The 113547-nt window shown below is 41.4% G+C and overlaps 5 protein-coding genes across 15 annotated transcripts; 2 read left to right on the forward strand and 3 right to left on the reverse strand.

Annotated features, from left to right (window-relative positions):
• Positions 1 to 4235: 4235 nt before the first annotated feature.
• On the reverse strand, positions 4236 to 20740 carry efemp1 (EGF containing fibulin extracellular matrix protein 1). 2 transcript variants are annotated; one of them, XM_068568712.1, is made up of 11 exons: positions 20626 to 20740; positions 19924 to 20027; positions 19637 to 19682; positions 19134 to 19439; positions 8559 to 8681; positions 8281 to 8400; positions 7851 to 7970; positions 7520 to 7639; positions 6586 to 6712; positions 6305 to 6497; positions 4236 to 6139 (listed from the first exon to the last, which is right to left on the reverse strand). In XM_068568712.1, exons 2-11 carry the CDS (start codon positions 20002 to 20004, stop codon positions 5978 to 5980), a joined length of 1398 nt encoding a protein of 465 aa, XP_068424813.1. In that variant the 5' UTR covers positions 20005 to 20027; positions 20626 to 20740; the 3' UTR covers positions 4236 to 5977. The 2 variants fall into 2 exon arrangements, with proteins under 2 accessions (XP_068424813.1, XP_068424812.1); XM_068568711.1 differs by having other exon boundaries at positions 20616 to 20732.
• Positions 20741 to 36543: 15803 nt separating this feature from the next.
• Positions 36544 to 37196, reverse strand: LOC137779794 (cystatin-like). The gene is made up of 3 exons (XM_068567985.1): positions 36903 to 37196; positions 36721 to 36828; positions 36544 to 36633 (listed from the first exon to the last, which is right to left on the reverse strand). Exons 1-3 carry the CDS (start codon positions 37134 to 37136, stop codon positions 36544 to 36546), a joined length of 432 nt encoding a protein of 143 aa, XP_068424086.1. The 5' UTR covers positions 37137 to 37196.
• A 4542-nt stretch (positions 37197 to 41738) lies between these two features.
• On the reverse strand, positions 41739 to 56889 carry LOC137780099 (exportin-5). 2 transcript variants are annotated; one of them, XM_068568441.1, is made up of 33 exons: positions 56681 to 56889; positions 55984 to 56105; positions 55817 to 55889; positions 55391 to 55528; positions 54893 to 55075; positions 54751 to 54777; positions 54476 to 54661; positions 54004 to 54080; positions 53868 to 53912; positions 53678 to 53768; positions 53414 to 53497; positions 53186 to 53311; positions 53015 to 53105; positions 52796 to 52924; positions 51729 to 51844; positions 51467 to 51619; positions 51082 to 51123; positions 50900 to 50989; positions 50569 to 50768; positions 50383 to 50485; positions 49406 to 49587; positions 49015 to 49115; positions 48821 to 48917; positions 48585 to 48721; positions 48321 to 48418; positions 48132 to 48178; positions 47396 to 47505; positions 46538 to 46597; positions 45920 to 46011; positions 45725 to 45832; positions 44462 to 44599; positions 43867 to 44031; positions 41739 to 43616 (listed from the first exon to the last, which is right to left on the reverse strand). In XM_068568441.1, exons 1-33 carry the CDS (start codon positions 56780 to 56782, stop codon positions 43470 to 43472), a joined length of 3660 nt encoding a protein of 1219 aa, XP_068424542.1. In that variant the 5' UTR covers positions 56783 to 56889; the 3' UTR covers positions 41739 to 43469. The 2 variants fall into 2 exon arrangements, with proteins under 2 accessions (XP_068424542.1, XP_068424541.1); XM_068568440.1 differs by having other exon boundaries at positions 51467 to 51622.
• A 1674-nt stretch (positions 56890 to 58563) lies between these two features.
• Positions 58564 to 86097, forward strand: tp53bp2a (tumor protein p53 binding protein, 2a). Of its 6 annotated transcripts, none has more exons than XR_011077086.1 (22): positions 58564 to 58659; positions 58947 to 59102; positions 69016 to 69163; positions 70230 to 70343; positions 71648 to 71718; positions 72376 to 72477; positions 73587 to 73761; positions 73965 to 74146; positions 74262 to 74426; positions 74673 to 74711; positions 76268 to 76315; positions 77628 to 77811; positions 79955 to 80077; positions 80240 to 80361; positions 80477 to 80888; positions 81778 to 82631; positions 83419 to 83556; positions 83724 to 83857; positions 84078 to 84244; positions 84423 to 84622; positions 84715 to 84836; positions 85013 to 86097. XR_011077086.1 is itself a non-coding variant. In XM_068567970.1 (22 exons), the coding sequence occupies exons 4-22, from the start codon at positions 69016 to 69018 to the stop codon at positions 84754 to 84756; spliced, it is 3420 nt and encodes a 1139-aa protein (XP_068424071.1). In that variant the 5' UTR covers positions 58564 to 58659; positions 58947 to 59102; positions 68048 to 68098; the 3' UTR covers positions 84757 to 84859. The 6 variants fall into 6 exon arrangements, 5 of the variants coding, with proteins under 5 accessions (XP_068424071.1, XP_068424069.1, XP_068424072.1 ...); XM_068567970.1 differs by lacking the exon at positions 85013 to 86097 and adding an exon at positions 68048 to 68098 and having other exon boundaries at positions 84715 to 84859; XM_068567968.1 differs by lacking the exon at positions 85013 to 86097 and having other exon boundaries at positions 84715 to 84859.
• A 3267-nt stretch (positions 86098 to 89364) lies between these two features.
• LOC137779907 (semaphorin-4G-like) lies at positions 89365 to 113329 on the forward strand. Of its 4 annotated transcripts, none has more exons than XR_011077087.1 (16): positions 89365 to 89714; positions 94608 to 94884; positions 99159 to 99307; positions 100603 to 100665; positions 100783 to 100881; positions 101093 to 101186; positions 101275 to 101388; positions 101934 to 102088; positions 102974 to 103149; positions 104987 to 105131; positions 106125 to 106347; positions 107381 to 107496; positions 107603 to 107757; positions 108214 to 108272; positions 108796 to 111346; positions 112457 to 113329. XR_011077087.1 is itself a non-coding variant. In XM_068568146.1 (16 exons), exons 3-16 carry the CDS (start codon positions 94698 to 94700, stop codon positions 109797 to 109799), a joined length of 2739 nt encoding a protein of 912 aa, XP_068424247.1. In that variant the 5' UTR covers positions 89365 to 89509; positions 89623 to 89714; positions 94608 to 94697; the 3' UTR covers positions 109800 to 113329. The 4 variants fall into 4 exon arrangements, 2 of the variants coding, with proteins under 2 accessions (XP_068424247.1, XP_068424249.1); XR_011077088.1 differs by having other exon boundaries at positions 108796 to 110354; positions 111186 to 113329; XM_068568146.1 differs by having other exon boundaries at positions 89365 to 89509; positions 89623 to 89714; positions 108796 to 113329.
• The last annotated feature ends 218 nt before the right edge of the window (positions 113330 to 113547 follow it).

Raw genomic sequence — 113547 nt, forward strand, 5'->3', positions numbered from 1 at the left:
TAAAAGTCTGTGTTCCAAATTGACACTGTCCAAGCACATGTAGCTGCAATCGACACTCATCCATTTGAGCTAAACCCACCAAAAGGTATTACAAATAAAAAGTCATCAGCAGACATTCCTGCTGCAGGAACCTGTTAACTGCACACCTTACAAGGCAGAGCTTGCACTCCGCTGTCTGCTCTGACAAGTCAATAAAACCCACTGGTATGCTGAACATTTTTGGAAGGCAAGATAGATATGAAGGTGGAATTTGATCAGGCAGAGAGCCAGGCTCCTGTTCATTACAGAGCTTTCCAGCAGTAACACACCCTTTCAGAGGTGAGCACACCTCAACCTGAGGAAAAGTATTACTGACTGGCACGTCAACAGCCCGCGCCCACCCCTGGCCTCCCCTCCACCTGCCTGTCTTCATCGCTGTCATACATGCATGTGCTCACAAGCACACACACACACAGACACACACACATCATGTCCTCTCTTGGTGTGTTGTATTGGGAGAGATGGCAGGGAAGTGGAAACTATGAAAAGGCTTAAAGATCCAGGGCAGATGTGAGCTGACAGGGCGGGATAGATAGACGTGGACTGGGTGCAATAGCTGTAAGTGAAAAGCTCAAAATTTAGCTGCAAAACGTGTGTCCTTTCTGCACGTCTTCTTGCAGTGTTTTCAGCCATTGTTTGGGAGAAAGGCAGGACATTTCTTACTAAAAGATAATGAAAGATAGCCACTTGATTTGTCTCACTCAGACTGCTCATGTTAGCTTCAGATAAAATTTTAATGGGTTTGGTACTCCATCACTTACATTGAAATCACATAAAACATGAATATCATAATGGACATTATGAACAAGAGTAATGATAACAGTAAGAAAGAACACATCAATGTTCATATGGGCACCTGATTATTGTTTTAAAGCAGACTGGACATATTGTTAAGCTTTCCTTTATTGCAGCCATGAAGGAGAGGGTTGCATGTGTGTGAGAAGGCCCCTCTATAGAAGTGACTTTCCTTTCAAGATTATTGAACCATGTCCTTGTCCTGCTTCACCTTGACTTCGGACCAAAAAGAGCCCATCGAGCGGACTCACCCTCCATCACGCCAGAATCAGTCAGAAGGACTTTATAGCCATACCGTAAGCCATAACTAAGGGCTTCGATAATGGTTACAAAATTAATTGTTATGATTTATAGATCAGAACTCGGTAAGAACATTACGATGTGGGTTGCCAGGTTGTCATTAATCATTTTGGCAATATATCTTCTGACAGCGTGTCCTTTTCTGTCATGCTTCTGTAAATGTGTGTTCATTAGTTACCTACTATTTGCATGCATTGCCTGTTAGCCTGTACCTTCTTCTTTTTACAGCCATTTAGATATGTGCTGCTTTGCTGGTGTGAGTACAGACTGTATTGTAGTAACAAATGAAGCCTCCTTTGAATAAAGAAACAATTCCACTTATTGTAGCCCAACATGGTGCACTCCAGGACCAAGCAGCGAATGATGAACCCTTCACACTGCAGCAGCTCCTCAGAAGAGAAATGTAAACTTTTTCCTTGATATTAACTTGTATCATAAGTGGCAATGCCACTTACACTACTGTTACTGAACTTGTGGATAATTATCGTCCTTGTATATCATGTTTTCCCTTGTAATTATGTCATAATTCAAAGGCTTCCCTGGCGAGCTTAAAACGGTCAGGTACGTCATCATGTAACAAACTCTTCTCTGAGGAGCAGGCCTATTAATTGCCAGGATATAATTACACTCACAACACCCTGAGGGCCCGTCTCCTTTAGTCATCTCAGAGTTACTGCTCCAAACTATAATTAGAGAATGTAATCACACAGGTATGGACCTCCAGGATTTTTTTCCTCAGTCTGACTAAAGGCTGATTGAAATGACATCTGTGGTTGGCAGGAAGTGTTTACGACCTGGCACGCATTCAACAGCCACATGCAGTGGCACCGGGCAGCAAACCGTACCAGCAGAGTTCACAATTTACATACACAAACATGCACACACGCACGGCTGGTTCTGCTAATTGGTTTGACGTGTGTATGTTCTGGGTACCTTGAGAGCGGTTTCTCGAGCGTCCTCCATGTGTGTCTCTGTGAATGCCTTTGTAGGGTTAGGCCACCCTTGTGTGGCACTTTTTGTCAGTGTTAACAAGTGACCTCATCCCATTATATCTTTCCGATCTCAAATGTCATCCAATAAACTATTCATTTCTCACCTCTTTATGCACTCTCTCTCTCTCTCTTGACATTAAAACACCTCTTACCACTCTCTCTGACACTCACTCTGAAAGAGTTAAAGACAAGAGAACATAAAGTAACCGCATGCTATGAAGCGATTTTGAGTGATTTTCCAATGAGAAGTGATTAATCAACAACATTTCTGTAATGTAGGCCCTGGGGCTATACCTGGATCAGCCTGAGTCCAGTAAATGTCTAAACCAATACAGTTCTGCTGCACCGTAAAGATTGTTTCACAACCCTTTTGTTGGTTATTTTTATGTTATTCTTTTTCTGCGTGTTTAGAGTCATACTAGCTTCATGGGTGTGGGAGATATGTCGATCCACTTTGGTCCTGATCTGCCTGTGGCATCAAAAGCCACAACATCCACTGGATGACATTAATTGATCCCAGACAATGTGTTTCAAATGAATTAGGTGATCCAATAATGTTTTCCTCAAAATTTGGGGTTTTGAGTGAAATGTCTCCAAATGTTAGTATGCTAACATGCTATGCTAATACAGCGAACTTAGCAAGGGATTTCCTCCTTCTTACATACGGCATACTGCAAGTGTGTGTTGCCAACCAGGCAAAGCAGAGGCACCCTCAGGGGCAAGTTCTCTGACAATTAGTTTGTGGTGAATGAATTGCAAAATAGTTTGTTTTAACTGTATGCACCGCATGAACCACAAAATAACAATATAATCTGAAATGATAGGTTACCTTTGGGTAAAACCTGCATAAACACCTAATTTTGAGGCCCCAGTGCATTGGATCACATACAATTGTACTCAATCAAGTTACCACAAACTAATTCAGCCACAGTCCACACCTAATCTTTCCCGGGGCCTCCTAATGGGCTGATCTGGCCCTGTCGGTAATATACTGTATCTGCATCCTGTATACATTTGTAAAGCAGGTGAGCTTTTCTTTCAGAACTTGAACAACATCAGTAAACTGTAAATGCCTTGAGCATGTCAATTTCCTGATTCAGAAATGTTTACGAGCTTTTTGGAAAATGTGACTGTATAAATACATGACTGCTTAATATAAACAGCTCACTTATCTATCTGATCCCAAACATGTTCCGAGTATAAAAACAGGAAGAAATAGAGGGCAGTTATTGCATCACTGGGAAAGAGGGAAAAGGGTAACAAACATTCAACTTACTGAACTTTCATGACTTTTTTTTTCCTTCTCTGTGATCTTCATCCAATGACTCTGGCTGAGGTCATTGTAATAAATCTAACGATGATCAATGAAATGTCAAGCCACACACAGGGAGATTAAGTTAATTATCTTTACCCTGAGTGGATTATTAACCGAGAATCAAAACCTGAAAATGTTGCTCTTTTTAAGAAGTTCAGCACATGGTTGAGTCACAGAAAAAAAAGTGGGTGAGCAATGTTTTCTGCTGGGGGTTGAATCATGCACGGACAGCAAAAACACAGAGCCCCAATGAGCGGCGAGCTGAAGATAGGGTTAGGGGAACAATGACACATCGTGTATCATCTTACACGTCCCAACGCTGCTCTGACTAAAGCTCTAGACAGCAGAATGATTGAGTAACAACTTACCATAAAACCCCTCCCAACCAATTTCACATCTAAATATGTTGCGTGTGTGTGCAGGCTTCACATTCGTCCCTCAGCACACATTGACTCAACATACTATATCACTACATCCCCTCTGGATCTCTGTAAATAAGATAGATATGACGGCTAGGGCATCATGTGCAATGCATTTATCATTGTTATATTCATATGAAATCATCTTCACTTTTTCCCCAAAGCATTGGAAGAGCAGTGGAGCATTTCACACAACGCTGCATTTTCCATTATACTGTGTATGACGTTAGATCTTGTTCACTTCGGTACAGGCACAGTGCAGTTTTCATTTGTTGTCTCTCTCTTTCACACAAGCTGTTGAATATGAAGGAAAAACACAACAACTTAGCCCCATTTATCCATCATATTTTATTCAACAATATAACTTTTGCTCTTCAGAGTACAATCAATATAAGATACATATGACAAAAATATATATTTTAAATAGAATGGAAAAACTTTAAGGCATTTCAGTGAAAGAAGTCTTGACAGCATGAATGATACTATTAGTGTTACATCGTTTTTATGTTTACCTCTAAGGCACTATGCATGATCGCTGCTGAAACCACATAAAAGATGGACAACTTTCCACACTTGAAGTGGCGACAACATGTTGGTTTTCAGTGTGGTTTTCAGTGCTGTGGGTCTACACTGTACAGTGTTTCAGCAATAAGCCAAAGCAGACACGCAGAGTCACGAAAGGCAAAGCAGGTAGTGAAAGATTTCTCATACTGCCAAAAGTGTGGTGGCATTGTAATAATCCCGTGTGTCACACATGGAACCAGCTACAGGGCAAAGCACTGTAATTATGTTTATCACGCAAGCCAGCCGAGTGCCAGTGTGACTTCTTGACTGGGACCGACATGAGAAAGCTCAGCTGGTACTCTGGAGAGTCGCTGTGGCACCAGTGAGCGGTCGATTGGCCAAGGTGTGTAATGAAAGCCGTCATTTCCTGTACGTGTTCTCGAGTTTACCAAAAAAAAAAAGAATCTCTGTTATTGCCTCTGTGACTGAGGTCTGCGAGGATGGCATCACAGAAACGCAAACACAGCTCAACCACATCCACCAATCCTGGGGGCACAAGACACACTCTTTCCCACTCTTTCCCTCACTCCTCATCTATGTTTCACACTTTCACTTGCTTGCATGCATTAACAAAGCCAGACACACACACACACACACACACACACACACACACACACACACACACACACACACAAACACACACACAGATTTGTTACCTCAGTATGTACAAGACTTAACTCTAAAATGTACGAGCATCAAGCCTGTTGTCGTGTAAAGTTTAGTACTCTCTCAACTGACTCTCCCTTTACACTTCTGAACTCTTCTGGGCTTCTCTGGAAATTATTACTCATGAGCAAAACTATACAGAAACTTACACAAACAGATTGGCGCAGCAGCTCTATCTCCTACAACACATTTATCAACAAAAGCTCAGACAATTATTTTTGTATCGAAAGTTGCTCATACTGGATATTTGTCATTTACATTAATATAGAAATTATGAATGTTTATCTCTTTCTTACAACAAAGCGCTTCAATGATGCATACATAGGTTATTGGAAGGAGTTCTGGTCTGAAACCAAGTGATAACTGTAGGTAAAGCTGCATAAGAAACCCATCACCGATTGGATGTGTGTCCACTGGGCCTCTTTTCCTGAGGGCCACTGCTCTGTTTCCAGTTGTTTTTTTTTAGTATGGAAGCAGCAAAAGTAAAAATGCTTACATCCAGCATATTTCATATCTTTCTTGCGTCCACTTCAGGCACTTAAAGTTAAAAAAAAGTGTAAACTTTAAAAGATGAGAAATATTTTTATATTAAGTGCTGTGATTGAAAAACAGTGTGTGCTTCCTCAGGACACTATAACCCTTCATTACAATGCTTCCCAGCACCTTTAGAGAAAAAGATGCCCAGTGGTCACATGACAGCACATGCTGGGCTGTCATGAGCAAAGCCTATTTGAACTGCTGCGCTGCTGTATGAGTCTGGGACAGCCTACGTTATATGTTGTATTGTGAGAAAATGTACAGTATGTTATGCTGATACAGGCATCTGCTGTGTTACACTGCTATGTTTGCTGAACCAGACGTATGCGGGCTGCTGGGGATTGCGCCATTCAGAAGGAGTAGGGCCCGACTATGATGGTGAGCCGGAGCAGTGAGCTGGAGCGGTAGTTCATGGTCAGATGGTGAGTGACCATCTCCAGGTCCACGACGTACTCCCTGGGGCCTGACAGAGTCTTGGTTAGCACCAGCATGGCACTCACGTTGCTGGAGCGCTGCAAGGAAATATAATCCGTCAAAGCATGTAATTAAAGACTTATCACATGTAAGCGCCGCAGATTTTGACAGTATCATAGCGCTGTAGCAGTTATCATTATCACTTGTTACACCCCCATCCAGCTTTTCATGCAACAACAAAATAACAATTCCCATTGACTTACCCGCAAGAAGAATTCTCCTGCCTCATTCCCAGCTTTGATCCTGAAGTTGTTCTGTGTGTTGGCGTACATGTTGGTGGCCTGAATCTGGAAGATATCAGCTGGCACGGTCCGGTCTGACTGGATGCTCATGTATTTGTAGACGATTGACGGTGGAAGACCCTGGCACTCTGCCTGAGACCGGCAGATACAGCGACTGCAAACACACAACAATTATAACAATATTTGTGAAACTGGCTGCACGGATGATAGCGAAACTAAAAAGCTGGATGATGTTCACTGACTTTTCAGAGGTTTTGGCATAAGGTGCCTCACAAGGGTCTTTGGGATAGCAGCGAAAGCCTCCGTAATAGTTCCAGCACATTTCATCGGCGTGGCAGTTATGGGTCCCCGTTTCACACTCATTTATGTCTTGTGATTGGCAGGGTGACCGAGAGAGAAAAAAGAAAACGAGTAGTCAAAAGTACAGCTGGATGAAAATGCTACCATCCCAAACTTCCAAAACACACACAAACTCTACACGCTTCATGAAACAGAGCTGTGAAAACACAGTCAAAGTTCAGGACATGTACAATTTGTGAAGAGTCTTTTTTAGGGTTGAAGCTGCGTTTCCAGCAGCTGTGGAGGTGAAAGAGGAAAGCATGCAGATCTGTAGCGGAGGGAAGCCTCTGATGTAACAGCAGCACCGTGAAAATAACCCCATCAAACATGCCCCAGACCACAGGGCTATTTCTGGCACAGCCACCTAGATTCACCACCATCAGGTCCATCTGACACAACCTGCTGGATTCATGGCTCTCTCCATGAAGCCTGCACCTGATCGAGGGGAAGAGGAAAAAATAACAGCTCTCCCTTTGAGCGGGCGACGGAGCTTCATATAAATCTATTTCAAGAAACCCACATCATGCATTTAAATTCACAGAGGTGGCTTTGCGGGGCAACACAAAGTTGTTGTATTTGTTTTGCCTAACCTGTGAATTGGTTCAGTACTGGTTGAGAGTGGCTTTCATTCGTGCCTGAGAGGCAGATAGCAGGAATGATCAAGTTCCTCGTAAGAGGGATCCTCAAAGAGTTGAGAAAGAGGAGCGGCAAGGGAGGGGAGGAACTTTGTTGTGTGTGAAAACAGAGATGAGGGTAAGATAGATAAATTAACTAAGAAGGGAATACAAAAATAAATTGATAGAAGGAAAGAGAGAGGAAACAAGAGGACTGCAGTACCTTGACAGACCCTGTTTCCCTGGAGCTGGTATCCTTCTGGACACACACAGGAGTAACTTCCCGGGCTGTTAATACACTGGTACTGACACATGTAGCTGGAGAAGCTGCATTCATCAATGTCTGTGCAGAAAGAAATATGCACACACAAACATACATGAGATAATCAGAAGGTAGTGCATGCAGAACACTAGGCCCGGGATGCATGTTTATCCATGTTATATCCACCAAATAATGTGTGTATGTTTGTGTGTGTGTGTGTGTGTGTGTGTGTGTGTGTGTGTGTGTGTGTGTGTGTGTGTGTGTGTGTGTGTGTGTATGTGTGTGTGTTCACCTTGGCAAGAGACTGTGTCCTGTGCCAGCTCATAACCCTGTTCACACTGGCAGAGGAAGGACCCTATCAGGTTGTAGCAGTGGTGCTGACAGGGATTCTCCACATCACATTCATTCACATCTGGAACAAAAGCAGATTTTTTACATCCCTGGATATGGAGAGTTCTGGTTCATCATAATCTGAAACATGGTCTTCAATCCAATATACATTTGGCTTTCTTTTGCCCTAGTACGTCGCTTTGTTCTGCTTGTATACTAAAGTGGTAATTCTGATTATTATAATAAACTTTTTAAGTAACAACAGGTGTTCAGATCTATTGAAAGTCATCCTGGCAAAACACACAAAATGTCTGACAAGCTGTCACTTAATGACAAAGCACTGTTGTACACATTACCACATGAGTAAGCATGCATGCTTTTCAGTGACTTACCAACACAGCTGTGGTTGTTGCTGGCCAACTTGTGACCTGCATTGCACTCACAGTAGTAAGAGCCCTGAGTGTTCACACATCTGTGCATGCAGTAGTGGGTCAGGGCGCATTCGTCTCTGTCTGCAAAACAGAAACAGAGCAGTAAGATACATTGCAGAGAAGCAGTTCTTGAAGTCAGTTTATAAAAGACAATACAGGAACCATTTCAAAGGCTCGATACCAGTTTGGCTCATGTGAAGAAGCACGAAGAGAAAGTGTGTTTTACATCAACCGCTCACCGGCACAGTGGTCTCCGTTCTTCTGGAAGCCTGAAGGACACTGGCAGATATAGGAGCCTCTAGTGTTGTAGCACGTCTGTTCAGGACCACAAGTGTGTCTACCTGTCGTACATTCATCTATGTCTGCAATAAACACACAAACACAGACTCTGAGAGGAAGCTACACCAAGTTAATGCCTACTGTGTGGGAACATGTGGCAGACAAAGCAAAGCAGTATGTCTGGACTGTATGTACTCTGTGATCTGTGATGTGTGAACTGCTTTCAAACCGACAGTAAAAATCTGTGATCGCTGACACCATCACATCTCACATATAGGCAAAAACACACATGTTCACACAGAGAGCGGGCGATTCAAGAAAAAAGGCTTTTATTCAGCAGCTCTGGGTGAAGGGGAAAACACAGATCATATCTTCTGCTAACAGGACAGCTCTTTGAAGGGAGTAGTGTGTTTGTGTGTGTGTGTGTGTGTGTGTGCGTGTGTGTGTGTGTGTGTGTGTGTGTGTGTGTGTGTGCGTGCGTGTGTGTGTATAAAGGAGAAAGACACAACGCTTTGCTCCCTCATCAGACATCCAGCAACACAAAAGCACAGATCCACTTTCTATCCCTCCCACCATCATGAATAACGTCCATAACAAGATACTACATTTCTCAAATCAAAGTCAAACTATTTTTAATGCAGGGAGGAATATTTATACTATAAACCACTGTGTGCATTCATCAACTTAATAATAAAAATCATGTTATTTCAGAAATGCATACTCAAATGTTACTAAAATATTAAAGTGAGAAAATAAGCAGATAACAAGGGGTTAAACTTCCAAAAAGTACCATTGTAAGTTATTAAGTTACAAGTTAATTTTTTAAGCAGCTCTGGATAAAATAAACGACAGCAGCACGAGTAAGATTCTACTTTTTTATCTTCAACATGCAAACACATTCTCAATTTTGTTTTTTTTGGAGCCAGAGCCTCTTAAAAAAAGGCCTGTTCACTGTAACTGCACCTTTTTTTCTTCAATCTTCCATCTCCCCCCACACAAATAGGCCCGTACTGTATACTCTCATCCCTGTGGGCCCACCAGCAGTCCTCTTGGGTGGTCTGACACAGCTCATCATCTGCAGACAGCCAGTGGGCTTCAGTTTAACGGCACAACAGACAGTTATACTCAATAATACACACGCACCAAAGAAAAGAAGGGGGGTTCTTCTGCATTGAGATTTGACATATGCGTAGCCTCACAATAGCCAGAAGAACCTGAGTGGAAAACCTTAACTCCTTGCTGTTTTTACTGACAGCCATAATTGCATTATCCCTCCTTTAGGAAATAGATGCAATAAATGGCCCTGAGACAATGCTTCTCATGGAGCTGCTATTCATAGAAAACACACCACGATCAAACATGTAAAATGTATCAATCAAACCATTAAAATAAGTGCAGAAAAGCCCAACCTGCTCTTGCACAGATATGTCAAATTGATATTCATACTTTCTGTACATATATGTATTTATTTCTGTTCTCACACTGTGGCAACATCCAAATTTCCCCAGTCGGGATCAATTTAGAAGATCTTATATTCTATAGACATTTTCCATGTATTGTGGGGTGCTGGAAATGAGAGCCTCGAATGCCCTAAATGCCAGTCCCACAGGGACTGGAGCCGATTAGAAATTGGCTCGATCTACTGTAGAAAAGCTACTGAAACAAAAAGCGGGACAGAAGGTAAGCTTTCTTCACTTCTTAAAGGCAGGAAAGGGAAGAAGGCTAGAATGTGCTCAACTGTCTCGGATGACAGTGATAAGATGACTGTAGTACATTAAGGATAAAAGCTGGGCTTATCTAAAAGTTGCACCTGAGAGACAACAGATGCAAATTGCATTCAGGAAGAAATGCATAGACAATGCTTGTTGCTCACTGATCCGCTTAATGAAGGTCAAAGGTGAAAAGCTGTGTTGCTCTGGACAAGCTAATGCTCTGATGTGGCTGAAAAGACATTTGGGAAAGTGCATCTGCATCGTAGCAGTATCACACTGTGGGATGGCTGATAACATGGCTGTTAAAAAGCTGTGCTCTCGCAGTAGACCTGCAGCATACAGATTTGACCTCCTAGACCAAGAGATCTATCTAGTCTCGATGTGAATAATATATTATTACCCATGTGGCATGTAAGTGCATCCACACAACAGTTTTAGTTTCTGCATTATTTGTAGAGATTTTAATATTAATTGCTGTTTCTGTGACAATGCCAAAACAATATACAATACAAACAACTTATCTATGCTTTAGTTTGAACGCGCTGAAAATAATCTTGAGAAGACAACAATACATAGGTCACAGTATTAGCTAGCCTTGATAGATAGCTACCAAAAATATAAACCACCAACTCACCATTTGAATGCTAACAGGGTGACATGCTTGTCAGAGAAAAACAATTGTGAAATCCTATATATATATTAATGAAAAATCCTTATGAATGCCAACAAATAGTTGATGCCGGGACAAATCCCTGTGAATCCCAACCACGCCTACTTACTGGAGGTATTTGGTGATTCATTGAAACTGGAAATGCCCTGCCTTCTGGCAATAGATTCAGACAACACACGCCTGAGACTCCGAACGCCTGATAAAATAAAGTCTGTGTGTTGATGTTTCTTATGGTGCCAAGAAGCAGACAATCAAGCTGTGATGCCAGGGAAATGTTCTGATTTTGTTATAAGTGACAGAAATTAACAAGACTTAGTTTAGCGTGTTAACGGGCAAACCTTTGCTTATAAGCATTAAAGACAAGTTGATGGTCATGATATCATCAGTTTTGCGGGTTTATTGAGAAACAGGACAGAATGTTGATGAAAGCAATAAAACAGTTCGTCCTGAAACTCAGTCTCTTCAGATTCAACACATGCTCACTCCAAACTCGTCAAATACAGACACCAGTCAGGAGCCCTAAGCTTAAAACTATGATGCTCTAAGTACCCCTCTGGAGGCAGTTTTTGATGCGGCAAGAATGCCGTTTTAGTTTCCACTACAGTGTTTTTACAAAATAAACTCCCATCTTCATCGGAGGATGAGCGTCTGATGGGGACGTGGGTGAGTTTACAGCTGGTGTGCCGCATACAGGTGCTAAAGGGTACATCCATACGTTGGTATCCGACGCCGAGGGCCACTGAACAACTGTCAGTGAAGTGTGCAGAGTTGTCAGGTCAAAGATTTCATGGCAATTGATCAAATAATTGGCCAAAACTGAATTCAGGACTAGATGTGAGCCATAGCTGGTCCACATACGTGGACTATGAATCAGTTTCTGAGAGCGGCATTTGGGACATCGTTGGCGACCAGAATTACATCAGGTGCACTTGGAATGACTTTGACGTGAACTGACTGGCACGAGGCCAACAACCTTCATGTCAAAGATTACTTGGGAGACTTGGGAGTACAATAATCCATCAAACAAGGTGTCGCTGGTGGATATATGCAGCTGGATCAAGTTCCAACACTCTCCCATCAGGTATAAAACATAACTGTTGGTTTGAAGGAGCTGCACATGGCTAGCTGTAAATTGTTTAAATGTGATCAATGCAGCAATGCTTCCTAAGAAGTTCTGTGTACGGAAAAGTCAGAGTCATCCTAACCCCCTTTAAGAAAGCTTGGAGAGCTTTAAATGAAAGCATATGTGCTGAATGCAATCCAAAGGTTCATTCACAGGAATATCTTGTGGTTACTGCTACTTTGTCACTAAACCTTTAAGACGCTGCCAATACAAAGTTCTTCAGAAGTCTGTGTGTGCGTCCGTAAAGTAAGTGTGTGTGTGTGTGTGTGTGTGTGTGTGTGTGTGTGTGTGTGTGTGTGTGTGAGTGTGTGTGTGTGTAGGTGGGGTGGGAGGGCATCCCACACTGGCTAACTCTTCGGTCCCATAAAGCCTCCACAGCTCACCACATGCAGTACAGTCCATATAGTTAACACAGGAAAACAGATTTTACCATCAGATGTGATGATGTGTTGCGTGTGGGGAGAAGTGACTCTGTTTTCTGAGGTCAGATTTTTTTCCCCAATATTTATTTAACACAGCTTACAAGTTTCCTCTAAGAGCGAGCCTGCTGTAACATCACAGGGAAAGATAAGGCTGTCCAGCGGCAAAGTGGAAGATGTGGAAGGAAAGAATGAGGAGAAAGGGTGGAGGTCTTTTTTTTTGTTAACAAAAAAGGGCTTTTTAAGATTTGAAGTTAGATTTATGGCTGTGTGTGCATATGTGATGTCAGAGTTAAAAACTCCTTGCTTTTCAGGGAGATTAATTCTAAATGCCTTGTGGGAGTTGGGGGAGTAACGGGGATGGCGGCAGCTCAAAGAATGTGCGAGTGTGTGTAATGCACGAGTGGGTGTGTGTGCATCAGAGGTCCTGTTTGAGGTGCTCGAACATTAAATGGCCTTTTACAAATGTTTAACAGAATGGAGTAGTACACCATGATGAGATGTTTGGTGTGTTACTGCGTGCATATGGCCGAGAGAGAAACAGCATATGTGTCCAAAACGGGGACTCAAAATTAGTTTGGCCAGAATTCAGAACAATGTGTTATTTGCTCCAGATTCAAAGCGACATGATAGGGCTTGTTGTAATTATCACTTGAGAGCATTTAGTCTTGTTTTCACTGAACCACTGCAATGGAAAGCAGGAGCTGTTCCAAAGAACAGTTGGAGTCATCCTGCTGTTGGACAGCATCTCTGGTTCCCTCTGATAATTGGATAATTCAATCTTCGGGAAGGCAGGGGGCAAGATGTGCAATGTTAATAGCCCATAAAATTTCACAACGTCAAATTTATTAGCATGTCATACACCAGCCCCCGAGCGTTTGATTTCGCTTAACCTCAAACACCTTAATATCAGCCCTGCTGGCAATTGCTGCACCACACGTTGTTTCACTTGTGTATAATTCTCCCTGCAATGCAGTGTGAAATGCAGCTATCTATCACCAGCTTGAACAAGACCTCAGGACAAATGGGAGTGTTTCTCTTTCAAAGCAAGTCCAAACACAAAGCAGATAAGAAATCAAAGAATTCAAGAGACTCTCACCTTATATTGTGTGTATTTCTATCTGTAATATGGCATGACATATTTCCATGCTCTTGCTATTTGTACCACTCCCAAGATTCCCCTCTCATCGCTCTCATTGTTCAGTAGGAACAGGAGTTTTAGTCATGTTGACACTCACTAACTGATTTGTGAGTTTGTTCCACACTTTTCTAAAGGTCGGGCAGAGTCTTGACATTCTTGAAAATCCGTCCAGTGTGCCAGCTACATTCCTGACTGATAATAATCCTTCCTGTTACTCTGAAAAATATCCAGAAAAAAGAAGTGCTGAGCAACTCTCTTGCTATTCAATGTGAAGACGATCAATAAATCTGCCCACCTGACATGGCAGTAGTCCCACTGTGGCAGCCATTCAGAAGTAATTTGAGGCAAGGTGTGAAACCTGAAAATATGGTCAAAATAAAAGTGGGAAACAGTGTGAGTAACACAAACCCTGTTCTCGCATGCAAGTGTCACCCAGCTGAGCGCAATTGTGATTTATAGCAGCCCCGTGTCCCTTTCCATCATGAGGTAAACGGAAAGAGCAACACATGTGAGCACATCAGAGGAGGAAGCAGCTGGCCGTTGGACAGGCACCGACCTCAGGGAGAATAATAACAACAACATTAAGCACTTACGCTGAGGAGGCACGGCAAAGCTGCTTCCCCCCTGGCTCCTCACTGCCATCGCTGGTGCGATGGCAGCGAGGAGCCAGCAGCAACATCACAAGCAATAACAGCATGCTGTACAGTAACACTGCACAGAGTTAGAAAGCTGCAACATAACATAACAGTCACCATGTTATACCCATTGAAACACACCAGGACTGGAAGTCATGCTCTGACATCGATGTCAAGACTCCTCATGTTTTAGAATGTAATCGCCAAAAGGCGTTTCAATCAAAGTTGTTTTGCGCTTGACTTCTTTGTTTCTAAGATAAAGAGATTCAAACTTTTTATTGCCATGGAGACACTGATGTCGAAATACATGCATTAATTAAAAGATCATTAAAGAATTGGGAGTTGCAACATCAACAGGTTTTCTGGCAAACTTTGCACATGGAAAGTGAGTTCTGAAAGCCAGAAATCTTGAAAAATGATAATTACTTGATGTTTGAGTCAGATACAGATATAAAGTACATCTGGTAATAGTGATTATTTAGCAACTGATATAAATGTTTTCTATTTTTTAACATAAACACTGAGTACCATTGAGGTACTCCAACATTGCCATTCCTAGAAAGCACCTCCCATTGAAAAGCTCAACCTGCAACAGCAGTTGTTCCAGCTGAACCTGCAGCGTGAAAGGTTCAATGTTGAGTCGGACCGTAAAATCCTACCGCAGGGCACCAGGACAACCACATGGTGAAGACACACTGACGTAGGACCGCGCAAATCATCAGTCTGAGAGCAGGTGGAGGACAAGAGCTTAGCTGGTAATAGGAGGGTTCAACAGGTACAAAGGTGTGCCTCAGGTGTCCTTTTGTCTGAGTAACCTAAACAAAGTGGGTCCGCTTGTGCTTGAATCCAACTTCCTCAACAAAAGCAGAGCGGAGTGATTTCATATAACATCCTGTGTCACATCCACCTCAGTGTTCAAGTCTTCCTTCTCTGTGCATCAACCATCACCAAAATCTGTTTTGCTTATCTTTAATTCTGGAGAAACAAATAATAACAGGATAACATCTGGAGGAATTTCCTGAAAAACTATAATTGTTCTGCGCATATCCTCACATCTTTTTACATTGTCGGTGGACGAGCAAACACTGGGTGCTGGGGCTTGTTTCTTCAAGTGCAAACGCCAGGATGAAATGACAACTAGTGGAGCTGTAAAGCATAAACTGCAAAGGTCAAATGGTGCAGCATCGTCTCGTTGTGCTTTCTCTGCTTGTTCTGCTCTCTGCATTCCTGCTCCGCGCAGATCGATCCGATGCTTATCTGTCAAAGGTGGTGAGTAATTCCTACCATCACAAAGGATGGGAGCAAACGGAAAAAAACAACCACCACTGACATTCCAGAGATATTCCTCCCAAGTGCATTGCATCTGTGTGGAAAAATGTTATTGCATGCACTCTGCCTTGTTCGGAAAAGTACACAAGTTCTCTGTCACACAGGGATTAACTGCCTTAGTAGAACATAGTTGGGAAAGATTTCCAGCCACTGCAGGTGAAGAGCGTCCAGACGTAGCTGAACTCAGTCAAGCGTGTAGGTGGTAATGTGGCCTGCATGACCTCAGTAAACCAGACAGGTAAACAGGAGTGACATGTCCTTTCATGTCCCATACTGCATGCATTCGTATATCATTTATACAGGAAATATAAGAAAACTCAGGACTTTAAAACATGATATGTATCATTCTTTCTTGCAAAGTTATATCCCTAAAGCCACTGAATACAGTACAGTTAGTTATGAGGACAAACAATGTTCAACTGTAAATGAGGATCATAAAATAGCTGCTTTCTATTTTTTTTAAAATCAGATTTAATGACTTGTGTTTGATGGACGACCTTCATTTCAAGGAGGAAGTGATCTCACCTCTGCTGTAAATAAGAGTTTATATGCATACATACGACTACAACTAGCCACTTGTAGGCATCTCCTGGCCGTAAACAAAGTAAGTATGTGTGTGTGTGTGTGTGTGTGTGTGTGTGTGTGTGTGTGTGTGTGTATTTGTGTGTGTGTCTGTGTTTGGAAGGTGGGGGGAGGTCATGGAAATGTGGGGCATGATTAAGCTGTCATACGTACAGTAAAGGTTCAGAGTGTCTCCGTGCGGCTGGAGTTGTGTGCCAACTTCCCTAATGTGGCTCTGCAACAACACAAACTTAGGCTCATGTTCACACTCAGGGTCAAAGGGCTTCATACAACAAACATTAACGCTCTGTTTAAAAGCAAACATATTGTCTTGAAGTGTATTGTATAATTTAGGGGGCGTTTTTTTGCTTTTAATCAGCATAAAGAATATTGCACGAAAACTGTTTTTTTAAACATTTTTACGTGCTTTGGAAAATTGGCTTCATTTCTTTTCCAGGGTATTTGGATGATCTCTCTACTATGCGCCACACACTCAGCAGTAAGTCACCAAAGAAACTCAGCATTAGCACAACGCATGGCGTTGGTACAACCTGGCTTGGCCAGAGCTCTGGCACTGCTGCGGTTATTTAGTCAGAGTCAGCCTTTCATCCTCCCCTTTGCCCTACCTGACTCGACACTCGAGGTTTCCTTCACAGAGTGGTGAGTTAGCAGTGAAGTAGCCTGATGTAAGCGCTATTTGATACACTGAGGTTTCCCCCAATTGAAAGTTAATAGGAATTCCTTCGCTCGCAAGATAGCTGTGCAAAACAGCCACTGTGGAACCAAAAAAGAGAAAAGACAATTCTGTGTCCGAGAACAATTGGCTCATTGTAGCGAGTTAAAGGTAATGACAGAGAAACCAGAGACTGATGTAAACAAAGATTATTTCACTCCACCAACAGAAACATACGCCCACGAGACGGCACGAGACGCCTTCCAGTTAAAACTCCAGTCATTTCAAAGCAATAACACTGACAGCAACAGCCTATCTTTGTTTAGCCCATGCACTGAAACGGCACGCCAGCAAATGAATGAGTATTAAACCCATGCCAGCTTGCTTATGTGGTTGCTTTAGCTGATGAGCTGCCATGTTGTACACTCTAATAAAACCTAATTGGGTTCCAATTCAGAGAAACATATAAAGCACCTCACACGTATGTTTGCCCCAGGTGTAAAATCAAATGTGTTACTTTCACTGTAGATTTGTGACCACGAGCCTCACCACATAGCCGCTCACCACATACCTCTGCCTACTGGCAAGAGGAGCTCCTCACCACTGAACACAGGAAATTTACTGCACTGCACTTTACCTTATATTACATTTACACAGCTAACCCTACATATGCACACTCACCATCACGATCTGTCACAGGCCAAGAGAGGTGGCTAAGACAGGTTACGAGTAAACAGAGATTCTCTCTCTCAGGTGCAGCTGCATCTGGCACAAAGCAGTGAGGAGCACTGGTGTGTGTGCGTGCGTGTGTGTGTGTGTGTGTGTGTGTGAGTGTGTGTGTGTGTGTGTGTGTGTGTGTTGGTGAGACAAAAAATGTAATCTTCAAACCACTCCCCATCTGTGAAGATCAAAGAGTCTCGCCCAAACACAAGATCACACCCATACCATTGTCTGCAGCGACCAAAATCTCAAACTGGTCACGGCTCAGGGATTACCTACTGAAGGTATACAGACTGTGAGCGTGGAACCCGCTTCAATATTAATAAGGTCTCCTTGATTCGCCCCTGAGGCAAATGACCTCAACACACGATTTCCACCAAAGAGTTTAGAACACATAACATCACAGTGAGAAAAGCCGAGGAGCTTGCAACACATCTGGCAGCTACGCATGGTTTAGCTGTTGATGACTGTCAGACAGATGGGTGAACAGTTCACCTTTGGAGCTCTGCTTATTGAGGCTCTAAAGTCGTTAGCAAGTAATTATCAAATACCTGCTCGGCCCTGCTACAGACACATTCAGACACATTCTTCCATGCAGCAGCTCTGAATCTGGCCAAGAGCAACAAAAGCATACTACTGATATTCAGGAGATAAAAGCACTTCTCAATATTGACATTTGAACACAAAATGTAAGCTCTGGACAGAATTTCAGTTTAAAGCATTCATTAAAATGAACTGAAATGAATTATGAACAGAATGCAAAGAGGTTGAAGTTATGTCATAGATGTCTACATATTGTCTCTGCAACATAATACATAGAAGTCTTTGACATAACATCTGGAATGGGTATTCTAACCAACCGCTGTGTCTCCGAGCGCTCGGGTTTGCACTGATTGAATGTGAGTTTCTACAGCTAACTGCTTCCCGAAAGCGGCTCAAGTGAAAATATTAGTCATTTTCGAGTGTCTGCCACTTTGGATTTCATCCAATAAACAAACTATAAAAGCTATGGCCCCTAGTTAGTGGCACAGTAAACTCAAAGGTGGCTAACATGAACCAAAGGCTGACTCCACATGTAAATATTGGGAGATAAAAGGAATATTTTGATGGAGGTTTGCTAGCTTATTCTTGCTCTGCTGTTAGTTTCTTTTATACTTGAAGACTGTAACTCCAGATTGAATGGACCCAGAAGCAGAGGTGAAATGCTGCCCCCTGTTTGTCTGTAGCATGTAGCCAGATAGAGCGTACACATTGCACTTCATATTCTGAATGATTAAATAACAGAAACAACTTTTTTGATGGAGAGAGTGTGGCAGACATCCCTTTCGCACTTCTGTACCATAGTTTGTGGTTACACCTCCTCTCCTGCTGACAGACTCCTATTTCTCTTCTGGGGGTCTTGTCAACACCACTTGCTTAAGAGGATCCGTCTCCAAATGTTTGTGTAAAGCCGTAAGAAATGAAAGGTTCGTTTTTCAAGTTACTTCGATGTACCTCGTATCATTGTGTTGCTGAACAAAGAGGGGTAGGGCGCCCGCGCAGCTGATCTTACCTCTGCAGAGGTTCTGCTCATCTGCAGTGTATCCAGGTGTACAGCGGATGGTCCGACTGGATTGGGAGACCCCCGTGTTGCCTGTGGCCCATGGGAGCAGAGGCGGGCTTGGTGGAGCAGCAGGGACAGCAGGGACAGGAGGGACAACAGGGATAGGAGGGATAGATTCCGGCAGTGGCACTTGCTCGCCATCTTTACTGATATAGATGACAGCGCTCTTAGGGAGGCACAGGTATCCACCAAAGTGGTTGATACACTGCATCCCTCCTTTGCAGGCATCGTCTAACAAGGCACACTCGTCGATGTCTGACATTGAAAACAGTGAGACAGACAAACAGAAAGACATTACATATGACATTTTGTGTGGTGGAATTATTCCAATGGATTCAAATTATAACAGATATTAAGCTTAGTTGAAAATATATGAAAAATAAATACACATTTAAACGAATTAAGCATGCGAAGCTGCCGGAATGTAATAACTAATGCTTAACATTTCTCACCTCGGCACTGCTCTCTGGCTCCGTCATATTCATACCCTTCTGTGCACTGTGAAGGACAGATAATGATTACCATGAAATTATACATATTTTTGTGTCCTTTCATGTCAACATCATAATAAAAGCATGGACCCTGAGATCTCCATCAGCTAAGACTACACTGCATCTCCAACATACCAGGTTGTGTTAAACCACAGAAAAACACTGACTGATATATATATATATATATATATATATATATATATATATATATATATATATATATATATATATATATATACAAAACTTACTGTGTAGAAGACTGGCTCCTCAACCTCCTGAGAGAGGACGAGTGTGAAAACCGCACAAAGACACGCGCAGATCCCCAGCATGTCGACCAAACGTGGGAGCAGCACTGTAACGAGATGCAGAGGAACCAAATGGATAGAGCGTGCAAGATCATTTTCGCTTGACAAGCCTTCAAGTTTTAATACCAGCTATTACATCATTGATGGCATTGCTTAACGAGTCCCAACATCTCCCGCTGCTGGCATGATGTTTATGTTGGCACCGCTCCAGCCAAATCTGCGACTTCAACTAAGTGAAGTGTTTTTCTGCTGTTTTTCTCCAAAAGGATTAGTGCGTAATACGCGTAAAGATCGTGCGTAAACATGCCCTCCTGTGTCAGTCAGTGTCAGGAGAATGAACGACTTAATCAGCCATGCAAAGCTCATGTTGAGGACAATTCTGTATTTGCACAAAACATGCCCAATTTAACAATCTGCCTGATAAAATATGATTCTGCAGGCTTTTTCACGATACACTTGTTATTGGTCAATTCCCTGACAACAAGCGAGCTACATCAGAGACAAGTGCTACTGCAAAAAAACATTCCCAACTCGTTTCAACATTCACACTCGTTGAACGGCTCTCATTGCTATCTGATTAGAGCGCTGTGCTGTATGCAGCAGCTTCGTCATCCCGTGGCGCCTTGGAGACGTACCTGCAATTACCTGCGGATCTCCAACTCTCCTGGCGCGCTGAAGGAAACGTCCCCGGTTTATGATTCAGTCGCAATCCGAGAGTGCGGGCGAAGCGGACTGGCGTTTGAACGCAAACGGTGCAGTGGATGTTATGTCGTTGTCGGAGAGCAAGCAGCACTTGTGATGAACATGCGGCTCCAGCAGTATGACATGCTGGGGGCGGTGTACCGGGCAGGTTGAGCTCCGGGTTTCTCTCACCGGGGAGCAGTAAACGATCAGCAGGCTACAGTGGCTCCCTCTATGGACTGATGACTAGTGATAACATAAGGTAATCATCATGAGACATCGCTATCAATGAAAAACTCATCTGAGAATTAATATATTATTAAACCTTAATCATTATATTGCTGCACAGAACAATATTCACATAAGTAACCAAAGTAAACATGCAGTTACAGTATGTCTGTGATGGCTCCAATTCATTAAACATAAAACCTATAACGTATTGCACACATTTGTTATTGACATAAGCTTGTTTATTGTTCTTTTAACAACACTGTAGGGAGTTTGAAGTGATAGCCCTTATTTTTTAATGATTTAAATCTTTTTCGAACAGGAAATCTGGGGCCTCAGTTTTAATAATCCAACACCATTTCTGCATGTTATTTTAAGAATGAGCTTCCATGACTTTTGGGGTTGTAACTTGCATACCCTGTCATGCTGTGGGGGATATGCAGCAGGTGTTAAAATCAAATCTTGTGTTGAAGACCTCTGTCAGCAATCACAACATTAGCCTCTAATACATTTCACGGTGTTTACAAGATGCCTGCGCTTCAGGAACATCTGCTGGAATTGGCATGGCTTCCTGAATTTCCCATGGGTGAAGAGACAGCAAGTTATTCTGTGTGTGCGTGTGTGTGCTTGTGTGTGTCAAATGCTTGCTGATATAAGTGGTTAGAACAGGACTTGGCAACCACCTCCTTTAATGCTGACCTTCTGACCTTTCCTCATAGGGTGTGGATGACATGAGGATTGCAGATAGATTATGCATGGTGCGATACCCTACAGGTGCAGAGTCAAACTCAAGTCTTTTCTGACAGAAATCTGATTCTTTTCTACCAAAACACAAGTCCAGTATTTAATCTTTAAGGTGAGTACTTATCTTGTAATCAAAGAGCATTTATTGGGTTAAGCACATTAAAACATGCAATTTAAGAGCTGAGTTTTGGTCCTGCACAGTAGATATTCAGGTTTGAATGTGGCACAAGAACAGAATATCCAAATAAATAACTTTTACAAAAATGGATGACCCAAATAAAATAACTGTGCAAAGGCTCGACTCTTCACTAAAAGTTTATTTTACTTGGCAAGCTATTTAACAGATGCACACAAAAAGACAGAGACATTGAGATAAAGCACTTGAATAATCAAAGTAGTTTATAGAGATTAATAGAAGATGTTATCCAAGACTGATAAGAGAGAAAAGAGAGGATAAGAGCACATTCCCCTGAGGTCCTATTCCTCACCGGAAACCAATTGAGAAAGTCATGCTTGCAAATTATGACAGAGATAAAGCAGAGATGTTGATGTCCCAACATCGAAAACACACAAAGTGAGGTACTTTTCTTAAAGCCTATAAGGAGCCAGTACTCTGATGTTTCTTTCGATGCTGAAGGCAATGCATCAGGTGCTGTTGGCAATTTAGCATCAGCCAATCAGTTCCTGATGCAGTACCATCCACATCAGAAAGTTCTTCCTTCACCCCGACATCAGTGCAGGGGCAGCAATAGGTGAATAGTTCACGACGCATTTTGATCCTCTGCAATATCTCTTCATGGTGAGATGAGTGATTTAAATATACTCATAAAAACAAGCCATTATTATTCTTTTCATGCTCCGATAATTCAATAGCTACTGTACAGTAGACATCATTGTAAGTCAAGATGGCAGCAGAAGCATCTGGAAAGTGAAATTCATGCAAATTCAAAGAAGTGGGCATGCATTATGAAAGAGCTGCACGAGATGAGGCTGCACTTCAAAAGACTGTCGAAAAGATTTTTTTTTAAAAAGTGGGGAAGGGGGATGCGAGGGAAGGAAGAGCAGACAGAGAGGGTGCCTGTGAAACGCACTTGTGTAATTGCAGTGACATCTTCATTGAGAGCCCTCCATCTCTTTCCTGTGTGCTCCAAAGGGCGTCGCTGACGCCGGTCGATGGGGAGAGCAGCCGAGGCGCTGTGTTTAGCATAATCCCAGAGGCCATTGTGAGAGCAGCTAGTGAACGACTCACAGTTGCCAGCTGAGATTTCACCAAAACACAGCAGAACACAAGGAGAAGGGGATGAGAGAGGAAAAGCAGAGGTGGAGGAGGGGTAAACGAGGGTGAAGGACTCAGGCCAGAGGCAGGAATATTGATAGTAGCAAAAATGTAGATGTGTCAAATATTACGGTAGATGGTAGCTAACGAGTAATATCTAGTATGGTATAAGTATAGTGTTGTGTTGTAAGGGTGGCAGGTGGTTGTGGGCTCAGGGTGGTGGTGGTTATCTGTGTTGAGCATGCAGCTTGCACAACATCAGAGGCAAAGTATAAAGTATGAAGCGTGTTTTCTTCCAGGTGGACTGCACCTGTTGGCCCTCATTCAGGACTGTAATTTAATAATACCCCTTTTTCTTCTTTTTAAACAACCACTAACTGTTTTGACTTTTAATAGTGAGGCACGAACAGATTAAACAAAAGTGTCTCATGGCAACGTCTCTTTTATTGTGCAATGATCATTACCTTAAGCTAGAGCATGAATTCCTCTTTGATCAACATTGCACATAGGCAGACAGTGTTGAGCCAACCTTTGGTAAACAATTTGGTCTCCTCTCATGTTGCAGGAAACACAAAGAAGAAAAATACTTATATGGTTTGTGATATGGTTTTGATAGAGACAACAGAGATGAAATAAAGACACAGTTTAAGAGTTTATATTAACATGTTTTTAAGGCATTTAAAACAAACTGCAGAATCTCTCCAGGTGATTGTGAGAATATAAAGCACCATCACAGTTGCCTGCAGAGATTACCCAGTCAGCCCTTAGATTCCTCTCTCTCACACACACACACACACACACACACACACACACACACACACACACACACACACACACACACACACACACACACACACACACACACACACGCCTACCTTTTGAGGATATTACATGGATTTACATTAATTTCCTGAAGACTTAGCCTAATCATAACTGCTACCAGCCTAATCCTAACCCTTACCTTAAACCAAACCTTCATCTTAATTTGAAGCAATTTATGTTATGGGGACAAGAATTTTCTCCTCATTTTGTCCCACAGAGGAAGTGGAATCCCTAAAAGGTGACGCCTGTGTAATTAAATGCATGTCCTCACAAGATGGGTAAAACACACACACAGTTCTATGGTGGACACGTTGTTATATCTATCAGAACAAATTGGCAGCAGACGGTTAACACATGATCAGAATAAAGACCAAGCTTTGACCCTACCCCCCCTACCGTCACAAAAAGGTCCGGTGTTACCATGGTGACTAGGCCAAGGCACGTGCCTCCCTTTGTTGAGCGGTATCCTCCAGGGTCAGCCGCACACCCACTTTGAGGTCAGATGGCACCCAGGCCTCTCCCTCAGGTCACCACTCTCCAGCCCTCAGCCTTTGACCCCAACCAGCACTGAAACAAATTGAGAGATGAGGGAGAGAGGAGAGGCAAGATGGCCAAAATTACAACATATTTACTCAATATATCTGCACGATCCCATGACAGTTGAGGATATTCTGATCCATGTAGCATTTGTTGTGTTTCATGCCTTTTGTGAGCAGATTAGCAGCGTAGTCCTGTGTGAACGATGTACAGTATGGTGGAGAGTCACTCCACATGTTACAGTATGTCTCCCTCTTGTGGTGAAATATGTTTTGAAACTGATTGTATGTGGACTTGATTCAAAGTGTGGCAGAAAAATGCTGAATATGGGGCATCCCCAGAAAGCTAGGGGTTACTACAAATATATAACCACAACATCCTGGTTTGATTCAGGTTAATGACCCTCGTTCCATTTCACCCCTTTTCTTTCAAAGTGTTTCTTGTGTCCACACTGTAAAGTATCCAATGAAGGGGAAATGCCCCAAAATGCATCATATGTAGTATTCATGCTTTGAGATGTGTTACACTGGTGGATCAACAATATGAGACACAGATGCCACCGATTGGCTTTTTATAATTGATTTTTTTTTTTTTTTTAATTTTACAGTCACTACATGCCGGATTTTAACAAAAAAAGTCCATGTAATATGTTGACATATTCATAGTGGTCATGCATAAAGCTTGCTGAAGAAGCCTCTTGACCCAACCTCACTCACTGTGTTTAATTCACAAAACACTATCAGCTATTGCGGTTTAACTGACCAAATAAGACTTAGGTCCACACAGTTTGGAAAGTCTTTAGCCAGAGGTGCAATCCTTTCCACAGAGCCTCGATGCATGTTGGGATATTCAGGTCATCGAGTTGCAAAGTGTTGCTCTGGCGTTGACAAAAGAAAAAATTTAAGTTTATTAAACGGAACAGGCTGACAGTCCACACTTTGTTAGGCGGTGAATGAACAGAGTGGTTTTGACAGGCCTAACCTCTTAAGCTTCGGGTCCCACTGAGCTCGGCACAGCTAGAGCTAAATGCCATCTGTCCCAACATCATGAGGCCCCCCCCCCCAAACCTGTCCCCCCGACACTTTACCATAAACATTGTGCAACACTAAAGAAGAATATAAGTTTATTCTACTCATGTGATATCATCTTCACGTGATAGAGATTCACCTTTCAGGCAACCATTTCAAGGCATTCCAGGTTGAACACTACTATTCCAAACAATCCACACAATTAAAATTTTCAAAAGGAAACATGCATATAAGCGGTCTTTAAAGGTTTTAATAAAAGTTGCTGCAAATACATTTCTATTGTAATATGTGTCATGACCAAATAAATAAATACACTAAAATGATCTTGTAGTGTATTCTGCCTTCCACCAGTCCTGAGCCCTGCTGTTACACTTGCAAATAAAGAGCAGAACAGCCAGAGCACTGAAAGCAAAGGAGGGGGATGAAACGGTCAATCTAAACTGATACTAGTGACCCCTAAATGAAGCCTTTGCTTTACTACGACAAATAAGTCCCAAACAAAATAAGATGTTTTTACATTTTTTTGGATTGAGCAACTAAAGCTACTCAAACCCCACATTTGACCACGTATGGCTTGATGTGAGTAGAAAGCCTGGGAAGGTCAAGATCCTCCTGCACATTACTGGTCTGACACTGACAACCTATTCAAACCACAGCTCATTGTTCAGTTAGTCTCTCACTGTGACTCATCAATGGCTATTTCAAATTCAGTTTTGAACAAATTTGTTTTACGCTTTACTGGCTTCCACATATAGCTCTGAACAATAAAATAATGATATCACCACATGAACTTTAGTCTCCATCCTTTCACAGTGTCGTCTGCTTCGTTAGCTGTCATCTAATGTTAAGAGCAAAAACGACCTTTGTGCCCAGTAGCTTTAGCACTTCATTAAGGCTCTGGACCTTCGCTGTACGAGCAATTGTCTTCCTCGAACAAAAAGACTGACGCATTGTATCAGTTGGAGGTAAATTTATCAAAGGAGGCCGATACAATAGACAGAACTGCCCAAATTATGAAACAGGTCTGTAAGGGGCCTCCTGGTGAGCCATATTGTACTGTTTGTTGATGGTCCAGTTTGGACGGGAAGACATGTGGTATGTTTTAAAAAGAAAACAGTGTGTGAGAGTGAACACAGAGAAATGCAACGTCCATGTACAACGTATGCGTCTCTAAATCTGAGTGCATGTTCAGCATGGTGTACAGGGGTTGTGTGAAGTTGGGGTTGTGTTTGCGTATACGAAGCCATGCTGAGAAACACAGGCAACCCATAGACCTCTTAGAGGTGGACACTGGCTAAAAACAATTGGGATCTCCATGAACTGATGTGACATGTGTATTTGTTCAAGCGTAGTGAAAAAAAAAAACTGCTCTAAGAAAGAGAGGGAAATAGAGATAGTGGGATGAGGAGGGGACACAATGTCTAACAGGCAGCAAACTGCAACAGTGAAAGCCATTTATGCCACGTCAGCTATATGGACAATGGGAAGCACATGAAAACAAACAGAATGTGTATCATATGAATCTGAACATCATTGTTTCATGTGCGACCAGGATGACTCATCTTAATAGCTGCAACAAGTTGTCGATTGGTTGACTGACAGAAAATTAATCAGCAAGTACATTTTTAAATCTAAAATACTACACATTATCTGATTCCAACCTCTCCGATCGCAGGGATTGCAGCTTTCCTCTTTTATATCACTATACAGAGACTACCTTTGTTTTTTTGGACTGTTGGTTAGACATAGTAAGATATTTGTAATCAGCCGTTTTCAAATATTATTGAAATATTTTGGATATTACAGTCCAGTGTTTTTACAGTGATTAATCGAGAAAAGAATCAGCAGCATAGACTAGTTACTTCATATAAAACACTTCTCTGTAGTGCTATGGAGACCTTTTATGATTCGCTGTTCGTTTGGTGTGGGACTGGCTGCCATTTAGCCCCTGCATTGCAGTCTCAGATGAAATGGGCCGGTAGCGCATCAGACCACTGACTGTCCTGAGCATATTTACATCCCATCTCAGTTATTGGACACATAATTCCTCCACACATCTCTTCAATCTTATATCACCCACACACACACACACGTGCGCACACACACACGGCTGAGTACAATTATAATTTCATATGCCCCAGTGTACCAGCCACCCGAGCAATTTTCTGCCATTTAAATGTGAATTTATGTCTCATGTAAATGAGTGGGGAGTCGATTTAGGCCCAGTGGAGGACCGGCCTGTTCCAAGGGAACATTACGTTATAGGTCTTTGGTCATTTCAAGGTCCCCGTTCATTACCTTGATTTAACTGACGGCATCGGCATTGAATGAGGCCTTGCTATCTCATCAAATACAGTATCACCAAATCATATCTGAAGTAGCATCTCATCTTTGCAAAGCTGAACAGGGAACAACAGAATGGTAAGAAAATCACCTCTATTCTCTTAAACAGCGGTGACATTTAAAAAATACTTCTCCCAATAAACATTAACTCTATTCCGTCCCGTAGTATGATTATTTAAGACTTGAAAAAATACATGGAACTGAAAATAGAACATTTCAGGAATCTTGCTAATCAACTTGCCTTATACATTTCACACAAAGGCATCGCTCTTCATAATGTCGAGTAATATTTAAGAATGGACATAAAAAAAAAAGTTTCTCTGATGAAGAGTCCGCTCCACTCTTTTCTGGTCTGAAACACAACACCACAAGTTTATCAGTGAGGTAAATTACTCTGAACCGTTGTGTGGATTACCTTCTGTATGTGCTGGATGCTCACGAAGACGTTCACAATGTTAGCACTTGGCTCACCGTAGGTAACAGGGATGTATACTTTATAACTTTCAGAACCGACATAAGCAGAAGGGACTTCATTCATATCTAATCTTAAACGTACTTATTAATGTCTGTTTTTAATGGCTGCTAAATTATAGGTTTATGGTTAAGTCATTAACCTTAAACTTAAGTGTGCAGTTTCATAAATGAGGCTGTAAGGTTATTTAATGTTTTTTTAAATGGCATATTTTCAATTGTGAGAATAAAACCCTTGACAAAACATTGTAATTAGTGCTCGTTTTACAGGGTCAGTTATTGGCTGTTTTATTGGCCGCATCACAGCATAGCAAGTAGTAATGTGTGACCTTTACAAAGAGCACTTCTTGACAACCCGGGCACCGGATCACTTCAGTAAGAGCCCAAACACATCTGTAGGTGTCTTTGTAGACACTTTCCAATACAGCTAAATACTATATTCTTTTGTTAAACTTTGCTCTATTTTAAATACATACACTCAATACATTTTAAGAGACCCAAATTGTATTTCAACACTTCAGTTAGTTCAGGAGATAAATATGAAGTGAACCTTTCAGCTGATCAAACTGTTTGAAAGACAAGACCTTGACCGCGTGATCAATCACCTGCTCTTATCTCAACAACAACCAGTCCACCTGCTGATTATCACACACGCTCTCCAAAACCAGCGCCCTCAGCATACTCGTGTCTTATCCAGAGCCCAAGGTTTCAACATTCATCTATCAAATACAGCTGGCTTTTGCCCATACCATAGAGCCAGAGTTAATTTGATGGTCTCCTTGCTTTGTTTGGCAAAGTGTGTTTTCCAATTTTCAACATAGTTCAAAACAGCAAATGAGGGAGTTTTGTGAGATCATATAAATGAACCTAATTAGATATACAAAATGGCAAAAGGTAAAATGCATTGGGAGAATGTGCGTAGTGACCATATTGGGGAAACATAAGGACAAAAGAAAAGGGTAGTTCATGTTGGGTGAGGTGCACACAGAGTTTAACACCTGACATCAGGTACATGCAGGGAAACAAGACGTCAAGCAGACATGGAGATGCCTCGTTTTGAGACTAATAAAAGGCTTACAGTAGTTTCAGCAAGGGAAGGGCCTTCAATAACATATGTTGTACTTATACCGTTATTTTAAGACATTGTAGAAGCCATGAACGATACAGATTTCCCTTCGTGCACATTTTACTGCGAGTAGAGAATAAAATCTTAATAGAAACCGTCTACAATAAATGGGGCTGATTTATAAGTTACACCATAAAATTTCACCTCTCGTCAGTTTAAAAAGACATGGCAGCGCATAAATGTGTTGCTTGAGTTAAGATGCTGGGTGAAGACAAAGTCCAGAAAAATGCAGTGTTGCAGGTAAAACGCTGTGTAATTCCAGCCCAGAGAAGGACTTGAGGGACCAGGAAAAAAGCAATGCGGCTCACCATGCATTTGTGATTGATGGTCTCCGTCTGTGCAATAGCTGACTGAGCAACATGTACATCTCTCTTGTTCACACATTTAATGGCATGCACAAGTCCTATAGTGCGTCTAGTTTAAGAGATATGCACCGCAACCCATATATGTAATGTGTATGTGCAGCCTTCGTGGTGGCTCATTTGGCGGAAGAACATACCATGTAACGACAACGTCCTCGTTTGGAGTCCACCTGGGATCTTTGTGCCAGTCTTCTTTCATGCTCCCATCGTTTCTTTTTCCCTCCACGGTGCACTGTTAAATCAAAAAGAAAAAAACAGGGGCAGAAGATCTCAAATTATTAAATTCCTTAAGAATGTGTCTAATATACATCCCTGTGTACTTTGTTGGTAGGATGGCTCAGCAATACTGCATACTGTATGAGCATATTTTTTCCCCAATCCTTGATCCTGTCACGTCTCTGTTGTCTGGTGCCAAGACATGTCTGCTCTGGCTTTTAGCCAGGCTGGGCTGGTCGCCACCACGGCCCTAGCAGTCGAGCAGGCAGGCCTAGCTTAATGCTGACACATCGCTAACATCAGCCAGGGAGCGGAGACCTCGGGGAGATGCTGAAACATCAGCACAGCACCATTTCAGATTTACAAGGAGGGACACACGTGCTGATCTGCGGTAGAATTTAAGTAAGTGTCACAGTACCATTGTAGGAAATCGTTTTAATAGCACCCATAAAAATGGGGGAATCATTCCTCGTATTGAAAGAAACCTGTGAGGCCGAGACAATGAATATCAGCACATGATTGTGGAAATTAACTAACGAGGCCACGCCTCTACAAATAGACCTATAATCAATTCACATAAAGCCATCATAAGACAATGATTACAATTATTGCCTTACAAGAAAAACATAAAATCATTGATATAATCCTTGTTTTCAGCGTTTCACACTTCATGCAACATGGTATTAAGAGTGTAGCATGCAAGAGCAAAAACAAAACCAGTTCACACATAGCCAGTTCACAGAATCCTTCGATTGGAAAAATTGGTACAGTGGTTCAAATTAGTTATATATATTTAAATAAAGTATTATATCATTGCTTTTTAGCATAAACACACACTTAAGACAGTAATAAAAAGATAACAGAACACTTGATTTATGCAAAGCTAATAGCTTTTCTTTTTTTGACTGGCATTGGAAATGGGCATGGAATCATTTATGGACGTGGATGGCATTTACAAACATTACTTAGGATCTTATTCCAATGTCTGCATCATGAAGTGTCATACAATTAAACAAAGAAACGTTCAACATATTAGTGTAAAAGGGAAAACAAAAACTGACATTACACAGCCTCTTGACAATGTTCTTTCTGTTCACATTTATATGATCATAATGGCTGCCTTTTGTGTTTCGTACGCCATGCAAATAAGATTGGCAAAAACGTGCATGTGTCATCGATATGCACAGATATAACCAGGAGTGCCACTGATTGATGATGCAAACCTTCTCTCTATTGCCTTGCTTGTGACCTCTGACTCCTCACCCCTCAAGGGGTTAAACTTATTACCCTTTGACTCGTGTGACCTCTGCTGTGAAAGGAGCTAGATTGAAGGATGACCACAGCTTTGGTCCTATTGGCCGCTCTCTGACCAAACTGTGGCCAGAGGGCTGACCATCCAAACCCTAGAGGGATGTGACCCATGGCCCTGCCACACGCTCTGTGGATAATACTATTAACAGGTCAATATAAGCTTAAAAAAGGGGGGAGAGAACACTACTAAAGGATGAGCAGAAGAAAGGGGATGAAGCGGAGATATTGTGGAAGGAACAGATTTCCAGGATAGATTTGTAGGTTATTTGTCAGCTCTGTTTAAACAAATGGTCACCAACTTGATTTCCAAACAAGGGATGTAATGACCTGGACACATTGTGATCACTACTGATAGACAATAAGAGTAGGGCTGTCCCGTAAACTTCAACACTGTTAAAAATAAACATTGTCATCCACAGACTGTATGGTCATGACATGTCCTGAGCAAACAACCAAAAGCTAGGACAGCGAACCCAATGTCTTATTAGTTCAAGAAATTCCCGGAGTAGACAAAACCAAAATAAGGAAAGCATTTTAGCCTAGTCATCCCTGTGAATATGTCATATAAACATTAAATGGACAGTAAATATAGAGTTATATCACTTGTATAACTTGTGATTCTGTTGCATATAGCAATAAAATGTTCATAGTAAATATTTTAATCAGTATATTAAAGAGTATTGTTCCTTTAATTCCATTTCTAGAATCAGTAAAAGAGGGGTGTATCGAGTGTTCACCAATACAGCACGTTACATGCAAGACATGTGCTCTTCCTCCCTCACTCACTCACTCCACATTACTGGCTTACGAGCCATCACCCTTATTTCTCTCTAACCAATATTCTGGTTTGGCCTTGACTAATTATGTTTTATGTGACACACAAATCTACTTTTTTGTGATTAAAAGATGAATTTGCAGCATGGCACAACTCAACTTACTCAGTTGTTTTTTTTCATCTCCAACTCTTTCACATTCACCATCCTCACTACCACACCCCAAAAAAAAAAAAAAAAGAAGAGTAAAACTTTTATTGTAAAAACGCTGCCATGTATTTCTACTAGACTTGAGGCGACTTGAAGCTTTGACCGAAACATCATGAATACGCATCTAAGAGGGTGTACACAGAGCATTCATAATGTGCTTTGTCTCACTCCACCCTTAAGAGTTGAGCGCCAATAAAAATAATAAAATTCAAGACACAACAAGCAACCCCCATAAAATTAGTTTTGAATAAAGCATTACATGATATTAAAATTGAAGTGAGACACATGTAGCTAATAGAATCCACTCAACTAAAGTTGTCAGACCAGCGGCTACAGTAGAGCTTGTAAACAAGCATGCAAGCATGGACTCAGCCTCACACAAACGCACATGTAATCGCCCACAAACATAAGCAGCAGTGGCTTACAGATTACTCTGAACAATGAAGGGAAGAAATCTTCGAGCAAAGAAGGAGAAACAGCAAACCTTAGAAAATTGAAGAAGAAATATGGATATATGACATGAAGGAGAAAGAAACAAGTGGAAATAGTACCTTCTAACGCATCCATGTGATGAGAGAAGGGTGGGACACCTGCAGAACCACGCATGGTCTATCCAGAGCTCTTCAGCGACTGCTCCCTCACCGAGCAGAGTGTGTGTGTGTATGAGCCAGAGAGAGAGAGTATGTGTGTGTGTGTGTGTGTATGTGTGTGCGTGCATGTGCGTGTGTGTGTGTGTGTGTGAGTGGCTGAGGGAGGGGATCCTACCCCTCCTCCTCAGGACTGTGCCTCCTTAACAGGATGGAGGGGTAGGTGGGGCCACTGCAATAAAGCAAACACACACACACACACATTTTTCTATGGTTGTTATGTCCTCGCTTCTTTTGCTCTTTCCCGCCTCCACACTTCAATCTTTCTGTCTCTTTCCAAGACTTGCTCTCTGCTTCTTTACCTCGCCGACTTGCTCTCATTCCTCTTGCCTCGTCTGTCTGCAAGGCTCTTACTCTCTCCCTCCACATTTCATCTCCCACCCCTCCCTCCTCCTTGCCCTATCTCTTCCTCTCCGACTGTACGGTAATATTAACATGCTCCCATTCATCTGGTAATGAGATGGGGCGCATCTGCCCTTTTGGCGGCAGGTCCACAACCTGCTAAACTCCTGGCATGTATACGTGTGTGTCTCGTCGGTCTGAGTTTCATAATAATACAGCGTTAAGATTGAGCGGGACAGTTAGAGAGCATGGTGTGTGTGAGCGATGAAAACAGAAGAGCGGGACAGCGGGAAAGAGAGAGAGAAGTGGTGCCACGATCAACAGCAGTGAAGCACACTTTTTTTTTTTTTTTAACCTTTTATAGTTCTTCTTGCTCTGGGTCTCTGTGCCACCTCTCCTCCTCCCCTCCCCTCATCCGGCCACCAAACACAAATCCCATCTGATTCAGGGAGTAGCCATCCCTACATAAATCATTCTCTTATTCCATTGGCCGCATGTTACATTGAAAGTATTGATTTTCTCCCCCCTGCCTGCCGCAGCACTGATTGCAAGGAAACCCTTCACAACGGTCACAAACAGGAAGTGGGAAAACAAACCGCGGGTGTGTTTCGATAGACCACAATGGTGGATCCCGAAGCTTTGGACATAATACTGAAGACAGGAGATATATGCTTTGCTGTATAGCACACAATGAAAACCCCAAGACAACATATCGAATGCTGAAATAACAGAAGCACAAAGAACTGATCTGTAAAATGTAACGAGCAATTCTTAATGCTACTTCAACCAGGCAAATTTTCAGCCATATCACCCTCAAAACAACCTAAAGCATCAGTACTACAACAGAAACAATTACAAATATCTGTATTCAAAACTTCTAAATCTGATAGTCCAAAAGGATAATTAATATATATATATCTATCTATATCTATATCTATATATGTATGTTTTGCTGTAGCCACATAAAAAACCCAAGTGTAGTTTTGGAGCTTTAAAAAGAAGTAAACGTCAAACCTTTCAAAGGTGAGACAAAATAAAAGCAAATGATACTATAGTTTAAAATGAACCACTGTCCATGGATTACAACTGACCATCAGAGGAGTAAATGCTGCTGTTTCCATGACAGCACAGCTGATGATACTTTGAACTCTGACCTCATACTCCTGCCTGTGCTCTGAAGCGGTGACCAAAGCCAGGGTCAATCAAAAAGAAGGTCAGCAGGGGTCAAATGGTAATGACCTCTCTCTGGTTATGCAATCACACCATATCAGCATCCTGCAAGTAGCATCTCAGCATCATTCATCCTAATAAGAGCTGTGCACCTTCCAGAAGTACGTTTTGGTGCTGCCTCCTTATAATGAGAGACTTTCACCTGTGTAATGATGCATGAACGATCAAGCGCAAAATATTAAACACTGAAATACCACAAATATATACACGAGAAATAAAGCATTTAAAAATGAATTCTGGACATTTTTACAGTACATTGATGTGCTAATACCTCAATGTAATTGGTAGTAATGTTGTATTAACTTTAAGTATTCCTTGAGGAGAAACTTTGATGAATTACAATATGTTAGTGTTTTACTATGATTTAGGATAGACAAAAGGGCCAGTGATCATGGTTGGATATACACATCTCAACACATGGGATGCACCAAAAGGCTATAAAAGGCCTGACTAGGTACTGTTGGTGTGAAGCGACACAGAAGTTATAAAGAAGAATGGTGTAACATTCAATAAGGTGCATTAGTAGGCATGCTTGATGTCTGGGATGAGTCAGCAGAAAATGGAGAAGGGTTAAATGACTAGTAGGATGATATAATAGTTTAATCCATCAACCAGGAGATATTCAAAACCGTCAAAACTATTAGATTTGTCTAAAGACCATCGTTAAAACATATCCCAAGAGGGGATGTCTTTAAGAAAGGATGACCCTGTCTTGGAGTACAGAAACTGGGTTGGAAGAGAAGGGGGAAAGACAGATGAAGGGGTGGAGGGAATGATCAGAGGGGTGCCAGACACAAAGAGGCCAGGCCATGGCCGGTGGCACGCGATGGGCAGATTAACCAGCGTTTCCTCCCCTAACTGAAGCATTAGGACACCTGACTGAGTCCCGCCAATGGCAGCCAGCCAAGGATTGGAGGGGGGGAGGGGGGGGAAGACAAGCTGGGGCTCGCCTTTCAACACTCAAGCTCTTCAACAACACAAAGAGGGGTGGGGTAGTGTTCGTGGGGGGGGGGGGGGGGACAAAAAAATAGGGAGTGATGGGCTGGTGGCTTGGAGTTGGGAGGGGGGGCTACAAGCCTTGCCCCTCACCATCTGCTGCCCAGGCTAAGTGAGGACAGGGGTAGGGCCAGAGTGTGGGGTGGAGTATGCAAGCGTGTGCACAGAAAATACACGTGTATCTGCGTGCACGCACCTGTTAGTGTGTCAGTGGGTGGGTGAGTGGAATGGCAGATGGACATTGCATACTCCTGGCACCAGAGCGTCAATGTTAGTCATCCTACGTTAAGGAGTAAGCCCCTTCCCCCACATTCCTAACCCCTGCTACCTAATCTACAGTGCCAGCCAATTCTTTATGTTTTGCTCAGTTTGATTAAGACATCCCTGATTAGAGACATTATGGGCTGGGTGAGAGGGGTGTGTGCGCGCAGACATGTACCGCTTATCCATGTGGCTGTTTACTGTAATCAAAGCCAAACAGACGCTGCCCCTTTTGCCCCCACACCACTTAGTATTGTCTGCCATTTTAACTAAAACATGTTTTTCTCAGTCATTAATCCCAATTTTCCCCCCCTAATTTCTCTGACGCCCTAAAAACATATGGTTGAGAGGACTCCTGAAATTGTGGTAGAGCAGATGTGTAACACTAATGTCCGAAACAAACTACATTCATGAGACCTCATTTATCCAATGCATTGTACGTTTCTGTACATTAGTGAAACATCTATTCTTCCAGTAAAAAAAAAGGAAAAGAAAAAAAGGGGTCAGAGTAGCAGACAGTTCAGTCTTGCTGAGCAGTAATCTGAAAATGCCTGTAATCCTACATGCCCAGCCCTTCTGGTGACCGCGGTTGTAGTGTGAAGAGGTGTAGCCTCGTCTCCGTTTAGCAGCCATGTGTCTGACCAAGCTTGACACGCAACCAGAGCCTTACAGCTGCCAGGACACACACCGAGAGACGAGGCAGAGTAAAGCTGCCCCAGTCACTCACTGGAATAATTATGCCATTTTTCGCCTGATACAATGCAGTGTGAGTGCAGGTCACTGAACTTATTCAACTCGGGTGTTAGAACAAGTGGCATATTTGAGAGCCAATGAAATCACATGTTTTTGAACATAGAGGGTGTGGACAGTATATTAAAAAGCTCCCATTTATGAAACACTAAAACACTGTTCGGGGTTAACCGTTTATTTGGCAACACCAGCAGCAATCAGAACAGCAGTCAATGATTAGATGGATGACACTTATTTAGAGTAAGTACACGTGAACCTTTCCAAGGGATTTCTGTTACGACGAAGCGGCACTGAAGTTCCTGGAATAGCAAATTTGTGCATTTTTATAATTTCCACAAAAAAAAAAGAAAAGAAAAAAAAAGCACCACATCGAATCCTGAACTTACCTTGAGCTCAGAGTTGAAAACACATGGTTCACCGTCATCAGTGTAGATCCTCTTGCACATCGTACGTCCCAGCAGCATTTCCAGGATGTAGTTTCTTCCTGCGACGACCTACAGGAAACGGAACTCGTTATGGGAATCGTGTTTATGACATGTACGTACATGACTTAATATTTAAGTCTTACCTGAAGTTTGGCCGACGTTATGGTCACAGTTTTGTAAGCAAACTGCTCTTCTGCATTGGCCCTGTTGAATTCAACCACAGCAAAGTGGGCTGCCCTCAACACCTTCGCGCCATTCACCGGGACTTTGTGTGGCCGGCCGGTCATCACTTTCCCGGCGTTTAGCAGGCAAGAGGCCGAAGCAAACGCGAAAATACAAAACCACACGAACATCTTGCACCCGACAAGTCCTTTCATAGGAGCTAATAAGAGCCAAGATTGTCGGGTATAAATGGCAGAGGTCGCATTCAAAGCCGGTTGAAAACGTGCTGGCTGCAAACGCACACCTGCTTCGGATCTGTTAATTAAAACATTTACGTCCGACCTGAAAATCACCACTGCAGCCACAAGCTCGTGCCACTGCTGCTGCTGTGAAACAAGCCAACGTGTCAATGACTGAAAGTTGTAAGTATGAGGAACACTGCAATGTTTTGTCAAGAGAAATACAGCAACATATACAAAATACTCATTCATACATGATTAACAAACACATGCGGCAATGTGTAACACACTATGTATTTATGAGGAAAGTGATTGGCACATGCGTCCTTACCGCCATGGTTTTTGTCAGTTCCACACGAGCCAATTTTATGGCTACACAATTCAGCGAGAAGAGTAAAATGAATAAATAAATACAAAAATTAAACACTATTGACGTTTGTTTAAAAAAATGACAATAGTAATAACAAAAGATATTTCCCACACTGAGCAACACACACTTTTAATTTAAAAACATAACCATGAAAATATGCATTGAAGTGACACACATGGTCAATCATCAATCCTGTTGTGAATTGTTTTTAGAATGTACATAATTAAGCTTAACGGAGGTCACCTGTGTGTAATCGAGTGCTTTAATTACAATCTAACCGCCGGTTAGTGGGCCAATATTTCCTGGCAAAAAAACAAGTATTCAAGTTCTTATCTATTACATAAAAAGGCTACTGAATGACATTCGTAGTCCATTGAATATTCCTTAAAATAGATATATTGAATAGCACTGCACTAAATGTGCCTTAAGCAGACCACCCCTTAAAACATTTGGAGTCTGTGTGACAAAGGCAGTTGTGTGGCCGGCCACCACTGCAGCAAGGGGGCTACTATTCTGGTGACAGCAGCACCATGCTGCGAGGATGCTTCTCTGCAGTATGCAGGCCCTATGGCTAGTGGAGGTAGAGGGACATGCAGAAAACTACAAAGACTGTGAAAGAAGACAGCTTGATGGATGCAACTTGATATAGCTTGAGCAGTTTTGCAAAGACGCATGGTGAAAGCACAGATCCATTTATATGCAATCAAGGCTGCAACTGCTGCCAAAGGGGACTGTATTTAATTAAAGAGTACATTTTGCAATCATTAATTTTGCTTCATATTTGGACTTTTTATTTAACTATTTATTAATGTCATTAAATACTTTTCCTTGAGCAAAAACTAAGCATTTCCACACATTTCATGATATCGAAGGGAAAAAAAGGACAAAATCCAAGGATAGTGGATACTTTTCAGATGCAGTGAATTTCCCTTTATTTTTTTAAATCTTGCTTTTCCTTAAGTCGTTAATTGGTGTACCTTCCAGTGACATAAACTCTCGAACAAGGTTTACAATAAATGTGTAAATGTCATTGGGTCTAAATGAATTGTTATTCATTTCAGGTAAGCATCCACAATTACAGCATCTTTTTCCTATAGAAAAAAGGTTGAAACACATTCCTCTGCCCGTGGCGTGGGTGGAGGACAGCATACTGAAGATGGGTGCCGGGTTTTGTTTGTTTTGTGCACTAGGTGAGGATAACTTCAGTATGGACGGGAGGAATCATTACAGCGGGGCTGCAACTAATGATTCTTCACTCAATTAATTGATTAGTAGGTTAAATATATTTTTTTTTTTACAATTTTCCCTATTACATTGTTGTTTCACCAACAGTTCAAAGATATTCAAGAAAAGCAGCAAATCCTCAAAAAGATGAAACCCGATAACGGTTGGCATTTTGCTTGATAAATTACTTTAATTAATTGGTTATCATAGTTGCGTAACAATTTTCTGTCAAAAGGCTGATCGATTAATGGACTAATTGTTTCAGCTCTAAATTAAAGGTCAGGTCAACTTTAAATAGCTTGATTCATCCTTTTAATAAAGTTCTTAAATTAAACCCTGTGTAAACTATACAGCTTTATTTGAGCTTTTAAAACTTATTTAAAACTTGCATTGGTACAGATGGTACATTATATACTAGATTCATACTAGATTCTATTTCACATAATTGTGCTGCCATTTAATATTATTTTACTCGCCATTATTCTGGTTCAACAAACAAATATAGAACACATATAATGCCTTGTTTAGTACAATGTACTTTGGCAATACTGTGTAATATCATGGGCATGCCAATATAGCCTAGTTGAAATTAATTGATTTGAAAAGCCAAGGTAAATTTGTCGGAAAATGTTTTTAAATAGCTTTGGGCCGACCTAATTTAAGGACAATGTGAGGTTGGTAAACAGTAAACAGCAACGGCAGTTAATTACATAAGAGCAATTGTATCAAAAATAATTCACATCTTTACATAAGTTGAAGAAACAATATCCACACACACATAACACCTGCGAACTACTAACTAAATTTATTGAAGGTATCAAAAGTAAAAGTAGTCAAGCCCCGTCAAGGTGATACCATTAGATCAGTATTATTACATGCTGGAAAAGGGAGTTCATTTTCCCAACTTCATAAACTAGTAGCTCAGTTAAATCTTTTTTTTTTTAACTGATTATAACATTTAGTATGCAACATACTTATATTGTGAAGTAACTAGAAAATATAGGAGTAAAAAGTTACATAAAATGGAAATCCTTTTTTTTTTTTTAAAATACCTCAAATTGTACTTAAGTTGTGACAGTACAAGGGCACCATAAAGGGCAGCACCTGACAGCCTCACGTCACCTTTTAATTTAACACGTCTATGCTCCGCCGACAGCTGTTAACCTGCTGCCGCTGGACTGCTCGGGTGTGAGTGCGAGACACGTGCACGTCAACACGACCACGTGTTGACCACCAACACTGAGCCCACCTGAATGAATGCATGCATTCACAATGTTATTTCACAATAGCAAACACAACAAACCACCGATGGACGCTGGCAACTACAGTCAAACCTCATTCTTCCATAAAGCTATTTTACGGCAGTGGGCTCATGGCGCGTTATCGCCCCCTATCGACTTGGAGTCAGAACTGCGTTTCCAAACACCAAGAAGTCTCTCCCTCAATAAATAATCCTTCGCAAAACATCCCCTAAAACAGTGCTTCTCAACATATTTTCAGCCAAGTGCAAAGCATTTTTGGTTAAAAAAAAAAAAAAAAAGATAGAATACACAGTGCTTTGTCTTCAGTGTCTGATTTAATATGTTATTTAATAAATATTCGGAATAAACTAAATTGTACAAATTCTATATTTAAAATCCTTTTAATACAATGATTTTTTTAAATGGATGATCATTTTAAATATATTTAAATATTTTCAAACAATCTCACATTTGAGAACCACAGCTCTAGAGGATATGTACATGTTGTATATCTGTGTACACAAACGTACCTCTTGTAGGTTTAACAGATGTTTGGCTAGTTTTGGACAGAAACACTCCCTTGATGGGACTCAGATGGAGTAAATGGCTGCCCAACTGCCCCATTGAGGTGGTTTCAAAGAATTCTGCAGTCAATTTGAGACAAAAAAGAGAAGAGAGAGCACTGTGTTAATGCATTGGTGTAATGATGTTTTGTAGCTATAGTATTATTTAATAAAAGATACATTCTCATTCTGACCTCATTAACCAGTCTTTGATAGCATGGATATTGATGTCAATGTGTTCTATAGCCAACCATATTCCTGTTGATCTTGGGTAAATGTACAAAATCAAAACTAGATCTGGAGGCTGCGTGGTTATTTAAACTTGCTATTAATGTATAAATAAATAAAAAAGCTAGTTTGCTACCACAATCATTCACAATATCAACTTCATAATGTTTGTTTCCATCCTCAGTTTACTGAGAAGTTATTGTGCACTAAAGTGTTGAAAATCAATCACCGTGGCTCCACGGCCCAACTTTACAACCCAGGACTATTTACCTCTTTTATTAAGAGTAATGAGAGACACGCTGAGGAAAAAAGCATGTGGTCATTTTTTTTTTCCCCTTGTATGGTTGTTGAACACCTTTACAACGTTATGTTTTTGGTCCAATCCTGTTCCCCACTTATGATAATAAAAAGGCACAGACAGCAGTCTTCTTTAGTCTGACCAGTAAGAGGGGATACCTGACTGTAGATGGTACAGCACTGACCTCTAGTGGCAGAGGACAAAACCTGCATGCATCAAAGAGAGTAAACACTCTGTAAATATCTCTGCTAGGTCAAATTTAAATAAAGATCTCTGCTAGATCAAAATTATGAGGATGCATTGTGTATAATACCAGCTACTATATATATCTATATATATGTGGATATATATAGATATATATATATATAGATAGATAGATAGATATTTGCGTAAAAGATTCACTGACATAATACTGTGATTCTGATAGTAACATTTATTTAATATGAACACTATTCATATCGTAGTTACTTGTTCCTCTATGATTTTATTTCACCCTAATTTATATTTGCAACTTATTTTGGCAAAATGTTAAATGGTGCATAAGCAAAAGAAAATATATAATTCATAAAACACAAATGTTAATCCGTAGCAATTAAATAACTAAAAAAAGTTTCACTACGTTTCTATACATTTGAAATATATAAATTTGAGATATTAAAATCTTATTTCTTTTATTTAAAACCAAAATATAAACCACACCAGTGTTAGAAAGCATATTATCTCCATTGTACAGAACATTTTAGTGTTGAACAAGCTTTTCTTTTAAATGGTGACATGTAAACAAACAATCAGCACAAAGAGGGAAATCAACTCCTTCAAGCTCCATAAATGTTCCTATTCCTGGGCCAGGATGATGTGAACCCATTCGTTATATCTGCAGACCAGCCTCGTCTTTATTAAAGGGGACTCACTCTAAGCCAAAATAACTCCCATATATGTTCGGCCTGAATCTACACAAATCGCACTACCTAGAAGCTAAATAAGAGCAACATATATCCAACAAATTAAGCTTATAACCAATCCTTTGGATAATGAAGGAATGTAGTGCTGGTTCATCTTTTTTTTATGACTGGCAAAACTAGAACAAACAAAACAACCTTTTTAAAAACAGAATATAAACAGCCAAAAGACAGAGACTTCGATGAAGATACACATTAGTTGAGTTAAACTTAATAAAAGTTGTATCTGATTAGGTTTTTGCATCAGAGTATATCAATATTTTGGCACAATATGTGGCTGAAATATTTGTAGTATGTGCGATGCATTAAATAAGCAAATCAAAACACTACTTGGGCTGTGAAAATTGTGCTGATATGAGGAACTGGTCAAATGCAAACCACCAATGCCTAAACTAACCGCTGTGTGACGTCTGCAAACGAGTAAACGGTTGTTCGTAGCTATATCTACAGTAGCCGTTCTTGAAATCACAATTCAACTGATCATTTTTTTCTTGGTTATGTTTCTATAAAGCATCTTCACCCCATCTTAGGGAACATCGCACCTGAGTTATCTTTTAGCAAATACTTCAGAATCAGAGCCCGCATTCAAGCTCATTCAGTCAAAGGAAATCACGGCAAAAAAAAAAGGATTTTTTTTCTTCTTGACTCGGAATAAAAAACAACCTAGAGCGCAGCAGCTTGGTCACATGACATACCTGCAACACTAACAACTGAAATTAAGGTTTTACGAATACAAAAGGTTTCTAAGGCCCTACAGTACACACACACACCACACACTTTTTCCTAACAGGCTACTCATGCAGCAATTCTCTACTCTTTGCTCTTTTTTTTGGGATATCATTAGATGCCTGTTTCTTTGCTGTTTTTCCATCTTGAAGCTCAGTTAGATTTCCACGGCTCATACATACATCTGACATACTGTGTGCATGATACTGGGCATTGAGTAAATATGGCCTCTTCAAATGAAAAAGACCGCAATGTGAAACACAGTTTGGTCCGTTTCTTGATAATGTTGTGGCTCAATAAAGCTTCTGCTGCAGAGCAAATATCCCTGGCTCGTCTGATATTTTAAGATCGTCTCTTAACACAATCTGACATATTTACCACACATTTCGATAGCTCAAAATACATTGATATGAGCAAGATAATGGAGAAGACGTGTGCAATAGAATTTAAAAAGGGATCTACTGTGTAATACTAGCCTGCACAAATGACCAGTGGAAGAATATTACTTATCAGTGTGACTGCTGCTGTGGGACAACCAGGGTTGAGATAAAAAAAAGACCTTTTGGAAAACAGAAAAGTGTTGACAGTTATGTTCGGTAGAGTCGCGCCGCTCCAGCTGGCGGATGCAGAGAGACACTGCCGGATGGTACACATAACTGTCCTCAGTCAGAATGAAGTCCATGAGAACGACTCTGTGCTTCTACAGGGTCTTATTCTCCGGGGAGAAGAGCGATTCCAGGCCCAACGGTTCAATGCTCGGTACATCTTTGTCTGGCTTCGGCTGTTTAAAGAGCAATGGAAGATTCCGAATATGAACCTCCTTCCTGAATTGCTGGCACAGAGCTTTCTGTTGGCAGCGGGGAGAGAGAGGAGAGGTTAAACACAGCTATTGGAGATCTACCAGAGAGAATTTCATTAGATTGTACGGCCTCATTGAGCTGCTGCACATTGTTTTTGCTGCCGAGCACAGAGGGTTTACAGCACAGCCAGAATCAGTGCCGAGTACTGCCTTGAAGTGTGCGGCCACCTCTGATAAGCGGTCTACAGTGGGATACAACAGAGAAGCACTGCCCTCTAGTGGCGAAATGTGGCATTACCCCCACTGTTCCTGCGATGAGCCTCTTGAACTGGTCTTTCCTCTTCTTTTCTCCAAGCTTCTGGACATTGGGGTCTATGAGCCTGTGGTCGTACTGGTCCAGTGTCTCCACACTGATGTTTGGGATCTGGATCATCACCGCTCTGAGCTCTACGTATCGAGGCCGCTAAAACAGATTGACGGGACAGGAAAGGAGTTAAAAAGAGAAGGCATAGACTTGACTGTTCCGTGATTTAAACATTCATCACACCTAAAGAACTATAAGGATTTAAACAATTAATTGATCATCAGAAAATTTATCAAAAACTACTTACTGATAATAGATCAATTATTATTTTTCATGCAAAGATTTTAGACGAGGACACCCTCACAATAGAGATTATAAACAAAATATATGGAATAAAAACTTGATATCATTGGGTTTTGTCAGCATGTTAGTGAATACAACTTCATGACATCTTATAGACAAAGCAATCAAGGAAATAATAGGCAGGATAAATGTTAATGAAAATGGTTAGTTGCAGTTTTAGGCAACTTCTTTAATTGATCAAACAAAAGCAGAAACAAAGCGCAGAGATGGCCGCCTTCAGCCTCACCAGGTTTTCATAGATGAGCATCGCCAGCTGAGAGAGGGTAGAGTTGCAGACCTCATGCTGCCCATGAATCTGAAGGCCTCGAAGGACACTGGTAAAGAACCATGTGACCGCCTCACGAAGAAGATTACCGCCTATGACCTGAAGAGACAAATGTGGGACAAAAATGTTAAAAAATATGTAGTGGCTTGCTTTCAACTCATAAGCTGAAACATTTAATTAAAACAAAAAAACTGACAAAGGCAAAACGTGCATTAAATGGGAATACAAATACATTAGTACTCAAATAAATGTTAAAGGCTTAATGAAAATACAAAAGTATATCCAAAGCCTAAAGTAGCTTATTGCTCTGCTGCAGATTTCCATTGTAGCAAAGAAGCATTTTGAAATGAAATGCACTATTAACTCACGTTTGAGAAACATTTGGTTAAATGCCCTGTGGTTTCTGAAAATTTTTATTCAAAATGAAAGTACATGACATTTGAATATTTGTTCTTAACATACAGGTTTCAACTATTCAAACATCTATTTTGGGGCATTATGTCCATGACACCGTGTCCTAACTGGCTGCGTAACACTAGCTGAACTTTTGTTGGACCACAAGTTTCTCTTCATCCCCGTCGCTCTCTTGGAAAGCACTGCATTGGACGAGGAATAGATGATTGAAGTTACGATACGATACCTCATTTCACTACAAAAACCTTATTGCGGTGGCAGCTGGCTGCAGGTAGAACGTCAGGAAGATTGCAAGTACACCCTGCACATTTTTTAAGTAGTTACGTCTACATTTTGACTCAGAGGCACGTGGTTTGTTTACATGAGATAACTCAGTGCTTGCTGTTAGGACACAGTGTCTCTCTCTCGCTGATGCAGAGTTCCCTGCCGACAGTACGGCTGTATAATTATTCCTAGCTGAGCTTGACTTAATGTGACATTACGTTTTCAATTAATGGAAGAAATGTTGTGTGACTCCCGTCATGCGGTGCATTTAGTGGGAGCAAGGCAGTGCTGCCTTCTATTATAATAATTATAATAATAATAATAATTTTCATCAGTTCTTTTTTTTACTATACTTTTGCACAGCTTTAAAAGATGTACATCTTCAGGAGGACCAAATCAGAGCCACAGACAGGGTAGAGAAGTCAAAACGTTTCGTTGATTGCAATGGATTTGTGAAAAATACACAGAATATAGCCAGTCTCAACCTTCAAAAAGAAAAGTATAACAATAAAAAGGGGAAAAAGATATTAGATTGCATTGTGCTACCTGCCGCAGAAGCGTCCAGCAGACCATTGAAGCAGTGCGGTGACAGTTTGTCGTGTCCTTCCATGACAGAGAGGTGAAGGAGAGGGTCAACAGGGTCATGTAGATGTTCTGGACCGAGGGAAAAGAGAGACATTCAGTTTATATCCCGCATGTATGACCTTGCTGTCCTCTGGATGTCATGCGTCTTAGGCTGACCTCGTGTTTCAACAGGCATTTTCCCAGCTCAGTCAGCTCCTCTGTGGGCTGGGCAGGAGCCGCCACCTGCACTGAATCCATCATGTCGACCTCTAAGAGAATATATTCAAGCAAAGCGATCAGCCGTCGTCAAAATAAAAAAAAACACAACAGTCTAAGATTCTGGGTATTTGTTTTGTTTCTGTCTGATCAGCTGAGCAACATCACAGCACTGACAGATGGATGAGGATAACTCTCTCCAAGAAAAAGAAGAAACTTATGAGGAAGAAACATATAGACAGTGTGTATTAATTATTTATATATAAAAAATACTTTTTTTACATGTGCGTATTTAATCACATCGTGTGTGTGTGTGTGTGTGTGTGTGTGTGTGTGTGTGTGGTGTTTTCTTGTGATGGTTAGATGTGGTGATTTGGGTTGTTGCAGACTTGTGAAGGATGAGTATAGGTTGGCGGCAATATCATCATTGTGAAATAATGAGGGAACAGAGTCTGAATGAATTGACTTTGACTTCACAGTATTTGGTCCACACATCCCGTGTGACCTCTTCCATGCCCGTAATAGTGAGATCGTGCTGCGTTTGCCTAAAAATCCAAATATTTGAGATTTGACTCTTACCATCTACTTCCTCTTTATTTGCTGCTGGTTCAGGCAGCTTTTTGGAAATACAGCTTACAGCTAAAAGAGAAGACAGAAGAAGAAGCATTATGGCCCCATAATAACTTAACTCTCCAATTTACAGTCGGTCTTGAGTGAAAGCTGATCCAGTTGCTGAAAATCCAATATATTTTAGTACATTTTCAATACCAAACATCAAAAATCACCCTCAAAGCTCAATATCTTGGCTATTTCAGTTTGGGAGTGCACAGTGGAAGTAAAACATTTTAAAAGTGGAGCAAGTGGGTCGTTAGTTACCCAACACAACTCCTATGGGTCTACCACATCCAGCAACATCCAGCTGATATTTGCAATTTCCTGATGCGTTCTGAAGCCGTTCTTAGCTTGTGTAGCTGGCACAAACCCAACCTTCCCACAGGACTGAAGTGCACAAGCAGCATTAAGGAATAAGCCCTGCGCTTCCCTTAATCCTTCGCTTTATGGCGAGTTCAGACAGGGACATTATAGTGCCGTCATAAAATAGAAGTAACACCATTGTGATTACAATAGATATTTTATTTTTTAATCAATACTTCTGCCAAGAAATGCAGCGGCTAGCACATAGAACAAACTGCAATGCTGGTCAAGACTTCCTTCACTTTTAATTCTTCAACTCCAGTTTATTTCAAAATAACCTGTTTATAGAGACATCATCATTTTCAGTTAACAGTTATCAATAAATCAAGTGTGCATGTATCTTAAGTTTAACCAGGCTTTTACATGGTGTCAGATTACATTTCACTGTAATGTCTTTGTGACACAACTGTTTGCTTTACTTGTCAGTAAATGGGATAAGTTACTAGAGATGCTGAAACTTACTGAGAAGATCCAGGACCTCCCTGCTGAGCAGGCGAACCAGCTGTTCCTCAAGAATCTCCTGCGTCACCTGACTGTCCTGACACAGTGCCTCCTCCTCCTCATCCTCACCACTAAAAACACACAACAGGTTACCAGTAAGTCCACACAACCAGTTTGAGAGTCATTAAATAATTAAATATACAGTATATGCAAAAGATACTTTTGAGAGATTTGAAAAGAGATCTTATCTGTGCTTATTTTGAACTGCACAAAGATTCAAAAGGAACTGTGTTTCATAGATATCTTACATGAAAATGTTGTGCTGTTCTCCAGCTAAACACAATACCAGCATTTTACTTTCAAAATGATCATCTCAATGTTTTGCCTTCGGCTTAATTGCATGGATAATGCAGCTGGGTGTTCTCCACCAATTGTCAGATACTCCTGGTTAAAAAGTGAAGTCTGTGGGACATATCAAGAGTTTTATAGCAGTTGGTCCAGGTGGTACGGGCTCCCTAACACACTATTTCTCAACTAAACCAGGTCCCACTACTAAAAAAAGTGGGAAAAAATTACAACCACAAAATCTTTCTACTAGCTGTTTAGACTGATCCTCATTATTTCTTGCTTCACAAATTGCTTGGTTCACAATTAACAATTATCACAATGAACTGTGATTTGTATTTGAGGCATTCATGTTTAACTTCAGCATTCAGTTATTATGTTTAACAACAACAAGCATTATAGCACAACTTACTTGACAGAGCTCCTCTGGTTGATGACCTGCCACTTGGCGTCGAGTCTCTGTAGAATGAAACAGAACCAAAACCAAGAGATTTGGCAACAAAAACATTAATGACTGAGTAATTAAAACAGAGTGCTATAGCGATGAGATTAAGATGTGTATGAAATAAGTGTTACAGAAGTGGAAGTGTGGAGATCTGACCTGCTGCATGTAGGCGAACAGAGGACCTAGCAGGGGGCACAGGAGACTGTTGTAGTACTCCGGCGGACACGCCAGCACCAACTGCCTCAGGAACACCCGTAGACTTGTTAAGAAAATCTCACGTGAACATGAAGCAATAGCTCAGCTTTTGTTGGTAGAGAGCTTTATCGAATACATTTAAAATTTGTGTAGGAAAAAGATCTTTTACACCTCAGACAACAAAAAACTGTGTAAATCAAATGAGGTAAAAGCAAATAAGGATATGAATCATAGGGCGAAGTCTGTGGTCAGGAACATGTTCGAGGGAGAGAAAAGCAGAACCAGCTATTTCTTCGCTTAACCTCTCAATGGTGTAGAAGTCCTGCTGTAAGGACAGACCTGCATTTCCCAGGACGTGAAAGCTACAAAGGTAAAGAGAGCAGATAAGGAGGAAGAATTTAATCAGCAACAGCATGTGAGCTGTAATCAATATGGAAGTAAAAGTCTGGGAAAAGACTCACCAGTTGTCATATAATGTGGAGAAAAATCCCTGCATCCGCTCCAGGTTGGTTCTATTCACAGGAGAGTCATGAACATCGAGGAGAGGCTGAGAGAGACCTGGAGAAAGCCCATTTTACGAGGTTTTAACCAGAATCTCTTCAGATGATGATGGCTCACTAATTGGCAGAAACCATGTGGAGAAAGATCTTCTTACCAAGAACCACATTTTTATCTGAATCCATCACTTCATGGGCCCTGGAGAAAGACTCACTCAGACGAGCCATGTTCTCCGGCATGAACAGACTGTTGTTCGTCCTGCAGTAAGGAGCAAAGAAAAGACACAAAAGACACAGATCAGTATAATAGCAGGAAGTATTTTGAGACCACTAGACTTACTGATAACCCTTTCACACAAATGCATAAATACAAGTCTCACCTAGAAATCAAGGTTAATGTGTTTGTTCACATATTAGACTATGACATACCAATATCATGTGTAACTAACCTCAAATCTGACAATAATATGATCCTCAGGTTTTTGTGAGTTCAATAAAGTTTTCCACGTGGCTGGACACAAGGTTCACTGCCCCCCATGACTGGCATACCTGATTAGAGCCAGCAGGTTGGGCAGCAGGACCAGAAACTGGGCCGTGTAAGGGTTTCTGTAGATGGGAGCTCCTGCAGCAGTGTAGCCCATCACAAAGCCACCGGCCTTGGCTTCCTCCAGGTCTGCAGGCCAGCGTGACCGCTTCACCACTCCCAACATGGCATACAAGCAGAAGCTCAGCTAGAGGAAGGTCAAAAAAAAAAGAGAGAGAAACACTTGAATAATAGTTATTACATAGGTGACTAAAAGCAATTTGTAGCCATGTCGCTATGCTAGCGACATGGCTACGGATGACATTATCACTTTCTCTCACTTTAGACCAGACTGAATTATCTCAACAGCTTTGCCATTAAATGTTGTATGTTTATTTGTGTCTCCTCTCACGTCATCACATTTAAACCTTGATTTGTCCAATAATTAACTTAATGACCAAATATCTGCAAAACTAATGGCTTTGTCATTCCCATTATCCATCCTTGTTTAGTGCTACTTAGCAAATGTTAGAATGCTACCTGAGGCTGAGCGACATGAGGAAATCAAATATCACAATATTTTTTTATTTTAGAATATGCGACGATATTGTTGAGTTGACTACTTTTGGTTGGTTGACAACTTTTACAAAATATGTTCACATTGAGATTTTTGGTAAATAACCAATCTGTAATGTGGAAATAATGATTAGGATTAGGTAGGTAAAGGCAAAACAAATAGAACAGCCTGAACAATCTGGTAATTACATCACTCTACTATGCAGCCTTTAAAACAAAGAAAAGACGACACTTATGCCATACTAGAATATCTAGTCTCACATCTCAATATTGATATTATATTGATACATTTCCCATTTCTAATGTTACACTCATATGTTGAACATATGGTTAACTTCAATATCCCTCCTGGACTCCTATTCTCGGTCACTTTAACCAAAAATTGATTATGACCATGAAGGACGCCCCCAATGAACGACACACTTACCCGACACCGATTACGGCCCGCTGTGTCTACATTTCGATTTTGCTCATTGACCACCTGATCGGCACCAACAAAGGACAGGAACACAGCAGGGTCACACAGCACCCTGAAACACAAAGAGATAAGGAGTCAATGACACTGAAACACGTCATGTACCATGTGACCCAAATAGAGAGAAATCTAACGCACTGCCTCATCTCATCCGAGGTCCAGTCTGCAACCACTGAAGCCATCAGTTCATCTAGAAAAGCCTTCTGCTTCGCAAAGTCTTTGAACTGGTTACTGATGAGCACCAGTGCTTCCATCAGCGAACATTTCTCCATGTGAGTGAGCGTGGCGTCGCTTGAGAACAACTTCTTGACGTGACTGTAAAACAAGTCAAAGCAAGGCTGGAGAAGAAGGAAAAAAAAAGATGTCAGTCACAAACACCTACTCATGTCTATTCATCAGCATGCTATACTTCAGGTACACATTTTATGCAGACATATATTCATATAACATCTAATGTATGTAAATTTACCAGGATGTACTGTGGATAATCCCGGCATATTTTGATGATGGAAGAACAGGCGTGTCTCCTCACGTTCTTTACAGCTCGGGTCCGAGGTGCCTGAAGGGGTTAGAAAATATATATATTTTGGTCTTGGACAAAAAAGATAAGGAAAAGTATCTATATTTGGTTCTATAAAAGTCAACTCTTACCGTACTTTCCTTATCAACCTCAAATGTTATGGCAGTAAACAGCTGTAGGGATAAAATAATAAAATACTGTGAAGTCAAAGTCAATTCATTAGAAGTACTTGCCGTGCTGCCGCAGAAACATAACAAAATGTAAAATTATGGAACAACTTTTTTCGAAAAAGCTGTATTTTAAAATAGAATTTAATTTTCAGACTCTGTTCCCTCATGATGAATGATGATATTATATATATATATATATATATATATATATATTATATAATTTATATATTATTATATATAACCTAAATATCCTTTACAAGTCAACAACATCCTAAATCACCACATTTAACCAACGCAAGAAAACACACACACGCAATATGTAGTGACCAACGACAACTCAGCTGACCTTGTCGAGAATCTGTGGCAGGAAATGCAGCCTTTGTTTAACAAACGGGAAGAGGGCAGAGACGTTGGTGAGCACACAGGACAAGATGAGTGGGTCTTTGGTGTTGTAGTTCAGCACGGCCTGCAGCAGCTCCATGCTTTGATCAATAGGCAACTGCTACACAGTAAAGGTAGACGAAAGGGGGACAAACAATCACACCATTACAATCAACATCTTTTTTCTCATACTGTTTTGTTCTGTTACATAAAAGTGTTCCTGCTACCTCTTCCTCCACATTTTTTAAAATCTGTGTGACCACACACTCCATGAAGACAGTCATGGCATCCCACTGGACCACTGATGGAGACAAGAGGGAGCACAGGCCCTCAGTAGTCTTAGCTAGTAAAGGGAAGAGAGAGAAGAGAAGTAAATTATCTGCTTGTACGAATTTCTGACCATCAACATGTATATACAACTAACTTGGATTAGTTTTCACAGTATAACAAAAACCTTCAATTGAAGGATCCGAAAAGTTCAAAAACATGTTTTGCTAATGCATGGACATTCCACATCACTATCCAAATAAGTCTGTTGTACTCGAGTGGTGAATGGGGATTGCTGCTGTAAATTTAAGCCAACATTTTAATCCATTTTGCTGCATATTCTACATGTTAAACCAGTGGTCACCAACCACCAAGCCGTGGCCTGGTACCGGTTGGTGAGTCCATTAGTACCAGGTTGCACAGACAGAATGAATGAAAAAGAATTATAAAAATTATGGTTAGAAAGATTTTTTCATTTTGAAAAATGACCGGATACATCAGTCTGTGCGTAACCTTTGACAGAACCTTATGTGATAGGTTGCCCCAAAAATAAAACTTCTATTCCAACTATGCCGGTGTTCTGGATTAAAATCAAGGCAGAGTATACTGAGATCACCAAAAAAAACATTGAAAACCTGCCTCCATTTTCAATATTCTGTCTTTGTGAAGCGGGTTTAAGTTACGGAGTAGACAGGACATAATTAAAAGAACACACACCGTTGTCTCCCATCACCCTGAGATGGGACCGGCTCGTAGCAGAGAAACAAGCTCAGGGCTTCTCACGAATTCGGCGTAATGGTGAGTTGTATTTTTGTCACTTTATAATTGTCTTTATGCCGGTCATATCATTTTATTTCGTCATATTTACCGCCCACATCGCGACGGCCGGTCTGTGAAAATATTGTATATGAAACCGGTCAGTGGCGCAAAAAAAGGTTGGGGACCGTTGTGTTAAACCAAATCCACCACAACCGATGTATAAAAAAATCCTCCTGTATACGTGTCAAAAGTGAGGACAAACACTTACATGCTGTATCGCCAGTATCAATAGGACTCGCGATCTGATACTGTAGCCACTCTGCTGCTATCTGGAACGCCTCCAGGGGGACAATGCGACATGAAATCCTCAAGACCTCTCCCTGCTGCGCTCGAAAAGCTGTTAAATATGAACAAGCGCTGTGAAAAACATCCAAGGAATAAAATAAAGAGTACTTAATTAAACTTAAACTAAATCCATAATACTTACAATTGAAAAACGAATTGAAATCCTCGTCACTGTCAAAGTCAGCACGGGAGTAGCTGCAACTTGGGTTATCGTTTCTCGATGGAAATCCAGTCTGGGGATAAAGACAAAACCGTTACACCGATTTGGCTTCCATGTACAAAGGTAATGGAAGCACTCACATCAGTGTCTCACCTTGACTAGGTTGGTCATGGACGCTCTGAGGTATTTGACGGCCATCTCAACAACAACCGCGTCCTTTGACAGAGTCTCATGTCGGAACAAAGCTCCCCAAGTGGCCAGAGTGGATGACTTTAAAAACTACAGGAAAAAAAAGGGGGACAAATCACAAGAGAAATCAAACACAGCCGAAAGATGAATATTCTGCTGATTTAAATGCCATTAAAGTTATCATCTTCTCACCTGACTAGAATGTGTAGTGAAGGCTAAAACCGCTTCTGTGTACTTGCTGAGATTTGCAGGTACCTCGACCTCTACATCTGAACCCTGTGGAGAGAACATGACATTTAAACAAGAGCCTAAACTGTTACGACAAGCTTTTTTGTTATTTTACATTATGTGTGTACATATTGTACTGTATGTGTATGTACTGTGTGTGGACAAAGCCCAGTTAAAAGACCATGAGAGCAAAGGAACTAATGAGTGGCCAAATTAACACAAACGTACCACTAATGAGCAGAGTTGTCCTCCCAGGGCACACAGGACCTGACACAGCCTCTTCAGGAAGATATAACGCCGCTCCTCCACCTCCACTGCTCTAAAGTCATATACAGAGGACGATAAGTCGTAGCTAGATGCACTGAACAAACTTACTCTGTATTTTTATGACTGCTTTACAGTGCGTCACGGTACTTACTGTGATTCTGCGGACGTCTTACATATTGCCAGTCCATCTGCTGACCTGTAACCCGACAGACACAAACCATTCAATAGTTGTGAGGATACCATGTTGGAACTGGTAGAGCGAAATGGAAAGAAGCAGTTGTACTCACTGGGCAGCAGAAAGGATGTAATGGATGGCCACATCATCAAACAGCAGCATGAATGGCTTCCTATCCTCCAGCCTGCCCTGTGGCAGAATGACACAATTTATTACAGGTCTTATCATTGTCAGTTTTATGCACACTTTCGAGGCAGTCAGTATGCATACTGTAGTTTGAGTCACATGATCTACAATTATAGCTAAAGATCAATGTTGTAAAAAATAAAAAATTGTCAGATTGTCTAGAAATTCTGTAAAAAAAATAACTCTTATCCACAACTCTTATTTCAGGAGTTATGGGTCAAAGGATGTTAAAAATAGCCACATGGTGGCGCTTTTGCGCTGAATCTGCAGATCGTTTTCCCATGGCTCAACTTTCCCAGTAATTATATTTAAATCTGGTATTTCTACGATATCATGCAGTCATAGTATTATGGCTTCACCATGGAGTTTCAACAGCATGTTTCGTGCCTGCGGCTCACCTTCCGGCTGATGGCGATGAGCAGACACTCTGCTGCCTCCAGCTGCAGCTCTGGTTCACTCAGCAGCAAACACAACATCTCCAGTAGATGACAATTTCCGGTGGTGATGTGCACCAGAGATACCCAGTCGATGTAGCCTGCAAGTGTATTGAGCGTAGCCCCGGCAACTCGACAGTGAGCTCTGGCCTGTGTGTGGGAAATAAAGAAAAGGAAGGTAAGTAATCTAGTCCATTAGTGGTGACTTTTAGAGAAGTGATGCAATGATGTTTTCTTACCTGTAGTTCATGTCCGGGGGTCCCATTCTGGATGAAAAAGAATAGTAATTTAGCAACGGAAATAATAATATATCAATCCATGAGATTAGTAAATTCGTAATGCTACCTATTGCTACAAAAGTTAAGTTCAGACCCCACTGACCAGTTTACGGTAATCCTCGACATTAATATTCAGAATGGCCATCAGGAAGCTGAAGATGCTTTCCATGTTTAGGGTGAGAGTCTGCTGGATGTCTCTGCGCCGCTGGTTGGGCAACGTCTGGAAGGTGATCACATCCTCCGCCAGTCTCAACAGGATCAACATAACCAGCTCCGTCTGTGCCGCCTATAGAAGTCATAAGGGTATTTTTGCTTTTACTTTATTTACTCACATCTGACTTTTTTTAAAGTCCATAGTGACAGGATTAAAGGGCTGAGTGAAGTGGAAAAGATGTTGTTTAGTTATATAGTAGTATACTTAACTAACGCTAATATCTACTCTCGGCCAAGTTGACATGATAATGCCACATGAAAAGGAACATGACTAATCAACTGGTACGATTACATTATTACATAACTTTATTAAAATCGCATGCAAGCTAGCAAAGAATACAACTAATATGCAGTAACAAACTATCGACACTCTATACACATCACTCACCCCTTGGCTAGTGAGATCCTCCATCTCTTTAAGCATATCTGGCCAATGTTGAGGCCATTCCCTCTTTATCATTTCCACAGTGATTCGTGACAGGACATCTTTGATGTGACTCTCCTCCTCCAGGATAGCATGAGTACCCTGAAAAGACCCCAAACAGATAGGTAAGTAACAGATAATAAGTGTTTACAACTGTGACAGTAAGGCAGAATTACCACTAGAATAAAAGAGTGTTTTTGGGGGGTAAGTAAGGTAGGAGGGTTCCTGATCCGATGTGAGGTCCCGGGACAGGGGATGTCGTATGTGTACAGATTGTAAAGACCTCTGAGTCAAATTTGTAATTTGTGATATTGGGCTATACAAAATAAATTTGATTTAACCACAAGACAGGTGGTTATGTTGTTGACATCCTATTACTATCAAACCCACAGTTGACAGCAGCTGCATGGCACACTCCTTCAGCTGGACTTTCTCTTGTTGTTGCATGTTGTTCCATCGAAACCTGCAAGAATATTTTGCTTTTACACATCCACCGTTTTTTGTTTTTTTTTAATCACGTAATTACTTGTCATACTTCGGTTATATGTTACACTCACTTGATGACGTGCTCCAGGATTTGCAAACCAAAGTGTCTCACTACAGCTGGCTGGGCTTTGTCGGCTAATCGTAAGCCACATGGGACACAGAAGGAGCTCGTCTCTTTAAACTCCTCACAAAACTGTTGTGAAAAAAATAAAACATGTTATGTCACCGCACCTGGTTTGATAAACTACATCCAAGCAGGTTTAATAATAATACCATCGTATTATTACTGTACACATGTAGCGCGTGCTGACAGCTGCTACAGTATTAAAACTATAAATACTCAAATAGCATGAAGCTAACCGACCAAGTGACGTTAGCCACTCAAGCTAGGTACAAAGTTGTAATACATAAAGTTCAAATGAATGATATATATATACATATATATGGAGCACCATCTGTCATACAAATCTGTATGACTGTATTCAACCAGATGTTCCGATTTCGAAGAATGAATGGACCGAGAGTCGACAGTGGCTGTTGCTGTGAAGTGGTAATCATAAGTTACGGCTAGCTCCCATCTGACCACCATCATCATTGCATATTTAACTAATGTTAACACACGTACACGAACTGTATGAACTAACACTAAACCTTTAACAACACATATCTATTCAGCTCTGCGGGCACATGGTTCTACTTTTACAACAGCTACAACACATGACAAGCTCGGCTAGCTAGCAGCTAGCTCGCGACCCATAACGATGCTACCTTTAGGGCCTCCAGTCGGTAAATCTGTCCTGTTCCTGCATCCATCATCACATGCACAGCTTTGACGAGCTGCTCACACAGGACGGCCACCTGGTCAGTCATGACTTCAGGTCGTGTCTGGCACGCTGTTGATGCAAAGGCGACGAGCTCTACTATGCAAAACACCTGCACGACAGCGGGCTGCGCACTCTCAGGAAGGCAGTAGCGTTACCAACGTGCTCCAAATGTGCTGCTGCCCGTGTGAAAGGTTGGCTTGGTGTTTAAAGGGAGTTATGGGAGTTGTAGTCGCCTTTAAAAAAACACACACACGAATCAATCAGATGTATATGGAAGCCCATTCTCGGCACAAAAAAAAAATTAGCACCAGAAAAAAAAAAAAAAAAAAAAAATTAGGACCAAAAAAAAAAAAAAATTGGACCAGAAAAAAAAAAAAAAAAATAGGACCAAAAAAAAAAAAAAAATAGGACCAAAAAAAAAAAAAAAATTAGGACCAAAAAAATAAAAAATAGGGAGAAAAAAAAATATAGATTTCTTTTCGTTGACAAAAATAAAGAAAACATCTAAGCAATACGTTATTTCATCACTTCGGTTTTACAATACCTTAATTTAAATGTAAATGTAAATATGTATTGTTCATACAACAAAACAAGTACAGGTAAAAAAAAGAAGTACAATCTTGTTTCAATTCAAAATATCTTTTAGTAAATAACAAGAGCACTTGAATATAAAACAGTGCTTGCTTGGCAATGTCAACCACCTGTAAGCCCGTATTGATGGGTTACTTTAAAGTAAATAATTCATTCAATATATGTGTGGACTTTGCATTTTACTCAGTTCTTAAAAATGGTCAATGGAAGGCCAACAATGTACTTTGTCTGTACATATATTAGCTACAATTATATTTAGGCTGTAACTGTAATTTTGCCATTTGTAGTCAGTAGTCAAGTTCTCATTTCTCTCCTGGAATGAAACTTTTTTTTTGTTGCCTTTTTTCAAGTCAACGGAAAAAAAAGACAACTTTTTTTTTTTGGTCTTAATTTTTTTATTTTTTTTGGTCTTCATTTTTTTTGGGGGGGTCCTAATTTTTTTTTTGCGTTGCGTTGCGGGAATGGGCTTCCATAGGATGGAGCCCTAGTCTAGTGTGTATGTCTTATTTCATTAGTAAAACCCTACGACATAAATTATCATATTAGGACATACATGATTCAATAAATAATCAAAACTAAACTTAGGGTGACATATTTCATCAACTTTAATATACAAATATGTTCTTCAGTTGGAAGAACCTTGTTCGTTTCCTTTTTACCCCTAAATGAAGACCTACTTAACTACAACAAACCATACATGCTGGAGAAATTGTGGGTAGGAGAGAACACTTGGGCAATTACGCAATATATTCTGGGGCAGCAGATTCAATTTACATGCAAATCACTTTATTTGGTTTACCAGAAGGAATTACAGACAATAACAGGTACCTCTTGAAAATATTAACAGTAGCAGCAAAAAAAGCAATCACTTGTAACTGGTTACAAACCGACCCACCCTCAACAGAAAACTGGACTGAAATACTTACTTAGGATCGTCTTGCCATAACTCCTCCCACTTTACCTTTGTCTTTCAGCCTGTCAAATAGGAGTGGAGTGAGACATCTTACTTTTCTCCAAATCAACTCAGGTTGATTTTGTTTTACCTGTAATGTCAGTTTCATTTGCTTCTGATAACGGAATTGTGTCGACCTTTGGTATATTGTAGTGAAAATATGTGTTTGCTTTCTAAAAGTGACCGTAAAGGGCTTAGTATTTAGTTTACAACGAAAAGGTCTGTCCGTTGGAGGTGTTGTCTATTCCAAAAGGAGGCGGAGCTTGAATTCCAAACGGGAACGAGTTTCCTCCTACTACGTCACTCTGGGATAGGCTGCGAGCGACTGAGCAACGCTGTCAGTCAACGGGGTTTCGGGCTGATTACCTAGGCGTCCTCTGGTAAGCAAAACCTGGAAAATAGCGAATAATCCTCTAATATGTAAAATGTTGTTTTATTTTTAGTCTACTCGCAAAACTTGAGTTGTTTCTTTTGCATTGCCTCGCGCTCGCAATGAGCCGCTTCAAAGTTCTAAAGCTATGCTCGCGCAACTACAACGGAAACTTTTGTCGTGAAGGAAGGCCGTGCTATTTGTTGCAACAGGTCCTCGAAACGAACTATTATATTTTGTTCTTTTGACATTTTGGTTATATTTACTAAATCGCGATGTGCTTTGTTTTTACCGCAGGACGAGACTTCCAACAGGAGAAAGTCGCCTCGCCCGTCGCGGGTTAGAGTCTGGGATTAAAGTGATCGCCAGTCTCACAGCTTTCGTCGAAACTGCCCCGTGGGGATTCATGTCGTGTTGGTGAGCTAAATGCGGTACGACGCTAAAATGATGCCGGTGAGTTTGTGCTTTAATTCACTTGGCTACAAGTTTAAACGTTGTCCTTACAGCTAAAAACGTCCGTTTCCGAAATTATATCGACGCATTGTTTACACAGTGAGTTTTACCCTGGACATTTAAATCAAGTTGGGGCGGTTGCTATTCCGTGTCTCCGATAGCACGGGTTTGTTTGGATAAGTTTATTATCAGTGACATATGTATGTGCGTGTGATCGCCGCTTCTGTTGAAAAGCTATGTCATCTATTTGTTTTCTGGGATAATATCCGCACATTTGACTCCGGGTGGCTATGTTACACTGAAACAGTCCACGTCCCCTGCGTCATAACGCCACGGTGTATCTCGACCCCGTCTTGGGACAGTTAGCATCTACCTGACAACACAGTAATGTACAGTATATGCATGTACTGTCGGCTTCGTTAGTGTTATACACGTCCAGCCTGCTCAGAACAAGCAGAAGATGCCTGCCAAGCCTGGATGGCACTACGCTAACCTCAGCTCTGGACTCCTGCCATGTCCTCACCACCATCATCATCACCATCATTGCTCTTGCTGCAGTGAAAGCGTCTATCTCTCAGGACTTTGTTGATGTATGTAGGCAGTGGTCTTCTTGTATACTGTGGATGCATAACCTCCCCAACAAATAGAAATAGTGACAAAACAGTTAACAAAGCACTTTTACTTCTTTGTCACTTTGTCTACTTGCTAGTTTAAAAAAAGTAAATGAGTAACCCAAGTTTTAAACTCTAAATTGTATTTAACTGAGAAACTCATGACAAATAAGGCTGCAAACAATTGTTTTTATTATTAATTAGTCAATTTCTTCTAGATTATTTTTTAATTGAATGAAACGCAGTAAAGTATTGATAAGCTCCCCCATCATTTTCATTAATCTGTAATAATAACAATACAAATAGTATGTTGATTGGCTTCTAGCTTAATAAACTAATCATGTCAAAATCGAGGACTATTCAGCACTAGTAGCTATAATGTTTACTGAAACACTGTTGCAATTAATGCTTTTGTCTCAACTTTACACGTTAATTCTGACTCGTTCATTCCAAGCATGTTAAGTCGCACACTGTTTAACACACAGGTACACTTATTTACAAGGATTTTAACAACGAATGAACAATCCAGTGTAATCCTCTTTTGTAGTAAGTTCTGGTTCTACTAATGATACCCGTCTCTGCTTAGACCTGTGCTTCCAGTAAAACCGCTTGATTAGAGAATTAATCATCTTAGCTGTGGAGACAGTCGTATTTGGATACTATTGTCTGGCGCATGACCTCAGTCTGGCGACACTTGGTCATTTGGTATCGACAAGCTCTGTTCTTGTGGACACCGATATAAACTGTCACCCTTGTTTTCAGACAAAATCTGCTTTGGTAACTACCCTCTTTACCCCAATTCTTCACCTGAATGATTCTGTATGTGTCGTGTGTTTGAATGAGAAACAGCTTCTGGTGTTGCCTGATAAACACAAAATGGCCTCTATATAGAAATGTCTGATGAGACGTATCGTCATAGCCCATGACCCTGCTTATACACAGACCAGGGGCTCGGGGGTAGTGAGAATGTAGCGTCGTAATTACTAGCTGGGATGGTAAATAAGGGGTCACTGTTTGCTGAACACAATGAGCTGCAGGAACTCTTTAACAGCGTGTTGTGTAGAGCACATTGTGTGTTTGTGCCTGTGCTGTGGCAGCACCCTGATAAGAGATGCACACCCTTTATTGAACCAAAGCAAGGTATAACTCATTTACCCTTGATTTAACTTTATCTCTACTTAAACCAGGCTTTGGTCTACAGACACTTATCAGTGTCACATTTGGGCTTGAATTCTCTGCTGGTTTATAAAGTCTTATTTTTGTGGGGGACATTTGGCAACATTTTATATGATACACTTCTTTAAGCCACATTGTTAGTTTTGCATTCTTTCTCCACACACATTTGTACCATGTACATTTACACCGCAACAAATCTCACTGTTGCTCGACTTTGTAGCGATGGTGGGAAAAGGAGATGATGTTCTGGATGCCTGTGTGTCAACAGAAACCTGAGAAGGCTTTCTTTGCGCCACCACAAGCTTTGTGTGTAGTCTGTGGGAGAGTACGTGGTAGTTATGTAAGCAGCCTCATCAGTGATGGCCAAGGAGTTTCAAGGGCAATGTTTTGACCCAACAGTTGTTGGTATAACTGCATTAGCTGAAAAGAGTGTTGCAAAAGTGCAGCGTTAATACTTTGCTGACAACTCAGTAACATGGTTAAATGTCTTCATAGCACTGGGTCATCGATTTATAGCATTAAGTAACCAAGCCTGATTTAAGCATCACGAGGCAGAACAAAGAGTATTAGCTGAGAGGATTGATAATATGTGAACTAATTTTCTTGAATGCACACCGTCCAACTGTGCAGTGCACTTATTCCACAATACTGGCATCACATTAGACTGGTTTCTAAGAGGAAGCACAACAGAGTCACCAGAGCAGGTATCAACTTACCCGCCATGGAATATTGAGTGACTCCCATCTGCAAGGAATCCAGGTGTAAAGCTGAATTACACATTAAAGTGGTCCAATGCCAGAAAGACCCCCTTTCAAGCAGCGAGGGCATTGTGACAACATTGTTTAAGGCTGAAACACTGGTCTAGCCATGAGGAACAGCGAGGCCATCTTTCAGAAGTGTACCCAGAGTGGTTTGGGAATTAGCCTTGTAGGAAACTTGTGCCCCCTTTTTCTCCAGTCCCAGGAACTAAGGCAAAGTACGAACTAAAACGGGAATAACATTTTATTTGTAGTCCTGTTTGCACATTTGAAGAACCAAGAAGATAATGGGAAATTAAACTAATAACAGTAAGCAGTGTCTTTTTTAGAGAGGGAGTTTTTTTTATGCAATGACAATACTGTTACAAAGTTCTTTTGCAATGTACTGCGATGTGAATGGTTGTTCTTTTGGTTTGTTTAAATGTGAAACATTTCAGCTCAGCCTCTATTGGCCTCATATCGATACTACTGGAAACCAGTACTTGTTGCTGTGATAGTTACCCTCACCTCTGGCCCAGGGACTTTGTTGGGGACAGAAGCTATGGCCCCATTAGCGAAGTTTGCACACGGTTTCCTCTGGTCAAAAGTTAGCAACTGTTCTTGAGTCCCTGAAAAGTTCCTGAATTGGTAAAGGGCTTTTGTACTCTGCCTCCTCCAATCCCCCTCTCTCCTGCTTCATCAATGTCTCTTTTCTTATGGCAGATTAAACACCACAAACGCATCGTTCAGTGTGTTTTTTTTAAGGAAGCCAATTAGCGTGTTCATCACGTACACCAGGAATGAAGGGCTATTCGGAGAGTGCAGATCATAGAGCGATCGCAGTACTGCAGTGCAGACAGAGAGAAGAGGTTGTCCTGATCGAAGAGTCACAGCTCTTTCACTGCAGCTTCAGCGTGTAAAAGCTGCTTGTTTTTTCCCCTCCTAAATGTTGCAGCTGAATGAGCCGACTGTGCACTGTGTTCAGATTCCGCCTGTGTTCTCCTGTTTGTCGCCCCTGACCTTTCCTCCCTCACCCCTTCACCTCCCTAATCCAGCATATGAAAAGTGAAACTGAAAAGACGCATGAAAATAATGCATAAACCCATTAGAGTTTTTCTGCTGCCTTGCCTTTTTGAAGGACTGCTGTGCTGGAACTGTGTCAAATCTTGAAGCTGTGGGAGGGAGAAGGGAGACGAAGATGATGCTGCAGTGTCTTACTGACCTGCTGTAATCAGATTCAAAGGTGACTCCCTCAACAAGACCAAGTTGACTCATTCGCTTACCTCAGCAATACTTGTAATTGAAGGTGTGTGGACAGAAGGCCCAGCAGCCAATAAGTGAGACCCCTCAGGAGTGGTAGAATATATATGTATAGTCCAGCCTCTGTTATCTTCTGCTGCAAACTGTCCACTTCCCCAGTTGTCTCTTTTTGCTCCGAGACATTAAATCAGATGTTTTATGTTGTTGTCAATCCCCGTGTATTATATCAAACCGTCTGACACTCTGCCTCATTTTGATCTGACCACATCGATGGTGCTCCTCCAAAGTCAAAGTGTAGACACATACAGAGTACACATAGAAAACTTAATACTGTGTTTTGCACAATATTAATTAACACACTCGCCGATAGTGGGCTCTTTTACCTTCGGAGCATAATGCAGGTTTCCCAAATTGGTGTCAATGTGAAATTGTTGTTCTCTTGTGAATCCAACACACTAAAATGATTTGTCTTATTTATAGAATACAACACTGAGCAATAAGAAATGGAAATAAGAAAGAAAATACATGTATTTATAATCTATTTTTTATTTATCACTCCTTTTATCAGTAGGAGGTTGTAATTGGGTCTACCTTGGACATACAGTACGATATGCATAGGTAAAGTTCTCCGTTTGAGATTAAACAGACTCATTACTACAGCTAACTGAAAATATATGAAATGCTTCTTAGTGAGAGAAAAGTAAGTATTCCCCTCTATATATGAAATCAACAATATTTTTCAAATCAACAGCACGACTCTTCACAACAGTTTACATTTTTTAATGCAGTTTAGTGTTTCAACAGTTACTTGATCAGTGGATTGACAGAAAATGAATACTTCTGACTGAGTTATAATTTCAAGTTATGTCTTGAGTAAATATATCAAACATGTTGGGATTCTGACTATTTCGTACCATATTCAACCCAACATTTGGATATTTTGACTCTTGGCTTTAATTAGTTTAATTTTTTGCTCCTACAATTCAAGGTGTGATTTTGCATTCTTTATTTTGAATAATAAATCATATTAACATACTTTTTTTCAACCTAAATAGACAGGAGTGCGAGCTTGCACACATTAAACACCAATCAAAGATAATGAATTATCTTATTGCTGTGTTTTTGTTGTTGTATTGATGTGAATTCTCAGAGATGGGACGATCTTTGATTTGCTAATCATCCTGATAATGCAGAGTAATTCCATTACTGTACAATCCCTTGTGGTTTGTCTATTCTTTGAAATGGAAAACTGCAGTGGCAGACAGTTTAAATCACCCTTAACTCAATATGGGACCAATTGCATTTGGTCAATGATCTTGAGAGACAGATAGAATTGACCCTCACAAGGAGAGAGTGCATTGTGAATGTGGGACAGGGGTTGGTATGCTCGAAATAACGTCGTCAAAAGATCATTCTTATAACTTAATTTTCCTTGGACCTGTCCTGTACGTTTGTACTCTATTGCTGCAGTGCACATGTTCCTTATCTGGATGATCAGTGGGAGTGACACACACACACACCTACACACACCGACACACACCTACACACACACACACACACACACACACACACACACACACACACACACACACACACACACACACACACACACAGCATTCCTTCCTGTAATTGGTTATGGGTACACTGTTGCTCTTCAAACTCAAGTCTTCTCGGAGTCCTGTTTAAACAACTCGTGCGGCTTGAAAAGCCTGTTCCCCTTAGGCCTGCAATCTATGGCATCTGCTTCATGGCCCCTCTGGCTTTTAATGGAGAAGGGATCCAAATTACACAGTAAAGGGCCAAATCAGCATTTTATGGGCTGGAGGCTTTGTACCTGATATCTTCAGTTTATCGCCTAATAGTCCTGCACTTCCCTTAAGGTGCTGCATCTTATTTAATTTCATACAGGACAAAATAATTGACAAAGGAGCCTGTTTCCATGCAATAACCCAGAACAACTGTTATAGAATACCTTTTGTGTTTTTGTCCCTCTCTTTCTTAACATCTCAACAGGGCAGGTCAAGTATGTGCTGCCAGCTGTAGTCACCCTCTCTCTAAGATGTGTTCTTATTACAGTGTCTTTTATCTGAGGGTTTGATGTCGCAGCCTTTCATCTCTGAGACACACAGGCACACACTCACACTCACACTCACACACACACACACACACACACACACACACACACACACACACACTCCTATCTGTGTTATTAGAACAGATGTTCTCAAGACTGTGTAGTGTTTTTGTTCTAACCAAGTTACTACAGTACCTGTTTGTATGGGTAAACCAGGCACTGAACTGGTTATGAGAATGAACACCTGCATACTTTTGGGCCTTGGTTAACTGGAAGGATATTCCCTTTAAAACGTAAGGCATAGTGACTGTAGCATATCTGCACACTATTGCATTTAAGCTTACTATTGTAATACTGAGCCAGTAGTCTGTTGAAAGGCTATATTTTTATATAGCAGATTAACTTAATCCCAGAGATATAGCCCCAATGACCTCGCCTTATAGCTGCACTGCTTTGAGAATATCTACAGTACAGCCTGCAGTGTTAACAGCCACATGTCTTTGCACTGACTGTATTTGTGCAATTCTGAGCTGTCACACCAGTCCCAAACCCTGGGAGACAAATTGGACTAAACTGATGCTGTGATGGAATTAGAAATCTATCGTTATGATAGTGCACCGCAGCAGCAGAGGCAGGTCGTCCCCTTCTCCTTTCCCGTCCCCGGGGTGCTCTCTTAGCCCTGTCTCAGGTAGGCAGAGTGTGCAATTCAGCAGTTGCTTTTGTCATCCACTCTGATAGACGGAAGGCAAGTGTAGCACACTTCTGTCAAACGTTATAGTACGTGTCATGCACAATCCAAATTGGTACCGCTCAGCTCCCTGGTTGTGCAACGCAACCCAAAGCGGATTCTTTCTGCTGAGCTGTTGTGCTACTTTGTCTATTTTTAAATGGGCTGTTGTTGTTATGGAGGTGTTTAATTTTACTCGCTGTTGTATCTATGAATATTTAATGAACTCAAGTTGTTTGGCTGAGTCAAAATGAGGGCCACTCTTCTCACCCGTCTTTGTCGGTAGACCACCTTAATCAAGCTAGCAGAGGCTCTGCAACAGGGCTGGGCGTTATGGAGATTTTCTTCTCATTCAAAAAAAAAATTCGTATGAAAAATGACATGTAAAGTTATGTTGTTTACACACACAGATCTGTAATAATAACAATTAAAGTGGATTTTCTGCTGCGTTAGATAAGACGGTGTATAACCTATATATTTGAATAGAATTATAGGAGATGCAAATAAATTAATAATGTGTTACACAACCCTCTGTTTTTTGCATATTTTAATCTACCTAAAGCAATATGAATGTTGCAAATATGTATGAAAATTAGCCCGATTAGTTAAAATAATTGTTTCAGTGTTGCACATGTGTGCAATATCTTGGTCCATAAGCAGTGGCCGTGTATAAGGTGGATGAAGGTCGGCAGCAAAGTGCTAACTCATCTGGATGGAGGCTCGATCTGGGTAGTGGTGGCCTTGGATCATTAACTTTAGTGCTGAAGAGAATTGGCTTTTAGTGTAAGAATTGCCACTCGCAGGACTCTATTCCCCTCCCATCGATGCGTCCTGTATCCTCACTTTCTCTCAGTCCCCCACTCTCCCACCCTTCACCCCCCTTTGCTCTATTGTCTCTATTTTACTCTCCAAATATTAACAGGGTCATTTGAATGTCCTACATTGCTGGGAAGTTGTGATGATGTCAGCTGCTCTGTGCTGATCTCTCAATGGCTATTTTGCTAAAGGCAGGCTACGCAAAAGTGTTGCCAGTTGAGGTTTTACTTTAGTTATAGCCCACGACATGGTCATTTACTATGTTAACTGATAACAGTTTATTACTCATCTCTGTACCACAAACTGTAAAACTATTCTGATAAGCAGACAGAAAAAGAAAAGTCTTGGTTTTGGTTTTGGCTTTGTTCTCCGGGGTGGTCTTTCATCATAGAGCTGTTAGGTCTTATATGGCCGGTGAGGAATACAAGGTCTGTACTGTAAATTACCGACAAGGATGACTCGCTGCTGATTCGCTCTATTGACGGGGATCCTTTATTTGCATCTCTAAGGAACAAATCAGTTGACTCATGTCTTCTGAGTCAGACCACTGCCCCTTGTTTCCACCTTTACCGTGAAAAAAAAGCAAACCTTTTCTGGTTGTATATGTTGCTAAGGAGATCTTCAGAGGAAACATGTCACCTGCCCACTCACTCAGTAAGCTTCATTTGAAGAAGAAAAGAGGAATAAAGCCACTTATCTTAAGGCTGTTGTGCTTTGGCGCTGTGCACCCCACAGATCAAAAGCAACTCAAATACTTTTGTTTCTGCACTATGGCTGCAGCTGCTCTGCCCCCCCAAGCCCTTTGTGCTCATGACCCTGCTGACCTGATGTTCCCACCATAGCCCCTATAGGCTCGGCTGTTCACGGCAGCGTGCTGAGAATAGAAAAACCTAGCAGTCCAACCTGGAGGTTTAGGACACAAACGGTACTATTCTAACATTTATACACTTTTCAGTTTACTCTCACTTTTGGGCTGCTGATTTTCAGCTAATACTAGAAAGTTTCAAGAAGTTCAAGTGGTGCTGCGGCACCAAGACAGCTATGTTATTTCGTAATATTGGTTTTATCAAAGGTCATTGATAAGCTCATTTTCCTTTTTGGATGATGACATTACAGATGGCATCATCATGTTCCAGCATAGTCCGAACAGCGTCGTACGCCTACACGATAACACAAAGACATTGTTTTCACTTTCATGTTTACCGTCAGTGTTTGTTTAGGTATCATACAATTAGAAAATTATGTTTCACTCCCAGATGGCTTTAGTTTGATTTAGGCTTCTTTTCTTTTCTTTTCAGCACCCAATGCCTATTGTAACTATAAAGATAAACCATTCTTTTATTTAGCTTTTGAAAGCAATATAGCCGTTGTTGACACTTGAGTTTGGAATGTGACAAATTCCAGCTTTCGGTATGCCTGCTGTCAGAGGGCTCAATTTCCTCCTCAGTGTTGTGTTTTTTTTCCTGCAGTAGCTGAAGGCTTTTATAGTTCACTTCTTCACCGAGTGACATCTTCATTGAGATAGTTCTTTTCTTTCTTTTTAGATGGTCCTAAACCGTCTTTACCATCCGTCAGTCACACACTGACAACTCAAGGTGTGTGTGTGTGTGTGTGTGTGTGTGTGTGTGTGTGTGTGTGTGTGTGTGTGTGTGTGCGTGCACGTGTGTGTGCGTGTCTCTCTCTCTTACAGTGGTGACAACACTAGTGAGCGGTTAGATGACATGGGGCAAAATGGCAATATGGGAGCTGGCCTCTGATTAGAGGAATGACAGCTTGTAGTAGATATTCCTATCGGTTCTCCCTTTTAGACATGCCCCTCCTTTTATGTTAACCTGACACTGTTTAACTAACAGGTTGCTCATATCTGAATAAGTATTCTGGTCCCTTCATTTAAATCTCACAGCGGCAATTAATGCTGTCAGATTAAGTTCAAGACGGTAGCAGTGCAAAGTGAAACATGCAGAGAAAGGGGAAGAAATTAAATCCATGTACCACTTGTACCGCCTCCTAAAATGTCTGCAACAAATGTATTACATGAATCAAAAACAATCTGGCAAACAGTCTGTATGCATTTCTAATGTTCATTCATGCCAACAGTGTGGATGAATAAATGAATATCCAGCAAAACATTTTCTATACGCCAAGTGAGTTGAGAGGAATTAAATGGGTTGAAATTTAAAGTCCTTGCATTAAACGGTTTTGCACTTTTGGATATTATAAAACAGGCAGCAGTATCAGTAGTTTACTGTTAGAAATGGTGAAGAAGGGTCATTAATGCTTCAGTGACAAAATAAGTTTTAATTGTCAATGTGCTGCCATGTTTGAATATGCTGTACAGAATACTAACGTAAAGGGACCTATATCTGAATGACAAAATACCAGCGCTTTAACGGATGAAACCATCAATTTATTCCATGGCTGAAGAGCCATGCACATGCACACACTACTCTTTCTTCTGTTATTTAATTTAGCCATCTAATCTGCCTCTTTCTCTTTTTGCCACTGTCTCCAGATGTTCCTGACAGTATACCTCAGTAACAATGACCAGCATTTTACTGAGGTTCCTGTTACTCCGGAGACGCTGTGCCGGGATGTGGTGGATTTGTGCAAAGAGCCAGGCGAGGCCGACTGTCACCTCTCTGAGATGTGGCGTGGATCTGGTGAGTGACAGTGACAGTTCCCGCAGTGTTATCCTTATTCATCTGTCCACAATGAAGAACGTGGAATTTTTAAGTCACATGCTGTTTTGGTTGTGGAATATTATGGACGCATCCCAAGGGAGTGGAGTCAGTCTGCAGACACTTGTTTGTCTTCTTCCTTTTAATTAGAAGGAAATTGCTTTTCTGAAGTAGACCATATATGGAGATTAGCTGTATGGTCAACTGCTTAGTAATTTATTTTTGAATGGCTTATCTCTTTTGGGTCCACAATGCAAATGAAGCAGAGCCCATAATCCCTGTAACAAACACAAGCACCCAGACATCTTCCACATCTCTCAGGTGGAAAGGGGTTGAGATTTCATGCTTTCCCTCTTTCCTCCATCTCTGAGAGTCGGGAGGTATTCAGAATCAAAACTCAAGGAGCCCGGCTTCGTAGCTGTTTCCATGGTGATGCTGCCGTAAGAGTGAAGAAAGTGCCAATTATTGTGTTTGAGTACTTCCACAAGTAGTCTGAAAAGATAGTCTCATTTTGCTGCCATTTCTCTACAGACCACTGCAGTGGCATTTCGCATCAAATTTAGATGTAAAGCTATTAATAATGTGAATGTTACATAATTCTTCCGACTTGTTACGCAGTCATGCCGTTAAAATACATCTGTTTCATTGACCTCTACTTGACTGTAATGTCTCAGTCCATTTGTGTAATGAAACGGTCTTAAGCAGGTTGAAGAAAAATGTCTGAGGAATGGATGATGAGCCTTTTGGCTCAGTACCAGCCGGAATCATTGACAACACATCACAGTTGTTTACACTCAAGGTCATTACTCTGAAAGATCAACTAGATGCAGATGACGTCAGTGAAATGATTCTCCTCTCAGTGTCGGCTAGCGGTGTCGGTCTAATGCTTGAACAGCATTTTACAAAGCAAACCTCACATGCACACTTGAACTAAATGGTATTGTCACTGTGCCAAATTTAATATAAGTAAACATCTGCAATGTTGAGTTTATGGGTGTGTTTTTATCTCACACTTCAACGCTGACGTATTTATGTATTCTGTCTGCAGAGCGAGCTGTTGGTGACGGGGAGAGGATGCTGGATGTGCTCCAACGATGGGGACAACACAGGGCAGAGGTGCGCTTTTTCCTGCGTCACAATCGAGCCCCTGGCAGGGAATCAGGTAAGAGGCCCATGTCCAACACACAGCCCAACCGCACATACAGGTAGATGCAAGGGTTTCTATGGTCTCTCACATAAGAGTCATGATTTGGACGAGGGCATGCCACAGAGAAAAGACATTTTACACCAACGTAGTAAACTCCAGAGATGCCTGCAGCCTCTAAACGTACATCCACTCTGGCGTTACAAGCCTTAACATCCCGTTCGAGGTTGAGAATGGTGGTGTTACTCTGTAGACTGCTTTATCCAGAAGAGGGTTTTATATTAGCAGGCCTCAAATCTTAATCCAGCCATATTTAACCGTACCGTTGGATGCCAGGGTGTCCCAGGCACATCGTCATAAGCCTGTTACTTTTCAGTTTTCTTAGAACACAGAAAACTCTAGTATGTTGGTCTTGCACTATCCTTTCAGCTCCCAGTTGCGTAACTAAGCCCTTTTACCCCTCACAGCTTGAGTCTGGCCCAGGGATTAGAAGGCTGTTTTCTCTTCCTGTTATCTTAACTTGCTCTTGTTTTCCCACACTATTAGCTTAACTCTGCTCAGTGTTTGTAAAATAGAGGATGTTTTAATGTAACCGTTTCTGTGCTGTTAATATCATTTATAGAAATAATATCGTCCCGTACTCAGGTCTGCCGGTAGTACAGAGTCGGTTCAATGTTCACACTTCGTGTTGTTATGCAGGTGTGTTGTTTTTCATCAGGTCAGGACAAATGAATTCTTCGGTGAATTGAATGGTGCATGTATTTAACAGGCATTCTGTATGTCAAGGGTCATCTAAAAGCATTATGCAAGCTAAAGGGCTTTGGTCATGGGCCAAGGCTTTAAGGATGGGATCTGGATTGCCAGACCCCTCCTCTTAGCTGTCATTGCCAGTCGTATTGTTGTGTGTATATATAAGTGCATTTATGTACACAAACGAGCGCACACACACAAACAGTTGTGGGACCCACCGCCAGACGATTATGTATTAGGTTAAATCCTGAGATTACTGCAAGTCACAAAGAACACTTATCCCAGTTGTTTCCCAGCGAAGCCATGATCATTCAGCACTAGCCAGTCGGTTTAGCCTTGTCGTCTACTGATCTACAATCTCTTCTGCAGCAAGTCCTGAGAAAGCCGTACAGTGTGTAGCCGTGTTATTTAGAGACTATGATAGGTTGAAATGCAATGGAAAATTATTTTTCAAAGTTGTCTGCAAAGGCTTGATTTACCGTTTCTTGGTTTGGGTGAAACTGAAGCTGTCAACTGAGATGAAGACCGACAGTAGATTGTGATGTCTGATTGAGTCTTCTTTCGTTACTCAGGTGGGTCAAGAGGCTCGGAGCAGAAGAGGAATGGAGTGAAGGGTCCCCCAGACAGAAGAATGGAGAATGGGGTGAGTTTGTGCATCTTTGTTTTTTTAGACAATTTACACGTTATAAGAAGAACTTTGATTTATTCTCACAAATTATTGTTTTCTTACCCACTGACTGCACCTTATCCATACTTTAACACATTTAGTCATTTTATTTTCTTAAGTTAAAGAACAAGAAAGAAGAACTCATTTACAAAGACTTTAGTATTGCAATAACATTAGAATTACAGTCGTAGCATCCTTAAATCCTTGCAGGTCGAAGATGTTTTAATGCTCCTTTTTATTTGTATAAATTCTGTGACCCGTTTTGTTTCTTTGTACTTAACAAGCAGCCAACTTCATGATTTCCGATAAGGCGCTAATTAATTGAATTCAAAAACAGCCTGCAGTGTATAACGGAAAAATTAATCAGTGCATCATAACATCGACATTACTTATCAAGTTAAGAGTGTCACTTGAAAAAAACGTGTTTTAAGGATCCTGAGATCTCAAAATGGTCTACATCGGTCCTCTTTAATGGAAATAGGAAGAGATTGTTCCACTTAATAACCCACATGTGTTTGTCTGGTGCTACTTTTGTTTTTTTGACTTCAGTGCTTCACTTGCTGTCTTGTATTTGACCTAGAATGAAGTCAATAGAGTGTGTATTACAACATCTCTCGATTAACCTCTGCCCAGGTGGCAACACCCCGGATGGACATGACGCTGGCCGAACTACAAGAGATGGCTGCCAGACAGCAACAACAAATAGAAACTCAGCAACAGCTCCTTGCTTCGAAGGTGAGTTAAGACAGACTGCACAATGAAAGGGGAGACAGGGACTTGTAGTGAGCTGGGTGGATACAGGGGATGGAGAGGTTTAAATGGTGGAGATGAAAGTAAAAGCCAGAGGAGGAGAAAAAAAATAATGGAGATAGATTAAAGCGGGGGTAATTTGGACAAAGTGGGGAGATGATACACAAAACAAAGATAATAAAACAAGTGCACTCATGACAACAAAAATGCAAAGACCGTGTACATGTGATGGTTGAGATAGACAGGTTAGATGAGTTGTGGATGGCTGCGGGTGTCCTGTTTATAATTTGAGACGCCTGAGACAGCTGCCTGCCTTTGATTCTCACTGTGCAGGACTCATCTCATATTTGAAGATCTATATATTTGTTGTTTAAGACTTGCGTCTCATTTTGCTCAGTATTATTGGTGACTGCGCGAAAGACATTTGACAGAAAACAAGCGTGATATAATGAAATACTTAGCTGACCCTTTTTTTTCCCCTACGTATGTTTTGGTTCTTGTTGAGGTCCCTAAAAAATGTTTCTGTTCTGCCGACCCAGACATATCTACTGTATTAGGATAACTTAAACAACTTGTCTTTCTCTTTTCATTACACATTCTTAAATATGTTCTGCCAACGGCAACCTGTGTGACTTACCCACTCAAGCATTCTGATCCAATCAACTTTTGCCTGAGAATGATTTAGCAAGCCAAGGAATGTAGCCTCAAGCAGTCAAGTACACTTACAAGTCACTTTTATAAGTCAAGTAAACAAACAGACATTCCCATCAGCACACATCACCTGGTACAGCTCCCGGTAGAAACAGTGTGCTATCTTAAAACCTGTTTGGGAGAGTTTTCTTTACTCTTGTTTCACCAAGTATATTATGAAATGCATTCATGACAGCCTTTAGGAGTTTAAATCGTGTGCTTGCAACAGCCCTGTTACTGCCAGCCCCAAACATCTCAGTACAGCTGTCGTTCAGTCCTTTGCCTTATGACACTTGTACAGCAGCTGTTGAGGAATATTCGGCCTTGGATTCCTCATAAATTAAAGTGTCTGATTTACTATGTTTCTGACCTTTGCTCCTTTTTCCTCCCTTTTATCTTTCCAGGAGCAGAGGCTGCGCTACTTAAAGCAGCAGGAGCAGCGGCAGCAGCAGCAAGCTTCTGAGCAGGAAAAGCTCCAGCGCCTTCGAGAGAACATTGAGAACCAGGAAACTCGGCTCAAGAAGGTCCGGGCCCTCAAGGGCCAAGTGGAGCAGAAACGACTCAGCAATGGCAAACTGGGTAAACTAATGGACTGAATTTTATTTGTTTACGCCTGCTTGGGATTTTGGATGAGTAGAAGCCTGGAAGATTTGATTGTAATAAGTTAAGACCCAATGTCTTCCTGTTCACTTTCCGTCATGATACTGTTTCTCACACCTCTATGCCTCCATAATTTTCACACACCGTCCCTCCACCTTCCTCTTGTCTTCATGCCTCTACAGTGGAAGAGATTGAGCAGATGAACAACCTGTTCCAACAGAAGCAACGAGAACTAGTGACGGCTGCTTCCAAGGTGGAGGAGCTTAGCCGTCAGCTGGAGTTGCTCAAAAATGGCAAAATGGACAACATCCATGACAGCCAGAGCTCTGTGGCTGAATTAGACCGTCTCTACAAGGAACTACAGGTGTGCAGAAATAATATAGACAACACCAAAACAGAAATTAACTTGTTTTAAATGAACACAAACGTTGAATGATGTCTTGTCTTTGTCCTCGTGCCGTTTCCTTCTTGCCGGCCAGCTGAGGAACAAGCTCAACCAGGATCAAAACTCTAAGTTGGTGCAGCAGAGAGAGGGTCTGAACAAACGCAACCTGGAGGTGGCTGCCATGGACAAACGGATCAGTGAGCTCAGAGACCGGCTGTGGAAGAAGAAGGTTGCGCTGCAGCAGAAAGAGAACTTGCCTGTAAGTATTATAACGTCACAAAATCATAGAAATATTCACATAACCTAATACAGCACCCCCTCATGTGACCTCAATGTTTTGTGAACGTTGTTCACTTAGCTTTGATTGTTGTTGTGTCTTTCTCACAATTTGTCAAGCCACTATTGTTTAAAAATACAAAACAAGTAATGGAAATGTTTTTTTATCATAGCTCCCCCTAGTGGCCAGATTATAAAGGATGTTTGTATCTCTCTTTACATCCTAAAGCCCCAGATGCCCTGGCATTCAGAGCTCACCAATGCCAACGTAAGATATCTTCGGTGTGGGAAAACCAAGTGGCCCCCTCTCTATCAACGAAATCCACTCCTATCTATCTTTTTCCTTTCTTTGATCTCTCTATCTGAGATGGCTGGTGGGGATTGATCACAGTTTTGATCATGTCACAGAGTTCCATCTGAGTTTATTCTCTCACTTCTTCACTCAGCTGTTTCCCATTCGGCAGAAACAAATCCTGAAGATGAGAGAGGAGTAATGAGTGCAGGCTGGCATCTTAGACGGGCAGGAATGTCAGGGGAGATGCTATCTTATTTAGCTCCACGGACACAGGAAAAGGCAAATAATCAGTTTACTAACAGCAAGATCTATCTTACTAAAATGCCTTGGCTTTTCAAAACACATTAGATATGAAATACATAGCAGGGTTTAACACATACTAGAACTAGGCGGGCTGAATAATTCAGTCTTTGCACTAGCTGTAATTGGTTTCAAAGTTTTGGCTCAGAATTGGCTGCCTGGTGTCTCCTCTGCTCCCCTCTCCCTTTTCCTGGAGTTGTTTTTCTCACAGGTTGCCATGGGACTATAAATAAGAATCAACGGACTTGTGTGGAAGAAAATATTACATATTTACTGCTTGAGGATGCTTATGTTGGGATAGGAAAGATGCAAGAATGGACAAAAAGAAAATCTTATCATTCTGATTGGATGATGGATGATTTTATGTTTGTACCCTCTTATGAACACAAATCACTTTACTTTGTCCTCTATGCTGTAATATCTTTTACTGTGTACTTCTGATGGGTTCAATTTCCTCTCAGACATAATTACGGGGTTTCATTGGCCTTCATCATTAACTTTCTTTCTTTCATACAAATTAACATTCAACCAATTAACCTCAAATATTGTTTTTCATTATATATATATATATATATATATACTGGTGATTCATAACTTTGTAGTGCAAATTACAAAGCTGTATTCAATACCATCAGATTATTTTCTGTGTTTGCGGTATGCAATGTTTTCTGAGCAAATGCAGTGTACAAGATCCTAAACGACCTATAAGTTAGCAGATAAATAATACATGTTACATGGATATTTAACAAATCCTTCGGAGGCTCAGATAGCTTGGATAAAGTAGGAACGAGCACCCTTAATCCAACTTTAAAGAAGCCCAACTTCTCTTTTGATGTGCCTTCGACATGCATAATAAAGTAGGAACAGAACAGAGAAAGGTGTGTGTGTGGTTTAGAGATGAAGGCCTGAATAGGTCCCAGTAAGGAGGTGATTTACCCACACTCTGCCTGGAATCATAATGAGTAGCCCTTTTTCACTCCAGCACAAAGAACACTCCATCCAAGCTGCTCTCTCCTCCACCCAAACAGCAAGCGTCTGGCTGACATCACACAACAAGCACATATGACCACACTGACTGAAGAGAGGTAGTCTGAGCACTGCCGGCCTAGAGGCGATCCTGCACCGTCTTAGAGTCACATAGCTCAGGAGACACTGGAAAATGCTTATATTAGATTGGAAAAAGGGTATTATTTGAACTGCCGTTTCATGTTTGTTTTTTTTCTTTCAAGAATGGCTATCCTAGTAAAGAGAGGGCTTCAAAAGACACTCATCTTCAGGTAACTAAACTAGAATTGGAGCTGAACATATGTGTCTCATTTCTTTCTAACCTGATCTCTTCAGTATGACTTGGCACATCGGATTCCATTAGTTATGTTTTTCTTTAGACATTTGATGGGCATCGTGAGCCATCTTCATCTTGTGTAAAAGAAACAGCTTGTCAAAATGACATTAGCTGTGGGATACGTTTTTGTTTAGGAGTTGAGCTGTTTTTAGAAAGAAGGTTTCTTCTGTGAGATGTTGTATCCATCACAATGTGACTTTCCCCTAACTTCAATGTCTCTAATTCAGCTTTAAATTAAAATGCAGGATTTAAGAGGTTGTTCGGTCAGTGAGAGGACGTCACATCAACTTTACAAGGAGAGCCCACTCTGATCTTTAAAAGCTTAGCTATCCCTGCTGGCCTTAAACTCCCTGCATAACTTTTAATTGCAACAATATTTATTTTTATCAAAAGCAAAATGCTAATATAATTAAAAGCATGAATACTTAAGACATCTGGGTAAAAAAACATTCCTGCATGAGCAATAGTAATCCATGCATTTTCTTGAAGCAATGTGATTATTTTGTAACAATTAACAATTGCTTAGAAACCTAAACACCAGAGTGAGTGGTTTAAGGTGATGTTGGTCTGTCGTTCCAACATTTTAGTCTCCAGTGAAACATCCAGATTATTGTTTGGTGGGTTACATCATTGTATTTAAGAGACATTCATGGTCCTCAGAGAACCATGACCCACCATCAAGCCCGACCAGCAGGTCTAAATTTTCACCCGTATCAGACTTCATGACAGTGTGCCTCACAAACATTTATAGCTCTCTCACCGTAATGCCCATTTTGCGAGCACTACCAACAGGTTGGAAAAATTAAGACTTACAGACCTCCGATAAACAGAATAAATCCTTTTGAATTGAATAATAACATGGTCTGCTCTGGCGCCACCCTCAGGCCAACGTTAATATTTTAACCTGGTGTGGCAAGAAGGCCAAGTTGTTTTTCAACTTTCATTTTTTTTCAGTTTTTTTTTTTCTTTATCATAAAATTAATATCACAGCCTCAGAGTGCTGCTATATATATATTTGTGTTGTTGAATAGTGCATCAACATTAACAATGATTTCAGCATGCATTCTGCATACTCATCTCAATCCCAAATCTTTGAATCATTTATAAGAAAACATCAGATACACTTTTGGTCACTGTTTAAATAGTGCGTTCTTTCTTTCTGCTGTACAAGTTTTTTACTCTCCCCGACTTTTGCTGCTCTTAACAGGCTCCTCTCATCTATTCTCTCAAATCCTTTCACTGTGCAGGTTCCCTCTGATGGTCAAGCAGGACAGCAGTTGGGTCCGTCTCGTGTGGCGGCGGTCGGCCCGTACATCCAGTCGTCCACCATGCCCAGAGGCCCAGTAAGGCATGACCTACTTGTAAAACCGGCCTACCCAGACGGCACCGCCACTCTTCCAGCCCACGAGCCACAGGGCAAGGCCGGCACAGGTGAGCCGTCAGAGACAACACATTATCTGCAGCCTTACACCTCTTTTCCTTGAGGGTCATTACTCAGATCTCTTGACTTGGAGATCCTTCACTTTGTCCCTCCTGTCTTTTTACAAATCATTTCTTCAACTAAATTTAGTAATTGCTAAGTCAGCAACGGCGCCCTCAGCAGCAGCAGATTCAAAACATTATCACAAACTTGTAATGAGAGTCTTTAACTACTGTTCCCTGTGTCTTTCTGAATGTCATCATGGGATTTGGTATGGTATTTGTTAATAGAAATGTGACTAATTTAATTGCGAGACTGTCCTGCCTCCAGCAGGAGCAGAGGAGTCTGGGACACCAGCTGGCTGTGATGTCAGTCTGAGCTCAGAAGGTATTTAGTTACCTCTTGGATGGTGTGTTGTGACCGAGTATTGCAGAGCCTAAACTTTGAACCCTGTCTTCTAGTCGCCTTATATTTTCTCAATAACTCTAGATATATTTTGCAGTGAGTGAACCATTTTTTTTAACCATTACCACAGTGTGTGTGTCTCTTTATGCCACTATTTTTTTTTCTTTTTAAAATCAAGTTTGAGAGACGGTACAAAGTAAGCTGTTGTTACAACTGTACCGTTTCCCCGCAGACTGAAGTAGCATGTGTGCTGTGTAATGGAGGGGAAGAAGTCAGTCTAAACACAAATGATGGACAAGAGCAACATATCCCTCTTATGTTCTATGTGCCATCCTCTTTCTCAGTAATTCTTTCTCCTGCTCTTTAGTCTCGCTCTCTTAGACCTAAATCAGTACCCCAGTGTATAGTGGGCCAGCAGTGTGCTTTATATTATTAAAAATGAATGATCCGGCATCAAAAGTAGTCATTACACAACAACAGAAGGCCCTCCTCCTTTATTCCCTCTCTAACTTTTTAAACAGTCCACGTTTTCCTATTTAAAGCATTCCACATTCAGGAAGTAAAAGTAACAGGTTTTTACCAGTCTGTCATGATGTTGCACGCAATTGTTTCTGCATGCTGAGTTGATTTGCAGTATGGGAAGAAGAGAGATAGGGCTGGGGATGGGCGGGGATGCAGAGGAATCTGCTCTTCGTATACACCCGGTTCTTCTCTAGCAGGGACGTTGTGCATAGCGTCAGGCAGGCTCCTGGGGTTTGTGCTGGTCTCTGTGTGACCCCGCAGAGGGGTCCCTGCCTGGGTCCAGCCAACAGCTGTCTAGAGCAAAGGAAGATTTGGAGCTCTAAGGCTATTTGTTTTTGTTTGTTTTTTTGTCTTTTGAATGCATCTTCCTCAGAAGCCATGTTCTTGCTTAAGCCTCTGAAAGAGCTGCGGGCTAAGAGAAAAGGTACACACTTGTGTTTGTTTTGTGGCTTCTCAAAGGCTTTGTGTTTATTTTTCATGAGTGATTCTCACTGAAAAAGATGACATTCTCAAAATTTTCTGGTTGGATCTTTTGCCCCGTTTCCTTGTATTGCTGCTGTTTGTTAAAGCGTGTTAGTTTAGCTTTTTTCTTAGTTCTTTTTCTGCTGCTCTAAATGGGTCAGTTGGAACAAATACATAACTTTCAATTGAACTGACATGCTGTGCGTATTCTGACCAACCCAATCAGGTCTTGTTTGCAAAAATGTGTGTGAGTTTGTTGGCGTATTTGTACAGCACCTCCTTGAGAGGGAGCATTTAACTACAGTCTGCAGGCACTGTGATGAAAATCATCATGGTTTACCATCTTTGATGTGATGCTAATTTTGCTAGTTGTAAGAGCCCCATGCTTTTGTGGGTCATCTGACTGTGGATGTCTGTGGATGTCTGTGAACAAGCATGGCCACTGGCTGGGTCTTAGTCAGTCAACCAAAATAACAAATGATGAGTAGCGAGAAAGGCAAAATGCTTCAAAATTCACATGTTTTTTTTCTTATTTCGAGAAAAAAATCCATGACTGTTCGTTCTGTGTGACCCCCCCTATCACACAGCTCAGTGAAGTCTCTGTTTATCTTGATAAATAATGTCTGACGCTATTTTCCAATCTGAGAACTGCTACTTTCTTTTGTCTTATTCTTATGTAGAAAAGAAAAAATAAATGTTATTTCATGCTAACACTAAATGATCTGTCTCTCATTTTTGCTTTCTTCTTTCTTGCCGGTCTCACAGGCCTTCAGCCATCCAAGCTGGCAGACTGGAGCTCTTCAGGTCCAGAATCCAACACTAACGGTTATGGTCCAGCTTCAACACTACCACGAATGACCTCTCACTCCAACGCAAACACAGAACAAGGTAAGAGACATAAACACATACTGCACAATAGTCATTATGGAAAGTACAAGTAGTGTTACAGAACAACAGCTTCCAAAGGGGCTTCTGTCCTACTGTAAAGTCACAGTGCGTCTGAACATGAGACCAAACTGATTACTGCCTTTCATTGTGGTGTTTGCATAGGCGAGACGGAACTAAAGAGGGACAGAAAAGTGCGTCCATTTTCCATGTTTGAGCCAACAGAAGCTCCCGCCACCTCCCTACGCAAAAACCAGAGCAGTGATGACCTGGTCAGGGACGCTCAGGTGAGAGTGAATACAAACATTGTCTTTTCATCCTCACAGTAAAAAAAAAATCAAATTTAGTAATTACCAACATTAACACACTTTGGCATCTAATTATCTTTCTATCTTTCTGTAGTTGGCTCCCAAAGCTCCAGTCAAGGTGCCTCCTCCTGTTCCTACCAAACCAAAAGGCCCTGGTGTCGTGCCCTATGGCAAACCAGGTCTCAACACAGGCACATTCCCCAAAACCAAGCCCCACAGCCAGCAGCCCCCGGCTGAACAGGGCCACAGCCCTCTCCCACCCTCACAGAGCCAGACACTCCCCCTACCCTCCAAGCAGGAGACTCCACCTGCAGCCACCGTACGGCCCTTCACCCCAGAGCTGCCCTCCTCCAAAGACGCCAGCATGAGTAAGCCCCAGACCTTAACGGCCAGCTCCATTTACTCCATGTACACCCAGCAGCCTGGCTCAGGGAAGCCCTTCAACTTGCCTGGTGTGCTGGGCGCGCTCAACAGGTCTCAGAGCCGCACCAATGGATTTGCCAGTGGTAAGAATATCCATGTACATAGTGTTGTTGAGGGTACACAGCTGAATGGGTTCATTCTTCTTTACAAAGTGTACTTAGATCGATTACATAAAGAAATAGAGGGTCACACTTGACATGAGACATAACTCCACTGTAACACACAAAATCAAAGAGTCATATCTAGTGAGAGAATAGATTTTGTACACAGTATCCCTCTGACTGGAATACAAATAATATCTGAAGACTGACTATGATGTAAACAAGGGTTAAGAGAAGTTCGAGATGTATTCACCTGGAGGTAAATCTACTCTGATGCCTGGAAGAAAATATTTACACGCCACTGACCAGAGGGGCGAGCTATAGGGGCAAAGCCATCTGTTAGATCTTCACTCTACAAACGCAATCACAGCTGCAAAAATTAAATGGAACACAGTTTTCTCCAGCCCTGAGTCTGTGCGGAGGATTTTCATATAATCCACACTAGCTCTGTAAAATTAATACACAGGTTTAGAAACGAATACAAAATACAAGTTGTGTATTGGTGGGAAAAGATATCTTGATTTTATCGGATCTGTTTTTACGGTGTTTTATCACAACATCTCTTGCGTTGCGTTTTGCTGACCTGACACACGTTTTACAGGCTCAGTAAGTCAAGTAGCAGGGTTAAAGTATAGTATCTAACGATTGATTAGCAGCATGACTTTCATAATGTTGTCATGATTTTAAGGCAGTAGTGATGAGGTTCCATATTATAATGCACACGTTATGATACTCCCCTTCGGGCCAATAAAGCAGTTTATACTAGAATTGGTAGAGAGCAGAGCGTCGGTCCTTAAGGTATCAGTGTGATGTTGGTGGTATCGCTGTAGACATGGCAGTCATGACACTTGTTTCCTGTCTCTGTTTGTAGTGTATGGTAAACCAGTGATCCCTGGAGGAGGCTCCCTACATCCAGAGAACCCTTACATGGACCGGCGGTCCCCCGGCCTAGAATCAGACGTTGAACACAATGGACCCAACAACGTGGGTCCCAGCCCGTCGGAGGGTCCCCAAACAGAAACAGAACGCACCCCCCGGCCTCTCAGTCCCACCAAGCTGCTTCCCTTCATTTCCAATCCCTACAGGCATCAGAGTGATGGTGACCTGGAGGCCCTGAGGAAGAAGCTCTACAATGCACCAAGGCCCTTGAAGAAGCGCAGCTCCATCACTGAACCAGAAGGTCCTGCAGGGCCCAACATTCAGAAACTCCTCTACCAGAAGACCACACTAGCAGCCATGGAGACTGTGACTACACCAACTACTCCAACCTATGCTGGTGAAGCAGAGAAAGCGCCGGAAGGATCAGCGGGACCACATGTTCCAAGCCATCTGAGTGGTGCAGAGAACCACCCATCAGAGACGGGTCAGACTCTGGAAGGAGGACAGCTCCCATCTCTCATCCCAGGTGCTAAAGTCCCCGTCCCAGGCCCTGCTGAACAGACCAAACCACATTCAGCCATTCGCCAGCGAGAGGACATTATCCCTCCTCCTCCCCCATCCCACCCAGCCCCCAGGCCAAATGATGCTCTATTCCCACCACCACCCCTCGCTGACTTGGAGGATACGATGGCCAACCTGCCTCCTCCACCCCCAGAAGGCTTCCTGGAAGAGTTCCCCCCCTACCCACCGCCCCCGTACCCAAGTGGAGCCGAGCAGGACAGCTTGGGAGAGGACACCTTTAACATGAAGGCCCCTGAGGTCACTGGCCTGATCACGCTGCCACCGGTATGAATCACCACCTTAACCTGTTGAATCAAAATTATAATTTGACTCTCCGGGGTCTGTTTTGTGTCAATTCCGCCTCAAAATTCTGTCTATAGCACAGATTATACTTGTGTGTGTGCTTTTGTGCGTGTGTGTCTGTTTTTTAATCCCCTGCTCACATATTTGTTTGTTTGTACCACAGCAACAAGTCATGAGTTACAGTTTGTACACATTCTACTTTTTAATGGCCTGCCAATTAACAGCAGTGACCTGGTCTGATATATTGTTTGATAATCCCCATGAAGCACTGCTATTGTTTCTGACCTTATTCTGCTTACACTAAGCGGATACCCATTTTCCCCCATTCAGTGTTGTAAATAAACACCAGTTTACATGTTCTTGTTGTTAAGCTCCTAGTGGAACTCATTAAGTGGGTTTATGGTGAGGTGGCAGGTTTTACCCAGAAAAGACCAACCAATGAGAAGTGAACATTGTGACCCATTTTGCCCCCCCCACCTCCGGTTCCCTACTTTTGTCACTGCCGTGACTTGGTTGCACAATCATGGTTTTAGAGGACTGAATTTGTTTCTGGATAAACTGGATTAGCAATGCACTCAGAGCCGGGAAACAAGTCCCTCCTCTGCTCTCAGTCCAGATTGAACGCCACAGAGAGTGGACGCTTGCACTTCGGCAGGACACACTTCAGGATGAGACTCTGCAGTCGCACGTCTTAGATTTTACATTTCTCTGTGTTGTGATAACTGTTTAAGATCGCTTGTGTGATACATCGTTATGATTGTGTCTTCAGGGAAAGAGGACCAACTTGCGCAAGCTCGGCTCTGAACGCATCGATCACGCCATGAGAGTGAAGTTCAACCCACTGGCTTTGCTGCTGGACTCGTCTCTAGAGGGAGAGTTTGACCTGGTCCAGAGAATCATCTATGAAGTAAGACATGTTCTCCACAAGAAGTATTTTATGTATTTTAACATGGTTACAGTTGTTTTTTGTTAGTCAGATTCATATAAGTTTTCATTAAAGATATCTAAAAGTAGTTATATTTCATAATTTGCTGGTGCTGAAACTCTTAGTAATTTGTAATTTCTCATTCTCAGGTGGAAGATCCCAGTTTGCCCAATGATGAAGGAATCACTGCCCTACACAATGCTGTCTGTGCCGGACATACGGAGATTGTCAAGTTTCTGGTTCAGTTTGGTGTCAATGTCAATGCTGCCGACAGTGATGGCTGGTAAGTTCAAGTCGGCCTCTGACACGATTGATTTGCCTCAGACCAGTCCAAACCATTTTATTTTGCTCGGTCCTTCTAACACAGAATTACAATAAACTTAAGGTAAAAAAATAAATGAATAAAAAATAAAGAACACAACTGGTAACAGACCTGCTCTGTTCCCAAGACAAGGACAACAACTTACCTCCTTTTTTGTTTTTCTTTCTTTTTTCTAATATAGGACACCTCTTCACTGTGCTGCATCCTGTAACAATGTGCAAGTGTGCAAGTTTCTGGTGGAGTCCGGTGCAGCAGTGTTTGCTATGACCTACAGTGACATGCAAACGGCAGCTGATAAATGTGAAGAGATGGAGGAGGGCTACACCCAGTGCTCCCAGTTCCTCTATGGTCAGTTAAAACTGTTATTTTAGATTTCTTTGTTTTTTGCTCTATGTTACGCATGCTTCGTTCCTTTTTTATAATCATTTTGTGTTATGTTCTGTGTCTATGTTTCAGTCAAACTCACTACACTTCAGTCTTTTTGTGTTAATTATGTTTCCGTTATTTTAAATCCGTCTGCCCTAAGGTGTGCAAGAGAAGATGGGCATCATGAACAGGGGAGTGGTCTACGGTCTGTGGGAATACAACGGCGAAAACCCCGATGAACTGATGTTCCGCGAGGGAGACTGCATGACCATCGTGCGAAGGGAGGACGAGGACGAGATAGACTGGTGGTGGGCGCGCATGGGTGACACTGAGGGGTACATTCCCCGCAACCTCCTCGGGGTGAGTCACTGAAACTGTAATAAAGATAAGTGTGTTTATTATTTCATGTACAAATGTGCATTGTTGACATGTCTTCTTCTTGTCTCTTACAGCTCTATCCCAGAATAAAGCCAAGACAGAGAACCCTCGCTTAAAGCGCTGCGCTTTCTAGTGTGCCAGAACCCTCCAAAACACTAACACACACACACACACACACACACACACACACACACACACACACACACACACACACACACACACACACACACACACACACACACATATATATATATTTATATTTATATATATATATATATATATATTTATATATATATATTTATTTATATATATATATATATATATATATATATATATATATATATATATATATATATATATATATATATATATACACACACAGGCTTTAACAGGCTGGGGAAGACACTGCTGAAATGAAGAGACAGAGACAGACCAAACAATATGAAGGATCAACTATGAACTCTTTCTCGCACTTTTTTTTCTGTATCTACAACAGAGGGATTCTCCCTCACTTATTTTTCCAGGCCACACTGTGTACTATGTACTTGAGATGCTATTGAAATTGTTTTCCTTCATTCTACTGTTTTTGTTGTGTATGTAATTAGTGTCTAAAACTATTTCTTAACTGACAGAAACACAAATGTTGGGATAAATGGAACAAGCGGTATTCTTATTGCGAGACCTTTTTACACTTTGTAATAGTCTTTTGAAACTACTTTGGGCTCAACATTGCATGAGATGAACAAGTGGATGATGATGATGAGGATGCTTTTAAAAATGTTCTGTTACCGAGACAATCTTTGGGGAGTGCCTGTGTTTCATCATCTGTATTGACTGACTGTGCCTCTTTATAACAGCACGAGAGGGGTGAAGTTTCAGTTGAGACCATCACTGTTCTGACGAAAAAGTAAATGAGATGATTGGTGATGAAGCTTTTGATTGGTCTATTGCTGTTTATTCTGTGGTCTATGATACCATACCCAGAAAGCCAGTCTGCTTCCTTGCGTTGTGGTTGAGATGCCATAGATACTCATGTAATTGTATGACTTAAAACTAGTGAAAAGTTACTGTAGAAATTATATTGTTATGAAAATGGACTTTCAAGCTCTTTAGAAATGTTTTTGACCAGGAAGGAGATGTCATGCAGTATAAAAATAATAAAAAATATGTATTACAGGCATTTCATGACAATGTAATATTGTAAGAAGGAAAACGTAATACCAGAGACGTTTGTAATAATCAGTAAGTGAAGAAGATGCTATATCGTAAAGACGGAAACAATTTCTCAAGTCAAATTAAAAAGAGGGGACTTGTACAAATGAGTTCCCACAACCCATCACTTATCTGTCAAATCAGATGTATTTATTTTTGTTACTTTTTTCTTTAGCGCTTTTGTCAGTATAACCACAAATGTACTTTAGTATTTCAAACATTTACAATAAAATACTTTGTACTACGTTGGTATGGTCTTCTTGTGTAACCATAAATACAGACTGTTTTCCAGTTTTCTCATCCTTGTGTGTGTGTGTGTGTGTGTTTTTTTTTTTTTTGTTTGTTTGTTGCAATCGCGCTGTTGCCCTCTGCTGGTAAGGTTGATGACTAGTCACCTCCCAGAGCATGACTCCAAATATGGAAAAAGAGTCTGGAGTGTGGGAGCAGATTATATAATAAACAAATATTGTATATATACTATATGTTATATAGTAATGCAGTACATAAAACTCGATAAAGACGACTTAAAAAACAAATATTTTTAGTGCCACTGGGATGGAGATCGCTCTGCTTCCTGTTTGTGCAATTGCATTTACGGGCCGAATAGTTATCAGATGATGCAGAAAAAGAGTATACTTTGAGCAACTTTTGTAAGGTCATGTCTACATAAAACAAGCTATTTTTCTCTCCCAGTCCCTTCACAACACAAAGTAAGTCAGATGTTGAAGTGGGGAAAAGGACACAGGAAAACACTATTATTTGAGTTACAGTTTAGCCTGAATTAACATGATAAATGACACAGTAGCTTTTTGTGGAAAAATTGCATTGCAGAGAGAAGAATAATGTCATTCATATTGCACATAATATGAACATGACAAAGGGTCCTTTGTTCTCTCGTGCTACATAATGCTCTTCCATGGCCCTATTTGGACCCTCCACCCATTCTCATTCCCAACTCATCACTGCAGACGCTTGTTCAGAACCCCATGGGTTAAGGCAACAAAGCTATTTTGTTTTTTAAATTAGGTTTAGGACAATATCGTGGTTTGGGTTTAAATAAGTAAGTTTTTCACAACCATGCCTGTTCTACAGCTCTATAAAGCACATGATGGGAACCTGAAATGGATGTTCCCGAGCTCTATTTAGTAAATATGGTGTGGGCTGTAGGGAAACTTGTCAAAATGAGTCTCTGACAAAATAAAACCTTTTAAAATGGTAAAATACTTAAATCATGTTGAACTGACAAAAGATTTTTTTTAAAACTAGACAACCTCCTTTTGGCACAAATACATTGGCATTAGCAATCATTAAAAATGCTGATGTGTAGCAGGTTTACCCTGCACACCAGTGGGTGTCTAGTGGGTTAGCAGCATGCTAACATTAGTTTACTAGCGCTAAAGTAAAGTCTGCAGGATTCATCCTCTGGGGACCTTGAATGTCTGTAGAAAATGACATGACATGAATCTCTAGTTATTGAGATATTTTAGTGTTCACCATCGTAGGTTGTGTTGGTTCTGCTCCCTCACACAATGTTTAGATCTAGATACCTGTATAATACACACACACGCACACACACACACACACACACACACACACACACACACACACACACACACACACACACACACACACATACATATAGTATATGCTGTGTTTTCTGTGCGTCACAGAGTAGGAGGCAAATGGCACACCCAGCACACACTGGGAGAGAAACAAAAGTGCTGCACCCTTTGATGTAACCACTATATGCACAGCATGTATGTCGTCATATGAACCAACCCCCTTTATAGGTACCCCTGTTGCCATGGTAACCAACACCAGTGACACTTCCTCGTCCATATAGCTCCAGCGGAGTTCCTTTGAGAGTTGTATGGGGTTAATGCAGCTGGATCTTTAAGACACAACCCCTATGCTGCACAAATCCCCTGCTGTATTGCAATAAGGAGTTGAGAGAAAAAGGCTGAACTCAACATCAACACTGCTCACGGACCATGACTCACTGCATTTATAATTGATACATACATTTATAATGGATTAAAAGTACAGATAAAGACTCTCTAAAGAAAGTGATATGTGGGATGACAGATAGCTGCTGTTTTACCTTCATAATCAGAACTCTCATTGATCTCTGCAGCACACCAGCCCCTTGTTTTCTTTGAGAGCAGTGTGAAGGTCTGCAGGGTTTACACACACAGATACACATCTGATATATGTTGTTACTGTTGTCTTATACAATATGATGATTAAAGTTCCATGTATTTCTCCTCTGGGCATGTTTTTTTTATTAGGTTTGTGTCTCTCTGGTGATGGATCTAGCTTCCCTCACAGACACACTCATTAATTGTTGAGCCCCTGTGTCCACATTTACTGGGATATGAGATCTGCTGCACCATGAATCTCACCTAATCTAGAGATGCACAATTTAATATTTTACCCAAGGGTCTGGAGGAGAGGAAGGCAAGGAAACAGATCAGGACCTTAAAGTGGAATTATCTCTGCATGCTTGAATGTGAGTGATGTGAGTCTCGCATAAAAGTGTTTAAATAAAGAAAGAACTCTGATTAAAAGCTACAGTGACATCCATAGATTAGGATAAAAAACATCTATTGTCTTCTGTAAACCTTTCAGAAGCATTGATCGTTTGATATTGATCTTTGAACCACGAATGACTATGATGCCTGTTGGAGACAGCTAAAACTAGTTGTGACTCTGACATATCATCATTGTTTATGTTATATGGGGAATTTAACAGTGTTTTATTTACATTTCCAGCCGTTACAGAGCAACATAATCATGCATCTGGAGCATTCTACCAATTTTCCAATATCAATACAAAATAAATGTTCTAGCATACTAAACAATATGGTAGTGTGGGTATTAGCACACATTTACTTGTTCCAACACGTAGTTTGTCAAATGCAGAATGCCGAAAATACCAGGATGTCCTACTGCATCTGGTGGCATTTTGAAGTATACAAGCCAGCATGTTTTTTAGGCTATTCTGACCGACAATCTTCAGCACAGGGTTAAAGCTTGATGGGCAATGTTGTGACAAAGTATGTGCAAATGAAATGAATACTGCATGCAACGGAGTGTAATTTGCAAGAGCAGTTGCAGTATGTAATTAAAAGAAATTAAAAAAAAAAAAAGTATGCAAAGTTTTGAGCGGTTACCGATTTAATTTTAAAAGGAGCATCAAACGCCATGAAATGCTTCCGACAATGTTTACTTGATTAAATCTTGCACTTCAAAAACGGAGCTCAAAGCAGCAGTGAGTAAAAAAACAGTCACTGCTCACAGGAGAAACGTGGCATCTCCAGTCGAAAATAAGTAGTGTCTGGTCAAGGTAAACGTGGATGACTTCCTACACAACCAGCACACCTGCTTGTGTGCAGTCCCCTTTGTGACCACCAGGTGTCAGTGTGACGCCACCCTGCAGCATTGATTGGACAGGTTGCAGGATCCACTTTGTCCCATAACTGTGACTGTCCTCGCGCTGGCTGGACCTCGTGATACGTGTATAGCGCAAAAAAAGTGTCACATCGAACGAGGAAGTGTATCTTTATAAAATAACAACCATCTGGTGAGAGAGAGAAAACAACAACCGGCCTACCTGATTCAAAGGTAGTCGGAGAGAAAAAAAACCCCGAAGAAGTGGTGAGCGTCGTGGGAGGGCGGGCCACCTGTGACGGCACATGAGTGGAGAAGAGGCTCGAGGCAGCTCCGCTGTTAGTGCTGCGTGTCGTTCAGTGGGTGTCTGTGTGTTTCAGAGGGTGTTTCGGCGTTTAAAGTCCACTTGGATTATCTTGAGCTCAAGGAAACGTTCATATCTTTCTGTCCGAGGAATTTGTGCGTAAGTCAGGTAAGACAAACCGCTGCTGAGCCCACATAAAAATGCTTTTTGAGTTTATCTTAATATTTTCCACTGTGGCCACACAGTGATATTTGTGCGGTGTGACTCTCTCGTCGAGGGTGGAATATTTTTAATCTTCTAAAATCTTTATGACAGTTATGCAATGGTCTTGTACGGACTTGTTATGTGTATAGGCTTTAATAAGCTATCCTCTAATTAAAATATAGGATAATTTATGTTTCATTGTTGGGCATTGTCCGAGGAGTTGAGCCGATTCAGACAGGTGTGAGAAGAAGGAATTGGATTCATGAACGTGAGTGCAAATGGCTATTTACTGTATTCATAGCACCCAGTGACCCATTCTGCTTCACTTTACTGCATCGCCGCGTTACAACTCACCAGGGGCTTCATGTGGTGGACTGATGTGTAAGAGATCCTCATCAGGGAGGTGGGCGAACTGCGAAGAAAAGCAGCAGCCTGTGATTCATATGGAGAACATGATGTTTAAACACACATTGGTGATGGTGAAGGTGCTTAAAGAGCATGGTGGATCTGCGTAAAATGGGTAATCAGCCATTTCTGTGATGTAATCATTAGTATGAGGAAACCCATTGAACCCACTTATCTGGTTTGGCGTTGGAAATGTCAAGACTATGGTAAGTGGAAGGAAACGTGTTTCATTGTTGGGTAGATTGTGTCCTTGATGTTCTCTTCATATAATTGATTGCTTGATGTTTCCCCATTCTTCAACCGGTTTTCTTTTATAACTTGGCTTGTGATGACTGTGGTTTTGTAGCTCTACAAATGGTTTATATCAGGATTTATCCCCACCCTGTAAACATGCTATATGTTCATGCATATTAACAAACTCTGTCCCTTGTACCAAAAAAAGTAATAATACTATATTACTAATATGATAGTGTTATCCCTTTCAACATCTATTGTTTGTCTGTGCTGGATTCTTGAGGTCCAAGGCCAGAGGCCGTCTATAATGTCCAGATTGTGAAACCCTCTGGGGCAAATTTGGAATTTTATATTCTCTAAAGTTGAACCATTTTAAAGACTGATTTGACTATATGCCTCACTGTTTCCTAAATGAGGTTGATAACTGTCTCTTTGAGTGTTTAAATTTCTCTCCAGACCCTCAGAAACCACAACTTTAGACTTTAGACTTATTGCCACATTTAGCTGCTGTTGACTGCAAAGAGAACCAGCCGCAGACTGGACAGATTCAAACAAATGACACAAATAAGTTGTGACATAATGGTACAGAACATTTCAGTTATACACTGACCATACACAGTTGTGTCTCCTTTGTGGTGTTGTCAGAATAACTCCAGTGTCGGTCTAAAGAGCTCAGTGTTTTGCAGACTGACTGTAGAAAGTATGAAGCTACAGTACTGGAAACAAATAGAGTTCAGTTTAGTTGGCTTCCTCTTGTCTGTCTGTGACACAAGAGAGTTTTAATGCAGTTTGTCTGTCAGTAGGAAACACAGCTCAATGGCTTTGACTGTAATCTTTTCACACACACACACACACACACACACACACACACACACACACACACACGCATCCAACTTAAAAAACAGAGAGTTTCAAGTCCTCTGAGACAATAGTCTGTGGATGGAGCTGTCGCCAACACGGTGCTCAAATCTTTTCCATTTGGACACGTTTATAGACACTTTCTAATTGTCTGATAAAATCCATCTCTGTGAACGAATGTCATGGGACTGAGAGCTGGCAGCGAGATCAGGAGGAAGACCGATTAAGAAGGTTGGGTCATGAGTGGAGTCACTGTGAAGTTCCTCTGGGCCAGCCCTCATTTTATCTTTCAACATATCTCTTTCTATATTTTCTGAAAATTTTGACTAGTGTGCTCAGTGACCAATTAACTATTTAAAGCCTCTGCATGGGTCCAGGGTAGTCGGAGCAAGTCGGGACTAATCTGGATTTTAGATGAAAGGGAATCGTGAATGTCGCCATTACTGTCTCTTTGGTCTGCGCTGCTGGACTTTCAGATGGCATTTTACCTCCTTGCTTGCTGATTTCTTCCATTTATTCCCTCTTTCCGTTGTATTCTTATGAAGTATTTCCATCTGAATAGACCGCTCTTCCTCTCAGCATTATGAGGCCTCATCAGTTGAATGGCAGACTGATTGACTGAAAGCATTTAGACCCTCACAGCGAATTTGAGTGATTTGGTGTGCATGCGCCTGATAAATGACTTATTAAAGAGCCCCAAATCGAGCTGAGACAAGACTGTGGGGTGATTGACACACCTTTACAGTGTTTGACGCCACATGCAGGAAAGAAACTGTAGGGCTGAAATAATGAGTGTCCCCAAGTTATATGTTCCATACTGGGAACAAGACAGAGCTGTAAAAACTTTAAAAAGGAGACACTAGTTAAAAAGTAATGTTTCAAAAGCAGCCTTGTTTTCACTGTTTTGTGAGATGATCCTGATGGTGAGAGGTCAAGCGGGTTTTATGCACTCCTGGAAGATCACTTGTACTATACATTTCCAAAATATTTAGATATTTCATACCTTCTAACTGTTGGTTCAATTTCACTACAATAGAGGTATCCCTTTGCACAGAACTACAATGCATCCTTGAAGATTCACTTGACTTCTCTTTTATCTCCTCAAACTTCCTTTCCTTACAGGTGTGTTTTGGGAAAGTCCAACATCCTCAAGAATGTATAATCTTGCTGCTGAAGTGCAGCGTTTTAATGCAAGAACTTGACAAGTAATCATTATTCAAAGTTTTGATTAATCTGGTGGTTTTTGTTTCATTATTCAATCATCAGTATAGACTTACTTATTATTATACCTACTTTACTGTCTATATTTTTATTCTTAACAACATAACTTTTGACTACAATGTGTTGTGGCAGCTGGCCAAACACATATCCATTTGCAAAATAGTCCTCAAGTGCATCACTGCAATTTATATTTCAAAATACATGTTCAGCATGATGTGTAATAAATCTACTGCAGGTTTCACGTCGCTCTGCTGAGTTCTGCAGATGAATCAACTGAGGCTGGTGATTGCAGGAAGATGGAAAACTTATCTAAAAACATATTTTCTTTGTTTCTGAATTGGTACACTATGTTTAAATGTGCAGAAACCACAATTGTGCTACTTTTTTTTAATCTAAAAAAACAATGAACTCTTTGACTCTCCACCTTCTGGAAACACCATCACTTTATGCTTTGAAATACATTTTTACAACATTTTGTCTATATCTACGGACACACATTACTCGTCCAGGACTAAAATCCTGTTAACTTCCCGTAGTACTAGCAGTCTGTGAATTTCCTACACGCGAGTGTCCTGCGGGTGCAATAAAAGGTTATAAATCACAGTGTTTACTGTACTTACAGCCATCTTTCAGTTACTACCTGCTGGTAAAATAACAGTCAGCTGAGTGTCTTATCCACACCTGCATGCTGCAGTTTGTTTGTCTGTCACATTATGCAACGCTCAAGCCAGCTGTTGTCATGGTGTCCTGCCCTGAGGGACTGCTGGGACCTTCTGTGAGACACTTGTTCTAATGGCTTCACTTTTCTGCTCTTTTTCGTCTTTTTCTTTTTTTTTGCTTCAATGCGTGTGTGTGTGTGTGTGTGTGTGTGTGTGTGAATCGATTTTTGTCGGTGTGCATGCATGTGTGTGTGCTCGTGAAAGAAGGGATCAGCAGCCTCTCTGGATGTTTGGCTCTTTAGTGTGCAAGAGGCATGCTTTGTTGCTGGAAGGCGAGAAAGAGTTTGACTGTTTACGTTTGAAACTGCAAAAGCATTTTAAAGGTACAGTTCACATCAAAATCTTCCTACCTGTCGTGCTACTTATCAATCTAAATTGTTTTGGTGTAGGTTGCCATCATTTTAGAGACATTCTTTCAACAATTGTTCCTACATGAAACGGCTCACAACATGGTCTGTGATTATCTCTTGTAACCAGGTCAGGATTTTTTGGAAAGAGACATAGCTGTTATTTTTGTAAATTTATTTGTTTATTTATTTATTTTTTTGTGCTTTGAGCTCCAAAAGCCAATTTATATATGTTTCCATTACATTTTAGAGAAGCTAGACATCTCATATGTCCAACATTAGTAATTTCACACCAAAATAATCTAGATTAATAAATGACAATACAGGTAAATTGAAAAATGTATGTTTTGGATTTTGGGGTGAACTGTCCCAGATATGCATAAAAGACAGGTGTGCTCCATTCATTGTCTGGTGTGTGCGTTCAGTGATGGTGTGCATGCGCTGGTCCATGTGATTGGGACGCACAAACATCTTCTCTCTCCTCCTCAACATCTCTCCCTTCACTTCTCCCTCAAAAAGCACTTGGTCTTGCTGAAATAACATTCCTATCATATCGCCACACACACACATGCGCACACACAGAGATGATCATATTTCACAATCTTTCCCCTCATGCATTGGACTCCTCTCATGCACGTCTACTGTTTGAACTGGTTTCACATCTTATCGATCTCATCGGCGCTTCATTCAAGTGTTTGCTCGTGTCATCTGCACGTAGCTCTGTTTGACAGCCATTGTTTGGTTAAGGATGTTTGCCGTCGTGTGTTTAGACTTGGCAGCAGCTGCTTTGCACACTGCAAGACTTTGCAACACGGAGAGCCGGCCCCGGTTTCGCACGGCAGCATTGATCTGCAAAAGCACCCAATATTTTATTGAGCCAATGCACTTTGTGTCTCTTTCATATCGCTGTCGTCATCCGTGTGAAATCCTCCACATCAGCTTATTTAATATTTGAACAGTGATGTTCGATTTTTCAAATTTTCCTCTGATGTGACACTTTTAGTCATTTTCTTTTGTTTCTTCGAGTATGACTATTAACCCACATGGTTTTGTGTGTCCCCTGTTTTTTTCAGGTTCTGTCGGTTCTCTCTACAGCACTGTGGAAGAGGCTGTCTGCTGCCGGCTGAGTCGTAGGGCGACTATGTTTGTGTGAGTGCCTTTGCATGTGTATACAGCCTGGTCGGAGAGTGTGTGTGTGTCCCACGAGACGCTCGGCGGAGATGCAGGGAGCTCGATCCTCTGCGGTGCGGTTCCTGCTGCTCAGCTGCTGTGTGTGTGCCGCAGCCAGCTACCCGTTCAGAACGCCCCTGGACCTGGATGTGACTCCACGCGTCACCGTGTTGCACGGCGGTAAGCAAGAACTCGAGCACGCGGGGGTTGTTCTAAAATAAGCAGATTGTTGGATAGTTTATGGTGCAACACATTCCAAATGGTCACATTTCAACAGTTCTTATCCTTTTAGGGGTCAAAGATTGAACTGTTTTTTTTTGTTAAATACCTGAAGAAGACTCGTAACTCAAATATGAATGCAGTGCTTTACATTCAGAGCAGCAGTAACACGTTTCTTTTAATAAAGACTGACTCCATTTGGAGAGAAACTCTCTATCGTTCAATCTCTTCAGTCTGTAGTGTCGCAGGTGCCGTCTTCTTTCTCTTTCTCTTCATTTCAGTTTCTTTATTTCCCCTCTCCTGAGTTTTCATCCATCACATTTCTCTACACACCAACTTGTGCACAAACCCGCTTTGCCTCCAGTAATTATCACACCTACCGTTCTGTAAATCAAGATTATTATTTATTTTATCAAAGTGTGATTTTCATTCATTTACCTTTACGTGTGAGTGATGGCATGTAGCTCGAGGTGCCGCAGAGGATGAGGCAGATGAGTGACGTTACACTCGCAGCATCGGGGAAGACTGACTGTAGTTTAGAAGAAGTGTAACCATGACAACTGTTGTAGTATGAAGTAAGACGGCCATATACAGTAATTTTCTGCCGTGCATGTGTGAGCAAAGGGTGTGTGTGTGTGTGTCTCCTTAAACAGTACTGTAATCTGATCCTGGGCTTTATTTATCACGTCTCCACTTCGACTTGCAGCCAAATTTAACTCCATTAGATGTTCTTGTAGAACATCTCTCTCCTCCTCCTCTCTCTTTTTAAACTGTTGTCTTCCTCTCAATACGTCACCTCCTTACACTATCTCTATTCATGTTTTCTCCCTCCTCCTCTCTGGATACCTTTATCTCACTTTCTGTTAATCATCGGTTGGGGCTCAAGCCTGCACACAGGTCCTCCTACACCCTTCACTTTTTCCTACACCCTTCATCTCCTCTTAAACCCCTCATCTTCTCCACTCCTTTTCTCCTACTCCATCAATATGCCTCTCTTTTCCTCCCTTTTTTATTTATTAGTTTGTACTTTTCATGGATGCTCTGCCCTCTTTCAATTCATTTACTTGGCCTTTATCTCTGGTCTTTGTTTCTTTGTCCTTCCTTCCTCCTGATGAGATTTTGATATGCAAACTTACTTCTAATCCATTTAATCTCTGTGTTTCTTAGCAACCTACAGAAGGCAAAGCCTCCAAGTTTGTGTGGGGTATTTAATGTCACACTTCCGCGTGTTTACTCCATATCGCAACGTCACCGTGAAGGTGAAAACATTGGACAGTCGTTATGGATCATTATTGATTTGATTTATTCACAGTTTTGAAAAAAAAAAACAGAGATATCCGGACTCATTTAAACATCTAAATACCTTTTCATTATGCACACTGATTTCAACCTGTCATGTATTTGGGGAATTATAGTCTGTGGATTTAACTTTGTTTATTCAGCACCGCCTGTCGGCTCTCCAGGATACGCTGGACCGTAAACAGACCTGACAATTGAGTGTGAATTTCAGGCTGTCACGTCACAGTCCGTCGCCGAGAGGTGCAGCAATTCTGTGTGCTTTCGTGTGTGTTGTCCCTGAACACTGTGTACTGTGCCGATCAGCTGAGGTCGATCCAAGTGTTTGCTCGGAAAATATCATCTGGGCTTCTCTCTCTGCTTCCCTATAGACTTAATCAAACGGGTCTTTTCTCTCACCATCTTGTAAGCCGGGGCTAAAATGTGCTGGCAAATATAGTTAATATACCTTCCTCTGCAGCGTCACACTGTCAAAGAGGTAGTTTACAGTTACATGGCTCCAGCTGTGAGGCATTGTGTGTCCTAATGTTCAGATTACAATGAGGAAATTTATCACGTAGGGAGAGCTGTTGTTCTGAAAATCCCATCCAGGTAGTGCTCTTCTTCCTCCTGCTGAGAATGAGTGAGGAAAAGTACACACCTGATCACCCAGGAGCAGTCTGGGATGGGATGTGACTGCTGCTGCTGAAGTGAGCAGTGTGGGTTGTGTTTTGCAGCAGCTGATAGGAATCTTAATGACGGCTTACTTGATAACCAGTCTTCAGTGTGGAAGTGGAGCGGCTGAGGAATCAGGATGTTGAGTTGAGCTACTTTCCACAAGTCGGTAGAAAAAAGGGGCTTGCTTTTAAGTTTCTATTGCTTTTTCTTGTTGTAAATACTCCACCCCAGCTGATGGATAAATATGCTCAGCATTAGTCACATCAGATATTTTAATTAGACATGAAACTAAAACTTTGCTGTCATTTGTCATGCTGTCGCATCACAGTTATATTGTGGAGATCTACTTGAGGTCATAACATGCCCCCGTGACTGTTGACAGTGGTGTCATGTTTACCCAAGCTAAGTGGAGCCCGGCTCGATCGTATGTTTAGAACTTACATAACTCTCTGGCATCTCAGGATGGCAGCGGATGACCTCATGACATGACGTGTGAGCGAGTGTGTTTGTGTGTGTGCATGTATGTATGTATGTGTGTGTGTGTGTACAACATGTGTCTTTGCTGAGTGTTTGTATGGATGAATCTCATGTCCTGTCAAAACAGATGCATCCCAATATAGCCTGTAAGCTGGACGGGGTACATGCCACAAAGCAATAAACCTCAAACCACAGAAACCTGCGTTAAGCAGAAGTGGATTTCTGAAATTTGATCTTGTGTCGGGCCTCTTTTCATTATCTTCTTCTTCCTCAGCAGGGCCGTGTGGGATAAGCATAATCCCTTGGCTTTTATTTTCCATGGTGGTTGTAAATTCATCTCTGGTCAAGGATAAATATAAATTATGTTTGTGATGCCGAAACCATCAAATTTAAAGCATTTTTCAAATCTATGCTAAACGTAGGGTTCTTATATATGCATGTCAACGGTCCACCGAAGAAATGTGTGAATCTTACTCTTTCGCCACCATGAGGTTGGTATTTGTGGTTTTGAGTGAAAACTATTGGATGCATTTTTATTGCAATTAATGTTCACTGATGCTATATGTGCTGTAATGTATTTGTCCTTTTTCTAGGTTTGTTTTTCCTATTCAGGTCTCTGTTTTAAAACAGATTATACTTTTTTTATTTAGCTATTGGACAGAAACCTTTACACTTCAGGGCTTTTCTACCTAATAAATGAGTTAAACAGTTGATCATCTAAATCTTTGCTGATTAATTTTGTATCAATCGATAATTGACTAAACATGTCAGCACTAAAACTCAGTAATGACAGAAAGGCCTACCCTAAAGCATTGCTACTGTCAAAAAGCAGTTATGACAATAATAATTATTACAATAATGATACTTCTTGCTTTTCCAATTTAGTTGTGTGGTTGTGTATTTTTCTTATTTCTGACGAAACACAATGAACTTTGAGGTTGTGAAAGTGATTTTCTGTGCAACTGCAGTACAATGGAGTTGAATGGAATATTTTTTTCTTGCAGTCTAAAAAAAGAATTTGCAGTAAACCCCTCATAATCAAAGAGCAAGGCCTTCTTAGCGCTTTGCACTGATGTTCGGCAATCATACGAAGAGAAATCCATCACAAGAGATGAATAGATTTCTGTTTCTCCCTTTATTCTCATGCTGTCAGGTTTGATTGAAAAAACGCTCCCTCTCGTGCTTTAAAAGGCCTCCACTCTGATGGCAATAACTTTATGCAAATGATCCTAGATGCATTCAGGTGTCTCCAGAACAGCAATGTGGATTTTTTTTTCTTCAAATTATAACACACAAATCCAGAGTTTAGGTGTGCCGCATCATCTAGTTATCACTCAAAGAAGTACATTTCTGGAGTATTTGAGAAAATATGATTGCAGAAGATGCTTTTTCTCTGAGGAAAATGTTTATTTGTGAACCCACAGTTTTATGGTCTGTCATATAAAGACTGACCATTGCAGCAGTGGACAGTGTTTGTGCTGAGCTATTCCCAGATGTGAATGTGTGTAGCCAGATGGATGAGAATCAGGCTGCCAAGTCCAATAATCAAACCTGGGATATGATCCCGACATTATCATTGGCAGCACAACAACAAAAGAAAAACTGGGTTACGTGTAGTACATTGAGCGCCCTCTGACTTTCAGTGTGTCGTTTGAAAAAATACATAACCTGAATTTGTTATAGGCCACGGACAGGATGTTGCAGAACCAGCCAGTGTTACAAAAGTCATGTTTATTAACAATCCTCCTTTCCTTTCCTCTCCTCTCCTCTCCTCTCCTCTCCTCTCCTCTCCTCTCCTCTCCCAGGTCTCCGGGGCTGCAGACGTTTCCAGTCCTCTGCAGTCAGCTACAGCACCATGTTGCTGGAGGCTGACAGTGAGCGTCTCTTCGTCGGGGCCCGGGGGGCTGTTTTTGCTCTCAATGCCTCTGACATTTCAGCCAGCTCTGCTCTCACTGTGAGTGTGTTTTGTTTCTGTGTTGCTTCATGTTGTGCACCTCAGCTGCCATATCTTTAACTCTGCCACAACTTCATTTGCATTCCACGACGCAGGAACTTTTTGAGGCAAAACTATTTATTCCCATGTCACCCCTTGTGTGTTTTTTTCTGTGTGTTGTTGTGTTACTTTTGGCACAATAACTCACAGTGTTTACCGCAGGAGCATATTGCTGCATGAACTTACATATTAATAAGATAAAAAACGGAAAAACTAACTACTGTATCTTCTCACTGTAGCTCTAAATAGATACAAAATTCATGTTAATTTCATCCACACATTGGAGTATGTTGACACAGAAATTCGTTCTCCTTCATGCAGTTATTAGCATACTATCTATCTACCTCTATCTAGTGTTTCCAGTTTTAACTTAAAACCCCACAGACCCAACAACAGGTAAAGAGGTTCATTCTGATTCTAATTAATTTCCAGGTCGGTGATTAAGTATGATAGGACATTTGGCCCTTTTCCCTTTATCGTTTACCGCATTAAAGTTATAGTCCTTACAATTCTCTTCATGTGAAAGCCACACTATTTATGGCTGGAATTAATAAGATATTCTGCCATTTTCATTAAATGAATCTAAACTCATACATTTACATATCTGGTTTCAAATGGCATGAACAAGTTATTCACAATGAACAATGAATATAGAGGAGCTCAACAGACGGTATTTGAAGATGAAACACATTTACTTTAGTAAAGCGACAGTGTTGCAAAAAAACAAATATCAAATAACTTTTTAGTATGTCCATAGCTGACCTTAAAGTGTATTGTCAGCAATGTTGCTGTGATTGAGTCTAGTTCTCAAACTATCACATGCTGCAGGACAAAATCTTTAAAGTTTACCGTCACCCAGGGAAGTGGAAAATCCTCTTTCCTCTTCATGCTGCTGCGTTCGTTAACTGTTGACAACCTGACGTTAAGCTGTCACGCTAATTAGGTTAATGCAGTGTTGGTGTCTGTCATGAAGTATAATTGCTGGTGCGTAACACTCCCTCGCAGCCATTCCTGCGTCTCCTGCTGTAAATATACCTGTTACAACCGTCTTTGAAAAGACACGATGCTGTTCAACAACACAATGCATTCAGATGCTGTCAGGTCAAAATTCCATATTTATGAAATATTAAATCAAAATAGAAAAGTCTCATTTATCTGTTGTATTTGACTAAAATGTATACAAGTCAGTGATGTGAAACCATCCAATTCATTGTGTGCTCTTCCTATCTTCCTGTATCAAATGCGGTGTGTATTAGATTGAATGGGAAGCCTCCCCCGAGCAAAAACGTCAGTGTCTACTCAAGGGAAAAGACAATAAGGTAGGCAGTTCTTCCTTGAGTCATATCTTTTCATCTTTTCGTATTGGGTTCTCTCCCATGTATTGATATTCGTTTCCTCACCATAACATTTTTTCCGGCTTTCTCATCCTCTTCCAGACGGAGTGTTTTAATCACATCCGCTTCCTCCAGAGGTTCAACTCGACTCATCTCTACATGTGTGGGACTCATGCCTTTAGACCCCTCTGTGTATACATAGTATGTCAACGCAAAATGCATTACAAACCTTTGAGTGCTGTTGAATCCATTTTTATATCTTATTTCTTTCTATATTAGTGAAACATTTTTTGGAGCAAAGATGTTGTTCTATAGATGTGAACATCGCTGCTGTGATCTGTAATTCCTCATGTATGGTTTCAAGGTGGGACTATATGTCCTCCTCTTTACCTAAATGTGTTGTCCTCTATAGAATGAGGAGACATTTGTGATGTCGTCTCAGCCTGAAGAGGGCAAAGACAAGTGTCCCTACAGCCCAACGACAGGCTACACTGCCCTGCTCATCGGTACGCCCTTCAACAGTTGTCAGTCACGTCCAGAGTTTTACTAAAAGATTACAATACTGTAGAATCTGATTCATTGGTTTTCCTCCAGACCAGCAGATGTATACAGCTTCCCAGTACGAGTTTAGGAGCTTTCCAGATATCCGCCGCAACTCTCCGTTCCCCACACTGAAGACGGAAGATGCCCCGACGCGCTGGCTGAACGGTGAGTGAAGCCCCTTTGCTCTTTATCAGTGGCAGTTGATCAATATTACATTATTGTACATCTGCTGATTGCTCCAATAATTCTTACAACACTACTATGTAGTTTTATGTTGATAAATATATTGTTATGACTTTGCATTTAAAAATGATACTTTATAGCTGTTAGCATTGTGGTACAACTGTCCCCAAGCACAGCCTCCCAAAGCCACGAGAATGACTCTAGACCAGGGGTATTCCTGATGTTCAACAAGGCCCAGTTTGAGAAAATGTCCTCATGCAAAGGTCCAGTACTTCACAATAATGTCCAACTTGCGCTATAATTTAGTCCAATATGATTCATTTGCTCTTGTCTTTTAAGTAGCTATCTCCTCTGTTAAAGATGTTTTGGTGAGACACCTCAGGTTAGACAAGTAGAATATTATGTTAACTCTATTGTTTGGCGAAATTGCTATACGTAGGTTTAGGGTATGGAATTGGCTTTGTAAATTCCTTAATCAAGAAAGAAAAAAAAGTATTAGTCCGTACATCTTTTACTCTCCTATACAGAGGCAGACTTTGTGGATTCGGCGCTCGTGAGGGAGAGTCTGGGCAGCAGCACCGGCGATGATGATAAGATCTACTACTTCTTTACCGAGAGGAGCCAGGAGCAGACGACAACATACAGCCACAACAGGGTGGCACGAGTGGCTCGCATTTGTAAGGTGAGCTTTAAAAAGGATGCAGGATATGATTCACAATTGGGAGGGAAGTATCGCATCAGACTAGCTTGAGTGAAGTCTTTCTTGATGATGTATAGAAGGGGTTGCTACAATAGATGAGGGGCTGGATGGGATCTACATTTGTAACATGGCTCCATTGTGATTAGAGGAGCAGAGTTTGTAGCTGATGAATGGACTGCAACGTCACTGTGGCTTCGAATGCGAGGGATGGATGACTGCAGGGGAGAGATGGACTGTTCGGCTTCCTCTGCTCCCTGAAATGTGAATGATTTACATATCCTGCTGCCCAGGAAGGAGTTAAGAATAATAAGAGCTGGCTGTATAGTGTAATAACCTTGTTGTTCTCTCATGTGGCACCTTAATATCAAGTCAGCCCACAAGTTCTCTCCTTGAAATTGTGGCAACATGTTTGTTCATTCAACTTAATAGAAATGACCCTGCGGTGGAATGTGTGACATTTGCAATTTGCCACAGGCTGAATACATTTAATAGTTGTGATCAAAGAGTGATGTCAATTGCTGGATTTCCAAAAGAATCGTGGCCCTGAGTCGAGCTTTTCAAATATGAACGTGTCCAGAATGTTTCACTCGTTAGGTGTGCTGCAGTCTGCTGGTGGACAAAAACATACACTTTTACACAAAGCTGTAGATTACAGTGGGGAGTCTCACAGTACCTATGGGAAATCCTAATCTTGTTTCCTTATTGCTTTCCAATGCCATCTGTTGCACTCTAGGGGGTTCAGTTCCCCTTGTGTGCCACCTTGAGCCGATTGTTCGGTCTGTTTTTCATTTATTCAGGCCTTACCTCGTATGACCCGCTCCCCTTCCTTCTCTGTTTCTCATTTCTCCCTCCCTCTTCTTCCCTCAGGGGGACCGGGGAGGCCGTTTAACTCTCCAGAAACGATGGACGTCCTTCCTCAAGGCCAGGCTGACATGTTCTCTGCCTGAGTACGACTTCCACTTCAACATGCTGCGTAGCATGTTTGTCATGCCTGGCCTTACGCCGCAGGACACGCTCTTCTACGGCATCTTTGGCCTGGAATGGTGAGTGGGGACGTGCGTCGAGATCTACGGCTGACGGGGACTTGGATGCAAATGTAAAAGAGAGAGATAAAGATGAAAGGCAGCAATCGATATATTGAGAAAGGCGAAAGAGACAGGAGGGGACGGGATGAAAGAGAGGCGAACTCTTTCATTCAAATGAAAGTTGGGTGGAAGGGTTTTACCATAGTTGAGGGAGAGAATATTAATTAGAAATATAGATTTAGATGGACTAAAAAGAAGTTAAAGATAAATTAATCCAAGGGTGGTACGGCCCTACACTTCAAGAGTTTTAGAGTTGTAAAATGAACTGACAGCTGAATCCAGAGTATTTTTCCTCGGCATAACGAACACACATCAGACCCACGGGACTGCGCCACCCTGCGCGCTCATGTCATGTGACATATAGGGTTCTGCCTGCCAGCCTCCTGCCAGCATCCTGCATTGAGCCCTTTAGTAACAATGAGTGGACCAAAGAAAAGAAAAGTCCATAGTGAGCGCAGTGTTTAATGAGGACTGCTAAATATTTTTTCACAGACGTATGATCAAAGGCTCGATGTCTTATTTGCCAAGAAACCATTGCGGTTCAAAGAATAAAATATCAGCGAGCCGCCACTTTTCCACCAAGCATGCTAATGCTGCGTTCACACCAAAAGCGTTGTGAATTTGACGTACGAGTAGACCTGCTGGTTCGTCATTTAGACGCTCTTGTGGGACTACGGATAATATTATGAAGCCAGACACGATGGAGTTTGATGTTCACACATATGTAGAATTTACACAACAAGTATGAAGCAGAACTTGTGGTTATTTCCATGGTGGATGGTGGAAACGGTAACTGTTTTTACAGAGATAACCCACAGGGATAAGCCACGCCCCCTTTCAGGCGTAGGTAACATTCGCGACGCGTTTGGTGTGAACGCAGCTTTACTATGCTCGGCCCGGCCCATCTGTCAAATTTTAAAAGTCATTGTGGCCCCTGAGACAAAAAGTTTGCCCACAACTGAATTAACCTGTTAATGCCACACTGGTTCTTTTCATGACCTCTTTGCAAAATGTAAAATATACCACTGATAAAAATCAAACTGAAAAGAACTCTCTTTGATTTAGGAATAATTGCGGTAAGCACATGTGAAAGACAAACTAATTTCCTGTGTTCGCGATAAAAGTCACTCTATGGTTCGGCATTTAAACGCTTTTAATGTGAAACGCGGGAAGTATAAAAAAGTATGTTTTTCTTGAGCACTAATTTAATACAGCTTCAACACCATGAAAAATAGATTCCAAAGAGCTACTATACAGAGAGATAATTACTGACTGTAAATGCATAAGATGGCTATTGCAGGAAAAATTATCAGTATCAAAATATTGTTTGTTTTCAGGAACATTTTTAAGGTCTGCAGTAGCTCTTTGTAAAAACTAGTTTTCACTTTTTGTTGTGGTGCATTTATTGCAGTGACGTATCGTACAAAAGGTGTTGCAGTGCAGAAAGCTTAAACAAACTGATGATCTTCAGCATTTTTGTTTTTTTGGATGCTGCTGTGTCATTTTGAGCGTCATCTCTCCTGTCTCCCACTCCTACGACACCTCTAAAGTGATTTTGTATTTCTCTCTTCCCTCCTTCCCTCCTACCTTTCTCAAGAGATGTATAACTTCAAGGAATCCTCCTACTATCTCTGTCAGTGCTCCCTCCCTCCGTCCCTCCCTCTCTCCTCTGGGCACCACTGATCTACTGTACTCCAACAGCTGTCCCTATGGCAACACTGGGTTTACTGCTATTATTGTTTGCAGCCTGTGTGCTCTGGTCTTTTTCTCACTCCGTCTGTGTTGCTCTCTGTAGGAAAAACGTGAAGGCGTCTGCGGTGTGTCGATTCTCCCTGTCTGAAGTCCAAGAGGCCTTTCAAGGCCCATACATGGAGAACCAGGACTCTGGCTCTAAGTGGAAGGAATACACTGGAAAGATCCCTGACCCACGACCTGGAACGGTAGACGCACATGCACAAAACACGGGCCTGGAACGGTAGACACACATGCACAAAGACACAGGCCTGGAACGGTAGACACACATGCACAAAGACACAGGCCTGGAACGGTAGACACACATGCACAAAGACACGGGCCTGGAACTGTAGACACACATGCACAAAGACACAGGCCTGGAACGGTAGACACACATGCACAAAGACACGGGCCTGGAACGGTAGACGAACATGCACGGCCCTGCAGCCCGGTCAGCCTCTTAAACACAAGATGACGAACAGGAGGAAAGTTTCCCCCCCCCGTTTCGACCTCAGAGGATCTAAACGAGGAAGACGCTAACGGAGAACAGATGAAAGTGATCCAAAGTAAAGATTACGAAGAAAAGATGAGGGAAGATGATAGAAAGGACGAGGCTCAAAAAACACAACCAGCTTATGTCGCTGAAACCCATTTCCATGCCGATTAACTCCAGCCCGTAGCTTTTGGCGACAATGGCTTAGTGCAGCAGTCAGGGCCCCGGCATCGTTAGCGTAAGAGCAGACACTGGAGTGTCATTTCAACACTTTGTAGGACTTAATTTGAACGTTGCTATTAAACGGAACGGTCAAGGGCTTTAACTTGGGAGCGTGAAAGCCTCTTAGAGGAGTTGGCTGAAGCTACGATGTTCCCTTAGTCAGGTGCTCAGAGAGCTGAGTCGCCCGCATGTCAGCTCAAGTCGGCTGCTGAACTCAAGCAGTCTCATTGTTGTCCGTGTGAAAAGTATCATTTCCCCCTGACAGAATCTTCCATAGGCTCGCATTTTTTTCTTGATCCTTTAATTTTTCCCCGCAAACCGTCTCGTTAAGCCTCGCGACATCCTCTCTGCCTTCCACCATCCACATCTGTTTACATAGAATTTTATTATAAGCCCAAAATGTCTCTTCTCCCTGCGGCCCACATCCTGCCTCATGGTGTCTCATCCCTCCTCTCATCGCTCTCTTTGACTTATTTTCCTGCAGTGTATCACTGACGCTCTGAGGGCCAAGGGCATCAATGTCTCCACCTCTCTGCCTGACGATGTGCTGAACTTTGTCCGGAGGCATCCTCTGATGTCCCGGCAGGTCCAACCATCAGATAGACGACCACTTTTGTTCAGGCGGACGACGGACTACACACACATGGCCGTAAACATGATCCAAGGCTTAGATGGACAAACATACCATGTGTTGTACATGGGCACAGGTGTGTATGAATTCATGTACAGTTTAATTGTGCTTCTACTGTTTGACATCTGGGGAATGTCAGGTGTTAAATGATAAGATTGATTCCACTCTCACGTCTGTTCACTACATTTAAAGCTACAATAGTAGTTGGCTTAGCATAACTCCTGGAATCAGGAAGCCTGGCAAAAGTAGCAAAATCTGCCAAAATCCATTATGTTTATATGAAGGATTATATCCTGGACTATTTATTGTTGAGTCACCGTGACCAAGCTAGCTGTATCGATTATTAGTTGTGTGTATGTATTTATAGAGAAACCTGGTTAAAACGGTAACCCATCAGTTATTAAATTGTTCATATGTTAAAGGAGTCTTTAGAGTCAGCTGCCAAAATACAATTGTAGTGTCTATATGTTTAAAGTTCCTAGGCCACTTAGGATTTCGACAAGAAAGATACTTTGCAGACTAATTATCCAGACGTCTATGAGGCAGGGAAAGTGTTGGCACAAGGGTTCATTCAAAGATGACATCACAAAGACATGGCAGATGATTCTAGTCCAAATTTACATTTCATTTACCAACTTATAGTTCTATTTATACTTGCATAAACAATTTACAGACGAAAATATGTGCTTGAGTGGCTCATGCAGCAACACAGTATGTGTTTCCAGAGAATCAAACCCACAAGATAAACATGTGAAATATGAATAGGAATAATTACATTTGGTTTGTTTATTGCATTAAAGACATTGTGTTTTGCAAGAGAAGTCCACATCTTCAGTTGTCTGAATCTTCTTTAAATCACCAAGAGTGGCTGCATTTACACTCAACAATGTTGTAACTATAATACAGGCAAATAAGTGGATTGATATCTTAAGTTTTAGTTTACAAGTGTTTGCAATTTAATGTTTCTATAAATAAATCCACAACACAGGGATTTGTTTTGGGAACTGGTTAACAGAAATGCATGTTAACTGTGTTTGTGGTACTAGTTACTGCTGGTTGGTATGGTATTTTTAATTCTGATGTTTGTCCTCTTTGTGTGTGTCGCTCAGATGAAGGCTGGTTACATAAAGCTGTAGAAATCGAGGGTCAGCTTCACATTATCGAGGAGCTTCAACTGTTTAAGGAACCACAGCCTGTAATCAACCTGCTGCTTTCAACAAAACAGGTACTGTGTTGGACCATCAAATGCACACACACGCACACAAACACACACACGTTTGATGAGTAATCTCTGCGTCCTACAGTATTTAAATCATCTCTGTCGCCCCCAGATGAGTGTATACGTGGGCTCTCCATCAGGCGTGGTGCAGCTTCCTCTCTCGAGCTGTCACAGATACACCTCCTGCTACGACTGCGTCTTCGCCAGAGACCCTCACTGTGCCTGGAACGGAGCCCAGTGTGTGGACGTAATGGCTCAAGCAAACAGGTGTGTGTGTGTGTGTGTGTGTGTGTGTGTGTGTGTGTGTGTGTGTGTGTGTGCGTGTGCGTGTGCGTGTGCTAGTACTACATGTGCCTTTTCATGTGTTTTGATTTAACTAACCTCAAGTATCACAGTGCCCTGTCACGGTGTCAGCTCCCGGAACTGTTGCGTAATCACAACGCTGCCAGAAACTTAATGCTGGCTGTGATAGTGAACAGAGCATGCAGCTGTGTACTTAACCTTATGCGCACCAGTGTACTTATTAAACTGGATGGATTTGCTTACTTGGTAGAAAGCTGGTATGGAGGCAATAAATGATATGAGAATATAGCACACAATAGAAATAAAAGGAAATGGAGTTCTCAATATACTTACCAACAATATTCAATCATTTGTATGTTACAGAAAGTGTTTAATCTGTGCACAAATATACTTATTGTTATGTTTTCTCCTTTATGACAGATCCACTTTAGTCCAGGACATCCAGCAGGGCAGAAAAGGATGCGAGAACACACAAGATGGTACGCAGAAATCTCCTCTGCAGCTAGGTGCTGCTGTTTAAAAAAAAGTTTGCTTTTATCACAGTTAATGATGAAAGGGAGATTAAAAATAGAAAATGTTAGGAAGGAGTCAAAAGATGCATAGTTGTCATCAGATGGCATGAAGGCCTCTTTGAAAGTTGATTATGCACACTGCGTTGGCAATATCCTCTTTTCCCTTCTTTAATCACATTTTTGCCATCTCTGGAGAGAAATCTGTTTGATATTCAAGGCAGGCAAATGCCTTCTATCACTTCACAAATTCAATCTGATAAAATGTAGCATCGTCGGCCCCTTCGTTGTTCTCTCTCTGTATGAGGTGAAACGATGGAAGGAATTAAAAGACATGGATTTGGAGTTTATGCCTCAATAACTTTGAACAGCCCGTAATCAGTTCAGTAGGTGTTCAACAATTACCATATAAAATGAGTCAGAGCCTGTGTTGTGAGGTTTCCTGTAAACTTAATGTGAAATTGGAGGCAATTTATTCATATCTGTGTTGCAGACGTTGTGGTGCGGAGCCGCTCTGTGCGCGTGGGTGACGACGTGTTGCTGCAGTGTGAGCTCAGCTCAAACTTGGCGACGCCCCTTTGGACTCTGGATGGCAGCGAGCTGCAGGGCTACGGCCTCAACTCCGGCTTCAGAACTGGCACAGACGGCCTGCTGATTATCGAGGCCCGGCAGCACCAGAGCGGGATGTACACCTGCTTCGCTGTCGAGAACAATATCAAGGTCGCCCTAGTCACCTTCAATGTCACCATCCGCCTGGACCAGCCCCCTCCGCCACCTGTGGAGCCAACCGAAGACCCTTACCGTTTCTTTGCCACCCTGCTGGCCCCCACTGAGCATTCCTCCTCCGAGCGGCCACCGCCCCCGGCTCCTCTCCTCCCACACTCAGAGCTGCTCTCCCCCAGGAACATGGAGGCCATATATCTGTCCCTCATCACCATCCTCGGAAGCCTTTGTGTAGTCCTCACTGTGGTGCTTGTCTACGTGGGCTTCTGCCTGCGAGTGGGCAACAGAGGGAAGTATTCATTACGAGCCGCTGCTTCCGCCTACCCGAATTGTAAGAGGCACAACAAGAACAGAAAACATCACAGAAACTCCTCCCTCATGGAGCTGAAGACCATCTCGAGCCACTGTAACGGTAATGGCGTTTGTAATGGAGTTTCAAAGCAGCACAACGACGACTTCCAGGAGGGAGGCTTCCTCCAGATCGTCCCCGGAGAGGCTCACTCGTCACCCAATAAGGAGACTACTCCCCCGGCCCCTCCTCTCCCACCAACTCCGCAACATCCCTCTCCAGAGTGTGACTTCCCCAACGGGTTATCGGCCACGCTGCCCAGCGTCCTGCGGAGGATGAATGGCAACAGCTACGTGCTGCTGAGGCAGAGCGAGTCTGAGAGCACCTCACCGCTCTGCTACTCCTTCGCCGAGGAGCTAAACAAGATCTTAGAGAAGAGGAAACACACTCAGCTGCTGCCCAGGCCGGACGAGAGCTCCGTGTAGCGAGCTGTGACTCCCCCTGTGGTGGGAGGGCAGCTGTGTTTTTACTTGGTGCTGAAGTGCCTGTCACATGACCCATTATTGTCAAGGACTAACGCAATGAGAGAGTCTTAACTACGTTCTTTGCTTTGGATTTTTCCACATTGAGACATTCCTTCTTTTTTAACTTGTGGGCTGATTTTTAACCTTAATTCACAAATTTCCCAACATGTAACGAGTGAGAATGACAGATGCCAGTGAAGGATTGAGCATGAAATGACAAGAAAGTACAATCTACCTCACCTTTTTACTGCCCAGGAGGACTTCTGCAGACAGTCTGTAATCTGATCCGAGTCTCAAGACACTAAACGGGGCACACGGACTCCAGCAAAGAGCAAAGCCCCGTGGGAATATAAATACATGTGAAGTCTTCTGCTGCGTGGCGGCCATCTTCGGCTCGATTCAGACTGGAGGGCAGCTGGCCAAAGTTTGTTTGCACTGACAAGTGCACAGATGGCCTATGCATTTTTAAACATGACATTCACATCTTATAAATATTGAGGGAGGTGGATATGACGAGTAAGGGAATTCGGTGTACAATATTTTCACTTTTAACACTGACCTAATCAATTGCAATATTATAATATTAATACTAATAACACCAAATGATATACATTAACAAATGGCAGCACATAATGATAAAAAGAATGGCGGAGAATGAAGAAATGGTGAACTAATCATTATTTAATATTACTATTAACCCGAATTCGAAGTTCATTAATTAACCAAATTGAAAAAATGTTTTACATTGTAATACATTTATTCTTGATGATATTATGTAGTTTATTTATGAATTGATGGCAATATTGAGAATTTGCCATTCATACGTGGTGTTGAAATTCAAATAACTTTGACTGCCACCATAACCTGATATACAGGTAGTCATTTAATAATCATAAGAGTATTTGCTAATGCAAATAAGCATAACTGTAATTTACAGCTGCAGCTGAGGCTCACAACGCATCATTGAACATGCTTAAACATGGCCTTAAGGAGATACCTCATCTTGGCCTTTAATATAAAGTCACAACTCATGTCTGCTATTCCTGCAAATGTATAACAAGTTGCCATAAAAAATGAATTTGGGTACATTTTAGATTCCAAACAAAGGAGATACTGTCATTTAATCTTTTACATAATTGATACAAATATTGAATAGTGATTATTTCACCATGTGTTAAAAGACAACCTGAAGAAAATATGACAGTATTATTGATTTTGAATGCACTTTAAGTAGTAGTTTTTAAAACACTTTTACAATGCAAGGTAATGAACACTTTAATGGACGTTGATTCTGCAACCTGTCAAGAACAAGAAGAGTCTTTTGATTGGTCGTTTCTCATTATGAAGAGCTGCAGCGGGGAAAGGCCACAACTTTGTCTGCTGGACCTCGTTTAACACGAGAAAAACTGACTGTTTTAGTCTCAATCCACCGCTGAGCATCACCCGATATGAGACTATAGCGAAGAATGACAAACTGTGGGGCACAGCGTTCACCAAAAGTATCAAAGGTAAATCATTTTTATATTTTACCAACACATCTCCGACACCGGCACGTTGCCAAACAAGCACTTAAAGGAATAGATCATGGAGATAGAGTGAGCGTTCACTTCATCAGTGTTGCAAAGACTGGATACATGCAGCACACGCAGTGTTATCTCACAATTTATTGGGTTTATCTGAACACTAACAGCTTGTTGATCTGACTGCTGGGCTGTTTATAATTTGGGAGAAAGTTCAGTTGTAAAGATGTCCATATGAAAACATCTGCTGCAGTCTGATTGACAGATATACTGTGTAGTGAATAACCTCAAACATTTCTAAGAGAAACCCAACCGTGGATCACATTAAAACCAACTCCAAGGCTTGATTTCTAGAAGCCAGGGTGATGGAGGAGCTGCAGTTTAATCTATTTTGCAGTTCATAAAAAGGAAACTAATATTTATAATTTAGTCTTTTCACTTGCTCACGAGTTTATCTTCAGACTAGTCATTATCAATCAGCATCACACTGTTTATTTCCCTTATCGGTGTCCTCTTGCTGTATCTCACTGTCAGAGGGCAGAATTAATTAAACACCCGTCTGACCTTCTTGCTGAAGACAGAGTGAGTTTGATATCTTCCCTGTGGATTTACAACCTCACTCTCCCAATTATTTGCTTAAACTCTCTGGGTCAGACTGGGGTTTTGTGTTTTACTACTTTATGTCTAACAGAATCTAATCTACACAGCATATGCTGCATGTGGCCCTTCATACACCCACATAGACGATGCTGAAGCACTGTGGGGTCAAGGTGTGAGATACTGTGTCTTCTGCAGTGGTCTGCATTAAACCAAGTTTTCTAGTCAATGGAACTGATCAAAGCACTCTTCACACTTCAAACGCCTTCAATAAAGAAGCCCTCTGACCTCATTTCGAAGCACAAAACATTTGGAAGATGAGGTGAACATAACGATACTTGCATACATAAACTTAAAATCATTGTCGCTAATATATAAATACTTTGAGCTGCATTGGAAGAATCCTGGGCAACACAGTCATTTCTGTTGTTGTGCTTGCTTTTAAAGTAACAGGCAATAGAGACACATTGTTGAATATCTTTTCCCTCTCTCTCGTTGCAGGTGTCATGTGCACAGGTCAGTTTGAGTTTCTTGTAATTTAGTTCCTGGGGAAACCATCTGTCTTCCAGAGTCAGATGGCAAGACTCGCTTTAAAGATGTTCTTAAAATGAGCAATTTAATCAAATTCAGTGTCATCCCTGGGCAGCAGAGCCAGAAGAGAAAGAGAAGCTGGATAAGAGGAACAGCAAAAGAGTGTAAAGCTCTGCTTTATCACAACTGGAATGAAAAAGGTTGGCTGCAGTGTCCTACTGAGCAACATCTGTCTGTTTGATGCAAACTTGTTCAACCAAACTTAAAGTATAATCCCTTTTTTTCCACACTTGCTGCATGAATTATGTTTTCAACACTGTTTTTTTTTTCTTTCTTAAAATCAAGGAAACAACAAGAATTCCTAATATTATTGTAAAGTGCCAAGGTCGATGCTTAAAAAGAGCTCTGTGAGCCCATTTTTAAGGCAGAAGAAATGGATTAAAAAAAAGAAGTGTATTTATTTTGTAATTTTGTACATTGTGTTGAGGAAGTTATTGTCATTGTTGCTGTTGAGGTGCCACTTGTGGACACCTTCATGACAAATGGCCTGTGTTGGAACAAAATGTGATGAATAGAAGCACGGTAGCCAAAAGCATGCAGAGGCTGTAACCAGAACCACATCATTTTATATTTATAACCTACTAATGGGAGGAAAACACACTAATTTACTTATTCACTCTTACCTATTAACTAGGGATCATTTAGCTTTTCTCTCACTGTAATGTCCAAATATTTGTTTTGATCTCTTATCGGCATGTTACCGCATGCTTTTGTGCGCACAGCAAATTATTTTACTAAACTAAACACAGAGAATAACAGGGCAGTATGTTCCTTCACATTTCAGTCATGAGTTAAAATAAAGCTTTGTACTTCAACCTCTTCCTCTCCTCGTCATCGCTTTTTACAGTTTGCATTCTCCCATGTTACAAAGATAGATGAAACTGCAATGTTAAGAGGAGGCAGAGCTGATGAATGTGTTCAGACTCTCGGGCATAAGCACGACACAGAATGGCACGGGAAACGTTGCTCGCAGGTTGATGTTCCAGGACTGGTTCAGATCC

The sequence above is a fragment of the Clinocottus analis genome, unplaced genomic scaffold (genome assembly GCF_023055335.1).
Source record: "Clinocottus analis isolate CAN_PGR_092001 unplaced genomic scaffold, fCliAna1.0.p SCAF_8, whole genome shotgun sequence".
Lineage (NCBI taxonomy): Eukaryota > Metazoa > Chordata > Actinopteri > Perciformes > Cottidae > Clinocottus > Clinocottus analis.

Excerpts from the sequence above, each read along its gene's own strand:
- efemp1 (XM_068568712.1), bottom strand. The coding sequence starts at position 20,004 with ATGCTGGGGATCTGCGCGTGTCTTTGTGCGGTTTTCACACTCGTCCTC. Across the intron at positions 19,440-19,636 it reads AGCCAGAGAGCAGTGCCGAG|ACATCGACGAGTGTGCCTTG; the intron begins GTGAGAAATGTT and ends TTTCAATGTCAG. Across the intron at positions 8,401-8,558 it reads GAACGGAGACCACTGTGCCG|ACAGAGACGAATGCGCCCTG; the intron begins GTGAGCGGTTGA and ends TCTGTTTTGCAG.
- LOC137779794 (XM_068567985.1), bottom strand. The coding sequence starts at position 37,136 with ATGAAAGGACTTGTCGGGTGCAAGATGTTCGTGTGGTTTTGTATTTTC. Across the intron at positions 36,829-36,902 it reads TAACGTCGGCCAAACTTCAG|GTCGTCGCAGGAAGAAACTA; the intron begins GTAAGACTTAAA and ends CGTTTCCTGTAG. Across the intron at positions 36,634-36,720 it reads TTTTCAACTCTGAGCTCAAG|GAACTTCAGTGCCGCTTCGT; the intron begins GTAAGTTCAGGA and ends TTGCTATTCCAG.
- LOC137779907 (XM_068568148.1), top strand. The coding sequence starts at position 94,698 with ATGTGTATACAGCCTGGTCGGAGAGTGTGTGTGTGTCCCACGAGACGC. Across the intron at positions 94,885-99,158 it reads CGTCACCGTGTTGCACGGCG|GTCTCCGGGGCTGCAGACGT; the intron begins GTAAGCAAGAAC and ends CTCCTCTCCCAG. Across the intron at positions 105,132-106,124 it reads CTGACCCACGACCTGGAACG|TGTATCACTGACGCTCTGAG; the intron begins GTAGACGCACAT and ends ATTTTCCTGCAG.
- LOC137780099 (XM_068568440.1), bottom strand. The coding sequence starts at position 56,782 with ATGACTGACCAGGTGGCCGTCCTGTGTGAGCAGCTCGTCAAAGCTGTG. Across the intron at positions 53,913-54,003 it reads TACATCCTTTCTGCTGCCCA|GTCAGCAGATGGACTGGCAA; the intron begins GTGAGTACAACT and ends GTCGGGTTACAG. Across the intron at positions 47,506-48,131 it reads AACCAGAGGAGCTCTGTCAA|TGGTGAGGATGAGGAGGAGG; the intron begins GTAAGTTGTGCT and ends GTGTGTTTTTAG.
- tp53bp2a (XM_068567968.1), top strand. The coding sequence starts at position 59,076 with ATGCGGTACGACGCTAAAATGATGCCG. Across the intron at positions 73,762-73,964 it reads ACTCAGCAATGGCAAACTGG|TGGAAGAGATTGAGCAGATG; the intron begins GTAAACTAATGG and ends ATGCCTCTACAG. Across the intron at positions 74,712-76,267 it reads CAGAGCTCACCAATGCCAAC|AATGGCTATCCTAGTAAAGA; the intron begins GTAAGATATCTT and ends TTTTCTTTCAAG.